The sequence below is a fragment of the Python bivittatus genome, unplaced genomic scaffold (assembly GCF_059951505.1).
Source record: "Python bivittatus isolate LINGU-HERP-01145 unplaced genomic scaffold, Pbiv_v1 ctg000350_np1212, whole genome shotgun sequence".
Lineage (NCBI taxonomy): Eukaryota > Metazoa > Chordata > Lepidosauria > Squamata > Pythonidae > Python > Python bivittatus.
The window spans coordinates 1162322-1303388 of NW_028277074.1; the positions used below are offsets into that span (position 1 = coordinate 1162322).

Here is a 141067-nt window from a genome sequence, read left to right on the forward strand (position 1 = left end):
TTATTTGCAAACTCAATTTTTTTTCTTTTGCATAATACATTTTTATTTCCATTTCTCTTACTATTAACATAGATAGTTGTCACTGCAGAAGCTTAATTTGTTGAAAAATATTTATCTTCTCTGAAAACTTCTTTAATTCCTCTTCTTTTCTTTTTATTTCATCCAATATAGCTTGAGTTTTCTCTTGCCTCTTCTGTTTGAGTTCATTATTATGTTGTATAAAGTAATCTCTGATAAAAGCTTTACTTGCATCCCAAACCATTCTTACATTTGTATCTTTATTAAGATTATTTTCAAAACTCTGTTTTAATTTCTTTTTACAAACCTCCACTATTGTTTCTTTCTGTAACAGCATTTCATTTAACCTCCTTCTGAAAGAACTGGGTTTCTATTTAAAAACCAAATTCACTGGATTATGATCTGAAAAGGTAATATCTCTACTTTCTGTACCTTAGTAGTCAAATTCTTCTAATCATGTCTATTCTTGAAAAAGATCTACATAAAAATAAGTATTCTCTCTTGAGTTGCCATTTTTATGTTTCCATGTATCAATAAACTCTAAATTGTCCATCAAATTAAAAAAAAAGTATTTTGCCTTGTGTAATTTTAATATTTTTCTCAGAAGTTCTGTCTACTTGTCACTCCATTCCAATAATGACTCCATTAAGCACCAATTTTCATAAGAAAATCCTATTAGTCTGTCCATAAGTCCTTTATAGAACATTGCTTTATCCTCATCTGAAGCATAAATCCCCCCCCCCAAATATGTTAAGACATGGAATGAAATTTAAAAAGATATGTTAAGATGGGAGAAATTACAATTGTCATTGCTGGGGAGAATTTCTGTGATAAAAATGAATGTTTTGCCTAGAATGATATTTTTGTTTCAGACAATACTGGTTTTGACAACTGATGCACCATTTAAACAATGCCAAAGGGATATATCTAAGTTTGTAAGGCAAGGGGAAAAAAACACCAATATCAGGTGCTACAAGATTCAAAGGAAAGAGGACAATTGGGTTTACCTGATTTGAAATTGTATTTTATAGCTTGCTGTTTGGTTTGGATGAAAGAATAGATGTTTCTGAGAAGACTTTTAGAGTTAAAAGAGCACAACCTGAGATTTGGGTGGCATGGATATTTGTGGTACGATAAAATTAAGGTTAATGTAGATTTTAAATATCACTATGTTGGACGTGCCGTATTGAGCATATGGAATAGATACAAATCCAGGTTGTGCCCAAAAACACCTTTGTGGCTCTCAGCACAAGAAACGTTTTATAGACAAGAAATAATAGGCAAACACAAATAGTTAACATACTGTGAGATACTAGAAATCTGTCAAGGGGAATGGAAAATAAATTGAAGAGAACATCTGATGGCAGAGGGACATAACTGTCAATAGTTTTCCTATTTACTGTTATCATAAAAATTAAAAGTAGACAAAAGAATGTATGGTATTGAATATTCTAAGATAGACTTTGAAATGGAATTGTGTACAAATGATGAACATGTGATTGCTAAAATGTATAAACTTTTATTGAAATTTGAAAACAGAAGAACAAGTGAAAGAATGCCTGATAAAGTTGGCTAAAAATTTTGGTTATAATATACAAATGGAACAATGGGAAAATATGTGGTTGAAAGGATTGAAATTTATACTATGTTATAATCTTAAAGAGAACTTTTGTACCATTGGTATATGATGCCATAAAAATTACCTAGAATGTATAAAGGTACTTCAAATCTATGTTGGAAATGTGAATGACAAGAAGGGCCATTTTCTCATGCTTGGTGGACGTGCAAAAAATCTAGAAGATTTTGGGTTCAAATGCATACACTGATTCAGAGGATTTTAAAGATTAATATACAACTGAAACCAGAACCTTTCCTCTTGGGACTGATGGATAAACAGTTGTAAAAAAGTCACAGAACTTTGTTTCTATATATGATAACCACAGCAAGATTATTGTATGCACAAAGATGGAAGAATTTGGCAATACCTACAACAAAGGAATGGTTGGTGAAGATGATAGAAGTTGCTGATATGGCCAAATTGACCTGTTTGATTAGAGAAAAGTCAATATCTACATTTATTGCTGATTGGAAATCCCTTATGGACTTCTTGTGTATAACAGAAAAAAGTGAACTTATGATCAATGGTTTTGATGATTAGATAGGATAGATTATAGAAGGGAGAGAGTCACAATGTAACTATAGAGAAAGAAGTAAATCTATAATTGTACTTATAACTACTGTAAAGAAGATTGGAAGCCACTTCTTTATATCTTTTTTCCTTCTTTTCTATTTTTCTTCTACCTTTTTTCTTTTTTCTTTTCCTTTTTTCTTTCTTACTTCAGTTTGTATTAATTTTTACTCTTGTTTTTAAGACTTTCAATAAAATTATATTATTCTGAGACATAAGTTCTAAAACTATAATAGACACGTCTCCCTTTTCAGGTCATCTTGGACCAATTTCAGTAGTAAGAATTGATATCCTTTGCCTGAACATGTACCTGTAGTCCAATCTAGGATTCATGAAATACATGAATTTGCTCACCTTTGTCCTGTCTCAGCTAAAACATTATCTGTTCACATACTCTTAAATCTATTTCCCCATAACTAAGTAAAAAGGACCCTAGTTCCCACTCCTAGAGTGAACTTTTAGAAGACAGAAAGATCACAAATATCAGATCCTACATCGCCTCCTTTAAAAATCAAATAGAAGAACAGTTTATGCCAGGGATGGAAATTCACGATTCTGCTGTTGTTGTTAATGGATTCCCTACTTTATGTCCTGCTGAACAGTTCAGAATAGCAAACCGTCAATATACACTCTGGCTTTGACTTGAATCTCAGGTCCTTCCATTATCCTCAGTACAACACTGTTGTCCGAATGGAAAAGGCAAACAAAGCAGGGTACATTGGCAGCTGAATTTATAGATCTCTAAAGAACTGATTTATTGTTACTGATGTAGCATGTGACACTGAAATATGCCAGGCTTCTCTTGTTATTATAACAAATAACTTCTACATTCTTTATCCAAGGAAAACTATGCTCCTGACTCAAAAAAAGAAAAGGAATAAGAAAACTCAGCAGGCTCTTACTGAATACAAAAGAATATCCAGTTTAACCACAGAAAAATAAAACTTTGTTCATTTTAGGTTGAACTTAAGGAATAATTCTGTAAATTCTATTGATAGAGTTTTCTGTATTCTTTATTCTACAGAACTATTTTCTGTATTTGTTTTTAACTGAGTATCTACAGACTCAGACTGGTAGTGATGTTGTCTCATGGTAATATTGTGTGGGGTAAGTCAGAATAGTGAATATATCCCAAACCAAAACTAATTCAAAATATCCAGCACTTGAATTTAACATCTTAGAAGTCTTGATACTTTTGACATTACTTTCAAATATAATTCTTTTTCATTAGGGAAATGCTGAAGACCAGCAGTCAGTTTGGATTTGAATATGACCTACTAAAATCAGTTACCCAAACCAAACATAAGGCATACACTAGTAAACATTTTATATTTTATTTCATTAAGACTCAACTAGATACACATTTCTGTTGAAATGTTGAAAATGATTCTCTGTTGAATTAGTGGTGAGGTTAGAATCTTTACAGAATCATAGAAAGAAAGGGTTGAAAGGGATCTTGGAGATTTAGCCCAACTCTTTGTCCAGTGCAGGAATCTAGAACAGTAGTACAGTAATTTACATGACAGTTGTTCAGATATTTGAAGACAGCTATCAATTCTTTCTGTAGTCTTATCTTTTCCTGGATAAACATTCCCAATGCCACCAACTGTTCCTTATATTTTTCCTTTCAGTCCTTTGTCATCTTGGTTGCTGTTTTCTGGACACACTTGGGTTTGTCAATGTCGTTCCTAAAGTGTTGAACAGATAACAACCATAATTGAGACCAGGAACTCTGCTGCTAAACAACACAGTCATAAAGCAAATAATCTCTTGACCACACCAACTTACAATGGCAGTTCCAGCAATTCTGGTTGCAGTCATTAAGTAAATAGCATATGGTCATTAAGCACAATGTCATGTGAACATGACTTGCAACTTCCTGCTGGCTTCCCCATTGACTTTGCTTGTTGGAAGCCGGCAGTGAAGGTCACAAATGGTAATCACATGACTGTGGGATGCTGTGACCGTCATAAATGTGTTCAAGTTGCCAAGCACCCAAATCACGATCATGTGACCGCAGGGATGCTGCAATGGCTGCAACTTCGATGACTAGCCATAAGTCCCCTCGTTCAGCACCATGGTAACTTCAAATGGTTACTGAACAAGTGGTTGTTAACTGAGGACTACCTGTATCCCAAACTAGATACAATATGCTAGGTACAGTTTGACTAAATCAGAATAGGAAGGAAAATAACTTCTCTTGACCTTGACATTATACTCCTATTTTTGCAGCCTAGGATTGCATGTATTCTTTGTTTTGCAGCTGCATCACATTGTTCAGCTAATTACGCACCAAGATATTCAGATCCTTTTTGCAATACTTCTGCTCAGTATGGTTCCCTTCATTCTATACTTATACAGTACCTTTCATTTTTCCTACCCAAATGTAGCTCTTTGCATTTGTCTCTTTACATTCATTTTGCTGATTTCTGCCCATTGTTCCAACTTGTCCAGATCTTCCTGAATTTTGATACTGCCATCTAAAATGTTTATTATTTCTCCACTTTTTTATATTTCAACTTCTCATCCAATCAGTTATACATACAATGAACTGCACAGGGCCTAGAAGAGAATGCTGAAGTATGCTGCCTGACACTTCTTTTCATCTTGATGTGGAATCATTATTGTACACTTATTGAGTACAGTTGTTCAACCAGTTAGTAGCTATCTAATGATAGCATAGTCCAGCCCACATTTTACTTTAATTGATCTGTTCTAGATTTTTGTCCAGCATTGATGTTAAGTGAGCTAGTTTGTAATTTCTCAGGCCTTTATGTTTTGTTTTCCTAAATATATAAATATTTGCCTTTCTCTAATCCCTTGGCATTAAACCGATTCACCATAATTTCTCAAAAATCACAGAAAGGTACTCTGAGATGACATTCACAAGCTCCTTCAAGAATCTCAGATGTAATTGGTCTGGCCTCATTCATGGTTGCCAGGTACTTCCTAACTACCTGCTAACTTACCTTGGATTGCCACATTCTCCTTTTATCAGTTGTTCCATGTGAACAAAATTCCCTTCTGGGGAGGGCTGAAGCAAAATAGGAATTAAAGAGTTCTGCCCTCTCCTTATCCCTGGTAACATCCTACCATCCTGTTCTAGCAGTGGACTCACCTCTTCCTTTTTCTTTCTTTTATTCAGGGATGTTATCTAAATAAGGCAACAATCTGATTTAATAATAATTTGCTTTGTTGGCCTTTTAAAATGAGAAATATTGAAGTAGGAAATAATCAGGATGTACTAATGTGTTTCAGAAAAAGGTATTTTATTTCATCAAAGATGAAAAGCATAGTGATAAAAATGCCAGCGATATAAGGTTTCTCAAACGTTGCAGTGCCATGAGTCACTAACATTTCAAATAGGAATGACCATTCTCACCACCTTGATATTAAATTCACAAACATTCAGTAGAACTTCCTCAGGATTCTGTTCAGTTCTCTAAAATGTGTCCTTAATGCAATTTTAAGGCCTGAAGCTAATGTTCCAAGCATTAACGTCCAGGCTTGGACTAGGATTTTGGCTCAGAATCATGTTTGATCCTACAGGTTGTTACTTCTGCTACTGACAGACAGCAACCAATCTTGTTGATATCAAACCTGTATGGAGGAATTATATAGTCTTGGCCTAGCTCCTGAACATGTAGGACAATTAACCCTTGTGGAGGCCAGATCAATGGTAAAGGACTGAATTAGGGTCATTGATCATCAGAATTATCTCACCAGTGTTCCTGAATCTTATCTCCAAATGTTGGACTGCCACAAGTCTTCTACTGTATATTTACACATTTTAACCCACATTCTACCTCCCTTGTGGTTCCAGGGAGGTAGAAACTCTTTCCTATAGTATCCCTTATATGATATCATAAGGCCCACTCTACTCTAATTACTTCCAAATTTGAGAATCTTACAGTTAAATATTATGCTCATTTTTTAAGGGATGTTATATCTTCATCTACATTCCTGGTTGCCAAATACCTTTGTTGAGCCATACAACTGCCCAAGATTTCAGGTTAGATAGTTCTACTGTTTTATGATAATTGTTTTGGGAATGGATTTGCTGTAGCCATTTCTTTTTCTTTATTTGTAATGCTGGTTAAAGACCATAATAAATATGTTACATTTTATCACAAATTCACTGATCTGCTCTAAATAACACAGTTTGACTAAAGTTAAGTTAAAACTTTTCAGAAATGCAGTAGTTTTACAATGTAAGACTAAAAGGGAAAAAAAACCTTTCATATAAAGATTTTCTTTTAACCAGGTGACATTTCTTGATAATAAAAGGCTAGAAAATTGCTTTACTCAATAACTGAAGACAGGAGAAATAGCTTGATATCTCTTTTGAGTGTGAATGGTGAAATTATAAGTGCTTAGAAATTTTTCTTCATTTAACTTCTCCTTCCCATTTCTAATATTGATGATACTGGTACACAGATTATTAAAACAATTGTAAAGACTTTATTGGTTAAGAGGAACTAGCTGCAAGCCTAAAGTTACTGGCCACAGCTCTGGGTAGAACTGGATTGATGTAAGACAGTTTTGTCTCCAAGGTTACACTGAATTTAATAGACATACAGAAGGTGCATATACAATTAGTTGTAGTTTATTCAACCATACATTACAATTACTCACATCAAATCTTATTAAGAAGAAATCAATATCAGTTAAATTATTCATTATATGCTTAAGTCTCTTTATTTTCAGTACAATTTAGAGCTTAACTATAAATGTGTGTTTTTCCTGCTCTGCCTGGACAAACTATCTGGAAAGCTGAGTGTGTGTTCCTGTAGGGCTGCGTCTTTCCCTGTGTGTGTAAGCCCGATTCCTATTAAGCACATTTCAGGCTTTCCTTCCCTGGCAGGCAGAGCAGGAAAAATGGGAGGTTTTGGCTTAGCAACAATTTAATATATGGTTCTCATGAACCAGGCTGAATCAGTTACTGATTCAACACTTCTTTTTACTATTTACACATATACTCCCCCCCCCCCCCCCCCGTTTTGGTTACTTTCAGCATCTCTTGACAGCCTAAATTCCTTTTGAACTTTAGTCATTCTAATTGATCAATCCCATTTTCCATTTCCTATATGTATCCCTTTTAAGTTTTAGCTTATACATAACAGTTTCCCAAACTCCTTCCATTCTTGTTTCTCATTGATGTGTATGCAGCTGTACTTCCAATAGCCTATTTTAAACAACTGCCCAATTGTCCTGCACTTCCTTTATCCTGAGAATTTCTCTCCATGGGACTCTGCCTAATATTATTCTATGTTTGTTGGAATGGCCTCTCCTGAAATCTAGTGTGCATGCCATATATCTATTCTCCAATTTCTCTTTCTGTAGTATTTTGAGTTCCAAAATGACATGGTTACTCCTTCCCACGTTTCCACTACTATTTCCTCTTGAATCAGCTCTTCTCTATTGTTTAAGATTAGATGCAGGAAAACCAACCCTTCCTCTCCTTCAACTTTTTGAAAAATGAAACAGTGAGACCACTACAGAACTTTAGGGGAGCTTGCACTCTTGACTGAACTGATCTGGGGAGTCAAAGTCTCCCATTATTACCATGTTTCTCCTCCTCGCATCTATAATTTGGTCAACAGGGATTTTATCTATCTGTTATGCCTAACTTGGCTGTCTTTAGCTCATTAGATTGGTCCACCCACAGTGACTAATGGATCCAAATGGGTTTCAGAGGGAGCTGATGGTTTTTCCTGAGTGTCTGCTGCATGGTCCAAGTGAGGCTTTGGTCATTGCTTGAAATGCAGTTGAGGCTTTGGATCAGATCGTGCCCATGCAACCTCTCTCTTCCCATGGATCCCGTCACTCCCTGTGGTTTATGGAAGCATTGAAGGAAATGAAATGGGAGATGTCTAGAGTGTCGCTGGAGGTCAACGAAGGATGAACTCAGCCAAACATGGGTACAAGCCGCTATTAAGGCCTACCTTGTAGTGGTAAGAGCGGTGAAGCAACAATACTTCTTCACCCTTGTTATGTCCATGGATAGCCAACCAATGGCCTTATTTTGAGTAACCCAAGCCCTTCTGGGCAAGGGGGCATTGGAGATTTATCTAAAAGGCTGTGCGAAGGAATTTTCAGAGCACCTGTTGGACAAAATTGCTCAAATGCATTCCCAGTTAGATGACAGTCTTGGTGCAGGTCCTGTGGAGTTGCCTCCGGCACAGTCTTACCCTGTTATCTAGGAATGGTTTGAACCTGTTGGGTCTGAGGAAGTGGACAGAGCCTTTATGGCTATGAGCTCAGCCACTGCTGATTAAATCCATGCCTCTCCTGGTTGGCTAAAGCTGCCCGGGGGTGGCATTTGGTTGGGTTCTAGTTGGTCCTCCTCCTCATTGGTTTATCCCCTCCTTAAGAAGCCAACGCTGGATCCCACTATGCTGGACAATTTTCACTGTCCAACCTCCTTTTTTTAGGGAAGGTTGTGGAGAAGATGGTCACAGAACAATTTCAGCAAACCCTGGATTAAGTGGATTATCTGGATCACTTTCAGTTGGAATTCAGGCCTGGACATGGGACAGAAACAGCACTGGCCATGTTTTTGGAAGATCTCTGGTGGGAGTGGAATGGGATAGTGCTTCCATCCTGGCTCTGCTTGACCTCTTGGAGACTTTTGATATCATCAACCATGGTACTTTTCTGGATCAGCTCCAGAGGTTGGGAGTGGCAGCACTGTATTATGCTGGTTCTCTTCCTTTCTACAGGGCAAATACCAGTTGGTGTTGATCAGGAGTGAGAGATCCTGCCCTCAGCCCCTACTATTTGTGGTACCGTAGGGTTTGGTGTTCTCTCCACTCCTGTTTAACATCTACATGAAACTGCTGGAGGAGATAATTACCATGGGGTGAGATATTATCAGTATACTAATGCTACTCAGTTGTATTTTTCTGCCCTGGCAAACTAAGCAATGCTGTTGAAGCCCTGTCCCGGTGCCTGGAGGCTGTGGGGGTTTGAATGGGGAATAACAGACCTCAACTGAACCCTGGCAAGGCTGAGTGGCTTTGGTTTTGGGGGCCATCCAAATCTGGTACTTTATCATCTTTGGTACTGGATGGGGTGGCACTGCCCAAACAGGCCCGATGCACAACCTGGGGCCCCTTCTGGATTCACAACTCCTGGTCAAGGAGTGGCAGTTGTGGCAGGAGGGCCTTTGCGCAACTTTGGGTTGTGTGCCAGTTGCGCCTGGATTGTGAGGCCCTGCTTGTAGTTACTCTTGCCCTTGTCACCTCCTGTATGGACTACTGTAATGCGCTATCAGGCTGCCCTCAAAAAGTATCTGGAAACTTCAGCTGGTGCAAAATGCAGCAGCATGGGCAGTTATATGTACCCCTAGGAGGACACGTTACACCTCTGCTCTGTGAGCTCCATTGGTTATCAGTTTGCTTCCAAATCCAATTTCAGGTGCTAGTTTTGACCTTTAAAGCCCTACATGGCATGGGGCCAGGTTATCAGAGGGACCACCTCTCCCTGATTACATCTACTCATCCCATCAGGTCCAGCAAGTTGTGGGTCCCATCTGTTAAGAATTTCATCTGATGGGACCGAGGAGATGAGCCTTTTCTGTTGCTAACCCCAATCCTTGAGGCCTTCTGGAAATCTGTTAAAATGTGGATCCCAAGGCAATAGGGAGCCTGTGCACTGATCGCATCATGTGTAACATCTTGATGTATTCCCCTCACAATCTTGTTTTATGTATGTTTCATTGTTTTAATTTGGTTTTGTAAAATGTTTCATTTTTGGTTTTATTGTACACTGCCGAGAGTTGCTTTGTATGAGATGGGAAGCTACTGTATATAAATTTGATAAATAAGAATCCATACGTCTTTGTTGTTTCCCCTTCCTTGTGTTCCTTGTGTTCTTCCCCAAATACTCTTGACTGGACCTTCCTGCTCAAATTCCTAGACTAAAATACTTGTACGCAGTTCCTTCAAACATAATGCTACTACTCCTTCCCTTTTGCCTTATTCATTTTGAATATGTTATACCTGTCAATATGTTATACCTGTCCTTACATTCTACCCATGAGTTTCATTGCAATAAGTTTCAGCAATGCACAAAAGTACTAAATTATTTTCATCTTCTTGCATTAAGACTCCTAGTTTTTCCTGTTTGTCCCCCATATTCTGTGCATTTGTAGATACATGGAATCTTGGGTCACATAACTTCACTTACTCCTACTCCTTCCTGTATTTGTATCCTTTTTATTGAGTGCCTCCATATTTTATATAGCCTCTCAGTTCCATTCACAAAATGAATTCCATACAAGTATAAATGGTTTAAAAAAGGAAAAAAAAATCACGTACAGGCATCTGATGAAATGGAACTCCCCCTTTCCATGATGTAGACTTCCCAATTTAATATTTTTAATAGAATTAAAAAAACAAGTCAGTCAAACAGAGAAGGGAGCTGGTAAGCATCAAGATCATGAACGCCACATGGCAAAATTGTATAGGCTGTTGTAGAGATAAACTATTGCATCCTTACAGACTAAGGTTTTTGACATCCATTTTGCTTATGTAATTCTGCATTAAAAGCTGATGTAAAAGATCTCCATTTACTTGTTACGGTGTTTCTTTTTTTAACAATTTATGCATGAGAAATATTGTGCTATAAAGTTGTGTTTAAATGCTCGATCTGACAAGCATCTGATCAGATAAATTTCTTTCTTTCACAAACTCCACTGAACTTTCTTAGGACATAATTAAAACCAATTTTTAAAAATAACTATGTTTTATAATGTGAGCTGAATGAATAATGTACATGGCATTTCAGTGACTTAAAACACATAATAGCATGTTCCTCATAGTGTGGCAAACAGGATACTGTATTTTACATCTGGAATAATTCATTTTCATTATCTCTACACTGATGTTCATAACTCCAAGGAATTTACTTTTTATGCATGGCTTGAAATGAATTCAAACATGTAACACTGTTATACAGTAATTTACAATAGTACTGAATTATTTTAGCTTTAAACAAGGAGTTAAACATCACATTACTGACCATATGCTTTAATGATTTTGAATAAAAAAATATGGACTGTTATGTACATTGTTAAAATAAGAATTTGTAACAATTTTTAGATTTACTGTGATGGAAAACCAACCTAGCAGAACTTGACATTGTTGCTAGAAGCTGGGCCCACTGAAAAAGAAACACCAAAAATAAAAATAAAAAAATGAAGCAGTTTTAATTACTGTATATAGTTCTATTTACAAAGCCGTGTTCAATAAATTAAACTCATGCTTCAAATAATATTTCTCTAAATGGAGAAACAAAGGTTTGGTTGGGTATTTATTAAAAAAATAAAAAATAGACCCCCACAATCATTAAAACACCCATAACTACTTTGGCTGTTTTTTTATACATTAGGAAAAATAATTAGGTAAGGTGCCTGAAACTATTTTATGATGGCCTGAATATAAGCACATGATCTCCTTATACTGCATGTATTCTCTTTTTCAAAAAGACATAGGAAGAATTTGAGACCTTCCAAAAGTCTTACAATTTTCTATTAAAAACAGAAGGGATTTGGTTGTCATTATTAATGTTATACATTTTTGTTACTGCAAGCCTCCTTTGCATGTTTTTAAACAAAACTACGCCAGGCAAGAATCCCAGGGTTGGAAGGGACCTTGGAGGACTTCTAGTCCAACCCCTTGCCAAGGGCAGGAATCCTCAGCCCGTCCTGGACAAATGGCCATCCAACCTTTCTTTCAAAACCTCCAGTGATAGAGTGCCCACAACTCCAGGAGGCAGGCTGTTCCATGGCTTAATAGCTCTCACTAGCATGGCTGGACTTCAAATGTATAGTGGAGTGGGATGAAATTGCTGAAATTTCCTTTTTGTTTGTTTGTCTTTTCTTCTTCTTTGCATGCTAATCTTTAGGCCAATATTCTTTATGCCAATATTCACAACACTGGCATAAAAATTCACAATATTAATCTTTATGCCAATATTCACAAATATTATTAAAAGTTTTGAATCCCATCTTATTTTTTTATGTGAGTGAAGCCTTTCCACTGGCTTCAAAAGTTACTGAAGGATCTCTCTACAATATATTCCAGACATACGTTTTGAAAGTATGACTAAAAGAGATATAAGGAATTAACTGTGCTGCCAGGAACAAAAAATAAAGTATTTAAAATTAAAGGAAATTTATGACATTTCTAGTCTTCAATAGCATAGTCTTTCAAGAGCCAACCTTCAACAAGTTTTTGTTTTAACTGCTAGGCTGAATAGTTCATCTATATATGGGAGGAGATACATGGAATAATTTTAGCTGTTTAAGAAGTTTTATGTACCCTGCCACCTTTTTCTTCTTCCATTCGTAGCACAAGGATGAAAGGAGGCTGAATATAATATAAAAAATATCCAACTAATTTAAAATAAAACAAACACTATACCTTTCTGGTATGAAACACAATTTATTGATAAGGGAAAAAAGTAGCAATAGTCTGTTCTGAAAACTTATAAGGAAATAGAGTAAATTCTCCACTAAACATTAAAGCAAATGGGAGTAGATTCAGCGTACTGACTTGAATTTACAGAAGGGAGGTAACTACAAATTAAGTACTCAGTAAAATAGAATAAAACAGTTGCTTTTGCAATAAATTTATAGTAGGTGAATTCTCAGTGAGAGGGAGACAGAGGGCCAGAAGAAGCCTTTTTATGCACCATGTGGTAGAATGAATGCAGTACAGAATACTTTAAAGTGTATGAAGACTAGAGATACACAGTTCCTTGAATCCTCTTGCATAAAGCCTTTACAAAATCACATAAATCGTAATATGAGTTTATGAATTTGCAGTCTAATCTGGAATACTTGGCAACCTGTAGTACAAATGAGAACACTACATATTTCAAAGCATACGTTTCTCGTGACTGCAGGCCATAGAATATGGGGGGAGGGGATGGTTTATCAAAACTGACATAGGTTGATTCCTAGCTTGATGAATATTAAAGAACTACATTCAACAGCATAAATGTTGGGACTTATGCCACTAAAACTCAACTTGGCCTTTGCATTTAAAAGTATTTTAAAGAAGAGGAAAAGAGAAAAAGATACTTGCACTACAATACTGATCACCAAAGAACACAAAGAATTACAATATATACATCAGATTTACTAACAGCAAGTGGGTGGATGGGACTTTTGTGACCATCTGAATTTGTTCAAAATCAAACTTTTATTTAGGAAAAAAAGACTAATTTCTATTTTTTTAAAAAAATGTTATTCTAAGAATATTTGTTCACTCAAGACCACATCCACTCATATTTAGACTATATAGGCATAAATAAAGCTTATACAAATTGTTTTCTTTAATCTATTTCTGTTTTGTGTATTTATCATAGAAAATGTCAAAATACAGTCATGTGAAAAAGTAAGTACACCCTATTGATTTTTTTTTAACTTTTTTACAACATACATACATTTGATCTTCATTTCAACAATACCGATAGATAAAGGGGATATCACATAACAAACATCAGGCCCTATTTACATTTTGTAGTCCATTGTGTAATTTAAATAAATATAAATTCAAATTTTACATGTGGAGAAGTTAAGAACACCTCTACTTTTATCACTACCTCAAATATCTAAAACTAAAAAAATGCAAATGATTAGAAAATCATTAGAGAAGACTGGGAGGAACACCTATTTAAATCCCAGATATTTAATTTGATCTACCCTTTGTTGTTGAAGTGTGTGGTATCATTACGCCAAGATCGCAAGCGCACTTTGAGGCATTCATAAAGAAGGCTATAGTTACCTATGTGTCTGGGAAGGGATTTAAAAAGGTCACCAAACAATTGGATATCAACAACCCCACTGTTCAGAAGATCATCTGCAAGTGGAGAAGCTTTTAAACAACTGCCAACTTGCCCTGGTCAAGCTGTCCCTGCATGTTCATCCTGAGAGCAGAACACAAGATGCTGAAAGAATTCTCTAAGAACCCCAGAATTTCACTATGTGACCTACTGGAAGCTCTCATCACTATTGATGTCGAAGTGCACGAGTCTACTATTAGAAAGAAACTGCACAAATTAGATCTACATGAGAGGTGTGCCACAGAGGAAACCTTTACTGTCCAGAAAGAACATTAGGGCAAGACTAAAGTTAGTTTACAAACACTTAGTAGGCAAAGACCAGAATTCATGGAACAATGCACTCTGGATACACACAAGCCAAAGATAGTTATTTGGCCACCATAACAGAAGACATGTTTGGCGCGAATCAAAGACAGCATTTCACCAGAAAAACCTGATACCAACTAGAAAGCATGGTGGTGGTTTGGGCTGCTTTACTGCATCAGTGCCTGGGCAGCTCACCATCACAGAATCCACGATGAATACTTCACTGTATCAGAGAGTGCTTAAGAATAATGTGACACCATCTGTCAGAAGACTGAAGCTCTACCAGAAGTGGACCCTGCACATGACAATGACCCTAAACATTCTGGTAAATCCACCAAGGATTGGCTGGAAAATAAAATAAAATAAAATAAAATAAAATAAAATAAAATAAAATAAAATAAAATAAAATAAAATAAAATAAGAGTTCGGGAATGTCCAAGTGAAAGCCCAGATCTAAATCCCACCGAGATGCTATGGGATGATTTGAAATGGGCTGTGCATGCAAGAAACCCCCCAAACATCACACAGCTGAAAAAATTCTCCATGGAGAAGTGGGAAAAAATTCCTTCCAGTCGATATCAGAGACTGGTATGCAATTATAAGAAATGCCCACTTGAGGTTGTTTCTGCCAAAGGAGACACTACTAGGTATTAGAGCCAAGGGTGTAGTTACTTTTTTCCCAGAAGGAAATGCCATATCTGTTTTTTGTTGAATAAATGATTGCAAAGTCATTTTTAAAAATTCATTTACATCACCTTTATATATTGTTTGAGTGAAGACAAAATATTGATATGTCCACATATTTTTTTTTAAAAAAAAACTTTACATGGGGTGTACTTACTTTTTCACATGACTGTATAGATTGGGAATGCAATTGTTTTCAGAGGACAGTGAGTAAAAATCCAAGAAAGAAAACCATACAATCCATCATGCAGTACAAATATTTGTATAAGTGGTCCCATAGAAATCTGTTCTGTGACCTTGAGATACTTTCAAACATCCCAGTGCTGGCTTAAAATGGGGCTGAGGTTCACCAATGTTCAAGCTGTGAGGGGGGGGGGGGGAAGGCAGTCCAATGCCAAACAGCAAATAAATAAATAATAAATAGTTCTGGAAGGAAAGGAGAACTGCTAACCTTTGAGCAACCCCCACTTCAGACTTTCAGCACTGCAACCTTTTCTAAAATAAGGATGTGTTGAGGATTGCTATTCCCTATAAGCAGTTGCTGTTTAGTGATACCAAAACTGAAAGCAGAACAAAAACAAAGAAGCAAACAAGTGAAGGAAAAAAAAAACCCTTGGCCCAGAGGTGACGGCAGCCAACGTATCAAGGTTGTGATGTCCAAAAGTAGTCTCTCATGAAGTTTGGTCTGTATGCAAAACAGCATTTTCCAGATCATTCTGAGAAGTGCAGCACTAAAGAGAGTGGATGGAGAGTGTCTTGTTTTTTGCTCTCATCCACCTGCAAGGAAGGGAAGGGGGAAACCTCACGTGCATACACTTACTTCTCTTTTATTACTACAGCTGCTGTGACTATAAAGTTACATCAGGTGAGTCATTACAGCACTTTTCCAAACATGCAAAACAACTAATTTCCTGATTTTCTTTCTCTTTGAGTAGTGCATCTTCAAGGCCACGGTGTATCAACAAAAGTCTCTCTTCACTTGTTTCCATGTCCATATTGGATTCAATTACCTCACATCAAGTGCTGGAAAATAAACACAAAATCCTTATTCAAAATCTGAGCTTTTTCCTTTTTAATTCTTTTTACAATTACACTGAGCATCTTACTCATGAATTACTTTTATATTTCCAAAATGAAAGGAAAGGTGAAAGGACAACTGTAACACCACCATTTCATAGGAAAATCTCTATGTAAAATTGCACATTTTCACAACTATTTTCAGTTCCCCAACAGTTATTTATTTATTACATTTGTATAGCCACCCATCTCACACAAAGTGACTCTGGGCAGTGTACAACAATTGAATAAAATAACAAAATATATAAACCCCACAGAGAGAGCAGAATATCAATCATAGTGGAGCCATCTAAGAATGTCTCCGGTTCCCAAAGACCCCCAGGCCTGATGACATAACCAGGTCTTGAGGGACTTCCTAAATGACAGTAGGGAAGGGGCGAGCCTAACTTCAGGGGAGAGAATGTTCCGCAAGGAGGGAGCCATGGCAGAGAAGGCCCACCTCTTGGGACCCACCAAATACAAGTCCCTGGCTGTTGGAACATGTAGCATATCTTCCCTGCCAGATCTAATGCGATGGGGTAATGTGATCGGGGAGAGGTGGTCCCTCAAATAACCTGGTCCCATGACATGAAGGGCTTTAAAGGTCAAAACCAGCACCTTGAATTGGACCCGGAAGCAGACTGGCAGCCAATGCAGCCCGTGAAGCAGAGACATAATATGTGCTCTTCTAGGAGCACACATAACTGCCCACGCCACCACATTCTGCACCAGTTGAAGCTTCCAGATAATCTTTAAGGACAGCCCAATGTAGAACGCATTGCATTGTAATTCAATCAGGAAGTGACTAGGACATGAGTGACTGTGAGCAGAACCTCCCAATCCAGGAAGGGGCACAATTGGTGTACAACATGAAGCTGTGCGAAGACCCTCCTAGCCATGACTGCCACCTGCTCTTCAGGCAAGAGTCACAAGTCTAGGAGGACCCCCAAATTGCACACTGGGTCTGTCTGGGGCAGTGCCATCCCATCCAGCACCAAAGATGGTATAGCCCCAGAACTGACAGGTCCCCAAATAAAAAGCCATTCAGTCTTTCCCCATCCAGACCCTCACAGCCTCCAGACACCAGGATAAGACATTCACAGCATCACTTAATTCACCAGGGGTAGAGATGCATAGTTGGGTATCATCAGCATACTGATGATACCTGACTCTGTGGCGACGGATGAGCTCACCCAGGGGGTCTCGTGTAGATATTGAATAGGAGAGGGGAGAGCACTGAACCCTGTGGCACCCCACATAGTAGGGCCAAGGGCGGGACCTCTCCTTTTCAATCATCACCAACTGGAATCGTCCCTGGAGAAAGCAGGCAAACTAGCACAGCACTGTGCCGCCCACCCCCAGCCCGAGCCGATCCAGAAGGATAACATGGTTGATGGTATCAAAAGCCGCCGAGAGGTCAAGTAGGGCAAGGATGGAAGCACAATCTCCATCCCACCCATGCCAGGGATCATTTAAAAGTGTGACCAATGCTGTTTCTGTCCCATACCCAGGTCTGAATCCTGACTGAAAAGGATCCAGATAATCTGCTTCATCCAAGGCCCTCTGAAGTTGTTGCATAACCACCTTCTCAACCACCTTACCCAAAAAAGGGAGGTTAGATACTGGATGAAAGTTGTCCAGTATGATGGTGGGATCTAGCAACAGATTCTTGAGGAGAGGGCGCACCATAGCCTCTTTAAGAGGAAAAGGAACAACCCCCTCCCTCAAAGAAGAACTGATCACCGCTAGAGCCCACTCTCACAACATCCCCTGGGGCCGCTTTCACAAGCTGGGAGGGACATGGATCTAGGGAGCATTTAAATGCATTTCTCATATGTGTGATTTATAAACACATACAGGATCATCCTGAATGATAAAAGGAAGAAAGGCTCTTTGTTTACATTTAGGGAAAGACTTTGCATCTGATGAAGAGTCACAAGGCTCCTTTTTCTACGACATTAAATGTTTGCCAACTGTCAGAGACAGCTTTCAGCAACCTCAATAGATTATTATAGGAATTTAAAACCCAGTGTGCATATATGTTAGTGCATGACCCTTTAGACCCCACCAAATGTATTTAAATTACTGTTCCATATTACTATAAAATTAGTTTAAGGACTGTGTTACCGAGTTTGAGTAAATAAATTTATTATTTGACTGCATCTAAAATAAGAATTTGCATGTGGAACAAACTGGTGAAACACTCATGATTATCCCACTGATTAACTGCTTGACTGCATAAGACCTAATTACTTACTAGTTAGGCTATAGTGAAAGATTAATTAATCTCGATCCCATGTAATGGCTTTGGTATAAAATAAAAATCAATGAAGTCTGAAGTAAATAGCAAGTCAGAGAGGAATGCTACACACACAATATGAACATTAGTTCAATTATTTTTCCTCTCAGTTGATTGATAGCAAATACGGCATTCTCCACTCTACTTTAATAAGTCAGTAAGAAAATATACATTTTACAGACTGCATGCTTGGGCCACTGCAGTCAGTTTCATAGCTGTAAATTAGCCAAATGGATCTATGTTATACAGATCTTACAATTCATAAAAACAGAAAGATACATAAATTAAAAAAAAAAACCCAGTCCTTTCCATGGGGAACAGGTTTGTCTCACAAACATGAATTACGTTATGAATTATGTTACTGAATTTAATAACCAAAGTATCAAGTTATAGCAAGTGGAATCCATAACATAATGTTAAAATGTAAAGAGCTCCTATTCCATATACAAATACCCAGCCAAGCCCTTTAGCCTATGATATTCTGTGTCCATCATCCTCATCCTCAATCCTTATTAATATGTGTTGGAATTCCCCCTTCTCCCAAACCCTATAGTTTTCGTACTTCTTCAAAAGTTGGAACATCTCGAGTCTACTGACATTTCCTCCTTTAAATATGGGCAGTACAGTTTTGGCCTTGAAAGGAATAATGTTCACAGAACTAGCTTTTGCTAACAATAAATTACCTTCTTTGCTATAAGGCAGTGTTTCTCAACCTTGGCAACTTTAAGAGGTCCAAACATCTTAAACTTGCTAAGATTGATAAACACTGGTATAAGACATCAGAGATTATCTTCAAGTTTCAAAGATGTATTGTAGAACAGGGATTCTAGTGTTTTTCTTTAAACATACAACTATATTATTATCAATAACTTTGAGAACTAGGACAAGAACCAGAAGTCAGCACTGCAACATCTGCCAGCACCAAGGGTGCACTTCACTCAAAGAATTATACAATTTAAGTCTTGGACAAATCTTCTGCCCAATGCAGAATTCCCCCACATAGCATCTTCAGAATTTTTCTATTGATTAGAATACATTAAATATTTGCAACATCTCTGATATTGTGGTGTCCTGACTAAAATCTTTCAAGATTTTGAGGGGAAAAACCAAAATTTTACAAGTTTTATGTATGTATGTATGTATGTATGTATGTGTGTGTGTGTGTGTGTGTGTATATATATATATATATATACATACATACATACACACATACATACACACACACACACATACACATACACACACACACACACATACAAGTTCTATCTATCTATCTATCTATCTATCTATCTATCTATCTATCTATCTATCTTAGCCATTTTTAAATTACTTTATTTTATTTTATTTTGGTGCCTGTCTCAGAGGCCACATGGACCAACAGTGGTTACTTGACCAGGGATAAAACTAGCATTGTGAACCAAACAATATATCTAATGTTATACAGACTGGGATACTTCAGCATATATCTGGGAATTTAAACCCGAGAACATAAATTTTCTCTGCTCCCAATGGCAGCAAAAAACCCCATCAGCTTGAACCCTAAAATTCCCTATATGTTCCAAAGGCCTGAGAAAATTCCTCTTTACACTAGCTTAGGAACAGGCAGAAGCCTTATAACATTATTTTCATGCGGAGTTTTGAAGCTCAACAGTTTATAGACATTTTGAGAGATAATTATGTTTTGCTTGATATGCCAGAAGGACAAGGACACTTAGTATAACAATCATATTTCTGGAGCATTTGCAACAAAATTATTACGTGCCAAGATTCTGAAAAATAAGAAAAGCAATGGTTTGCTTTACGTTGCTGCTATACATTAGAAGAGAAACAAAACCTATAGTTGTGAGACATAGGAGCAATTTTATGATGAAGCTTATGCTGTAACCAAGCTGGCAACTATTTATGTCTTATTGGGATGAGTCTATAACACTAAATCATGCATTCCAAGTTCTATATTAAAAATATGTAGAACAAAAGAAAGACAATTACATGTTGACCCAAAAAATGCACCCAAAATACAGACAATGGTTACTCACCATCATCATTCTAACATCACTCCTTTTGCATCTTTTGAAAAAATAAGCAAGAAGTTAGTAGTTAGTCAAGCAAGCAAGAACAGAATAGATCACAGCATGCCATAATTCTATGTAACATGGAAGAAATGAGAGCACCAACTTTAAAAAAATACCTCTTGTTAATCCACACACAATCAACATTCCTCTTGATTTTATATCAGCACAAGTGCTTCCAAACCAGCTGGATCAAGTAAGAATTTGGAGATCCAACAGCAAGACAAAAAAAGCATAGTTTTTTCTTAGCATCATCCCAGAAATTCATGCACCCCATGCAAAAGGCAGGGTAACATCTACCTTTTAGAAGAAATCTCCCTTCACATTAAGAGATTGATTCTTTTGGCCAAGCAACTTAAATGATCACTATCCCATTATCCTAAAAAAATACCATCAAGTAGTCAAACCAAGAACTACTATATTGCAAAGCATTGACTAACACTTGTAAAGACCAGAAGATCACCAGTGATTTGATGCCATGATTAATTTTATAGTATCTTGCATAAGTATCTGTTCTGATGTCAATCAAAACACCAATGCCAAATCTCCCAAACTGGACAAAATTACAATTACCACCTACCATTAAGTGATTCTTCAACAGCTTTCTGTAAAATATTTAAAATATATAAAGCTTTCATGTCTAGTTTGGAGGTCCAGAATTAAACAACTCTAATTGATATATACAATAAATAGTGATTCTACAAAACAAATAAAAGAGGCAGCAAAACATTAGAAAGATTAGTGACAGGTTTGTTATTTCCAGGCTATAAATGATGATGACATGCCTGTTTCAGAAGTACTTCAGTGGCAATAGCTTCTCTTTACAATTTAGCTGTAATACAGAAAACAAACACTAGAAACAACAAGTAGCTGTACTTAGCAAGATCGCGTCTGCAATGACAACTGTGGAATACATTTCATTAACTGGTAGCAAACTACAAATCACAGAAACAAGCTGAAGAACCAAACCAATGCTCCTTTCAAACACATTATCAAAACTTTAACAAAGATGGTATCAAGTATATTTATGCCAAAATTCTGAGGACAACAGAATTACTGTTTTAATGAATTGGAAATAGGAGGCAGCTCCTTTTCTTAAAACGTAGTTAAGGGACCAGGTAAGGGATGTGATGACTTCATCAGAAATATACAGATGCTGCCATTGTAAAATACCAATATTCATCCCTTTTCTTCTATTTCACTTCATGTCAATAAATTCAGTAATTTTTTTATATGATACCACTAAGATGGCCAAACAAACATCGGATACCAACAAAATTATTTTGTGGATGCTTTATTTAACCACATTCATTTTGACCAGGCACTAACTATTTAAACTGGTCTAAAGTTTGTCTATATAAATTGTGTGTGGCTTTGGCTTCAAGATTTTAGGCACAAAACAAAGATCTCAGTGCCTAATTTCTGTGTATTCTTTTCAGGCTGACTCAATCTACTGGCCTCTTCATTAATCTACCATGGTGGACCAGTGCAGGCTGATAGATACATGTTTTTCTACTTCCTAGCCTAAGGCTGAGAGACAGTGACTGGCCCAGAGTCACTCAGTTGGCTTTTGTGCCTAAGGGAGGACAAGAACCTGGGTCTCCCCTATCCTAGTCCAGCCCATTAACGACTACATCACACTGGCTCTCAGACAGAAAGGTAGGTAGGTTGGTAGACTGACAGATATACACAGATGCATGTGCTTTACATACACACAGAGAGAGCAAGTCTTTACCAGTTAAAGATTGCATTTAATTATTTCTTGTTTTTCTGATTACTGAATTGTACAGACAATTTATGAATTTTCTGGAAAAAGGGCACACAATAGAATAATATATAAATCACTTAAAGAATAAACCTGGTTATCTGGACCAGGATTGCCCACAAAACCATTTTGAAATCAGGGATTCCAAACTTAATGAGTCTGATCATAAAGAGTTGGCTAATGCCAGTGCAGACACAATACCATGCTATGATTAAAGCAAGCCATAAGGGAGGGATTCACAGATAGGACATGGACAGGACTAAGAAATGTGTGAACCAACTTCTGCTCTGTTATTTTAAAATTAACTTCTCCACTAAGGCACAGTGCAGAACTTGACACATCCACAATAGTGCACCACACATTGCACACCTGTTTAAAGAAAAGGTCTAGAAATTTCATCTGTTGCCAGAGTAAAAAAGAAAACACGCCAAAGAGTGGTGGATGTCTGACAAATGAATCATTGAAAGGACTTTTACTACAGCTTATTTTTTTATGTACTGTTAGAAACTAGTAACAATGGTCTCAAGTAGAATACACTCAGTTAAAGAAAAGTCCTAGGTATGAAACTCTAACAGAGGTGATAAAATGAACTAAAGCACTGCAGACTGATAAAACTCAAATAACTGACTCCCTTATCTTAAACCACTATACTTCTATGCATTTAAAAGTAGGTGTCAAGGAAAAGGGTAGGTATGAGTTCTCTTTTATTTTTATTTGTGCAGGGGACAATCACGGGCCCCACTTACCACCTTAAATGTTATGTGCAAAAACAAAAGTTATCACCCAATCTGCATTTTATTGGACACAGACTTGCAACAAAGTTCACAGGTTCAACCATATTTCTACTTTCTATGCATAACAAAGGAAAAGAGCACAACAAAGGCAGCATAGATGAAAGACAATAGAGCTGGAGTCAGCAATCATCCCAGACAGCAGGCACCCTTGGGAAATTTTGCATCTTTCTATCTCATGAGATCTCCCACAAAAACCAAACAATCTTGTGATATTTCAGATTTGTTTATTTGTTTCTTGGAAGTCAATTTAGTACACCCTCTAAGAGGGTCACCAATCCTGGCTGCCCATGGATTTGCATTACCCCTCACTATTGTACAATCATGCTGTCTCCTATCAATCATCTCCCTAGGCACAATTTTTCATATAACAGAATATGCACATCTAAAGCTGTAGTTCATAAAGCTCTTGTAGGACAGAGAGGTACCTACCACAAAACAAGAAGCAAGACTTAGGAACATTGTGCGCATGCCCCCAATTATCTGCTAATCCCTTCATAGTATGATACTGCCTTTCTTCAATCATCCAAGAATGTATAGGGGATCACGCAAGACAATAATTCACATACACATATTTGCATTGCCTGCACCAGTTATCCAAAACTTAGCAAAATGTCTATCTTAAAAATGCAAATGTTAATCCAAATCAATGTAGTAGTGAATCTTTGAAATCTGTTCAGTGATTAAATTATAAAGTGGAGATACACAGCAGAAGAAAGAAAATACAGAATATATAGGAGGCTAATATAGGAACTGATTTGTTAGATTTTATTTTAGCCAGGTGCATACATAACTAAGTTTTTTGTCTCACTTCTTTGTATGGTTGCTGACATGCCACTCAAAAGCTAAAATTGGCCTTCAGTCGGGGGGGGGGCAGTGGAGTGGGGGATTACATTGTGCAGCCTCTTACAGAATATACATTGGTTTATCGATCCATTAACAGCTAAGCATGAACAGGTGAACTGCCATTTCAGGGCTCAAACCCTAAATTAATTGATATACAGTAGATTAGCTTGATTGTATTTTTCCACATTTTTGGATTTTGTTTTTTTAAATGGGGCTTTTAATTTTTTTATAGCTTTAATATAGAAAAGAGAGGGAAAAATAGGTAGGGGAGAATGTGTAGTGACACACAGAGGAAAAAAGGGGAAAACCAACGAAAATGACTCCATTGGAGTTGGGCAGCTTATAAATTCAAATAAAATTAAAGAAAGAAATAAAAACATATACTACGTGCAGGCAACAATTCAACCTAATTTTTAAATACCTCATTAAATCTTGACTATACAGAATAATATAATAATACTAATCCCCCATAGACAGTGGATAACTGGTCAAGCTGCAAGTCAAGTTTGCATTTTGCAGTGTTTCTATATGGAACAGGGTAAGAAAAGATATTGCCAGAAAGACTTCTTACAGAGTACAATGGAAAAATGTGGAAACCCAGTTTTATAGTGTCCCAAGAGAGTTGATACTGACTTGTTAGCACATAATCAGTCAAGATCATTGAAGAAAGTATAGAGAGCCAGTTGGTGACAACACACATTCTTGCCATGTTTTCTGTGGCTTTTGCTTGCTACCAACCTGCAAATGTGAAAGGCTCAGCATCTTATTACAAATTCCTGAGCCATCTAGACACCCCAAATACATTAATTTTAAGCTTACCCTTGGAGGCTGATGATCTTTCAACTTGGAACCTAGATTATAAAAAAAATAACACACATTTTCTTATTAGATACCTCAAACACAAATATCTAATCACTTTGCATGGGTGATTTCATCAGAATTTCAACCTAACGTCCCTTCAATTTTTTTTTTAAGTAGGAGTCTATTTCTGTCTTTCAGTTATTGCATTATGACATCCTTCATAAACTAAATTAGGGATAAAAGCAACAAACCACTGCAACATTAGGGGAACTTTAGATAGTTTAGTTATACAAGACAGGAGTAAAGACTAACTGCAGACTAGCAAGTTGTCCTCTTACAATTATCCTTCTACAACAGGGTTAATCCAGCAGAAATCTGCTCTGATTCCAACAAGGTTATGAAAATACAGCATTTAAATGTTAACATCTCTCAGATGTGATTTGCTATGAGCTCATTTTCTTGTGTTTGGAGCATAAACACTGGGATCCCCAAATTACTGAACTTCCAGGAAGAAAACTGAGCAACTGAAACAATGCATTCTTATAATGGAAGCAGCCATAGTGGAATTGAGAATGATCTGGAATTACTATCTAATCTGACCTTGTGAAACAATTATTTCTGGTACAGATTATAGTGAATCTTCCATATCCTTTACCTCCTATCTCCTAGAGTTCTGAACTTGCAGGTGGAAAAATAATGTATTCTCAATAAATTCCCAACATTCTATGATCTACTTAGCATCATCACCCCACATTTATGTCCCCCTATGATGTCAGGTGGATGAAGGGGAAAAGAAGAATTTTTGGAAGAAAATATAAAGTTGTTCTTAATCTTTAGATATATGAAAATCTATTCACATATATTAGTTAGAGACATTGTATGATGGAACTGCATATGTGAACTAACTTTCAGAAATACACCAACAATACTTATTTTAGACTGTATTCCTTGAATTTTTTTTCTTTCTGTTGACTGAAGTTTGTTTTCTCATACTATGATTTTAATCATTTGATTTATAATTTTCATTAGGTGCAGCTATTTGTAACAGAACAACAGGGTATAAATATTTTTAAACCAACCATGACTACATTCCAGCTGGCAGTGCATATAAGGGCAATAACTCTGTACATCAAAGCTGGCTCAAATCATGTATTATTTAATGCAGTTTTAGAATGCTTTCTTTGTTATTTCAAAGCAGCCTTTTATCAGCATCCTCCACTTATACTAAAATCTTGCTGTTTAAATCATGATATAATAATAGCACATCAAAATTAATTCTACTTTAGAACAAAATAGAACCCTGGGAATTTGGAAAGAATTTGTCTGCAAGATAAATCAGATGTGAGCCATCATGTTTAGGTTTCTGAAGCTCCCTTAAACTGCACCACTGAAATTCAATAGCAAAAAGACAACTTTATTGGATTTTTAACTAACTGTATTTAGTTTAAACTATTCTAAACTAAAATAGAGTTAAGTCATGGGCGATCAACCTTGCCCCAAATCTCATTTTAAGGCTCCAGAGTACCTATAAATTACACTGTAGAAATTCCCTGATAACTCTGCTAACATTCTGTGACATAATTTTCTCATTCTGCCCCTCAAAAACTGCAAAATAGGTTTTATATTTTAAGCCATCCAAACTTGCACCCTGATGTGGTATCCTCCCATAAAGAAAATTTTTGTTTTGATTTTTTTTTTCTGGCCTAATACAACTATTTTGAGCAAGACACTGTCCGTCTGGTCTGGTCACCATCCAATTTCCTCTAGCCCTAGAAGGTCAAAATGAGGGAAACTGACCATCACTGCAACAGAGAATACTGAGCTAGATTGACCAAGTGGTGTGAACAAATGTAAAGCAACTTACAGTATTACTGTCTGCTGACTCCATGCATAAATTTTACTATTTGGGGTTATAATTAGGTTCCCAACAGGAAAAATATAATCCAATCAACTCTTACTGATTGTAGGGTTTCCATTAACCCAGTATAGTGCACCTCTTTCTCTTTGTGCCATTATAGCAATAAAATTAGGTACCTGATCCACCTTTGGAAGATTGTAGCAAACAAACCAATCATATATGATTGAAAAACATGTGTAACATCGCAACGTACAAATAAATTAATGGGAAACATATACTAAGAATTAACTCTAAATGTGATGCTGAGTAGGTAGGTCTGGCCTGAAGTACTTCTCTGTATTTGACAAGATTTAGGATTAAAGAGCTACTATTAAATTGTCCTTGTTTGACTTTTGCTTGTTTAAATAGTTATGGTCATGCATTTGCTTATATTTCTGCCTAGCAGCACTGAGGATTTGTGTACCAAGAAAATCATGATGTTTTGAAATAACTATGGAGAGTGAAATCTCCGGTTACCAGCAGATTCTTCATTATACAGATTTCCGAAAAATATTTTCTATTGGCACAAATTTTAATATGCTATGAGCAGAAACAGAATGGTTGCATTCACACAGAACCAACATAACATTAATCCAGTATTTTAAATATGGTCTGCTAAACAAGCCATAGTGGCCAGGTCCACACAAAATACCATGAAATGATTGCATATCATGTCAAGACATAAGCTAACATGCCACATTATGCTTAGCACTGTATCTGAACCAATGAAAAAGACTAATTTTGTGCAAAGTGAAGAAACTGTTTATGGCATTGCATGCGCCAATCATAGAATACTCACATTCAATTTTTTAAGATGTTGAATTTTAGACACTTAGATAAATGTCTATATATTTTGTTTGACTGATCATCTGTACTCCTCTTAATGACATTCCATAAACTTGTAAATGCTCATTTAATTATGGCAGGCTTTTATTAATTTATTTAATAAATGCCATAATTTTTAATCTGTCACTCTGTCTAACTCATCTGTTATAAAGTTTCCTATTTTTTCCCCTAATTGTCTGAGGCTTCAAATATTCATATGGTAAGGTATGGTATACATGTATTAATAAAAAATAAGTGAATGCAATAAAATGTTCCTAATCAAGGGTGTATCAAAGCATATTCCAGTTGTGGATCATTTGAAACATATAATACAACTGTTAATTCAGCTAAAGGTCTTGACTGTTGCTAAAATTGCAAGATGTTGTGGTGTTATTGCCTTTATTATCAACCATTCAGAGCTATACTACATTGCCAAATAACCTAGGCTACATTTACTAACTGCGTGTTCATTAAGCAATATTTTTTGTCAGAGGAAACTTGACTAAATAGTAGAACATCACATATTAAGTGTGATTCATTCAGATACTCCTATGCCTAAAAACAGATATACGATTATAATTAACCAAGTGGGTAAAATAACATGCCATGTATGACACAAATGGTTAACTGAATTTCACTGCTATATATGTGAATCACATACAGGTTTCTCAAGGGATCTCTAGCATAAAACAGAGCAGAACTAATGAACTTTGTTAAGATATAGAGATCCCTTTGCTAGAGACATGTAGCACTGATAATTCTTCTGTTTCCTTTTCTATTCACATAAAACAGATTCAATTACAAAAAGAGGAAAAATGTGGTCTCTGTGGTCAGTGATGAAAAACAAAAACCTTGTCATGATAACATAAGACTGACATGCCATGACAGAGAAGGACACCCACTGTCCTAACTTTCCTCATTCACAAACAATGCTAGATCATGATCCAAATATTTGTTTTATAAAAAAAAAATGTATTGATCAAGTATCTCTAAAAGCACCTCAAGAATTTTCCTAACTTAATATTTATGCATCATATAAACTTAATTTAAAGTATACTTAAATTATATTTAAACATACTTTAAGGAGCAGATGGCAGCTGCAAGAGGGCTTTCACACAGATTCACCTAGTGTGCTGGTTGTGCCTGTTCCTGGGCCAGGAGGCCATTCAGAGAGTCACTCACACCCCAGTCACCTCCCAAATGGGCTACTGCAATGCATTCTACACCAGCTGTCTGTAAAGGTCACTCAGTAGCTACAGCTGGTCCAGAATGAATGAGCATGCTGCATCAGGCCCGTGTGCTGCTACCGCTCAAGTGCCGTTTCAGGTGCTGGTTATCATCTATAAAGCCCTTTATGGCATACAGCCAGGATACTGATGGACTGTCTATATCTGACTGTGACTGGGCAGAGTGGGTTCACTTCAGGTCCCTCCAATGAAACAATGTCATCTATTGGAACCCAGGAAGTGTGTTCTTCTCTAACAGTACCTGCCTTCTGACGTAGCATCCTTCTCGAGATCCATACAGCTCCCACCCTGATGACATTCAGAAAATCACCAAAAACCTGACTATACACCCAGACCTTGGAGCACGGTAGTGGTTGAGCCCATTTGGGATGTTGTGCTGTTATACAGTTTGCCTTCCGAATGCTTATAATCTGTTTCTTTTTCTTTTTAATTATTCTTATATTTTGAAAATGTAACCCACCCAGAGTCATCTGGGGTCAAACAGCCTTTAAATTGCATTAAATAAATGAATACAAATTTTATACAGACATTACTTACCAATAATAATAATAATATAAATTAAGCCAATTGCTGCTACAGCATCAATAAATGCTAAGCCTGCAATCACAACAGATCCATGTTTTGGGTGACATGCTGTTGAGAGAAAAAAATGTGGGCATTTAGATTAGCACTGAAAGATAATGAAAGATGGGGCTTGTACTTTCTACACATTTGTTTCTCCAGCTCTGAACAACTACTGCACAGATGTTCAAGTGGTCATAGCTCTCCAGCCTTATATTATTCAGACCTCATACTAGAACATGCAAGGACATCTTGAAATTATATATATAAATGATGTTTGATATCTTCATGGCTTTATTATATAAAAGTTAGGACTAGCAGAACTTTCTTTCTTTCTTTCTTTCTTTCTTTCTTTCTTTCTTTCTTTCTTTCTTTCTTTCTTTCTTTCTTTCTTTCTTTCTTTTTCTTATGGAAGAATAGTTTGTACATGTGTTTGCTTAACTGGGATAGGAAAGGCTGTCTCAGTTAAAACAGTTATACTGTATAACATAACAGTGAAACTTTTCCAGATGTAACAAGGAACCCACAACCCACAAGCCTGATAGGTATACTTGAAATTTTAAGAGCACCTCAAAGGCACTTTTACAAAAAGTCTGCTGTGAAGGAAGCCTTCCTTGTTCACAAAATGTCTGCCATGGTAACATATCTGTTCTCACAACCACTGATTCATCAGAAAGCAGGATGGTCCCCAATAGTGAATAAAAATGTATGCTCAAAAATGCAATTGTTTAAATTGTATCACAGTGCTTTACAGTTCATATTAAATAGGGCTTCCATATCTGGGCTGCAGAAAGTGCAATAACTACTAGATGACAGCAAAGAGAGTTTTCTCTATTATCTGGATGTTTACAGCTCTGCTATGGTAGCCCTGATATTAAGGCAGTAGCTTTATTTATAACTTGTTATATTTGCATCCCACATGTTATACAGGAGCTCAAGCTGGGAAACATGAAAGCAATGTAAAATTTATAAAATACCTTGTTTGTTCAAAAGGAACAAATCACCAAATGTAAGATTCCCCCCCCCCCCCTTCTTTGGCAGCTCCTTAAAGCATCCGTGTCTTTTCCCAGAATTGAACAGCTGCTGACAGCAACTGCAGCAGCACCACCCAGGAAAATCCAAGTCTGGCTTAAGGATACACTGACAGATGCTTACATGCAGGCCATTGTGCAAAGTACCTTTTCCCCCTTGAAACTGAAGCCATGCACAACCATAGCACGTCCCAGCTAGAAGGGAGGGAGGAGTGAGCCAGGGAAGGACCACACAGAAATGACGTAAGAAGCAAGGAAGAAAAGCAAATGGAGGGAATAAATTGGATGAAGAGGAGGCAAGGGGAAGAAGACATTGGGCAAGGAAGGAAAAAAAACAGAGACAGCATCACAAAAGCAAACCCAGATTAAGCTATAGCTAAGCTGATCTTCGAAGGTATTCATTCTTTTCAGCAGTGACACTTGCAATCATTTGCACTTCTGAATTATTACCGTCTTTTCAAGAACATGTTAGATGATGCTGAGCTACAAAAGGCCAGCATTTTTCCCATGCTAACTTGGACACTGGAAGTCCAGCAGCATTTGATATGGGTTGATAATATCTGAAAAGTCTTGAATTTGATATAGATATATAGCTATGCTTTGTTGTAATTTTGTTTTTGTTTGTGACAGCCACAATATAAAAGTGAAATAACTTCTTTAGAACCAAGCTGTAACACATAAAGTACATAGTTTACCTGTCACACACAAAGCAAATCCAGCCACAGCAATTACATATCCAAGTGCTTTCAGAGCTAGCAAAATAACTGCAAAGAGTGGTTGCTTCTCAAAAACTAGGGAAAGAACAATAATGTTACTGAGAAAAGAACATATTCAGAAATGAACGAGAAACAAAACAAATCACAATCTTCCAAAAAATTATTTAAACTTGTACAAATATGTCTCTGGCATGGAGCATGAAGCAGATCAAAAACCAGAACTGATAAATGAAATAATCCCAGGTTAACTTGTTTTACATACAATTGTCAGTATAGTAAGCTAAAAGAGAATTTAGATGCCGAAGGCCAACAAGCAGTGCCAACTGGCTCAAGGGTATATGGAAACCCTAGGCCAGGCTGATACTGTAGATGACACCGCCTCCCACCAATGCAAAGATTTCCATATTTAGAATGATTTATGTTGGTGCTTCCTAAGCTTTGGTGCTCTAGGCCAGTGCCTATTTGGCCTTGACCTAAAGTTGGCTCTGCCAACAAGTTCAACCCACAAATTAGCCCATCAACTAGTGCTACCTACTTATACCACAAATAAATTAACGGTTCATACATATATCCTTAGCATTTTTAGCTCAAAATCTTATCTGACAAAGGACAGTCAAATATCATCTATTAACCTCAAGGAAAGCGATAATTCAATGAGCATCAAAGGAAACAAACAAATCTCTTGTGCAATGTCACAATTTGGTACTGAGGTGCCAATTCAAAATTCTGAATCTTTTCCTTCTTCTTCCCAAATGTTCTCTAAGGCTCAGTGAGATTACTGTTGTTCAGTGCTAATAACATCCCTACTAATTTTATGATTTCCTTCCCTTCTGCATTCCCTCTGCACCTCCAGACTCACATTTAACTTGGTCTCTGAAAAGAAATACAGCAATCAAGTAAACTAGAAGATTCTCACCTGATGTGAACAGGAAGTATAAAAGTGGCACTGCAATCACTGCAGGGACTACAATGATGCCAATACCAGCTTTAGCTGATGCTGTATATCCACCTGGATGAGGTCAATTTAAAAAAATCAATCTAGTCTTTATTAGTCAAGCAATTACATAAGAATACTATTAGTAAGAATAACTGCAATGGGAATAACAAGAAATAGACCATCAAGTTTAAGCCGAAGGATATTTAATTTCCACTTTTCCAGCTGTGTTTCTGATTTTATTCTTAGAATAGTAATGGGCTGGAGAATCTATAGACTTCCAGATACTGTAGAATCTCCACCATTCCCCATCATTAGCCACAATGGCTGGGTTGCTAGGAATAAAATTGCTACATGTGAAGAAGGAGGCTGCTCCTTCAGCTCCAAAGATTTTCAATTAATAAAGCTACTGTCCAAAAGCAAGAGAGAGAACATATCTGAGTTGTGATAGATATATACCTTCATCAACTCATATTTAATCCACTGATATGCCCCTAATTATTAGTTCCTAGCTAAGAAGAAATATTAATATTGGAAGAGAACATTTAAAATAGCTTATTATAAGAATTTCATCCTTGAAAATAATTGTGATGATTGTATTCTAAAATTAGCAGAAAATTATGAAGGTGACCTACTTAAGTGCCTCCTGAGGGGAAGAACAGCACAAGAGAAATACAATTTTCCTGCTAATGTTTACCAAACAGTAAGTGGCATTTAGCTTACTAACATAGGATGAAAATATTATTACAATGATTTTTAAATGAGAAGAATCAATAATCAATACTGGACAAGCTCTATCTATGTGAACAGTTTTATATTTTAATGAAGGATTTCTACTCTCTCTGGTCCCAATTTCACCTGTTTATGACTGCAAACAGCTTAGCAAACAACAATGCATTCCAAGTTCCTTTTATTTGATATTTGTGTTGATTTATTAAAGAAGCAAACTAAATAATGTATGTATTGTCGAAGGCAATTTTACATACAATTTTACACACAAAAGGGACACATCACCCTGGGCACAGAGAGAACTGCTCCTGTCTGTGCTCCTGCACTCTGAAGATGCCGGTCACAGGTGCTGGCAAAACGTTAGGAAACAAAACTTCAAGAACACGGCCACACAGCCCGGAAGACCCACACCAGCCATAAATAATGTATGTTTTGTACAATAAAAAGAAATGCATCAAGGACAGTGTGAGGGAACCCATGCCCAATTACTTCATGAATATCACTGCAAAGAGATATCTAGGTTTTGTATAATGTTTCTAATAAATAAATATTTAATATATAGCAGGAATAATATATACCAAGATTCTGAATCCAAAAGATAAGTTGGGCCTATTATAATAGGACAGTAATATTAGTAGAAATAGAGGTAGTAATTTGATCAGGTACAGGAATAATATCCTTAATTCACTTAATGACATATTATATCCTTCCTCATACATTAATTATATAACTTGCCTTTTTTAGGTAAAAGCTATTCATCAGTCATATACTGGCTATTATCAAATTCAGTCCTGCTGTACATAGCTTAAGGCCCACTTCAGCTTGATGGAAAATGTTTTATTTATTACAACTCTTACCTTGGGCAAAAAGAATGGTACCAGTCAAAGCAAAAATTGATATTAAGAATCCTGTAACACTTAAGCCAATCTTCTTTTCCAACGTCATGTCAAACTTTATAGCTTTAAGAAAAATAAAAGATGAAAACAACAATTAGAGACTAAATACTTAAATACATGGCTTTCCAATTATGCCTTCTGGAACAGCATCAACTGAATATTAATGCTGAATATATCACTCTATAAGTGATTTTGGACAGCATTAATTATAAAACACACTAATGTTTTAGAGATGAACAAATACACTGGCTTTGCTTAGATTACATTCCTAGATTATTTACTTATTTAGGCCCATTGCTGCTGCAGTTTACTAATTGTACAAAAAAAAAAAAAAAGGAAAGCTGGCACAAAAATTAAGACACGCTTCTTCTAAGACATATATTTTGTATCTATTTTCCTCTAAGGCACAAATGCTGCAAATGATTTTAATCAAGTACAATATATTTTTGCATAATATGCTTTGATTTAAAAATTATCCCAATTTGGAAATTTAGCTGAACTGTATCCAGAAGGGGGGGGGGGGCTCCCTCTCCCTGGAGGTGTTCTAAAAGCAGCAGCTAGACACCCATCTATTGGGGATGCTTTGATCTGAATCCCTCCACTGTGCAAGGGGTTTGTTTGGACTTAATGGTATAAATGTCCCCTTCCAACTTTTTTGATTCTCCATCTGCTTTACAAAATTCAGAAAAGCATGGATTTCAATATAGTCCAGGTCTCACACAGGCTTAGAAAGGTGCAAATTGTTGATCTCTTATTTTAAAAAAATTCAGAATGAATTTTGTAATGCAAAGAATGCTTACACTGCCCAGGCTCTAATCTTCAAGGATCATACATAAGGAAGATAACAACAAAACAATTAAGACAACCACCTCAAAGGAAGAGTAGACCAAAGGGGGAAAACAAAAAAAAGACGACAATCCTGTTCAAGGCTTAGGCATGCCTGTCCTTTGGAAGAGTATCTCCCCCACCCCAATCTATATGGTTCCAAATCCAAAAAAAATTCTATATGGCCCCAATCCTGTTGTCTTTGAGGAGGACACTTAAACCTTCATAAAGCTCTCACAGGTTCTGGGCTGGGACATTAATCGCTGAGAGATTGCTGCATAACTGTTTAATTGTTGCATATTTCATTGTTTTTATTTCCTGATGTGGTTATCTTTTGTTGCTATTGCCTCTACTGATCTTTTTTAATCCTCTGGCAGAAGTCTTGGCAAGTGGGCAGCCTTAGAAATTGATTAAACAATCAAAAATAAATACAGTTAACTTTCCCACTTATCATCCTAGGCTTAGCATTTCCAACTGAAATCACCATATAAACTAGGCAGCAGCTAGGCAGTCACGCAAAAACTTAAAACAATACAAATTACAATTAAGAGCCAATTAAAAATCATGGGAAAATAGAAGAGTCTTCACCTGATGCTGAATAATGCTAACATGCATGCCAGTCGAGCCTCTCTGGGGGAGAGAACTCCATGAACGGGGTATCACCCCAGAAAAAGCTCTAGGCTCTGTATGTTGTTAGAGCAGGGTTTCTCAACCTCAGCAACTTTAAGACGTGTGGACTTCAACTCCCAGAATTCTCCAGCCAGCATGGCTGCCTGGGAATTCTGGGAGTTGAAGTTCACACATGTTAAAGTTGATAAGGTTAAGAAACCCTGTGTTAGAGTACAGATAAGATTTCAGTGTCACTGTACCTGTCATTAAATTGAACCTCTCTTGTCTAAATGCAGACATTAGCACCTTCCTTTCCTTTTGTCACTCAGTGAAAAGCATCAGTGATGAACAGCAGTATCTAGGTAAGGACACGCTTGCTATGGTTTTTAATCACCCCAGCAAGCTCCATCTTTCAAACCCTTAAAGAAAGACATGAAGAGCCAATTTCAATGCAGGCATCTGGCTGCTAAGTATGTTAAGCAAAATAAATAAATAAATAAAATAAATAAATAAAATAAAATAAAACAAACAGTAGGAATTAAGAGACAACTTCATGAGAAATTAATGAAAATCCATAAGGAAAAAAGAAAGGTTTGGTTTATTATTTGTACGGAATGATAGCAATTGCAGTAATCATAATGAGTAGCAATGACATGATATAATGAAAATGTAAAAACACATAATGATCAATTTATAAGACTTATAAGAATCATAAGCACATGGATGATGATGATGATGATGATGATGATGATGATGATGATGATGATGATGATGGATGTATAGGCCCACCCATGATCTATACTGTGATTGATAATGCCTGGAAGGACTGCAACTCTTTAAGTAGCTTATAACTCCAAAAGCCAATGTACTGTAGGGGGTAAGATCCATGCTCCCCACATTTCTGTCCAGTCTAAGATGCAAGATCCTTGGAGCAGCAAAAGATCATAGAAACAAGTTTATTGGCTTGGCCTGGGATTTGGATCTCCCACCTTAAAGCTTTGGGAGAACTGGAATCAATACAATAAAGCTGCAAGAGACAGAAAGCCAGAGGCATCAGCTGTGCTTTAATTTTTTTTTAACAGTATTTCTTTGCTCAGTTGGGTAGCTTTATTTTTGCTCCCTTTATCTGTCTGTCTCTTTGTTTAATTGCCTGATTTGCTTACTGGTTAAAGATTGCTACTTCTGAATATATATCTAAGCTTCCACAACTTGGGGCAGTTATCTTACGATCCTTTATTACATTTGTTAAAATAAAAAATCCTTCATTATTTGTTGGTTGTACTAGCACCAAACACAACCAGAACTGTTTGAATTTGGTAATCTGGATTAAAAAACAAACTAAAACTAGATCAATTTAAAAGTTCATTGCTAGGGAAGAAGGATCTCCTGTTCTGCCCTACCCAGATTCACCCACCCAGGGAAGGGGACATCTCTCAATTCAAGAACAGGTGGTGTCAACTACTGATCCTGGGTGAAACTCTCTGATCTGGATTGAACAGCTACAACCAGAAGTAATACAGAGGGGATGCATGGGGGTGGGGGGAGATCCCAAGAAGATATTTGGCAGGCTTGTGGTATGTGCTTGGGTAGAAACCCATGCCACATCATCCTGATTCCAGAAATTTTCACATCTTTGCAAAGAAATGATGTTCCTAATGCCAAGATACCAAACTAAAAGTGAGACAGATAAGGGTGGCAGAAATGGTAAAATTTAAGGGTGTGAAGAAACCATGTATTTTTGGAGCCAAGCAAAAGTACTGCATCTTTCAAATATTTTATTCTAACAATGAAAAATTACTCTGAAAGGCATGCTATAGTATTCCAAATCATGTTTACCCAAATATGAATGCTCTTTCCCCTTCTCTGTTCTGAAAGTGAAAGGAGTGTTACTATTCAAATACATAGCTCATTTTACTGATGAAACATATTCTCAACTGCAGGAAAAACAAAACTCTTATGTATAAATGGGTTCACCAAAGGATAAGTGTTGCTTACTTGCCTTACAACATAACTCTACACACACACACACACACAAATTTGGTTTGATGTATATTCTGCCTCCACAAATTCAAGGGAGTGTGCACAGCATTTCCTTCACCAACTTTTTCCCCACAACAAAATTCTGAATTGAGGTTGGGTTGAGAAGTGATTAGCTGAAAGTCACCCCATACACTTCTATTGTTGAAAATCAATTTGAACATGTGTCTTCCAGTTCTAGACCAACACCTGAATCATGAGGTGACTAAGAAGCTTATGTATACCAGCTTACTACAATGGCCATATGAAAGGTCATAGATACCATATTGTTTCTTAATCAACCTCAATGTACTAAGTTACATTTTGGACATCCAACAGACATCTTTTCATCTTTATGTATTCTATGTATCTGTTGCTCACATTCAGTTAGGACTCAGTGATGGAGTTACTAATGCTGTTTTAATTTAATCCAGACTGGATTAATTACTCCACTGCAACTGTAACACAATGCTACTTAGGCATAAAGACTAATAAAATATTATTAAAAACTTGGTAGGGCAGCATGGTGCAATAATGGGAGTGGCAGCGACCACATTATTGAAAATACATGTGATTGAGATTTCAGGTACTCTAGATGGATTTTCAGTGTGGCTTCATTCATCACCAGTATTTACTTACTTTCCTGTAAATTGCTTCTGGTACTTGAGTCACTTGCTCTTCCCATGCAACTCTGCATTTCTTATGTTGCCATGGTTGTGATTACAGGAACAAAACTACAGTAGCTTGCACTTCCCTGAAATAAAGCCAGCTGGGACTACTAGCTGCTAAAATTGTGAAACTTACTTTCAGGTCAATTTAGTTGGAACTAATAAAGTTATGCTAAGAAACAACTCAGGCTAGTGAATACTGGTTCGAATGAAACATTGTATGACAAGGCATACGTAGCACAGATAAAGTTAAAATTAACTACTTTCTAAAATATAAGATTCATATCACTGATGTAAACAAAGACTTTAATTTGAAAGAAATACATAGGCAGACCAATATGCTACTATATGACAATTAATGCATTTTGGGCGATTTATTTCAAATTATTAAACATATAGCTTCTACATCTATTTTGCACTACAAAATTATAACTGGCTAGAGACAACCAATCCAAACTTTAATAATTCCCCTGACCTACCAGTATGCATTTTCCCATGCAAGTCTGCCTTTTATCAGCAAAAGTTAGGGTTTTTTAAACGGACTATTCCAGCTAGTGGTTGGTACGTTCATATAGCCTTCCAAACAGAGGCATTTGGAAGTACTGAACACTCCCTAATACCAGCCATTCTGTCTTTTGCCAGGGGCTCTTTTAACAAACTGGCAGATACATTTCTATTCTAGACACTACAGTTTTAGATACTGCATGAAGCAGAAAAGACTCAGCATGATTTTTGATAGGTAGGAAAAAAATACACCTTAAAAATCAATATTATAGTTGTTGGACAAGACAGAAAAAACACAGCATGGTTTTTGATCTATAGAAAGCAATCAGTTCTAACAAATAATTTTTAACAAATGAAGAGCTACTAATAATTTCTTTCCACTGCCTGGTTTTCCAGTGTATTAGTTCTGGAACAGGCTTTTATTTAGAGCAATAATTTGTAAATATTCAATCTTGTTATGATTCTGTTTACATAATCAGTGTGCCATGAAGTAAGGCCAGTAGGTATTGAGTTGGCATCCTCAAGAAACATTATAGAACGCAGATGTAAGTCAAATGTAAAGCAATTAAGATATGATATAGTTAACAACTTAATTAATAAACTTAACAAATATTACCACAAAATGATGCCTCAGATCTGAAAATCTGTGCTTCATAGTATAAATTCAATGTCTACAAAGACTGTTATGATTGTATTAGCATAATAAGTTATTTTAAATGATAAAAGTATTATAGTAAATATGATAGCATCTTCAAGGGCTCCACTTATGAACCAAAACCAAAGAGTATCTTCTTATTTTATACATTTTATGTTTTATAATATTCTTAACATAGTAAATTTTGTATACCACTTTGTGATATTTTGCATACCTAGTACAGTACATAAATATTACAAATAAGTAAAATAGCCAACATAGGCAAATAAAATATTTGTAAGTAAATTGAAGAACAATATTACTCAATAAATAAAAGAAAAACTTGCTGTTTCTCATAAACTTTACCAAATATATACAAATATGATTCAGTACAGAATGAGAAACATATTAATATTGGCTAGAAAGTTTTTACTCAGAGAAAGAACGATCCAACAACTGGAACTGAGGATTAGCTTTGGTTGTGTTCTTTCACACCAACCTACTTTAAGTGGTATCTTTTATTTTGATATTTGGAGTTAGTGCCAAAGGATTCTATTTAATCCCTGCTGATTCAATATGGATATGGATGATTATTATGATTTTTGCCATCCAGTCACACTTGACTCCTAGACAAGTCTATGCAGTTATTAGACAACATTTTCAGAAGTGGTTTGCCATGACTTTCTTTCGAGGGCTGAGAGTGACTAGCCAAAAGTCATCCAGCTGGTTTCTGTGCCTAAGGCAGAACTAGAACTCTGGTTCTTCCTCTCCCAGTTATCGCTTTAACCACTAGACCAAACTGGCTCTCATGAATATGGATATTCCATCTTTAATAAAAATTTTCACAGTACTGTAGTTCACAATATAAATCTGTTTAGAAAACAAGGAAAAACTATATTAAGGCAGATGTCCTTGTTTAATGATAAAAATGATAACTATCTAAGATTAAAACAAAAGGGGTGCAAAGTGAGTTTCTTAAAGAAAGCATTTCATCAGTGACTAAGAGGTCCTTTCTCTGATATGATGGAGTTGTGGGATTCTATTGGTTATATTTATTCTGTTTTAATGGAATGTTGTTGTGAGCCACCTAGATTATCATGTATAAGACAAGCATCCATGTTAAGCCTTTAAATAAATAAATAAATAAATAAATAAATAAATAAATACGTACATACGTACGTACCAGTCATTCAGCTTGCTTATGCCATCTAATACACACCTTATGATACAGAAAGACTGAAGCACATTAACCCAATCTAATAAGAAGTCCCTCATGTTCATCAAAACAAACTATAATCCCAGTGACAGAGCAGGAGACTCCTCAGACCATGAACCTATATTTAACTGCAAATGAGCAGCTCTCCTTCAGGCAAAAATCCTACCAACCTACAATAACTCTGATGGCTTCATGGCCATCACTTACTGCCTAGATTCTATTTCTTTCCCACAGACAGATGTTAATATAGTATTTACTCTGCGTAAACTAGAGGAAAATATAAATAAAATAAATTCCATGTTTGGATGATATCACTCTATAAGCATTCAGTATATCATGAAAATATTAACTACATATGGCATAGAAAAAAGCCATGTGGAATCCAATACCAGAAATTAAAAACAGACAATAGCCTCCTCACATTACGCTTTGGAATTTACCATACAGGAAAGGAACCAATATGAAACAATGCCTCCAGTTCCCAACCCAAGGAAACAAACCATATTATCAATAACATTAAAACCACTAATATATCAAGCAGAATCAAGAGAATTACATTTGCCCGCCCCTCCCTCCCTCCCAGCCTACCAAGGCAATAGCTGGACAAAGTCCTAGCATACAGCTTAGTCTCATCCAGAAATGCTTGGAAGTGTATATCACAAAACACTTTTTAGCACCTAAGGAAGTTATATTACCACCAGGTAATAGTACCTCTGCTCTCAGAGAAATATTAACTACTTATTGGATCTTCTTGATCACATCCTTTTGTGTGTTATTAGAAGCCAGAAAATTCAAGGAATATATAAGAATAGATCCATTTGGATGCATCAGAAAGGATGGGCTGTAAATTTGGAATAACAGTGTATAAAAATATTGTATAAATATAAAATCATTATAAAATAAGTAGATTTATGGGTAATATTGTCAAGTTAAAGATATGAATCCTATTTTGAATTATATTACAAAATCATGGAATTTGCCTATTTTTGAGGAATGTTGTTGTTTTGTTATATTAAATTTATTACAGCCACCCACTCCAGCAGACTCTGGACAGCCTACAAAATCTAATATTAAGTTGAAAGAAATAAAAACATTGAGAAAAAGAAAGAAAGATCAAAACAGCCTGGACTAAAAACACATTAACCTCAGGCCTGGGACCAAACCCAGGTTTTATGGGGCGTTGGGAACCCCAGGAGAGTGGGTGCCATCCATATCTGTGGGGGGGATGCTGTTCCAGAAGGTGGGGCTATGACAGAGAAGGTACACTTCCTAGGTCCCACAAGATGGCAACATTTAATAGAAGGGACCTAGAGAGCACCTACTCTGCCCAAACATACGGTGCAGGCAGAAACAATGGGAGACAGGCAGTACCTTAGGTGGTCCCTGGTTATCTCAGGCATGGGGCATAGCCAAAAGAATTATATTAAGAGACTGACAGTACTACTGGAGTACACCAGAGTGTCGGTGACAAATGATTTTTCAATCTTTGAAGAACTCTAGTAAGTTCTTCACTTCAGGTGGCAGCTGTTGATATAGTTAGGCAGTTCCTCCTGATATCTAGCCTAAATCATCTTCCATTGGTTCTGGTTCTGCCTTCTACAGCATAGAAAATGCCACTCTGTCTTCTGTATGACAGCCTTCCAGTTCTCCAAACAGAAGTGGAACCATTGATTAGCATTATTTGGGCATGATGGTTCAACCAACTCTAAGTCCTTCTAACAATAGTACCATCTCACCCGTATTTTAGCATTTCATTAAGGAAAATTCCATCCAATACTTTGTTGAAGGGTTTGCTTAGGTCCAGGTACATTGTCTACAGCATTTCCCTGATATACTAAACTAGTAACTCTATCAAAAAAGGGGATTTGCTCTGGCATGATTTGTTTGCAGCAGACACATACTGGTTACTGCTCATTGTAGCATGCCTATCAAGTGCTTATAAACATGTTGCCTTTATATCATTAGTAATATCAAAATTAATTTATGGGAATAATGACATTAAAAGGAAGGAACATTTTCTGTAGAATGGTAGTAGTCTGTATTCATTTTGTGTCACTCTATGGCCAAATGTTGAACACCCACAGGCAAGTACAAGCTTTCTTTTCAGTGCAGACTCTTATAGAACGTATTAATTAACACTCACAGACGTCACAGATGAAAGGGTAGCAGATTTCAAATTAATTACAGTGTCACCTTTTATTCTGTTATTTCCCCAGTCAAGAAAACATTAGTAAGCAATTATATAAACCACTCAAAATGAATAAGCTTATATAAATTTTAATCATGTAAAGCACAAAGTTCTCTTTGCATTATTCCACAGTTACATATATATTAAGTATTTTACTATAAAATAATATTCAGTATTAATAAAAAAAAAGGAATTCAGTACTTACCCACAGTAATGAACTGGCACCAGTACAAAGCAACACTCAATATTATGGTGGAAATGATAGAGAATCGCTCCGCAGGCTGAAACCAAGGTACTAAAAATAAAGCAAATACAGTACAACTTCAGTAATGACTACACATTTAGAACATATTTCACACATTTCTATGTTGAGCTTTTCGACATCTCTTTTTGATTACAGCAGAAAAACTCAAATTATTTACAATACAAATTGTTCTAGGTTTCCATATTAAAAGCATAGCAGGATTGCACATTTCTTGGTATCTCCAATAGCTTCTGTTAGCAGATTCTCCATCTAACCACAGTGCCTTATGTTGATGGGGTAAGGTTTCTTCAAATCATCTTTCCTGAAATCTGCTACTCCTCAATTAGTGTCTGTTCATCCATAACCCATAATCTAATAAGCACACTCAGATTATATTCAGGTAGAACCTTTACTGATTTCTGGCATAATGCAGGTGAGAGCAGTTACTAAAACCTGAAGCAATACTGAAAGACTGGCAGCACTTATAACAATACCTACGGCATCTGCATGTGGCATCTAAAAAATGCCATTCTCAAAATAGTTCACAACAAAGCAAAGATGAGCAACAAACAAAGCAAAGTGGACCTTTGTGCTACCTTGCCATGTATAGTGGACGAAAGCAAGGCTTAAGGAAATCACTGAAGTTGTGATTTCTATTGCCTTTGTTCATACCATGGAACTCAGCCTCCCAGTTTCAAATTACCATCCTAGCACTGTTATCCTGAAGTTTCTGGAAATCTGTCCCCACTATTCCTGCACATTTTAATTTCCTCCACTTTCCTGCACAGTCACAGACCTTTCTTCTGAGAATTAGCATTCTGCATCCCATCAACTGCAACTTTTGTATCACAGAGGCTTTGTAATTTTCCACTTTTGACCTTAAACTGTAATTGTTGTCCACTGCCATGGCAGTACAGAGCACTTTCAGTAAGTACTGTAGGACACAGATAGAAGTATTATGCAATTCTAACAAGAAAAAGAGAAAAAAAAGAACAGCATCTTTGGACATCCTTTCTCTTTTCTTGAAGGGACCCTAATAACAGACTTCACACATTTTGTCTTCAAATGGAAAAGAACATGTTGGGCTTCTGATGACAGTAATGCTTGGAGATGGGCAGGAAAGGTTAAGGTGAGTATAATATATAACCACAGAAAAGTATCTCACCAGGATCAGTACTTAATCAATGAGAAGTTGGTGAACTTGTCCCAAAACAACACTGGACAAATATGCTACCCAGAGTAGAAGCATTTTTCTGCAACTCTAGCAATGGAACATCTTATGGGCTGGATTCACACATTATACTTAGCTGGGTCAATGACAGGATGTTATTGTGTGAATGACATAGCCCAGTCACCAGGGAGCAGGAGAACACTTATAACCTAAAGCAGCCCCAGGTGGTACAAACACTGTATCTCACCTAAATGAGTCTTCCAAGAAAAAGCTAAATCCACTGTGCCTGCCCAGCCAGTGGGGAAGGGGCTAGTGAAGTAAGGGACCAATATTCTGCTGACAGAGGGATCAGGCAATACCAGGCCCTTCCTGCAGGAGCTGGGCAGGGCTTCTGCATTCCCCCAAATTGTATCTTTTGACCTCATTGGTGTGGTAGCATGCTGTTAGAACCACAAACTATGATTGGGTCAAATATGTTTTTTGAATTGGGCCACAAAGAAAAAAGTAATATTCTGATCACCAAATTCTGCTATGAGAATATTGAGTATATTATGATCCCATTCTTAATTCCTTTTTAGCAGCAGCTGTGAAATTAGGACTCTTCCTTAAGAAGAAAGGCTGATGCAGTTGCCAGGCTGACTGAAGTGGGAGGACTAATTCAGGAAAACTGAGAGAAAGAGTGAGCAAGCCTTTTGTGCAGCTTCATTTTCCAGATATTCTTCTTACCGCTCTCTGATGAATGATTTAGGCAGGCTGCAAGGGGAAAAAAAAAACAAAACAGGGACAACTCTAATTTCTATGTTTGGATATATTATGCCATGGTTAACACAAGCTATAATTCATTAGCCCACTGAGCTTCCCACTGCAGTTTGTTGCTGGGAAAAACATGGTTTGTTTTAGGCTCAAATAAATTAGTAATCTACAGTTTGACAAACTACAGTTTGTCTTGCCTTCAAATCTACTACTTAAAAAAAAAGGAAAATGATTTCTTCAAGTTCAGGACTGTAGGCAACTATTGTATTAACTGAAATTTCCTCCATTTAAATCCTTTAAAAATTCACTTTTCACTTCACTTTTCTTGTTTGTTGATCTAAACCTACCACCAAGTTAATTTGTGCATAATTCTGGATCAATATATAGACTCAGACGTGTTTTACTGCAGCATTTTAAATTCATCTCAAATACTTACAGAATCCATGTTGCCACAGTTTTCTACCAATGTCATAATCTATTATTTTTTTCCTATCATATCACCTATACTATGAAAAAGAAAGCAAGCTGCCGGTCCCAATTGTGGGTTGCTAAAGAAGGACTCAATGAAGCAATGAGCATGAAACTCATGGAGGCAGTGAAGGACAGGAAGGCCTGGCGCAATATGGTTCATGGGGTCACGAAGAGTCGGACACGACTTAACGACTGAACAACAACAACAAAAGAAGGACTACCTGTATATAGTGATGTTGTTTACAGCAGGTATTTACAAAAGGTATATACAACAGAATACTGGTGTTCACCCAGTGTCAGTTTCTTTCTAAGTCTCCCTCCTAGAGTATGACCAAGACACAAAGTTATAGTGGTAGAACATTGGTTGAGTTGAGTGAACATTTTTCTCCCTAGTTTTTCATGGAACCTCATTAGGTTTTCACAGAACCCTAGGATTTTTCAAAACAGAGTTTGAAAAACCCTGACATAGGGATTAATTGAAACATACAATTTGACAGCGATTAATTTTTGCATATAAGTGTAAGAAACAAATTCAGCTCAAGCCTGAAATCCTCTCCCTTGCTAGATCTGTTAGGCAAGTTACTGTTAGCTGAAATGTATCTTGAACTTTTCAAGTTTTCTTCCCTTCCATTTTTCATTTTTTTCCTTCCTTCCTTCCTTCCTTCCTTCCTTCCTTCCTTCCTTCCTTCCTTCCTTACTTACTTCCTTCCTTCCTTCCTTCCTTCCTTCCTTCCTTCCTTCCTTCCTTCCTTCCTTCCTTCCTTCCTTCCTTCCTTCCTTCCTTCCTATGGTGTTTTTGAGCTTATTGTATCACCATTTGAACCAAATTTGAACCAAATGTCTGCGGAGCAGAAAATGTCTAGGTCCTTCCAATATTCAAGTGTTGGGATGAGGCTGATAAGAAATCTGCTAATTGGAATCTTGCCTAGGTGACCAATATACAGTCCAGTGTCTCCCAGTTGGTGTACATATGCCTAATAGATAGCTTTACCCTTTTAACCATTGCACAGCATAAGATCAGTTAACTGTAGGAAGTAGTGGAGAGGACAATTGCTGGAGTTGTTTTCTCTGATACATCTTTCCATCACTCTGAAGCATACCTATCTCCCCACACTTCTCAATATGAAAGAAGCTCAATGGGAGATTCTCCTTCATGATGCCTACCACTGGTATTTAAATGAAGTGTGGAAAAAGAGGCTGTACAGTGGAGCAGGACATTTTCATCTCTCCCATGCTACCTCCGTCTTATTAAATGAAAGAACCACACGTTAAACTCATAACTTTTAAGATTTCACTGAAATTTCATTATTTATTTATTTAATCCTAAAATATTGATGCTGCTCCATTCCAGACCAGCTGCTTCTGCTTCATCAATTTAAATCAGAACAGGTAAAAAAAAAAAGATTTTTGTTTCTTGCACAGTACTAAATATTGATATTACTAAATCAAAAACTAATGAAAAGGCTTAGAACAGGGTTCCTCAACTTTGGCAACTTTAAGACGGGTGGACTTGCTGGCTGGGGAATTCTGGAAGTTGAAGTCCACCTGTCTTAAAGTTGCCAAGGTTGAGGAACCCTGGCTTAGAAGACTCAAACAAGGACTTTTTCCCTTCCCTCTCTCAAGATTAGCAACTATCAGGTCTAGACAGTAGTATCTGATCTGACTGAATCAGGAAAACCATAGTGGAATAAAGAAAAAGAAAACTAACCAGGTAAAAATATTAGTGTTGTAGTAGTACTATAATACTACTACCTGACTGCAGAAGAAGGGGTTTAAGGGGTTTAAGAACAGATATCTGAGATTGCTTGCTCTTTTCCTTTTAAGCCTTTTTCCTCTTTTCTATCTCATCTTTACATTGCAAGCCTTCAGGCAGAGAATGTCTTGTTTTTTACTGATTTTATGTAAGCTCTCTTGGAGCCTTTTCAGCTGAAGAACAAGATATAAATACTTTAAATCAGGGGTATGTGCAATCTGTCTCTTAATCTCATTTCAACATTTCTGGCCTATTGCACAGAGAGGGGGAGAACGCATTAGGAAAAGAGAAAGAAAGAGACGAAGAGCAAGACAGGGACAGCGGGTAGAGTAGAGCTTCTCAAATTCTGCCAGGTTCATGAGGCCATGAGGGAGGGGCTTAAGAACAATATTCCAGGCCACTACCCAACCACCTCTCCTTTGAGATGTTCTGGAAATTCTTTTCCTCCATAGCTCCAGCCACATCTGGCTCATTTTTAGACTCAGTCTTTCTTTTGTTGGCTTCTCCCACACACACCAAATGGAGTCCCATTCTGTTCTGGTGTTGCAGACTTGCCAGCTAACAGAGTTACAAGCTCCTTTACACAATTTCTTTCCAACATTCCACTAGAAATAGTAGGGAAAGGGTGTTGGGGAAAAACTGGTTCTCCTGGCAAAAAGACCAACAGGCTGGCGAGGGAATAACAAAACATTATTACTCAATGATCAGAGCATCTCCCCAATGGAAGAGTATCCTAGACAAAGAAAGATAAGTTTATATTTGGTTCCCACATGAATATTCATTAGTTAATTAACATATAATATCCATGATTTAGCAGTTTACATTTAAGACATATGCACTTTTGAGTAACTTAAATGTTTCTTATCAGCGAGTGTTATTTGTATACTTTCCCCACTCATTTGTTTCCAACTACTGTTATGGTTTAGGGAGTAGGTCTACACCCTTGAGATTAACTAGAGTTTCTCTCTCTCTACAGACTGGAATGAATAGCTTGCTCTCTTGAATAAATGTTTATTTTATTAAGGGCTTTACTCAATTATAATTAATACAAGCTGAAAGAAACCTAAATTCCCCCACAATCTCACCCTTTGAGTTACTTTGTAACCACTCATATTTTCATGAGGCCCTAGATAGCGTGCTCTAGGGCAGGGTTCCTCAACCTTGGCGACTTGAAGGTGTGTGGACTACAACTCCCAGAATTTCCCAGCCATGGGGGGGGGGGGGGCTGGCTGGGGAATTCTGGAAGTTGAAGTCCACACATCTTCAAGTCGCCAAGGTTGAGAAACCCTGCTCTAAGGCTACATTGGTATCATCAAACATGTGATTTACAGAGATATAGAGGGTGCAAAGTAATATCTTGTTGCAACTGTGTGATGCACAGGCCAAAGATATATTGAATAGTTCCTGCTATCATTGCTATGAAAATCTATTACAATTACTATTCCCATTACAAAATACAGCAATCCTTGGAAAACAGAGTGACCAATGGGACCAAACAGGGAGGTAAAAGACCATATAATTCCCATGTTGGTTTCATGCTTTTGTCACTTTTTCCAAAGCCTCGAAGATCCCATATTGATTATCAGGTGTGTACATGTGTGTGTATGTAGATATATACATATACATACACATATATGCACACATACAACACTTGTTCCATATTATTGCAAAGAAACCAGCTTTATTAACGAATACAAGGTCTAGAGCTATGCAATTTTGTGAAGTCATTTGTCTAATTTGAGACATTTCCTCTGTGACATTTGCAAGATCACAGGTGATGTCCTTGGCAACTTCTTTGAGTATTGAGGTGACTACTTATTTCTTCCATCTCACATGTGGGAGATAAGATAGCAAAGTGATACTAGCTTCTGCAATAGCCCTTCAGTTGCAGTGTAAAGAGGGGAAGTAAATTCCCATGGATCCTTTAGCATAACACCCCCCACCTCCAGGACTAAATGAAAAGGATCCATTATAATACATAAAATACATCTCAAAGGAACCACTGTAATACATAATCCCATTTATTACCTTCTCACAAACAGAGGTACCAATTTCATATCTAGGTCTTCTGTACATCAGGCATACAGGAAGATTCTGAACTTGGGATATAATTCTGGTATATTTTGTAATATGGGCAAAATCTGCCCAAATTTATTTGCAGCTATCCTTCCTCACCATGAGCTGCAATAATTTCAGGGGTATTCAGAGATACTGCCAGCATGGGAATACCTCCTTTAACATGTATGGGAATGGGTACATATACTCAACAATTTGAAACTTTGACACTGCCATATGAAATACAAGCATAACAAAAGTCATATATTTAGGAGCTTGTTTGGCCTGGGAACGACTCAGTTTTTTGCTGCTTCCATCTTCTCCTAATAAAACAGGAGTTGGGGCAGGCTTGAGGTGAACCTGGTATAGCCACTCAGGCCACCCAGCAACTTTTACAGCTTTATCAATTGACAGGATCACCTGATAAGGACGTTTTCACCTCGGCCAGACACATGGCTTTCTTCAATGAACCTCAGTGAACACCCAATTGCTTGAGCTGCTCAAGTGGTGCAGCTTCAGGATGCATGACAAGTGGGAGATTTAGAAATGAGATCAACTATCACTAAAACATATCTATACCCATTTACTAAGGGCAGTTCAATAAAGTCCACTTGCAACCCAGAATAAGGAGCCTGTGGATAGTGTTCTTTAACCTACAAACTTTTTTTCTGTATTATGTCTCAGACAAGTAGGACACCCTTGAACGACTTTGCGCCAATAGTGTGAATTCCAGGTGCCCACCGTGTTCTTAACATTTCGTCTTTTGCTTGCCTGAACAGAACATACCAAGCAAGGAAGTGGGGTACACAAGGACTTTGAGAAGAGCTGGCTTGGAAGTGCCTGGATGTTTCCAATTATCTGGAGCATCCTGTGGGCAACCTACTTACCATTTTGGATATTTGGAAGAAGAGACCAAAGACTCAGCCAGAGACACAGTAACATGGACAAAGTTTTGTAAACGTAAATGTATTTGCATTTCTTGGCCCAGAGAGAGAGTTGTTGATTAGCATCTGCTGCATCAGCTCACTTATTAGCAGGAAGGCCAGTAGGTGCAAATATTCTCACAACTGCCAAATGAGAGGGCAAGACGAGAGATTCCATTAGTCGGGCAATAAGAGCCCCATGTTTAATAGGTGTGCCAGCCAAAGCTAGGAATCTGTGCTGTTCCCATAATTGTCCAAAATCACATACAATCCCAAAGGCACATCTACTGTCTGTGTATATATTGGCTCTATGACCTTTAGCAATTTCACAAGCCCTTATTAAAGCAAAGACTTCTGCAAGTTATGCAGAACAGACAGGCTGGCTATGTGAAAGTTCTCACCGTACTTTAAAGGAAAGTGATTAGCTGCAGCCTTTTACCCAGGCAATAAAAAGACAACGTGTCCTCAGCAAAATCCCTCACCTTACTGAGAAAAAACCTTTCAGAAACTTGCTTTTCCTTGCTTCATCCCCCCATCCATTTTTTCCCCCTTCCTGAGAAACCAGATTGCTGGGTAAAAATTCAAAGAGGGTGGGGTTTTTTTGTACTCTGCCTGCCTTGAATGGGAAGAGGGAATGGCTAAAAAGGGGTAAGAAGAAGAAGCAAAGAAGAGTGTGTGGGTGGTTGCCTAAAAGAAAGTGAATTGATTTGGGGAGGCTTGACTTAACATCTCTTGTTTCTCAGTCAATGTATCATAGTTTTAAATTAGTAAGTTTTCTTATTGCTTTTTCAATAGGCAATGGTCTTTTTGCATGCCAGGCTGGCAAAAGGGAGTGGGGATATTTTTTTAGAAAAATACGTTTTTGATTGTTTTGAACCATTTTTCCCCTTGGTGCACCTTTAGCTTAATAAATTAAGAATGAGGTACAGCAATATAAGTGCCTTCCAGATGCACATTGTAGAGATTCATGTTTCAATGCCTCTATTATTTGGACGACTGTTCAAAGTTTGTGTGTCAGTTGTTTATGTTGTATTATAAAACATAGCTTAATGATTTATAAAGTTGGTGTGATAATAAGGTTTAAATTTTAGCTTGAATAACTGGAAATTTGCACATGTTCAGAAATTATTATAATAGGGATTTTCTAATTCTTTTTTTCTAAACCCATGGATTATTAAACTTTTTAAACCTGAAACCTCTGGAGAGGGATTTATTGTATAAATTTGGATTTAATTTTATTTCATTCTTGTGGGAAATTTCTTTCTTTTTTTTTTCTTTCATGTTCTCACTAAGAAAAAGCAAGGTGGTCACAGGGAGATTTCTTCCCCATGTTTGTGGGAGATCATCTCTTTTTCATATGGTAGTCATGAGATGCCAACAAGGAGGAGGGGAAAACAAGAGGGAAAAGTAAAGATTTCATATCAGGAAACTTTGTTGCTTTTCAACGTGCTCTTTCTCCCTGCAAAAGGTGGTTTATACTTCTGGCACAGAGAAATCTTAGCATTTACTGTTTTTCCTTGAAACACATTCATTTCTTTCCCAGCCTAGATGCGTGGAAAAGGGGAACACAATTTCAAGATTTTCTTGATTTTCCCTCTTCTTTGAATTAGTATAACAACAAAACTTTATTTATCTTTTTTTTTTTTACAGTATTACTCTGGGTTATAATCCTGATGTTTTCCTTGCCACAGCCTCTTCCTGTCTCCCTGACTTGTTCTTTTTTGCTCTTGATTTCAGGAGTTGTGGCAAAGTATGTAAAGTTTATTGTCTGGAGCCTCCTGTACATGTATAGAGTTTTTTTTTCACAGCTCTTTCCTTTGGATTTCAAACGCTCTTCTATTCAGATGTGGCCAACAAAAGCAAGCTGGAAAATTATTGTATGGTTTGCTTTGCAATCTTGTTTCCTTTTTTGTTATTTTATAGTAGAATTTTAATATGTTGCTTCTATTTCCCTTTCCTTATTTTAAATAATGTCTAATTTATTGGATATTATTTAACTGTAAAGTATGCTGTGTTATTTTATTACAGATGTTTGAGTTTTAGCACTGCCATGATAAATTTGCTATGACCCCAGCTACTTGTGTTTCAACAGATAACCGTGATGTATGTTTTAGAATGAAACAATTCCAGACTTATCTCTGTTCAATATCAGTTGTCTGTTTGGTATAGCATACCATCTGGATCCCCTCTTAGGGTGGGACAGTATTGTTTTTAACCAAACAGTTTAAGCCCATTTCACTCCAGCTAAAGCAGCAATCCCATCTCCAGCATTAGTTGGGTGATATTTCTTGAAACCTCATGACTGTTTGAGGAACTGTTAAGAGTCACAGCTGGGTGATACTAACCAACTGCCCTTTGAGAAACCTCATTGTGGTAAAGTGCAAAGGACTCATGCATCAACTGACAGGAAGTCACCCCTCCTAAAGAAGCCTTGTCTAGCCCCACTTGACCCAGCAAGTGGTTGACCAATACTCTTTCCACATATCAGGTGAAAGCCCTGGCTGAAACATGAATGGGATTGTCATTGTCATCATCATCATCATCATCATCATCTTTGAACTGTTTAAATTGTAGGCACTTAGAAGCCTTTGCCCACCATCATACTGTTTTTGTATTACAACCTTGCATGCCTGCTTTGCAATTGGTTCTGTATTTATTTAATTCATCTGTAATGGATCTGAATTATGCTTCCAGTAATGGGACTGCAACGGAAAACTATTATTAAAATATTGATGAGCTAAAATTTGCAAGTTGGCAACAGCCAATGCAGCTCTATTCTGTAGTCTCTTTCCTTTTTCCCAGATGTATTTATTTCAATGGGATCAAATGGGTTGGACGATTACGGCATAAGAATATTCTTGGTTTGGATGAAGGGGATGATGGAGCATGGAATACATCTACTGTAAGAAAGCAAGGGTTTCCTAAAGTAGTATACAAAATTTATTTAACTCCATCTAACTGAATAATACCCTTTACATGGATTAGATTGGGCTTTCATTATCCTTCAATGATGTCACACTTTTTCGGCTTTTCCAAGTTATTGCCTTAACTTGCTCCTATGGGAAATACTGTCTGGGTTGCTGGTTTAATAAATTAGACCAATGCTTAATAAGGTTTACTCTGGGTATAGTAGTTTATAAAGATATCGCTCCAACACTCCAGGCATGCAGAAATCCCCCTAGCCTTTCTTATTTGTGGGAATAGAGCGTATAAAAACCTAGCCCCTGGGATACAAGGGAATTTATGGGTTCATATGGCTGTACCCTAATATGTCCCTAGCTCAAAAGCATGTTCCTAATTTAAAAGCTTTTATCCACAGAGTATGAAAGGCAACGTTCCCTGGTTTAGGAGTCTTAGAAAAAATTGAACAGCCTTTGCATAAAATCTTGCTAGTTTAGAATTTGATTCCATAGTTTTCCTTTTCTTTGCAGTGGTGTTATAAAAACTGCATAGCTCTAGATTTACTATGACAATGTGAAGCTTATGTTCTTTTATAAAGGTTGGACAAAATGTGAACAAAATGCTCAGATTTTTTTAGCTTTTAATGTATCACTCCACTTTTTCACAGCTTAGGACCATGGGATAAAATAATTTTAAAGTAGATTTTAATGATTTTTTTTAAAATAATTATTGAGATTTTCTGTGGAAAACAGGTAATCACCTTGCTTTCCATCAAGTATATATATTCCTCATTTGACTGGTTCCAGCTGGTATGGTTTAGGGTTATGTAGAATTTCTCTCCCCCTACCAGCTAGGAGAGGAAACTTGCTCTATTCAAGAATATACTTTGTTTCATTAAGGGGCTTCACTCAAGTATAATTAGTAAAAGCTTAAAAACCTATTCTTTTCCTCCAGAACAGTATATCTGTTATATCTAAGTGTGTTTCTGCTATCCCCTTGTTTTGCTTTCTCTGTGTGTGTCTGTGCAATGGGATGTGTGAGGTGGACTGCATATGTCCCCCTCTGAGTCACAGGACCAGGAGGAGAAGGAGAAGGATTAGAATAGAAGGTCAACTGGGGCCAACCATCTTTCCCATAGAAAAACTGGGCTCCTGCTCATTTTCATACTTGGTCTTTAGTTGGCTTCTCCCACATTTGTTTTGTTTTCAGAAAGTTATCCTGCTGACAGACATTGACCCAAACCCTCAAATAACTTCTTTCCAACATTTGGCTCTGGCCCCAGCCACTGTTTTGCTTAAATACCTCCTGGTAAGTTGCACTGAAAACGGATAAAAATGAACTGCTGACTTTGGGATTTATTGATTAAAAAGGTTTGTTTATGAGAAGAAGGGAACTATGATCTACAACATGGGAGAGTGGAGATGGTAATTGCTATGTTTGTAACTGTTGAAAAGAAGATTGGAAGTCGCCTCTTTAGATATCTTTCTTTTTCTTTCCTTTTTGTTATCCTTCACCTTTTCTTTTACCCTTTTATAATCATTTTCTTTTTTTTATTTCTTCTATGTTTCTGTAGTTTTTAAAAATCTTTGTAAAATCTTCTTTTAATAAAAACAAAATTAAAAAATAAATCCTATCTCGTAAGTTGTTCCTAAGAACTCCCCCCAAAGGAATAAGACCTTCAACACAAAAAATATTACCACTTCTGCTTTAGATAAATAGATGTATCTGTCAGTCATATAATCGATATGTAGGTATGTGTTAACATATAAATGGAATACTTTTTATAGGTGGCATTTACGATGCATATATAAAGAGAACAAGACTCTATTTTGTCTAAAGATGATGATACCAATACTAAATGGTAGGCCCAGTTTTCATATAGAAAATTAAATATATCAGTACATTTGCTACATTTATACATGACTTCTTCCCAGGAATTCAAGGTTCTCTGAAACAATTTATCATTATTCTATAACTCTTGAAATGGAACAAGTTGCTATAATATAGCATCAAGGATACCATGAATATCACTTCTGTTTCACCAGCCAGAAAGTGAGTTGTGTTTCCTTTGTGAACACATTTTAAAAAGCTGGTCTGAGACTCAGCAAAATCATTTCTGAAAAGAAAGGTGGTAACTGGAAGTGGATATTAAATATTAAATTTGCTTTGTATATTATAGGAATATGATTGTTTCCATCACCACTACACTCACATTAAATGTACAGATGTCACTCCTTTCTAATTATCTGGATTCCCAATCCTTAACTCTAATTGAATCATTTGTGATCAATATATACTGCACTCACTAATGAAAGTGCCTGCTGAAATCACTTTAAGTCAAAACCTTTTCATTTGTTACTACTATTGGGACATATTGTGTCTCTTTTCCACTATAACATGGCAAGACCTCAGAAACTTCAAATTATAAGGAAAGTTAAAGTAAGTGTTGGAAGGTATTTCTTGACATTCATTGGTATAGTGTCAAATATCATCAGTACATTGATGATACTCAGTTACACATCTTTACACATCTCTACACTGAGCTGCCTGAGTTATACTGTTGGGAATTCTCTCTCAGTGCCTGGACGCTGTGGAAGTCTGGAAGGAGAAGAACAGGCTTCATCTAAACCCTAGAAAGAGCAAGTGGCTTTGGGCTTTAGGCCCCCCTGGATCTGGGAATTTTCCACTTTCTGTCTTTGGTGAGATAGCACTGCTGCAGACAGAACTGGTGTACAATTTGGGTCCTCCTGGACTTATGGCTCTTGTTGAAGAACAGATGGCAGTCACAGCCAGGAGGATTTTTGCAAAAATCCATCTTGTATGACAATTTCACTTTTTCTTGGATCAGGAATCACTGCTCATGTTCACTCACGCTCTGGTTACTTCTAATAGAGAGTAAGGTAGACAACCTTGATGGAAATATGCAGGAACTGTTACCCTAGGCAAAATCTGATGAAACATATTTTTAAGTCCAGAACAATGAGACAACAGTCAGAAGCAGCTCAGGCAGATGGTTCCCTAATTCACTGAAATATAGGAAGGAGGAAGTGGTTCAGGACAATCAGACTTGCAATATTATATTATAATAACCAATCTCAATAATTTTTAGCCTTCCTGTTGAGTTGATTTCCTGATCTAGTCTATCAACTGGGACTGACATCTCCCAAATGGATTGCTACAATGTGTTCTACATGGGGTGGCCTGTGAAGATCACTTGGAAGCTGCAATTGGTTCGGAATACAGGGTGGGCATTTAAGGGTGCACCTCAGTATGTTCATATTATACTACTACTCTGCAAGCTACACTGCCTCGGGGGAATCTGGGTGCAATTCAAGGTGCTGGTTGTGCATGGGTCAGGTCATTTGCAACACTTCCTCTCTCCAATAGTTTCTATCTGCCCTATGAAATTTGACTGGGTACCATGCTCCAGGTTAAAGAGTGTCACCTGGCAGAACCCCAGAAAGAGTTCTACTGTGTTGTATCATCTTCTTCTAGCATTTCCTAAGTCCTTGAAGAACTGCATGTTCCCTCAGGCTTGGAGTCTGGAAGTTGGGTGAGCACTTTGATGTGATTTTAGGTTTTTTTATAGTCTGAGTTGGATTCTTCCTTGGGTGCCATTACTGTATTATTAATTATTGTTTTTTATTTCTTCTGTTTTGGTTTTACTTTAATGTTTGTTGCCTAGACTCACAATTGCAAGGTGGGTAGCTATATAATTTGAAATAATAAATAAATAAGCTGTTGACAGTGGAACAACTGGTGTAGAAAATCATAGAATCTTCTTTTACACAGTTTTACTTATCTTATAGATTACTGGATGGTTATTTAAAAGAGATGCTGTAGCAATGGATTAATCTCAGGGTCTCTCCTAATTGCATGACTCTATCAGTCTTGCATGTTAAGGGATTCTATTTACTTTGTAGCTACTTACCCTGGCTGATAATTATTTCTTCCTACAGTCTGATCCTGAAATCCAAGTTAAAGTATTATCATATTATCCTGCATTTCAGTATCTACCCTAAGCATGTTTCTAGCAAGCAGATTCCAAATGCCCTGTGACTGAAAAAGTTAACATATTGTTTAAGTATCTTTCTTAACACTGGTTTTCAGTGCTAAATTCATATAATCCCTAAATGAACTGCTTTTGCAAATTTCTATTGCTATGTTTGATAAAGGTCAGGTTTCCTCCCATCTGCAAGTCCATCCCCCATAAAACTACAATTACACACCACATTGGATACATTATCTAATAACCAGAATTATTAAAATGTTACCAAATATCATTGTTTTTACCATTTATAATTATATATTCATAGTTCTAAAGACCTACAACATTCAGTAGCAGATCAAATTAAACAAAAATAAATAATACATATTACCATAGAGCTGTTCATAGTCATGTAATTTTATAAGCCTACATATTTTAATCTAATAATTCAGATATAGCTATAGTTTGAACAAGTGAAAGAATGTCAAGAACCTAAGTTTCACTATTATCGGTTTATTTATACATAAAATTAATTTTTGTGTGTACTGATTTTTACATAGGCAAAAGGAGGCGACACAGCATGCATGGAAGTCTCAAAAGACTCAGGGAACCTCTAGCTTTGCAGAAGTATAAAAGGATTTTTAAAATAAAGTGGGATAAACAGCAACTCCACAAAATCAGATTTATTTCTCCAAGTTTTAGGAAGCGGGGGGGAGAGAGAATTATTTCAAATTCACTTAAATACCCCTGAAAAGTAAGGAGGAAACATGTTTTAAGTTTCACCTCACTGCAAGATAATTACCCGCCTCATTCCAATGAATGAAAAGGTAGAGGCTGTCTTGATTTAAATTTGACTCCTAGCAACCACATGGAACCATTCATATAATTTTTTGGCAAATATTCTAAAGTAGTTTTTGGCTACTTTCAATAAGACATTTTATAATCTTCCCAGTCTAGTCTACAGCCTAAGGATTCCTGGTAATCTTTCACTTAAATACTAACCAGGTCTGACCCTGTTAAAATTTTGGAAGCTGGTCAAGGTCATCTAGGTGCTGACACCTGGTGTAAGCCTCAAATTCCAACTTTTTTTTTTCTTTCTAGCATTTTTCCTGCAGCTTCAGGGTCCGCTTATTTTGGATCAACCAAATGTTGATCCATTGGTCCTGACAGAAATTGACCAACCAGCTTGTCACCCGAGCCTGGCATTGTAGGCTGAGAGAGAGTGACTGGCCCAAAGTCACCCAGCCAGCTTTCAAGCCTAAGGTGGGACTAGAATGCAGAGTCTCCTGGTTTCTAGCCTTAACCACTACACCAAACTGGCTCTCCTTTAAATTCCAACTAGAGTTGGTTAGTTAAAAAAAGATACACATACTAATATACTCAAAGTAGATTGGAAAAGCATATTGGCTGTTAATTGGAAAAAAAAACCAAAACAGAAACTGAGGGAAGAGGAAGAGTTTTGCTTTCTTGAGCCCTATACCTCAACCTGCAGTTACCATCCTTAACAGACACATTTTTCTTAGGGCTAGGGGAATACACCATCACTTCAACACAGTACCATTTGTTCCCTTTATTGCTAACCTTCAGCCTGTGAATGCTATTCTCTAACAGGGAAACCTGATGCCTGAACCTTCTAAAGAATATATACAATTTATTATCCCCAATAAGACTTACTTATCATTTGCCTAATATGTGGTTTCATTTTAAGGAACTTTTCAGTTGTGCTTACTAGCTACAGTTCCTTGCAGTGTCCAAATTAATTGCAATAAGTTATTTGCTGAATTGCATTCTAGTTCTTTGAAAAGATATTCAGATGCCATGATGTGTCTATACTTACAAATATCAGAATAGTGCAAACAATGGTATTCCTTGTGATGTTCTATGGAAGAAAAAGTTGGACTTTAAAGAACCGGGATAGGAAGAGTATTGATGCTTTTGAATTTTGGTGTTGGAGAAAACTCCTGAGTATAATGTGGACAGTCAAGGAAACACACAAATGGATCATCGAACAAATCAACCCAGAGTTCTCACTTGAGGCACAAATGACCAGGCTTAAATTATCCTACTTTGGACACATTGTGCAAAGACCTAGTTCTCTAGAGAGGGCTGGGAAAGGTGGAAGGAAAGAGAAGAAGAGGATGACCATTAGCAAGCAGATAGACTCTGTTTCAGTGGCAATAGGCGCACCACTGGAAGATCTGAAAGACCAGGTCAGGGACAGATTGTCATGGAGAAAACCTAGCTGGGTAGTTGCTAATAGTTGACTTAATGGCACTTAATCAAATCAAAATCATTCCAATTCAGTTCTAGCACTGAATCCAAGAGATAAACAACAACAACAACCCAATTGTTGTATTAACAAAAACCCGTTTAGTATAATAGTTAAGGCATCACGTTAGAAACCAGGAGACTGTGAGTTCTAGTCCTCCCTTAGACAAAAAGTCTTCTGGGTGACTTTGGGCCAGTCCTTCTCTCTCAGCCCTAGGAAAAAGGCAAAGGCAAATCACTTCTGAAATCTTGCCAACAAAACTGCAAGGACTTGTCCAGGCAATCTCCAGGAGTTAAGACTGACTTGAAGGCATCAATGCTATTTGTATTAAGACAATAGAGATGAAGAGATTTCATTTCCTTCTAAAGCAGCCAGTCTTCTTTACTCCCAACACACCGTAACAGTCCATCTTCTAAATCCTTGGCTCTTTCATTCACTGTTATACAACTTTAATCTGAGAAACTGGCTAGCATTTCATGTGTTACATTTCAGCATATGAAACTGACTTGTACTAAGCCAGCCTGTTGGTCTATCTAGCCTAACTATTGTCAGAGGAACGGTAGCTCTCCAAGGTTTCAAACATATAGAAAACATTTGCACCAGCAGCTTTTGATCCAAATCTGTTTGGAGAGACATCTTTCTGGCATAATATTCCAAGAAACACTCGACTTTTAGCAGGTTTTCCTTTCTTGGACATGCACACAGATATTAGAAATGTTTTTAAGAAACATTCAGCTATAGATCATTTATTTTTGGTCTTTTATTTATTCATTATTTATACATCACATTTATATAGCCACCGAACTCACGCAAAGTGACTCTCAGTGGCTATATATAGAGTTAGGATTAGATAATATAGAGTTAGGATTAGATTCTAACATTGAGAATAATTTAAGGACCTTCTTAACTTTAACAGAGATTGTACCACATGGAAGTTAGATAAGTTTCCAACATTTTGAAAAAATCATATAATGCAAAGAGTCAAAAGTTAGTTAAGAGATAGAAAGACTAAATGGAACAAATGGATAATTATATAAAAAAGCAAATTTGTGAACAAAGAGCTTTTATTTCTTGTGATCATTAATCATAATTGATGGACTGGTTCTCTCAAAAGTTAGCTAATCCATTTTAGAAACTATTCCAGTGGTAATTACAGCATTGTGCAGAAGTGCATTTGATCACATAATTAAGTATTATTAGTCGTCGTTAGCTTCATTCTGATCCTTCTCTGTTAAGTGCACTGACCACATATTCCAATCTTTTAAGAAAAATACATGTTTCTATATATTTTCTTCATACTAATTCTTATTTTTAAAATGTCTGACCTCATTACTCTCAAAAATATTGATTTGCTTAGGAAATTCATTGAAAACAGGGTGCAGTTCCAAACTTGCTAAATTTTCCCATTCAATTCAGTATTCTTCCTTTTGGTCTTAAGATACACATGCATCCTGTATCTCCAATTCACAATAGCTCCAAACAGTATCTCCTAGTACCATTTCATCTTACCTTTACCAGGAAAGAACTGAACCTTATTCATTCCTTCAGCTACATGTGAACCTCCCAGGATCATTTCACCTCTTCATTTTTCAAATCTTTTCTATACACATTCATCTAGTACACTTATATAGGATACATGCTTCATTATTATGCTACATGATTTTTATTATCACAATTATCCAATACTTTAGATTAGGCTGACAGTAACTGGAAACAATCTCTCTGGAGAACACTGTGCCTGAGATGGATTTGATCTTCAGCTCCCTAGTCCTGTACAGATACTGCAATCAGAATTTTCTACAGAGAAGACTTTGTATCTGCTGGGCATTTCAACTGCCTTTTCTTTGCATTTCTGAAGTATGGCTACATAGTTGTATGGCTGAGAACAGCAGCATGCCATTTGCCAATACCACTGCCCCCACCCAAAAGACTTACTTCAACATTAACCAGACAATTTTCTAGTGTCAGTGTTAATTCTATTGACTTGTGAGGGGACTTAGTTTTTTAATCTTATTGAAAGATGGGATGGGATAGTCTTAGCTAGCAGTCAGGTTTTAGTTCTATTTTCAAAATGAGATCACACTCCTTTTGTGATCACAATCCCCATGGCATGAAATGAAATGCCTTCAGAGTAGCCATTGTGCAGTGAAAGCTTTCACAATTCTTTCAGGTTCCAAATGCACTCAGGACCCCTAAAGTCTGACAATCCAAGTACTTTAAGATGCAGCAGTGGCAAATCCTTATACGAAACCACTTTGATATCAATTATTTTCCAGATTATTTGCTAATAATACATTTCCGGTGAACCTTCCATTCTGACTAAATCTCCAAGGAGAGAAAATCATTTCAGAACCCACCAATCTATATTTCTGGGTTACAGCTTTTGTCCAAGTTTCATCACTTTTAGTTGCCTCCTTATATCAGATACAAATCTTCATTCTAGTCATCCATCATTAGATATCATGACTCAGGTCTGAGGAAGTAGCAGATCAAGTCCCTTTTAAGCATACTGTTAGTGATGACAGTTGAAAGGACAGGATAAAGACAGTGCACATGCACAAAACAGTCTCTATGTCCTTCCTGGCTGCTTTTCAGCAAGAAGCTAAAAGCCCTTCCTGTGGCAACATTATTCAGCTGGGCCACATAGGGGCTAAAAGGAAGAAGAGAAGTTTGTCTCTTACATTTCAACAGCTTCTCTAGCTGCTTGCCCCCTTGCCTTCTCTCACAGCCTTAGGAAACCGTACAGGAGAGCCATGAAACCTCTATTTCTCAATGATCACCTGAAAAGTAAATTTCATGCCACTGTGAAACTGCCAAACTTGCCAGAAGTGGAAAATTTTAGATTCTGATTCAGAATCATGACATGGAGTGGTGAGAAATTATGAGAGTTGGAGGGGAAAAAAATTACCTTACTCTGCCTACTGTATATACTTCTTATATAGTAACAGGTTTCAGGGGAAGCAATATTATGATTGATAAACCAAATTGTAAGTAGCTATATTAAGCCAAGCCTAACATCTGTATACTTCTAATGATTGTATTATCCTCCCCAAGATTTGAATAATTTATGGATAGATTTTAAAAGCAAAAGTCCCAGTGGATTTCCCAGAAAATGTAAACAAGTAACTTACCTGAACTATTTCTAAGTTCAAATCTTGTTTCTCCTTCTCTGTTTGATTCTGTTACTTCACAAGTGTAATTTCCTAGAAGGGCTTCCTTTGTAGATACAACAAGTGAAGCAATGCCGAAGGGTAGCATTGAGCGGTTCTGAAAAGTTGCAGTCTGAAAACTACTGTTTCTAGTAATGTTATCGGTAACTCCATCAAAAATGAAAAATCGTTTTCCTTGAAATAGCCACGTCACAAACATTGATGAGCTCTGATTATATTTCAGATTAGTTACAACACAAGGGAGGATGACCACAGCTCCATTACAGGAGTCTATTTCAACAAAAGGAACACTCTTAAAGAACAGTTGGGCTGAACCTAGAAAGAAGAGGAAAAAAGATGTTAATATCTGTGTTTCAAGAAGGAAATATGACTAACGCAGGAGTACATGAATTTTACCTCAGCTGAAGGTGATAGGCCAAGAAGCCTGTTTTGCCAGAAGATGCCATGCTTAAAGCTTGAATCTTTGCTTTACCTCAGAGTAGTTTTTGAGAGCTCAGACCCCCCTCTTTTTTGGAATAAAAAATTAGAAGAAACTGTCAAATAGAAAATGGGTTGCATTTTAAGGGTTTAAGGGTTTTAAAAGGAAGAAAAGATGTTGCAATAACTTTATCTCCTTGTGCCTTTGTTTTTTTTCCGTTTCACCTAACCCTATCTCCGAACAGATCAGCTATAAACCACGAGAGACATCTGCTTCCAGTTTGACTAAAGAAGCTTCCTTTTCCCCTCCTTCTCCCTCTCTTCTCTCTTTCCTATGCCGTCTTCTCTTTCCTGTCCCTTCCCATTGATAGGTTAGGGTATAACAATTAGTGACCATTTCCTGACCTTCAAGGAGAGATAGTAAAGGTTCACTATACGTAAACCACTTTGAGCTTCAGTAAAGAGACAAAAAGATTAATCCTGATTTGGTTCTTGAAGAGAAACAAAGGGGGATGTAATCTAGACATATACAAGGGGGATGGCCAGGCTGATAAAATGTAGTATGTGTGTGTGTAGTTGTGTGTATGTCTGAATAAGAAGTAATCCCGAAGGGCAGGAAACTGTTAATCCCATGCAACAGGCAGAAGGTGACCAGTGCCTCACTGTAGCAATAATACCCAAAGGTAAGAAACTGGCAATCTCCAGTCAATGGGTAGAAGACTCCTAGTCCCTTGGTGGCAATGACACATCCAGAGGGCTTGAAAGATCACTGGTTTCCTTGAGAGCAGAAAGCTGATAGTCCCTACCAGGACAGAAGACTGTTGGCACCTCAGGAAGTGGCATGATTGAGGAAGGACAAAGATGCCCAGATATAACCTGAGTTTAGATTGGGCCTAACAGGGGTTCCATATCATTAAGGCTTTTTAGGGTTGTATAGGGCACAGCAATCTTGCAAAAGTTGAAAGGTTTTTTTTTTAATTATTATTTTTAAAAATCCTAAAATAAAAAAATCTATATTCAGCCTATCAGACACCCAACACACCTATACTGAATCTGATTTTTTAAGAAAAAGCAAACATTCAGGCCACCAAATTTAGCAGTGCAGTTCTGAACCTTTAGTCACATACAAACCACATCTTACCCATCCCTGACGAAATATCTGGAACAAAGAAAGAAGAGTGTTCTGTACGAGTATAGTAGGCATGATTTAAGAATAAATCAGGGCATGCTATGCTATTTATTTAAAAAATGTTTAACCTGCCTTTCAGTCAAAAATATGCTTAAGTAATTGACTTCTGGGTGAGGCAATGGCAGACTAAAACTTCTCCAAAGGAGCAGAGACAATGATGCAGTGGAGATCGACAGCCAGGTGAGAAGCCCAGGCCAACCGAGCCTCTCCGCACAAAGAGAGACCAAGAGATCATCCACTTGTGCTCTGGACAGCTGCTCCTTGGATGTTGACAGGATTGCAGTCAACTTGTGATCCAAGAGCTGGGAGCCCTGGAAAAGTCAACAAGCTCACAGACATAGTGGAATCTGTAAGGATATTGGGTTTGCTAAACCTCACTTTCTTAAGCACATTTGGACTACAGCTAAAAGAGATCTTTGGAGTAGCAAAAAACAAACAAACAAACAAACCGGGTAAGTGAGCCTTCATTCCAGATTAAAGATTAAAGAAAAGAGTAAAATAATAAGTTAAAGAATTTAAGATCAATGACACAAAGCTTGGCAAGAATTTAACTTAAGAAAGTTTAAAACGGGCTAAGGAACCAGTTAAATTTGAAATATTATGATTTTTGTTAAAGTGTTTTGAAATAATTAAATACATAAAACAATACCTTGTGGGAATGCAGATTGTTTAGAGTTTTACTGAAGAGACAGTTGGTGGACTTTTCAAAATAAAGAGATAAAGGAAACTTGAGGGACACCATGTGACCATAGACTTACGGAGTGCCAGAAGAGACCAAAGACTTAAGGGCTATAGAAAGGCAAAAAAGAAAAAGAGAGAGAGAAAGCCCCTCTTTTACTTTTACTTCAGTACTTGATGAAATGGCTGTTACTAGAAAAGTAGTGAAACATACAACAAAGGACAGAAAAGGGTATTACACTTAAGACATTCCAAATGTTTTTTAAGGACTTGAGAAAGAATGTTACAATTACAATAACAGCACTCATAAATGTTTATGTGAATACGTCATTCAAAAAAGATTTGAATGAAGAGATAAAAGAAGAGATGAAACATAATTTTGAAAAATCTGCAGGACAATTGAGTGAAGATCCAAATCAAATTAAAGTCAAGGTGGAAATTCTGGAAAATTAAACAGAAAGTTTGGAAAACAAAACAGAGATAATAAATAGAGAGGAAATACAAATATTAAGTCAAGAAATGAAAATGATATAGATACAGGTAGTCCCCAGGTTAAGAATGCCTGGGTTACAGACAACTCATAGCAGCAAAATTCAAGTTAAATACACAATGATTCGAGTTAAATACACAATGAGTTTACTATGCAATACTATGCAATACACAAGAGTTTACTATGCAATACTACTTATACAATATTATACAATAATACTGTTCCGACTTACATACAAATTTGATTTAAGAACAGATCTTGGGAACAGAACTCATTCTTAAGCTGGGGACTACTTGTAATGGATTACTATTGTCTTGTAAGGGAAAGAATTTTGTTCGAGACCAAAAGTATTTATAGAACAATTTGATGAAAACAGTAAGGAGAGCGCTATTGAAGCTTTAAAAACACTTCCAGAATGGGAGGAGGAAGATATGGATGGAGATCAGGTCCTATGACAACATTTTAAAGTCAAGCTAAGGATCAAGAATGTCAGAATACTGCATAAGACAAAAGAATACAAAATTGATTTGTTTGATCAGGGATAAGGTAATAATTATAAAATACTGGAAACCCTTTATGGACTTTTTGCAGAAACTGGAAAGAAATATTGGATCTGCAGATTGAAAACGACTGGGACGTAGAAGAAGAGATTTAAGTAATGTAATTTCAAATGGGGAAGAAAGAGATTAAGTTTGTTTGGAACTGTTGCAAAGAAGATCAGAAGTCACTTCTTTAAATACCTTTTTCTTTTTTCTTTTTTTCTCTCTCTTTTTCTTTCCCTCTTTATTTTCTGCACTCTCTATTGTTTCTTTATATTTCTCTCTTCTCTCTTTTCTCCTTTCTTTTAATTTCATTTTGCATTATCTTTTATTATTGTTAAAATTCTTAATAAAATTAAGTCTATACAGGCCCCAAATTGTCACATGTGTAGGTTAATATATAAAGTGGGATAGGTGTCAAATAGTTATGTACAGGTGCTAATGAGAAAATGTCATATTCTTCTACATGAAATAAGAGAAAAATATTGAGAGTTCAAAAAAGGAAGTGTCCCTTGGATAGAAGAGCCAAGGAAAAACAGAGCAGGAGTAATTCTGGCTAAAAATCGCTTGAGTAAAATGCCCTCAAGGACAGTTAGATTTACCAACTAAGGACTGTTCAACAGCACAATTGTCAGGCTTACAACTGGATGCAAAAGTTTAGGCACCCCTGGTCAAACTGTACACTTCAATGAATCCTTAAGTGAACAGAGGCTGACACAACCTCTACATGGTACAAAATGAAGATAATTCACTCTTACAAAGCAGGGTGAGGCTATAAACAAATTTCTAAACACTTCCAGCTATGGAATTGGAAATGGAAGTTACACTGAAATCAAGGCAAGATCTGGAAGATGAAGAAAAATCTCTGCTAAAGCTGCCTGAAAACTAATTAGATCTACAAAACAGGACCCACAGATCACTGCAAACCACCTGCTAAAAAATGTAGTGACACTGTAGTACATCTGGAGATCCACAGTACAATACTGCTTAGACACAATGATTTGTATGGGAGAATTGCCAGATTTTTGTTTTCCTTTCTGACCTCAATATAGAAATTATTGTTTAAAATATGCAAAAGAAAACTTCAATAAGTCTGAAATGATTTGAACTAATGAAATACAAATTGAAATGTTTGGCCAGAATCATGTAAGTTACATTTGAAGAAAAGACCATCTCACCAATTGTTAGATAAAAGTTCTATTATGCTTTGGAGTTGTGTGACAAAGTGTCAAAGAAATATTGTGCTGGTAAAAGGAAGATTAGATTCATCTAGGTATCAGCATATCCTAGAAACCCTGCAGTCAGTGAAGATATTGAAGCTGGAGAAAGGTTGACTATTTCAACAAGACAACAATGTGAAACACACCTCCGAATCAATTGTGAAATAGGAAGGAGAGATAAAGGTTTCTGAATGCACTTCATAGTTCTCAGAGGTGAATACTATTGAGAATCTGGAGAAATATCAAGCATATAGCGTAATCAAGTAGAAGAATATTTTTGAGCTAGAAGGTTCTCCAAGAAAGAGTGGGGAAAAAACCCAAAAGCAAGAATAGAAAGATTCTTGTCTGGCTACAGAAAATGATTGAAAGCTGTTAATTGTTCCAAAGAAGTGTTAGAATGTAGTATCTGAAAAGATGTCCAATCTTCTGTACCTGCCATTTTATTCTTTCTTATCTGTAAACAACTGCACATAAATAGGAAGTACATATTCATATTTGCAGAAAGGCATCATGTTTAACCTTGTGCCATATAGAAGTTGCATCACCTTCTCTTCATTTAGGGATTGACTGAAACGAGCATTTCAACAAAAGATGTCTAAACCTTTGCATACAACTATATATTTTGTTTGTTTGAGCTGGGTTGGAATGATACTTCTTTACATATTTTGTTGCCTGGTTTTTCTTAGTATTCATAGACAGGTGGTCTAGTCAGGAAGCACATTCTTTAAAATATCCAGATCGCCTTCCTCCTCCATCCTTTCCTACTACTTTCTTTTACTGGATTCTCATATTGTGCTAAAGCTGTTTTAGATGTTCATTTGTTGGCTAAGAACCATAATGGTTGGGTTTACCCATAATATTAAACCCTAAACCATTATTTCCAAACCGAATAGCTGGATCTACACATCTTAAGTCATGAACTAAAAAAAAAAAAATCAATTTGGCAGAACATCTAAATTCAAACAAAATTAAACTGTCAGTTCTAACAACTGTCCTCCTTTTTTGTGAACCTTTGCCATATCATTCTGTATATTTACAGTGGTGAGAGACTCTGAATGTTTGTGGCCTGCAAATCCTTTACCAATACTGTACTGAATGCCTAGGACAAGTTTGTTGAAGAACCAACAAACTAGCAACAGTAACAGTGATGTTGCATTTCTCTATGTGTACGCTCTCTGACTGTTGGCTGATGGAACTTTTTCTTTGGCAATAATTTTGTAGGCCTTTTCAGCTATTTGAGCATCAAGAACTTTTTTTCCAGAAGCCCATAGAAATATCTTTGATTGGTGCATGAATCACTTTTGATAGCAGTGTGAGTCCAGAAGCCTGTGTGGGAACAGTAGACTCCAAAGGTGGAAACCAATGTGTTTTCTTTTGTTTAATACGGGAAGATTCCCCAAACTGATATCTGAGTAGCATCCGAATGACTATCTATCTCAACTGATCCCCTGCTGATTATCCTAAAGTTTCACATATCTTTTCTAATAATAACATCGTGAAGGTTGGCTCAGTTTCAATAAATAGATGGCACAGTACATTGTTTGGGATACTGTTTGTTTAACCAGAATATTTTTATGCATTAATAGAATTTAGATGATGCTTACATCACATTGTAGGTCACACTACTATACAATTGAAGATAGTTTTAAAGGGTTTACAATTTTTTTTCTCAGTATTGTACTGACTTGCTCTTTAGGGCTAATTACTTAATAAGCATCTCCCACATACTGCTTGGGGTTTATCAAAAGTACCAGAGAAAAGCTACCTTTTTAATTCAATGCAGTAAGAAAAAACAGGTTAACTCCCTGTAAACATACTGACCAGTAAGTGAAAGAGTTGAGAGCCATGAGGAATAGGGATCACCCTCCTGCACCTTATAAGTTATGAACAAAGAGAGAGATTATTCAAATTAACATTGTCAAATTTTGAATGCTTTGTTCAGAAATTTGGGGTAAGTGTGTGCCTGGGATGGAAACATTCCTGACAGGAGATTATGATGATTTTGGAGTACAGTTCAGGTAGTGCTTTGAATAGGTTCAGAAACTGTAAGATTGCACTTAAAGATGCATTAAACCATTTGGGTCAATGGTTCCTTGTCTGAATGAATGCTGGTGAGACAGTCTGGTGATGGCTATAACAGGCTGGGCTAAGAATGAAGTATCTAAGAGTGGTGGTCACTGTCAGGCAGAAGCTGATTTTTAAAGTCCAAGTGATAAACTATCAGGATATTCGCATGTGATCAAGGGTGCTGGTGTCACATTCATACCAGAAACTGAATTCACTCTCTAGGGATTTTATTCCAGTTCTCCACTTTATGGGAACACCAAACCAGCAATCTCTCAATTCAGGCACAAAAACTCACCAATATAATAATTAAATTTGTAAGCTACTAAGGTTATAACTGTGTCCTGGCAATTACACATTTAGAACACAAGTCCCAAGTTGCTTTCATAGTGCTCAGTTATGCATTTACAAGAACACATCATCATGGAGCAGAATTCAGACTCTGACTCTGAAGAAGCTACTCCAGCTGAACCAGTGGAATGTCAACCTCAGGAAACACCAAGCCAAGAATCACCTAAGGCTGATCAAACACCATCAGAACAGCTGTATCAGACAGATGAGGTATGTCCTCCAAGTCCCTGGATTCGGCAAATAGAGCAGAGAGCAGAGCAAAGATGCTCAGTGAGGCTCCTTGCCATGCAAAGGGGTAATTGTCTGAATTAAAGATAGCTGGTTGCAGCCTGATTTAAGAACAGTCCTGATTCATGTTTCTCTGTTGGAAACAACCATCTGATCTCCTGTTCTGGCATGTCATTCTTGTAAAAAACCCTGAAACTCTGACCTTTGGACCAGCTGATAAACTTGGTTTGGCTCTGTAGACTTTGGATTACATTTTGACTTATCTTCTGTGTGTTCCTGTTAAAAATGAAACTACTCAGGCAAGCTTTCTTTCCAAGAGACTCTGCTTTGATTTAAATTCCTTTGCTTAGCTGCCATTTATCTACTCAATAACCTTGAATATATTGCTATTATCACCTAGCAACTGTGTGCGAGTGAGAGAGTTTGAAACCTGAAACAGGATACACATCAACATTGGAATCCATTTAATTGGAATTCCAGAGAACCATGCCCCATGCTTCCCCCACAGTGATTAATATATTTCTCCAGCTAGAGTTAAGCTGTGCCTCAGTAAAGACCAGAATGAGAACCTACTAGCTGAAATCTGGAAACATGGAAGTCTGGAAGCATGGTTCCTTAGCTCAGTTTATCCTAGTTGACAAATTCACCTCCTCTTGGAAGAGGCAAATAGATGCTGATTTGATTTACTGTGCACTCTCACCTCATGCTCTGTTTATGATAACAGTAGAGAAAGCCATGGCTGAAGTCAAGCAAAGTGTATTTGACTCAGATCTGTAAGCTGACAGAACCAATTCCTCACATTGCTGCTACCTCACTTTCATCGACACTCCAATACCTCTACAATGCCTTCTCTGCGTTACATAGAAGGGCATTCACCCTAGCAAGATTTGATGCCCTACCTTCAAAAATAATAGAGAGGAGATTTAACAACATCCCTTTTCAAGAATGCATTTGCATCTATTCAGAAGCAAAGGTTGAGACATACTGTCCTCCTGAGTTGCCCCATATCATTGCTAGCACTTAGAGTTAATCACCCTACTCATCAGCATATGCTTGGAATGGCCTCCCTCTGTGCTCTTTCTACTGAGAGATCAGTCCAGGGTAATCACCACAAAGATCATGAAATTCATCACTATCACATGCAATTGCAGTTAGAAGGCAATGGGCTTAACATAAATAGTTTTGAGCCCAACCCTAGCTATTTAGCTCCCACTGACCCTTCCATACCCACCCTCCTGCATATGCACATACACACCCCTTCTTTCTACGCTCTTCTTCCTCTTTAATCTTTTAATCCATTTCCCCTTTTATTGTTTTATTTGGTCTGACTGTAAAAGAAACAAACAAATTAATAAATATCAAGTCAAGCTGGAGGAAAGTGTGGCATATCATAGGGCTTGACTCAATATATGTATAAATGACATGAATGAGGGACTAGAAAATATTATTTTCAAATTTGCAGATGACATAGGAGGGTAGCAATTACCTTTGAGGATGCTAACAAGGTTCAAGAGAATTTTTACAAGCTGGAAAATTAGGCAAAAAAAAATAATAATAGCAAGATGAATCTCAATTCAACAGAGATAGCATACAAAGTCCCACATTTGGGTAGGAAAAATCAAAGGCATGAGTATAGGATGGGGGAGGTGTAATAGTTGGACAACAGTATGTGCAAAAAGGTTCTGAGTATCTCAGTCCATAACATGAGCCAACAGTGTAATGCAGCTGCATAAAAAACAAATGCAATGCTAGGCTGCATTAATAAAAGTATAGTGGCCAAATCAAGAGAAGTAACTGTTCATCTCTAAGCTGCATCAAGCAGACCACAGCTAGAATATTGGGTCAGGTCCCAGACCCTGCAATTCAGGTACAACATTAAACAGGAATAGCATGTCCAGAGGAAAACAACCAAAATGATAAAAGGCTGGAGGAAAAACTTAGAAAAGTTGGAGGTGCCTGGAGAAGAAAAAACTATGGAAGATCTTACTTGTCTTTATGTATCTGAAAAACTGTTATGCTGAAGACAGGGCAGAGTTGTTCAGATATGTTTCAAAAGACAGGAAAGAACCAAACAATGAGTTTAAATTATGAGGAAGTAGATTCAGGAAAATTTCCTAACAGGAACTATGTCAGACTGTCATAACTGTCCCTCACTGGAAATGTACTGTATAAACAGAGGCTGGATGATCATCTGTCAGAAATGCTGTAAAAGTGAATTTCTGCACTGGGCAAGGGGGTTGGATGAGATGATCTCCAAGATAATTTTGTTTCTGTGATCATCCATGAATCTCACTGGATGACCTTGAGTCAGTCAATCTCTTTCTAACTTACCTACTTACGGCTGTTGTGAAAATTAAAGTGGAGAAGAAAGTATGTATAGTTTCATTTTTATCAGAAGTGAGGGAATTTTGAAAATGAATCATATATCAGATTAAAGTGTACTATTTCAAAAAAATATATTTTAAAGTAGAACAAGATTTCCATTTGGGGGAAAAAACACACATTCTTGTCCATTGCAAAAGAAATGTTATTAATCTTCACTGAAATCCCAGGAATAGCCATGTATATCAGATGTTGTTTAATTATCTTAATATCTACAAGAACTTGAGGAAGTATCATGCAGCACTTGGTGTTCTCCAGTTGTATTGGACTGTAGTCCCACTATCTCAGTTAGTTTTGCTTGGGGACTGTGGAAACTGTAGAGTAATGGAATCACTATACCCATTTAAGCATTAAGTCCAATCCCCTGCTTATACTATGAACTCAAATTAAAGCAGCCAGAGAAATAGCTCTCTAGACTCTGCCTGAATACATCCAGTGGAGATCACCACCTCACTGGTTTACTGGTTCCATGGTCAAACTGATCTTAGTTGTGGTCCAACACATCTGAGGGGAGTACCAAGCTCAGGAGAACAATTCATAAGGTGACAATCTGGAGGTATCCTTCCATTAGAAGAAAAAAAGCCTACTGGTATTTCCAAATCACAGGAATAAGACTTTAAGAGTTTGGTTTGGGAATCTGAACCCTGTTGTCCAATCAACAAAGCCAAGTTGTCAATAAATCTTTAACAGTAAATGTTAAAAGCATCACAGAATGCTTGCCAACTTCAGTTATTCTCAAAAAGCTAGAAGCTGGCAAAGATTATTTATTACATCCATTTCTACAGAAGAACTGTGTGAAATGCATAACTTGGGCTTTCATAATACCTGTATAACTCAACAATTTGCTTGCAACAAAATGGCTTAACTAAGAGTCAAACTAAAAGTATGATAGCACAATGTTGTCACTCTGTATGATTCATTTAATCTTAAAATCCGTAGACAAGGGTTTGAGATTACACTATTCCCACCCCCCACCCCCACCCCACCCCATGGCTGGGAAATGTGTTTTGTACATGCAATAGTGAAAGCCTGAACTAGATTTTTCAGGCTTTCTCTTTCCCATGATGATATGGCAGTGGCCCAGGGAAGAGAAAATGCTGGTCTACTTTCACCTACAAAGATACTCTCCCTACTTTGCTAATGTGCAATTCGGAGAGTGTGGGAAGTTGCTGTGCACACGTGCTCCGAAGTTTTAATCGTAAAAAGAAGAACTGGCTTATACGCTGTCACAACCGTTTAGGTGGGTTCTTCCAAGGGCAGCAGCCATCAGCCATAATGATTAGCCGGAAAAACAGAAATGTGTCGCAAACCAACCAGAACCAAACCAACCAGAGGGTGAGAAAGCGGCACACCTAAATGTCTTCTGCCTATTCCGAAGCACAGTCAACGTCGGAGTCACATTCACAACCCCCACCCGCAAGCCTGCTGTCACTTCTGCCACCGCACATTCGGAGCAGCAGGACTCCTGAAGCGAAGCGTATGGGAAGCATCAGGCGTTAAAAGAGGTAGCCAATCCCAGAGCTCAGCACCCTACGCCCGTCGAAATAATTGGGTTCGCTCGAGGGAATGGGGAAGGGAGGGGACGTGGTGCAAGGCAGCGGTACGCTCCAGCCAAACAAACCAAGCCTTATTTGTCATGGCGCAGCCGACAGATAGGACGAAAAGCTAAAGTCCCACCAGCCAGGGCGGGCGCGAGCTTCTCTCCTTCTCGCTCCCATTTTTAAGAGCCGTAAACCTCTACCGTCCTTCGAGCCCCAAAGACAGTCCCCCCCCGCTCAGTCCCCCGGGGCTTCAGAAAACGGGGGAGCAGAAACAGGGACAGTAACTGCGCAGCTACTCCAAAGTCGCCGTGGAGCAAAGAGCGCAGGGCACCTGGTAGCTTTGTGACCCGGAGGGAAGCGAAAGGACGAGAGATAAAAGGGAGAGTTACAGCAGTTGGGGCGGGGGGGAGCGCCGCCGAGGGCGAGCGCCGAAAAAGAAGCAAGAAGCCAACACTCACCGGCACCCAGAGTGCCCAGCAGCACCCAGCACACGCGTAGCACCCACATGTCCAGCAGGCGCAGGGGAGGGCAATCTGCTTTCTGCCGCGACGACTCTCCCACAGGCCAAGGGAAGGACGGGGTGGGGAGAAGACGATCAGGAGCGCGGATCTGGAGCCGCCCAGCCCGCAGCTGACAAGCATTCCCTGCTCCCTCCAGCCGCAGCAAGCGGGGCGGAGCCACTCCCGGCTTTCGCTTTCGCTCTCCACCGCAGGAGGGGAGATGAAGGCGTAGGTGGGAGAAGAGCCCCCTCCGTTATCCTGCTGCCGAACTGCCGCGGCGCGCTACAACTTGGAAGCAGGTGGGCTTTCTTTCATGACGCGCGGAAAAGACATTCAGGTTCTCCTCCTTCCAACTTCGTACGGGGCAAACCCCGGCCAAGCTGCGGTGGTGCTCGGGAATCGCTGCACCCTAATCCTAACCTTGAAATCTTCCACCGAAAGTTTCAAACCTAACGAGGCGACGTTTTCGGATGTTCCCGTATTTAGCGACGCAGGAATTGCGCAGACTTGAAAACGAACGCCGGCCGCTGGCGTGACAAAGGAGGAACTCTGCGTCATGCTGAAGCTTGCAATCGTCAGGGAAAGCCGACGCCACGAAGGAGAATTCCTCGCCCATTTCATGGTTGTGCAATCTGAGATGGCGCAGCGGACGGCCCCTTAGGCTCCTGCGAAGCCCGAAGTAAAAGCGCTCCCAGTGCAATCTTTAGAGTGGTCTTCCAGGAGTGGTGCTGCTCAGCCTTAGAAGAGGGTGTTATGAAGTAAGGTTTCTTGATCCTTTAGACACGGACAAGTTGTAGGAGAAGCATTAGCTATAAATAAGAGATGTGTTAGTTCCCTAGTCTCACCCTAGGTGTATACACCAGGGAATTTAGATTGGAGATTTTTGCTTGTATCTTTTTAGTTCCACCGCGCTTAACTGTGCTGGTGCCTTATGGACCTATCATTTTTCATAAAGTATAAATGCATCATGCTTTTGGAACAATTGAAGTTAAACCCATATAATCATTATAGGAGCTGACATTTTAAATTCAACTATAAATCATGCTGGATAGCATCAGAAGTAAATTAATTTAGAATAACTGAGATAAATATGGTCTTTCTACAGCCTTTTCAGTATCCTGCTACATAATAAATACCATGCTGTCAACATATTAGGACTTACACTCAGACATGTGGAGACAATTGGTCATCTTTCACACAGTAGACGCTTCCTTCATTAAGAACAATTATTATTAGTGACAATGTTAATAATAATCCAAAGGGATTTTTCAGCAACTGCATGTTGCAGTCATAGCATATGAATAAAGGCAAATTAAATTACCCAGTTCAATAGAATCTTGAATCTAGGGGTAACCATATCATCTTTTTAACCCAGAATATTCTGGATTTTGGGATCTTTTTGTTTGAAGAACACCAGATAAATGAATGGAAGAGCATTTGCTCTCTGACTGCTCCAGATTGGAATACTCTTCTACTGGTGGCTTTGGAGAAGCTTGGAATTAATAGGCAAGATCACAGAGGTCTACCAAATTCTACCATTGTTTAAAACAGTGAATGTGACAAGTGCACATGTTTGGATACCTTTTCAGTCATGACTTTGTAATATCTCCTTTGGCAGAAAAAAACATCTTCCAAACATTCCTATAGCCAACAATCTATTCTTGCTTTTGGGGTTTTCTTCCCCCCACTCTTCCTTGCAGAACTCTTCTAGCTTAGAAATATTCTTACGTCTCCTTGCATACACTGCATGCTTCAGATCTCCCCACAGATTTTCGGTACTATCCAAGTCTTGGGATTATGAAAGTCATTCCAAAATCTCATCTTTCCTTCATTAAATTACTTCATGATTAAATTGGAGATATGTTTCAGATCATTGTCTTGCTGAAATATCCAGCCTCCTTTCAGCTTCATTTTTTTTTACTGACTGTGGGACATTATTAATTTAAATACAGTAATAAATTCTAAAATTAGGGAAGAGATATCCATTACTGTATTTAAATTAATAATGTCCAATAGTCAGTGTCTCATCATGGGATATAGGCAAATAGTAGAAAACTGAACTATTTAATCGAAAATTGATGCCTAACATGATAAAAACTTATTCATTGCATTCATAACTTTCTTTCTAGGAACTCATATTTACACATGTGGTTTCCTCCCCTCTCCCACAACCACTACAAACAATAAAATGAAAGTAATTTGTAAATGAACCAAACCACAGCTATTTTTATGTTCAAATAATGCCAGGTTGTCCTGTAAACAGCGTCTTCAGACTAGATGGTATTATTTTTACCCCTCGGAACAATTTATTCATGCAATTTATCTACTTCCTTAATCCTTATGGACTCTTGGCAGTTTTCAGATATTAAAATAATAAGAATAAGATACATTTAATTTTTTCAATAATAAAATATAACAAGTAATAATAAAACACACATTCATGCATACATGCACTGACTCACAGAGAAGCAATTGTGGCTTTATAGTCAGTCCCTAAAGGTGTTCTGGAAAAGCCAGGTTTTTACTAGCTGCCAAAATGCCATAAGGATGGGGATCACAGTCACCTGAGGGGGCAAGCTATTGCATAGGAAGACAGCTGCCCCTGAGAATACCTGATGTTGTCTTCTCCTGCCACACCTCCTAGTACAGTGTTGTCCAAACTTGGCCACTTTAAGATGAGTGGACTTCAACTCCCAGAATTCCCCAGCCAGCCATGCTGGCTGGGGAATTCTGGGAGTTAAAGTCCACTCATCATAAAGTGGCCAAGTTTGGACAACACTGTACTAGGAGGTGGAGACTTAGTAGATGCTATCTGGCCATCTGGGTTGGATAGGCAGAAACTATTTCAGAAAGGCAGTCTCTTAGATGCCCCAGTCCCAAGCCATATAGGGCTTTAAAAGTAGCAATCAGCGTCTTGAATTGCACTTGTAAACATGCTGGCAGCTAGTGCAGATCCTGAAGCAGTGGTGTAACATGACAGTACCGATGCTGTTCTTGTTAGTGAGCATGCGGGCCAGTACGTTCTGGCCATCTGAAGTCTGGCTGGTCTTCAAGGGCAGGCCCATGTAGAGCAAATTGCAATAATCTAATCAGGAGATAACAAAGGCATGAGTGACTGCACTCAGAGGTTTGGCCTCTTTTGTTCTCTCACAAAATGCTTCTGAAAGAAAGAATGTGCTGTGTTACATGAGGCAGAGCAAGGTCAGTTGAACATGAGGAAAGCAAGATTTGGGCATTAATAAAACAGAACACAATATAATAAAGAATTGGAATTTTGCTAAATAAATCTTAAATATAGCAGCAAATATTTTAACTTTGAGGGACTTTGTCAAATTAGGGAGCCTCTGTGTTCCTATCCTTCATTAGCAAATTGCTCTCTAATTAAAAAAAAATTGACACTTTGCTAAAACATCTAACTAAAAATGTTGACTTGATTTTCTTCCGCAGAAGGTTAGGCTGGGTAAATTTTGTATAAATAACTTTGTAGCCTCAGACAAAAATCTGTGACTTCTTATGTGATTTCTTATAGCCCAAGCTTTTGTGACCAGTAGTCCACTTAATTAAATACATGATAAACATATTTCTCCATCTAAGGATAATCATGCATTTGTTGAAGTGAATAGTATTTACAAAAGCTTATGCCACAAAATATTTTCTGTCTATAAGCTGCCATTTTTTAATTATTGCAAAAACAGTTACCTTTGGAAATGAGATAAAATAAATATCACATCATTGTTTTGCTGCTTGAAGAAGGTTAAGTGGGAATGTTCACATAAGTGTTTGTGTTCTGCTGTCAGCCTGGCACATTTGCAAAAGTGGTCTATGTGTTGTAACTGAAAATTAAATCCAGTGAGATTTCTGATGTATAGAAGTATACCAAAGTGGGATAAATGTAAATATATCCCAGAAAAGATGTGTATGAAGGGAATGTATTGAAGTATAGCTGTTAGTTTGTAAAAAGTACAAGAGTACAAGACCAAAAAACCAAACCTTTCTAAAAACCACAATTAATTCCTTAAGGAAGCAGGCTTGACTAGTGTTCAATGAGAGAATAGCATATTTCATCTACTCTAAAGAACTCTTTTGTTCTTGAAATAAAGACTAGTTTCAGGGCCCAGCCCAGCCTGACCTGTTAGAACTCATTTTCAATATAGCAGGGCTAACTCTCAGCATACAATTTGATGATATAAAATGTGTGTGTGTGTATCTGTGTGTGAAGGAAGATTCTATTCTCTGCTCCCATCTTCAGTTAAATGCTTTGAATCCTTCTGCGCCCTGACCCTAGATGAAATGCACTTTCTACCTGAAAAGCCATGACACAGTCAGAAATCTGCCAGTAATCAGGATTTCCTACAGCATTTCAGTCCAGCTGGCTGTGGTAAAGAAATCAAATGGAAAGGGTAAAGCTTTCAGAGGGGTGGAGGCTCATACTATTCCCAGCTAGTCTCCTCTCTGCGGAGGGAGTCAAAAGGCACTCATTTATAGCCAACAGAAACTGACTGAAGCTCAGAGAATATACAAAGGGAGAAATTCTTGATTCAGTTCTCCAGATAATAAGTGAATAGACTGAAACACAGGCTGGCTTTTTCTGGCAATGCTGGCCTTGCATTCAGGTGCACAGCGTCTGAATGTGCAGTGACTGTGCAATGCTACCTCCGCGCTGCTGAGTCCAGATAGCTGCAGCTGCAGCACACCCACTCCTCTTTTGGCTGCCAAGGCAGCTCTCGGAGCACACCCACTCCCGGCTGCCTAGTACACCCACACTCTGCTAGAAGCAGCCATGGCACGTACACACAACCAGTTACTGATGCTGCCTCTCAAGAGGGCGTGCTGCATAGGAAAGCAGATATGTAACAAACATGCTGGGTTCTCTGCAAAAGGAGGGGAGGGGAGGAGAGAACCTGTGTTGTGACAGCTATAAGGAAAGATGGTATTAGCAGCAGCATTTGTTCATAGAATACTGAAGTTGGTTACTAATTTCCAGTTTGCTGTTTATGTGAAACTCTGAAACACAGAAACACAGCTCAATCAGTACAATGATTATAGAGCTAAACTTAATATAATGCTGCTCTAAAACTAAGCACAGCGCTAGCCCATATCATATATCACTATATTCTTCAAGATAAACAATAATTCTCCGAATGAAATAATTACTTTTGCAGAGAGAGAGAGAGAGAACAGAATGCACAATCACAGCATCAGACAATTACAATAAACATTCTGAAGTATAGCACCCAATATTAGCTTTGGACAATACAAATGTCCAAGGCAACATCAACTAATGTGTGACAGACCATGTTGGCAAAGATAGATGGAAAAGAATAAGGAGCTGAACCTCTGTGCCCCACAGCAAGTGGTAGGTCATAGCAGATATACCCACATGTCCAGGAATCAGTTTTTGGCATGATGGAACTAAAACATGTCCAAAGCTTTGCATACATAAGACACTATCAAATATGGTATGACAAACCTATCTTGGACCATATGTTGAAGAGGAGGAGGAACTGGACCTCCGTGTGCACTACTGCAGATTATACATTTATGTATCCATAAGAATATTGGTAGTGAAAGAGCTTCACAATTCAACAATAGGTAGAATTGTAGATCTGCATGCTTGTTCCCACCTGGTATGAGAAAATGGATAAAATGGGTTCCATCTCTCCCCTCCTCCCCTCCCCGCACACAGATGATTAAAATCCAGAATCATCCAGTGATACTAATTTTCAGAAGAATACCTCTTCACCTAACACATAATTAACATTTGAATTTTGCAACTGCAAAGTGTATACTAGCCATCAGGTTGGATAGCTTCAAAAGGAAATTAGTCAAATTCAAGGAGGAAAATACTAACAACTACTAATTATGATGACTAAATACTGCTTCTGATATAGAAGACTGGCTCCTAATACTATTTATTAGGGAATATGAGTGGGAGTATGCTCTCTTAACATACTTTTGAATTTCCCATTGGCTTGGCCCCTGTGAGAAGACAACGCTGGGCTAGAAAGGTTCAGGATGTGACCCAGCAAGGCTTCTTCAGTGTCCTTATTTAAAGAAGAAAGCAAATGATATTTATAGTTTATTCAGCTATAGGTGAAGAACTATAGGTGACTACATTTTAAATAATAGCAAAGCTTTGCCTAAAGGCTCACAAACTAAGATAAGACTATAAAAAGGAAGAGAGAAGTCAAAGGGGATGGAACAGGCCTACATGATGCAAATTTTTCTGTTGAGAAGGACATAAATAGATAAGGTACTGTATACAATCATGAAATTAAAACATAGTGTTATTTTATACCTTCATAACATAAAAGCGCCTGAGGATAGGCCCTAACAATTGACAGATGACAACAGACAGCAGCTGAACAGCTGTTTGGCTTAAAAAGATACTGAAAATGGCCTCAGTCACTCAGGTAGACTTGAACATTAGATTAGCAGTTTTAATAGCTGAAGTTAAGAAAAACTTGCATTTTTAAAATATTGCTTCAGATAGAAGAAAAGGACCTTAGTTGTTAAGACTGTAGCAAAAGTCCTGCTGGATCAGGTAACTGCAGCATAGGTCCAGAGGCCAATTGGGAAAACCATAAAGGATGAAAAAAATGGTAGAGAGCTTCTGAAAATAGACATTCCATTCAGCTACCATGATTAAGAGCCATTGATATACTTCTTTTTTTAAGGTCATTTTAGCTAGATGAGGGGGAGAAATCACCACATTTTTTGGCAGTAAATATCATCAATCAGAAAGCATTGTGTGCAGGGTTTCTTTATATTCTCGTTTCTTAATTTATTGCCAGCTTCACTAGATGATTGTAACATGTTGACTAGTTTTTTTTTTTCCAAGTGAGCATTGTTTCCTAAAATTCACATTCCTATCATAATATATTGGGTCCTCTTGTATATAGTTTTGTTCCTTAGCAATATCCCTCTGCTGATCTTCCATTCTCTGTGCAATAATTTAAAGGCACATCCCTAATTTTGGCCTGAAATTTCAAATGAACTAAAGTAGTTTGTTATATGAAAGTGTGGTTGTAAGAATCTAAGAGATTAGCAGCCAGGCTCCAGCAGATCATAACAGACGGAGATTGTTTTAATTGGGCAGTATTCTGCTGAAAGCAAAGGAGGGAGATAAATGTTCTACTACTCTTGTCTTCTGCCAGCTTTCCTGCTTTGCAAATGCTTCACTGAAGAAGTCAGTCAAAAGACAGCTGCATTTTAGTGTTTTCCAGTTATTACTTCCCTGTGTAGCTTCTGTCAAAAAGAAAATAAAAATCTTCAGAATTATGAACATTGAACTTCTTCCAGTATTTTTCATGCTACTTCTGAACCAGTTGTTTTTGAGAAAGTTACTTGAGTGTGTCCTGGAATACAGGTGAATAATGTAAAAACAGTTCTGTACTCACACAATATATAGACATTCTACAACAATTTAAATATTAAAGAACACCTGTACCCGTATGAAAGCAGTCAATCTTACCAGCAGGATGCCTCTCCTATATTTATGTTGCTTATGATTGTCCATCTTCAGATCCCAGTTTTACAGAGAGATACTGCATGGAGAGCACCATTTAAGACTATGAGACATTCTGATGCTCTGGATATAGAGTCTGCATGAAACAGATGGAAGGATCAGGCCTGTGAAGGGTGTATGTGAATTCATGTATGCCTAGGTACAGCAAAGCTTTGCTGATTAAAATCTCTTTATTTTTCTCTTGGTGAATATTGGCATCTGTAACCACAAAATGTCCTTCAGCTGCTTTCTTCTCTGTGCAACATTTTTGTAGTCATGCATGTACTTGTAAATGACTGCATGGATGAGTCTCTTAGTATACACAACCCAAAGTATCCCATATACAACAAGAGGCATGCAGCTGCTTGTTGGACTGTGTGTGTGTGTGTGTGTGTGTGTGTGTGTGTGAGAGAGAGAGAGAGAGAATGAGTTTTAGCATAAATTCTGCATAGATCCACATAATTAAAACACTACACCCCTTTTTGTCATGCCAACACACACATAATATAAAAAAGACAACAATTTTGGATTATTTTCCCCCTTCCCTCTCCCTCTCACAGTGAGCAAAGGCATGCTCAGCTGGAAAAACCAAGAGGAAGCATATACCCCTCTGTGCTAGTAGCATTTCTCAGCCATAGAACTCATTGTTTGCAAATCAAAACAACTTCCCCTTATTTATGGATGCCAAGTTGCATTCAGAAATATCAGCACTCAAATAATAATATCTCTGCCCTGGGAAGCTTGTCCACAAGATCCATAAAGGGGAGGGAAACCTTATGAACCTGACAGTCTAAATGACCTGAAACAATGACCAAAGCTTCTCCTTGTGAGGCATGAGATATTCACCACAATTCTGAGGGGAAATGTGTTAGGCAAAGGAAGACCAGAAATACTGGCACAGTGGTCAAAAGTGAAGGAAAATAGAACATTGAGGTGCTGCTATAAAGCTCAACATTATTAAGAGACTTGGTTATCCTGGTCCATGCAATACAGTGGTACCTCGGGATACGAACGCCTCTACTAACGAACTTTTTGGGTTACGACCAGCTCCGGCCGCAAAAATTTACCTCGATGTGCGAACTCTGCCTCAGGGTATGGTCATTTTTCTGCCCTGACATGTGGTCCGCGGCCATTTTTCCGCCCCTGACATGTGGTCCGCGGCCATTTTCCCACCGCGCTGCACGGCGCCCGGCTGTTTTCCTGCCCCTGACATGTGGTCCGTGGACACCAGAATGGATTAACGGTAATTACATTGAACCTTATGGGAAAATTTGCTTCGGGGTGCGACCAAATTCAGAGGGCGGAACGGATTAACTAGATTTACATTGAACCCTATGGGGAAATTTGCGTCGGGTTATGACCAACTTGGGATACGCCCAGAGTCACAGAACGGATTAAGTTCGTATCCCAAGGTACCACTGTACTTTGTTACTTGGAATGATAGAAGACAGACTGTGTGAGGACTCTGCCTGATGGGAACAATGCTAGGATTAGCAGCAATAGCAACAGCTGTGTGTGGTCCCTTGTTACAAGCACATTGTTCTATGTTGCCAGACATACACACACACACATCATACAGAAGTTTAATCCAGAAGGTATTCTACATATAAGCTGTGTCAGGAACTGAAAGTAGTACTTCTACAACTGTGGTTGCACTGATACACTAATGTGTGGCTTATTGAACCATATTTTTTAAAAAATTAACCCAATTGCCTAGGTTTGTATCACATACTGAACCATAAACTAACTATACTGGTTAGGTTTTTACCACACACTGAGCCACAAACTAGATTTTAACCTTCTGTGTTGAATAAACTCAGTCATAATAATGGCATCAAGAGCCATGTCTATGGTCTAGTAACTGAAACACTTGCTGAACGGAGTGAAACCTAAAATGTACAATTTCCTGTCAGCCAAAAAACACATTTTATTATTTAATTTCTATAATTCCAAACTCCAACTGCTTCAGTTTTTCAAAAATTACTAAATAGAATGGCATATTGAATTAAGATGTAATTAAATGATTACATTTCTTCAAAGTCTTAGATAGCAATTTCCCAGGTCCCCTGAATGTCTTGTTTGACCATCACAACCACTGGATGTAATCTTGCAATCATATAGTTCTCACTGAACAAAAGAAAAAGAACTAAGATAATTGGTACATGCAGAACTAGGCTTTAGAATCAGTTAAATATTCTTAATATGTGGGTTGGTACAACATATTAGATTAAAATAAATTTGGTTAATTGTGATTCAGTATACTGTGTGATCCAGGCCATTATCTTAAGCTATGATATGGATTTGTTTGTTTATTGGTTAGGGATAATATGATGTGTTTTGGTAAACCTTCTGATTAAATTATTAATTTAATTAACATATTTATTTTTTGGATAGTATTTATAAGCCACTCCAATACCAAAAGACTCTGGGAGGCAAACAAAGAACAGTGACAATAACATTAAGAAAACAGAAATGAAAAAATAATAAAAGAATCCTATAATCATACCTCCTATAGTATGCACCTACAATGAACTATCAAATATGGTATCACTTCTTCAACCAATCAGGGGTGTTATCTCAATTAGTCAAAATCAGTTCCAGCTTCTTTTCTTCCCTTTCTACCTCCTTGTTTGCAATTGAAGTACAATATTTTGCCTTAGTGCACATGTATACACTCATTAAACAAAGTCCATTCCTGTTCTTTTCCTTCCCCCAACCACAGAAGACTGACTCCAGGACTTTTTCTTTTCCCCACCTAGCCCCCAACCTACTCAACTATAAAGAGACTGAAAGCTCTTCTGCAGCCTAGTAAAACAGTGATTACTCTAAGGTGCACTTCATGTGACCTCCCATCATAAAGAGCTGTCCTCCACAAGAAGCAGAAGAAGATTAGAAGATCCAGGCCATTATCTTAAGCTATGGTATGGATTTGTTTGTTTATGGACCAAGCACAGAGGCTCAGCATCAGCACCAGCTTCTCTGAAAGAAGCTCAGCAGAAAACAACAGAAAAGAGCAGAAAAGATTTAACAACCAGTTCTTGCAAACCAGTCTGAATTATCTAGATAGCACTCCTGACCTAATCAGAAGAGAAGCAACATTAATAATTTCAGTCACAATACTGCGTGGCCCTATTTACCTACCTATTTACCTACCTATTTATTTACCTCAAGTTAGCTTGCCTAACTTTTGACATATCAAAGTGGAAATTTTGAGCAAAGGCATTTGGAAAATGTACAGGGAACATAAATGGCATAAAAATGCACGAAAAGAGAGCTAGCATGCCTGAGCTGTTCTATATCACAGCATCGTAGAACTTGCCATTTAGACCACTGAGCCTTCTCAGTAAAGGAATCCAAATTAAAGCGTCCCTGGCAGGCAGCTGTCCAGTTTCTGCCTGAAGACATCTAGTAAAGAGAAGCTCACTATTCCCCTTAGTAACTGGCTGCAGTATTGAACTGTTCTTACTGTTAGAAAGCTTTTCCTAACATAATCTGCCTTCCTGTAATTTAAGGACATTATTCCATAATCCTGCTGTTTGGGAAAATAGGAACAAGCCTTGGTCTTCAGTGCAACATTTATTTATTTATTTATTTTATTTATTTAGCAGACTTGTCCCCGCCCATCTCCTCCCAATGGGGGACTCTGGGTGGTTTACAACAATTAAAACAAATAAATACATAATTAAAATTTATAAAAAGAGTATTTCAAGTATTCGGAAAGTGCTATCATATGCCCTTTCAGTGATCTTTTCTTAAAGTCAAAGACAGCCAGTTTGCTAAGTGTCTACTCATAAGACTTAGTTTTTAGTTCTCATTTTCCTATTTTTGCATGAGCCCCAGTTTCTCATACTGGTGTTCTGTTGGAAACCTGGAGTAGGTGCAAAGAAGGGAAATGGCATATCCATAGTTCAGAGCATACAATGGTATTCTGAACAGTGTAGATTCTAGTGGTAATGTTATTTCATGTTATTTAGAATATGTAGTAATATATGTCTACTTGATAGAACCCAAAATCACACTCTCCCCTTATGGGGCATATCAGACTTTCTTGTTATATTTAACTATACTCAAGTTTACTTTCTGGGAGAAAAAGGTCTCAGCGTTGGGTGTGCAAACACATGCAGAGAAAGTCAGGAACAGTCTTCAAAGCAGCTAGCTGTACAGGTCTTAGAAACAGCATGGGTCCTTTAACTTTGCAAAAAGAAGTGCTTCATTAAGTTCTTGCACACTGATCAGCATTATTTTGAATGATTTTCATAGACATACTGTGAAAAATGGCTGATCTGGTTAAACATAATACCTGCAAGTTGAAGACTAACCTAAATACTTTGCAAAACCATCAATTGTAGCCTGTCTGTTTAGCTAGATAGCTTCTCATTTACACTGTGCAGTGAGTAAAACAAGTCAACTTCCATTCATGTATTTTTCCTTCTACAAACTTCTGCTTCTCTGGTGTGATTTGCTGGATGCCTTTAGAACATGCTATGGGTTACTGGACAATTTCACAACCCTTAATGGTCAATGGGTATATCTGAAAGTTGTAGAGCATGTTGTAGGCACCTTCATAAAATGGCTGCCATGCTGGATGTGACCAATCACAGTTTTACCAAAAAAGAAATGGAGAAGTATGCTCCAAACTATCTAGTTAATCTCTGCCTTTTTTCCTAAGAAAATGGGCATACTTCCATACAAAACACTTGGATGCAATTACCTCTACTTGTCAATGTCAGGCCCAGGGGCATCCTTGAGAATAAAGAATGTTTTTAATTAAAAACAATATCTAAGAATATTTAAAAGTCAAGTGGGGCAGTACTACTAAGTGAAGTATTTCCTGCTGTCACTGATCTTTTTGCTTCCTCACTATGAGCACACTATGGGCTATAATAACCTTTTTTTTCCCTCTCTCTCTTTCCTCTTCCTGACCCTGACAACGGCAATAAATTATATGTAGTCTTACTATAAATTAAAATTAACTGCTCTGTGGTCATTTTATGTTTAAGTAAGCTGTAATTTTTAAAATAAAGACAAATTATTGTCTTGGCATCATTTGCATTCTTAGTCATATTTATTTAGGCAAACACTGATTCATCATAAAAATTCCCTGTGCTTAGTCAACTCTCTGAAACTTCTTTTTGTATGTAGAAGTGCTTGCTTCTGAATTATTTTATGTTGCCTTAGTTACTTGGTGTCTTCCTTCTCTCCTCTCCCTCCTCCAGCTCTCTTTGGCATGGTGTTTAGTTGATGATAATGTTTGAGAATGCTTGGCACAATTCACCCAAATAGAGGAATAAAACTTGAGTGTTCCTGTTTTCCCCTCTTCCAAGTTAGTTTGCAAAAATAAGTGTTCCTTATGCCAAGCAGGAAAGATCTAGATTTTGAAATTCTAAGCTAGGATCAGTGAGTTAACAATAACATGAGACTTTGCTCCATCAATAATGTTATCCATTATTGCCGTGATTCAACTAAAGAGATCCAGTTTTTCAGGCAGGTTTCTACATGTCTGACATTTTCTGGATCAGAAACCACCACCATAAATTAATGTTTGTACAAACACAGATGTCAGCTAAATACAGTGGATTTATTTCAAAAGCATGCACATTCTAGTCCATGTTTAAATAATTGATCCTAACAACATTCTGGCGCAACTTTTGAAAGTGTTGCTACAACTAGATTGAAATGTAAGGGAAATACACATTATAAAGGGTCTCTTTGTATAACTACTCAGCACAATTCATGCTCTGGTAGATGCAAGTAAGAGCTATATCAGTCCATTTCAGGAACCTGCATATGGAAAAAGTGGTATGTACTGTCAATGCACAGAAGGACACTGTTCATATAAAAGTTCATATAAAAGATTGGCTTTTGCACACTGTTGCAAATAGTTGAACACCTGTATATAGTGATGTCAAGAAGGCAGGTCAGCTGACATAACTAAATGTATAAGTTTAATTAGCTCAGCCAATCATTATTCAAGCACATATAGGATATGTTGATCATCAACCGAATCAACTATGGTGGTTATAGTGTCAGATTATGGTATAGTAAGACGGGAGAAACTCCAACTCCATTGAAGTTTACTGGGTGACTGTCAGCCAGTCTCATTCTTGAAATCAAATATACATAAAACAGAATCAGTTTTATTGTGGAGATAAAATGGAAAGCCATGCATGTTGCCTTGAGCTTCTTAAGGTAGACTATACATACAAGTCATAGATAATAAACATCGCATGAAATCACAGATTTGTCTACTTTGCTGTTCATAAACAAAGTGATATTCCATTAACTATGTTACTTGATTCATTAAATAAATGAAGATTCCATGGACTGAATCTGACTTCCTTCAGTATGCAGACTACATATTGCACCAGCCCAGTATTCCCCAGTATAAACTATATGCTATAAACAATATTAATTTAAATGTAATTGTTCTCTAACTCCTTGTTAAATTTGGCTCAATTAACAACAGTTTCTGAAATCCTGAATTGATTCCTAAAAAAGAAAAATTAATAAAGCTGTTTTCTATTTGCTTATACTAAAAAATTAAGTTCATTTTCTGAATCAAACATCTCTGAATAGCTAACTATCTTCAATTAAAACAACAAAGCATGCTAACTCCACAAGAATGGATTTTAATAGCAGGTGATTTCAATGTGTAGCTTTTGCCATTTGTCATGTTTTTAAGCAATATTTTTAAAGGAAAAGAAGCACAGAATTAACATTTGGCTTTTTCTTGATGTAAAGTCTTTATATCTGACCAACCAACAAATTCAGTTCATTAGATAAGTTTTTATAACATTTTGCACAAATACTCTCAGATTGCTTGATGGATTTTATGTTTTGGGTCATTTGTGCTTTGTTTTGCTTTGCTTTGGTTATATGCCTTAAGGTGACAGAATCATTTTGATGTTTTTGTTTAATTTAATTTCTTTTTTATTTCCTCTTTTCTAAACTCAACAGCAACCTGCTGGCTAGTATATCTCTGCATGATTTATGTAATTAATGGTCAATGCACAACCTGAGGCTTTATGACCAACTTTAGCCCCCCAAAGCCTTGAGTGTGCCCCTCACAGCCCCTTCAGAATCTATTAGAGAACTGTCAATTTTAGCGCAATTCCATACCACAGGCTAAGCTGTTTCTCTCCCATGCTGCTTCCAGCTGTTCTGGAAGGTGACTTTAAAAATTCCAGACCAGACTGTGGAGAGTTGGGAATGGGGCCAGGTTCATGCTTGGTTCAAATTACAGGCACTTCAGATCCTTACTGGTCATTCCCCTGCTTCTTGAGCTTCCCATCTGTGCAGAGAAGGCAGCCCTTGCTGGCTGATCCCTGTGTGGGGAGGTCTTCCAGTGCCTGACTTTTCCTTTAGATATTGTTCCCTCCTCACTAATTCCTGAGTCTTGCTTTCCTAGATGTTTGCACACATAAGTGCCTTCCCACCCCTTCCCATATTGTCTCCTTGTGGACATAGATGTTTCTTTTTTTCTATTTTCCCTTTATTGTAGCATGGTTACTCTGATGCTGCAGTAATCAGTGCAAGGGCAATGGGTTGTTCTTTTATTGCCACATTCCACAGTATGTCCATAGAAACTTTGCAGCAAGGAAGAACTGATGATTCATCTTCACAGAAGCAAAGAACCTTTACTGAAACTTTGTATCTTTATTCCAACAAGGCTACATTACAACTTAAAGACTGGGGAGAGGGGAGGAGGGATGGGATGGGATGGGATGGGATGGGATGGGATGGGAAGGGAAGGGAAGGGAAGGGAAGGGAAGGGAAGGGAAGGATGCTTCACCTAGTCTAGGCAGAACCAAAAGGCTGCCACGTAAGGTTGAATAGATAAATAAGCCTTGAGGAGATAGGGTGGAGTGGGTGAGGAAAATTAATTGACTTAACAGACCATTGTTGGAAAAATAGCAAGATAAATAATAAAGATAATAATAATTTACAATTTTTAAACTCACCAGCCGAGAATGTAGGAATGTAGCCCAGGATGAAGTGGCTACACAGGGAAGTGACCAACTGCTGGAGGGGAAGGGATGTGCCAGTCTGGAGCCAATCAGAGTAACAGTGGGTTGGAAGGAAGTGCTGTGGATGACTGGCTTGAAGATGGCTTAGAATGGAAAACAGCAGTTTTGGAGCAGAGTTTTAACACACAGGTGGGGTTGCATTTGTAATGGGTTGGTAGTGAGTGGAGGACAATGTCATCCATTTCTTCCCTCAAGAAGCAGTATGGAATGGCCCATACTGGCAATGGGACAAACAGAAACCGTGGGTCTACCATGGGTGTGAGAGAGGGGGGAATTCTTTAGTACATTGGCAGCAGTCATTTTGGTTATACATAATTTAAGAAAATAAATTAAAGGATAATTCAATAAGTTGTTTTTCTCCTGGTCCCACCTACTTTTTGTAATGTGGCCCCAGCTTTACAATTAAATGCTGTAAAAAGCCAGGGAAAGGAAACCCTTTAAACAGCATTGCACTCAGAAAGTTCTTAATTGAATGAGATGTGCCCTAAGTGGCTTTCTTTGTCTCAAACTGCATGTTTATTAACAAAGAGAAGAAAGGTTTTAGGATGATGATGATGATGACGATGATGATGATGATGACGATGATGATGATGATGATGATGATGATGATGATGATGATGATAATAATAATTTAGTAAATTTATATGCCTCCCAACTTCCAGTGACTAGAATGTGTTGTGCTACAAAAGAAATTCTCACCCAGTCTGGAAGATACCAAGACTACAGATGTTCTTAAATAAGGGGAAAGGGAAAATTATTTTATTCTCAACTCTAGGCTCCATGGATGAATCTCAGTACTCCATACTGAATACTGAGTACTTTACAAGACATGATCACTGATATTATACATGTAGATTTTGTTGTTACCAATCATCATTCACACCATCAGTGTTTGAATTGCCCAGTTCCATTCACTCTGGAACTGGTCATTCCTTTCTCCCAGTGATGGGATTTAAACTGACTGCAGGATAAATTTTTAATCCTCAATGACACTATCAAAATCACTACCTGATTTTCATGTGACAATGTCTTCTATGCTACAAATGCCAAGTGCAGCCCTTGGTTCTAAGTGGTTGCAGACCTCTTCTATGCAGCCCCTTTCAGAAGTAAGTTGTTTTCAGTGGACTCCACTACAGATTAGTGTGCACAGAATTACAATTGTGCCCACCTATTCAAGACTAAGCCACATAAAATTAATGGAGGCTTATTATGAAGTAGTTTTATATAGGATAGTACTGTAAATCATTCTGTGATGAATCAATGTGACTGAGAGTGTCTGTCAGCATCTACAAACAAATTAGCTCATATAGATGCATTACTAATAATTTGCTATTTGAATTGTCTATTAAAAAGAAGTATGAGAATTGACTCACAAATTACTTGCATCTCCAGGAGGTCCTTTTAAATCCAGCAGTGACTAATGTGTCAGCTTATTAGGCCCAGTGATCTGATGCCATAAAAATAAGGGTTTTCCCTGTTCTTACTTTTAAGAGGCTACGTGGGTGGCATACGGTGATGGCTTCCATCTTTAAGCAACATGCTGTGTCTGGGGAAGGATTGATCAACAAACAGCCAATCCTTTTTAGTGTCTGCTTTGCTAGGGCATATTGCTACTCAGGCAAATTTATATCTGGATTTTTATTGAGTATTTGGACATAAATTTGCTAGCCCTAGGGTAATGGGGGGTTGTATTTATTTTTGAAAATGTATGAGGTAGCTTGGGCACATGGAGTCTACCTCCCACTGATAATCCAGGAAAATCAGCAAATCAACCACTGAGGAGGGGCACATACTACTTTTAGTATGAGGAGGTGCTCTTGCCTGGGAAAAAATCAAGTTCACCAACCGCTTCATACATTTTTAAAAGTGAGCTTAATATTTTCTGAAGGACATTTTTATTTTCTGGGAAAAAGAATGAATGCTATCTATACTTCATTGTTAATAGCATTCATCCTATCATACTGGGGGATCAAAACCCCCAACAGGACTGCTTCCAGCAAGTACTATTGTAGAATTTGTTTATCTCCCTCATTATGTTGGCTAAGCATTTTATTTCTTTCTACATGGTGGCTGCAAAAACTCAATGCAGCGAAAGATGAAATGAAACTACTACAAATTGACAACTTAGGCATCAGTATATTCAGATGGACTGGGACAAGACACTTTCAGCCAGATCACACAGTTTTTTACTCAAAACATGAAAAACAAAGAAGGAATGGCGTGATTTTAAAATTAGGAACAGTACTTGGCTACAGCACAATGACTGAATATTATCAGTTAGATTTCATGGACAATCCTTTAATATGACAATCATTCAAGTTTATGCTCCAGTGCAGAAGAAGAGGAAGTTGGCTGGTTTTATGATCAAATTCAATTTGAAATCAACAGAACATGCAAGCAAGATGTGCTGCTGGTGATTGGAGACTGGAATGCCAAAGTTGGAAACATGAAAGAGAAAATTGTAGTTGGATGGTATGGCTTAGGAAACTGAAATGAAGCAAGAGATTGACTTATCAATTTCTCCCACTCCAATGATTTCTTCATAGCTAACACAGTTTTCAAACTACCAAAACAATGCCTGTATACATGGACATCACCAGATGTAGTGCATAAAAATCAAATTGACTATATTATTGCTAAAAAGAGTTGGAGGAGCTTAATTATAGCATCAAAGACATGGCCGGATGCTGACTGTGGAATAGAACATGAACTGCTCATGTGAAATTCCAAGTTAAGCTAAAGAAGAAGAAGAAAGCCAGTCAGTTTCCATTTAAGAACTTGAGCGTATACCCATCATTTTTAAGAAGAAATAAGGAATTGCTTTGAAGTCCTAAACCTCATAGAAAAAGAACCAGAGAAACTTTGGAATGAACTTAAAGTAATTTAGGATGAATGTGAAAACAGACTGTCAAAGATGAAAAAACAGAAGAAATCAGATGTCAGAACAAACTCTGGAAATTGCCAAAAAGAGAAGAGAAACCAAAGCCAAGAGAGACAAAAATCTCAGAAAGGAATTTAAGAAAGACTTTCAGAGAGCTGTTAGAAAAGACAAGAAACAATATTACAACAACATCTGTAAAGACATTGAAGATGGAAACAGACATGAAAAAACAAGAAAAGCCTTCCAAAAGATCTCTGAAGGAAGTTTCAGCCTCAGATTGGTATGCTAAGTACACGAATGGACAGATAGTAACAGATTCAAAGAAGATCAAAGAAGGATGGAAGGAGTATACTGAAATGCTATACAGTAAAGATGTCAACATCCAAGACACTTTAGAAGATATTCCCTACTTACAAGAACCTCTGGTACTAGAAGATGAAATTAGATCAGCACTCCACTTAGAAGGCTACAAGAACTGATGGAATAGGCACAAAAATGTGGCAAACAACAGAAGAATCAGCAAAGATTCTAACTAAGCTATCCCAGCAAATCTAGAGAATGACACAGTGGCCAATAGATTGGAAAAAGTCAATCTACATTCCAATGCAGAAAAAAGGAGACTTAACAGAGTGTACAAACTATTGTACAATATATTTAATTTCACATGCTAGCAAAATAATGCTCAGGATTATTCCACATAGATTAGAGCCGTGCATGGAAAAGGAGATGCCAGATGTTCAAGCTGGCTTTATAAAAGGCCAAGGAACATGAGTCCTTATTGCTGATGCATGCTGGATAAGTGAAAAATCCAAAGAATACTAAAAAGAAGTCACTATATGCTTCATTGTTTATAGAAAGGGATTTAATTGTATGGATCATGTCAAGCTATGGAATGTGCTTAGAAAAATGGAAATTCCAGAACATCTTATTGTCCTCATGCAAAACCTATATACAGGTCAGGAAGCCACATTATAGACAGAACATGGCAAAACAAACTGGCTCCAGGTTGGCAAAAGAGTGTGACAAGGCTATATGCTTTCCCCTTATTTATTCAATTTATATGCTGAATATATATTAAGGAGATGAGTATATCAGTAGTCCTCGTTTAGCAACCATAATTTGGATCAGCAATTTGGTCATTAAGCGAAGTGGTCTCTAAGTGAAACTGCAACTGTGCTTATGATCTTACTTCAGCTTTCCTTTGCTTTACAGATCTGTGAAGGTCATAAATGCAAGGATTGGTCATAGAATTAGTTTTTTATCATCGTCGTAACTGTGAATGGTCACTAAATGAGACAGTCACTAAACAAGGACTACCTGTAGTTTTAAACTGAAGGAAGTAACATCAACAACCTGTGTTGATGAAACTACCCTGATACCCTGGACTTTCAGGGAAGAAATGGCAAACTAAGAACGGCTCTGCTGAGAGCGAAGCTAACAACCGTGGCAGAATGAAGAGCCAGTGAATGGACTGACACTTTGCGATTCCTCTCTGGAGAAGGAGAGGACTGGGATTGCCCACAAGTGTTCCAAACAGTTGCTCCTCATAAGAAGACCACAAAACAGTGGTCTCTGGCAGATTTAAAGCTCTGGGAGATGAGGCAATGCCATCATAGCCCAAACTGCTCTTTAGCACCTTTCCAAAGGACACTGGGTTTGCATACTTCCTTTCTTTATCACTTTTGGAAATTGCTCGTTAACTGCTTTTCAGATATTAGGAACCTTCATAATGGCAAGTTTTATTATACCAGGTGAGTTTCCTTCAATTCTTAGCAAAAGAAGTTTTATACAAGTTTAAGAACTTAAATTCTCTCTCTTCTTGGAATAAACAGCAAGGGGGTGATTAGAACATTGATTTTGGAAAGTTACAAATGCACTAATCCAGGCTCCAGATGGATTTAAAATAAGATTTTGAAACTAATTATAAGAATCTTTCCTATGGGAAAATGCTTTTGATTTGAATACATTAAAAAATATGATAAGATGGATTTGGAAGGTTGGATACTAGAGGGAACCAGAAGGAACTAAAGATTACAATTAAAGGAGAAGTGCACTTCACTTTCACTTACTAATACAGAATGGAGGAAAATAATTTAACACTGGATGTATTGAAGAATATTTGTGAACAACAGACTCAGAAGTTAATTTTAAAATGACTGCCATTATAGATAGGCTGTGTCTGTAACTTGATATGGAAGAGGAGCAAGCTTTACTGGATAGGACTGAGATTGATTTGAAAGTGGATTTTAAAATGATGGGCTATGGGAATGATGTGGAAGGAGATGCTGCATTGGATATACAAATGAAACTGGTTGATGTCTTACCAAATCAAAAGAATGATCTGGACAACTTTCTTATGTTGAATTTACAAAAGAGACTTGTTAAAGTTTTGAAGAATTTTGTAATAAGGCACAAAGAGAAAATGAGAAGAAATCAAGTTTTAGGACATTATTTGAGGGGATTAAGGATCAAGATTGTTAAAAATAAAAGGAAGGAATATAACGTTGGTTTATTTGATCAAGGTTAAAATAGATATGTTGATATCTCTGGTAACCCTTAATGGACTTTTGCTGAGCAGGACTGAATGACAAGACTTTAAAGATTTGCTTATAGATAAGAGATGAGATATGGGAAGAAAAGATCATTTGTTGTATTTGAAGAGAGGGTGATAAGTTACTAAAATTGTTTATACTTGTTATGAAGAGGGAAATCATTTTTTATATATTTCTCTTTTTCCTTTCTTTTTTCTCTTTTCTGCACTTTCTATTTTTCTTTTTATTCTCTTCTTTTTTTAGTTTGTATTAGTTACCATCTTTTTAATTGTAATGTTCAATAATATTACTACACATAAAGAAAGAAACTACCCAGAAAGCCAAAAATGCAAAGGATCTGCAAGCTCTAGTAATAAAAGTCAAGGAGCACAATGAAAAATTGGACTAAAATTAAATATAAAGGCAACAAGTACAGCATCCTGTTGTCCCTGTTATCAGATATAATGACAACAGGTAGAAGAACCAGCCTTAGAATTGATAATGAAAATATCAAAGTGGTATATCGTTTCTGTCTTTCAGCATCAACCATCAACAATAAAAGAGAAATTGTTAGTAGTGTTGGAGAAAACTCCTGAGAATACCATGGACAACCAAGACAACAAAACAATCATCAAATTAATCAATCCAGAGTTCTAATTCTAGTACAAACAACCAGGCTCAAATTATTATGTGAAGACCTAGCTCCCTGGAAAAGACTCTTATGCTGGGAAATGTGGAAGAAAAGAGAAGAAGAGGATGACCAACAGCAAGGTGGATGGACTCAGTTACAGTGGCAATGGCTGCATCATTGGAAGACCTGAAGGACCAAGTTAGGGACAGATCATCATGAAGAAAATCTATGTGGTCATTAGGAGTCGAAAATGACTTGATGGCACATAATCAATCAATCAATTAATCAGTCATGCAATATGTTCACATCATACCCATCCATTTATCCAAAGGGCTGACATTTTTCTCATGTCAGTACACAACACTGGGAGAAACAGATAGATTTGTGGAGGTGTGAACAAAATTGTGCAATCTGTATGGTTAGCTAAAGTAGCTCATGATTTGTCAACAGACAACCCACATTATTCTTTCCAGTTTGGAAATTAGTAATGCTTGGAGTTCATCTGAAGTGTAAGAATTAATATTCATCAGATACTCTGTAACAGTTAAATTGTTTAATCAGAGGAATCAGATTTTATTAAAATGAATTTTATTCAAAGTTGCAAAATTTGAATTAGTGGGGCTGAAACTGAAGGATATACAGTGCTTTAATCTTTCATGCTACAATCTTACATTCATTTACCTATGAATAAGCTCTATTAAATGCAGTGGGGCTTGAGTAAACTTACTGGGCTTATCTAGAAATAATACAGATGACATGCAGTAAAATCTCTTTTCCATTTAGAAGTTCCAGACAGACTATGGAATTAGCTTCAGAGACCTAAAGGTATCTAGAGACTTTGTTGAAACAAGTGAGGTTAAGGACAAGCAAAATGAAAGATGGGGGTAGGGATAGGGCAATAAAACCATCTGTCTAGATGTGTGTAACTTTTTTAGATGCAATTTCCTTTTTTAAAAATATAATTTTTATTAGAGATGTTTACAGGAGTAAAAATAAATACCAAAAATGCAGAAAATAAGATCAAGAATGAAAGAAAAGATAGAGTAAAACTGCAGAAAATTAAAAAAGAAAAAAGAAAAAGATATTAAAGGAGCAACTTTTGAACGTTATAGCAATTACAGACTTATTATCACTCCACCTCCTTTAAGATTACATTACATAGTTTCTTCTTCCCATATTCAACCCATTTCAGTTGGCAAATCCAGAAATCATCAACTTATTTCTGTCCTTTCAGCAAAAAGTCCATAAAGGGTTTCCAATGTTTTATAAAAATATTATCTTATCCCTGATAAAACAAATCAATTTTATATTTTTTTCTCTTACACAGTATTCTGGTATTATTAATCTTTAGTTTAGTGTTAAGATGTTGTCATAGAACCTGGTTTCTTGTCTTCTTCCTGACAAAGTGCACATGTATATTTCTTAATACTTTTAACTTTTCATTTCTTGTGTTAATTCTGTACAGCTTATACACTTCTACATCCATGTCTTCTTCCTCCCATTCTAAACATTTTTTGAGGGCGTCAGCAACACTCTCCTTAACTGTCTTCACCAGATTGTTCTGTAGCTGCTCTCAGTCTCAGGCAAAATTCTTTCTCTTTTAAATTGGTAGTGTCACATTGTTTAAATCTTTTTTTAATCTCTTTGCTTATTGTTTCTGTTTCACTCATGTGTATTGCAGATTCTTCAAATTTCTTCCATATTTCTTCCATATTTACAAATCTTTCTTCCATTGTTCCTTCAAATGAAGTCAAATCTCTTTTAACAGATTCAGTCAATGATACTGCCACTGCCGCTGTAATATTCTTTTCAAATTTTTCCAACATCCTTTGTAGATTCTCTGGAATAATCTCTATTTGCTCTGTTGATGGTCCTTTCCTTCCTTCTTTTGTTGCTTTCCTAATATTAGCCATTTCTCTCCTCAAATTTGTAACAAAAAGGTAAAGCAACAAAAATAAGAACCTTCCTTTTTTTCTTAACTCTTTAGACCCATCCAGCATTCTATGATTCTATAGTCACATGAACTTTCACAACTTTCCCTTAACTTTTTGCTTAAGAAAATCCACCAATCAGTCCTCTTAAGAAAGCTAAACAGTTAACTAAGGATACATACCGTTAGTTTAAAATAAATTAACTCCTCTTAAAATATTTAAATTTATTTATTTATTTATTTATTGGAATTTATGCTCTGGGTTTATTTATGTTTGCATTACCTCACCTATGTTTTAAAAACATTGGATTGTTGTTGTTGGATTTTGTTGGTTAGGTAGTCTTGTTTCCCATGCTTCGTAAGATTTTAAATAATAATTCTTGTGTCTAAAATATAACAAATGAATATGTATTATGGTTATATAAGCTACCTTGAAAGGATTCCCTAAAAGCTGGCCTATAAATAGTATAACAATATTATCATTATTATTAGGAGTAGCAGTATTATTATTAGGAGTAACAGTAGCAATAACAATAATAATGATAGCACTGTCATTTGTTTCAGATTGCTCTGATGATCTAATACTTGTTCACTATCAAATCAAAAAGGAGCATCTGTACTTAAAAATTTGAGTATGAACTTTCCTACTGTTCATAATTTCCCTTTAAGAAATTCTCTTCAACAATTGAATTCTGCATCCATGGAGTGGGGGATTGGCAGTGGGGTGTCAAAAAAAAAATCAAGATGGCAGTTGTAACAGTGTGATGGAAGACCTTCCCCTTTTGTATGCATATGGCATACATATACAAAGAAATGGGGCTTTGACTGCGATGCAGCAGCCTACATCTTGTCTTTTCTTACTCTTCCTGAAAATGCCCCTGAAGAGGATGCCCTGAAGAGGATGCCCCTGAAGAGGATTGGCTTCGTAAGTTGCTCAAACTCATCCTAATGTAGTTTTATATGGGTATTTTTGTGCCTTGGTACATTGACCTGATACAGGTGAATAGTCCTTAATCTGTCACAATTTACAGCAAAATCTCTGTACTGTTCTGTATTTCACTGGATTAATATCATTCTTTAAGTTAGACTTATCATACATGTATGGAGTACTATGTATACTTTCTTTTCTCCTTTCTTCATGTTATCTTTATAAGATGTCTAACCTGTCTGACAGGATTGTGGTCATGGAGGTAAAATGAAAGATAATCCCATATAAACCACTTCAAGTTCTTGGAGGGAAGGATATAAATCTAAGAAATATATAAATAAACATGTCTGGAAGGTGTCAGATTGAAGAACACTGCTATATTGCCTCTCAGCTTGACAGACTGCAACTCATTTGTTTGCCTATTGTGTATTTTGTAATCACACAATATCTCAGTTTGGCCATGATTTTTATAGCTGACCTGTTCTCTGTATTCATCATCTTTGCTGATGATGACCTGGGTAATTCTCTATGCATTTTTTTAAAAAAAATTGATCTGCTACCATAAACGAGTTGTCAACACATGTAACCTCTGTTGCTCCCCTCTTTTTTGCATTGCTTTTATCAAAGTCCTTGAAACACAACTGACAGGGAAAAATATAAAAAGCATCTAATGTATAAATAAACCATTTTAGACAGATCTGAAAGAAAAACCCATAAGTGAAATAATGCTATACAGTTCTAATGAATAAAGATAAAACATATTTTAGTCATCTGTACATTGTGGAGTACTGAACTGTGTAAAAGTGTGTGGGTGGATCCAAGATTGAATTGCTTGGAAAATGGAATGTTAAGGTCAGAGGAATTGAAGTCTATAGGGTATAGAATATTGGGGTGAAGCCACTGGCATTTGTCAGTGATAAGTTTGACTGCTAAAATCATAGTATGTAGAAATGGGAATTATAATTACAAAGTAATTATACAAAGTAGATACAAAGTAAGCAACTCACAATTACTTTGTAGGTAGACAACAAGCCTCTTCTCACATTCAAACTTCACATGTTGAGGGGGACATCTATTCCTACAGCTTTTCTGTTACTGACTTGTTTGCTTTACTCATGTTGAGAACTTTTCGAAAAAGAAGACTTCCCTATACATGTGATCTCTCAGACTAATCTGGCATCTTCAAAAATCAGGCTTCTAATAGCAAAATGTTAGAATGCATGGTCTTCAAACATTAGGCCTGGCATCAAGGAAACTCCATTCATACAGATGAATGCTTGATCTATGGATGGTGGTTCTAATTGCTTGCCTTAAGCCGACTGCATATGGATCAAGCAATGATTTCTGAAATAGAAGCAGATTTAGGGTTCTGAAAGAGAGGAAGTTCAGAACGAGAAAAGCAGGGTTAATGCAAAAAGCTGATGGATTGTGAGAAAGAGATGGCTGAAAGGAGATAAAAATGTACAATATTGCTCATCTATCTCTCTGTCATCTACCTTTCCTCATATGTTCAAATCAGCTTACAAAATAATGTTACATAAAAAGCCAAGATAGAAAACAGACAATAAAGCCATCTTTAAAAAAAAAAAAAAGAACTGTAGCAAGTGCTCTCATAAATGCTACCCAGAGTCACTTTGGAATTTGGCAGCAATTGAATTAAACAAACAAATAAACAAATAAAACATAAGGGGAAAATAAAACTGATTATGAGGATTTCATTTCCTTAGTACAGTTGCCAGTCAGTTCCAAATCTGTCTTGTTTCCCAGACATATCAGAGTGGGATTGCCAGAGACAGCATTTGTGACATACACTAGACTGAGCATGGAGTTGCATTACTTTATGCACCATCTTCCACCTAGCTGGCAAGAAAAAAAACAGTTTTCACAGCAAGATTTGGGATTAACAACTTTGGGGGTTTGTTGGTTGATTGGTTTTGGCAGATACACAGCAAGAGAAGTGGTAAATTTTAAAAGCATTAGTAACTTCCTTTGCATTAAATACAATATGAAGATAGAGTTGACCAATGTGTGAATGATATTCATTTGAGAACACTGACTACACTACATGAAATTCAGGTCAACTGATATTAATTAAATTAGCACAACCCTCCCATCTCCCTCTTTTGTAAAAAATGAAGAAAGGTCCTTGGGTCAAGATCAATTCTTGATGACTTCATAGATACATCCATTAGGTTTTCTGGGCAATAGCATGGAAATGGTTTGCCATTGCTTATTTCCAGGATGTTTTGCAATTTTCATGTCAAGCATGTAACTCTGGTATTCCCTGGTAGTCTTCCAGGTAGGCCTGGCCCAGACAAGATAAATCAAGTACTTCAACTAAATCCTCGCACTGGCCAGGAAGTTACATATCCCAGATGGAATAAAACAGGTTTAGACTGAATCCTGTTAGACTGAGAAAGATGGAGTAGCTATTTGTCTACATTCTAGTTCCAGGTAATTCCGTTCTTAGCTCTGGATGGAATTAAGAGTGGGATTAAGAGCATATGAGGGGAGCAATGCAGTCTGTATTATTTATTTATTACATTTTTATGCCACCCATCTCCACTAGAGAGTGACTCTGGGTGTCTCACTCTACTAGATCAGCACTAGGATCCAGTGGCCAGGAGAAGATTTGCCCTCTTTTGACTGGTGCACCAAATGTGTTCTTTCCTGGCTCAGAGGGTATTGGCAATAATGACTCATGCTCTTATAACGTCACACTTGGATTACTGCTATAATTCACAAATACAGAAGAATAACATCCATACTGCAGGAGTTGCAATGGTTCCCAGTGGGCTTCTAGATCCAATTCTAGCTGCTGGTTATTACATATAATAACCACCTTGAAAGCTCAGGTACTCATTACAGCCCGGACCATTTGCTCCAAGTAGAATATTGCCCCTTCAATATTGTCTGACTTGTGGGGAATGCAGCAGTTTCCTCCCTGAAAGGTTAACCAGGATGGGGATGTGGGCTGAGGCAGGCATCCTCAATCTCTGGCACCTCAGTCTGCAACAGTTTGCTCCCCACTAACACATTCACACACACTCGGTCATCAAGATAATTCTTTTCTACAGATGTTTCAGCACAGAGAGTGCCAAATCATGGACGTGTCTGGATTTAATACCAGGGATTGGAATCTCCTAATAAACAAAATACTCAAAATGATTGAGAAAAGACGAGGCAGATCTAAGATATTTTCTTTTAGAAAGGAGAACTGCCTGGAAATATTTGAAGTAAAAGATGCCAGTGAAGCTTCTAAAAAGAATGAAAAACAAGTTGTGGCAATCTTGATCAGAAAAACATTATTTTGTTTATAAAAACATGGTATCAGAAGTTACTAGTACATACACCACAACTTGTTATGATCCCAGAAGATAACTACAATTGTCAATAATAATAATAATAATAATAATAATAATAATAATAATAATAATAATAATAATTATTATTATTATTATTATTATTATTATTATTATTATTATTATTTCCAATTACTGTAAGAAAAGTAGTTACTGGAAAATATTTGCGAACTTCTTTCCTTTCACGTACTGCTGCCTTTACTCATAAATATGTCATCTCTGAGACACACGATAATTCCCTTCATCTTTCAATGTAGGGTTTAGTCTTGAATAATGAATAAATAAATAGATCTTTAGATCTCTGATACAGAAGTAGTTAAGAACCTCGCTTGGAGCACACCTAAAAATAAATAGATGATGTAAAACTGTCAGCTTTAAATAAGAATAAAATAGTGTCTTGTTTTGTATTTCAGCAGTTTGTTGTTGTAAGAAACTGCAAGACTCAGATCCCAACGAAAGCAATTCCCATTGAAACCATTTAAGGCTCAAAGAAGAATTCATTTATTTAGAGACTAATGTACAGTTGTAAGCATTGCTGAGACTAAAGAGCCCGCATGCACCAAACTTAGTTTTACCCCCTTTTCTTTCCACCTCCCCCCTTGATGTCCCATAACTGTTCTTGTGCATGCCTTTGGGTTTCTTCTGGTCTCACACTGGCATGACCTTGGGCATTCCTGGGAAACTGATAACAATCCATCTGCGCCTGACAGTTTACCTTTCATCTCTCCATCTCTCCCCCCCCACACACACACACACCCCTTTCTCTTGTAATGGCAGAAACGAAGCAAGCAAGGTAGCAGGATAGGTTAATTGATTGTGAGGCTTCTGACAGTTATTTATAAATTCCTGAAATGTCATGGTTGTGAGATAATTCAGATCACTCCAATGCTTATTGGTTTAAAAATGATGTAATGGTTTTATAAAGGTTGTAGTTTTCATCTATTTCTTGTCAGCGTTTTTGGGGATAGTATATTTTGCTTCTTATATAGCTAACCTCTATAAGATCAACTTATTAGAGCTGTACAGTGAATTGGATTTGAAGGTAAAAAGGTGTTTCAGTGTGTGTGTGGATACACACATATCACTTGTCAGTAGCTCCTCAAATCAAATGCATCTATTCCCAGGATTGTATGAGAACTGCAGAGGAAAGATGATGCTGCTGCATAGGGGTGATGACAGGGGCTGTGTGAGCATCTGGCACATCTGAAGCAGCTTTTCCCTTCAACTCCAGGGTGTTTTGCAGCCCCAATTCACATAGGATTTTCTTGAGTTTTCCCCAATCTAAAATCCATTCTTCAACTGTAAAGAGTAGTATCACCATTTTAATTTCTGAACTTTCCCAATTCCTTATCATTTAAATTGGTTAATAATCTAACTTTTTTTACACTATTCAGAAGGGCATCTCCTCACTACCACCACTTCTGCTCCCCAGTCCCTTGAAAGCAACGTGAAGTCAATCCTCAATTGTCTTCGCGTCTGCCAACCTCAAAACAGCTGAAAAGAAGAGCTATAACTCTGCAGGGGAGAGAGGTTGAATTCTAACCAAAGGGAGAACAGACTGCTTTTAAGCTCTACAAAGCTGCAGTGCATCAAGTGAAAAGACCAACTTTGGTGTGATTTAAGAAACACTGCAGTTCAGCCAGCAACAAATCAACTTATCTTCCAGGCAAAGTCAATATTGTGAGATTGAACAGACCCAGCTCTGATTCTAAACTGGTGCAAACACCTCATGGACACCCTCTTACAAATCCTCCTTGTTCATTTTCTTCTTAGAAACAGATTTTCTAAGTCCTGCCAACTTCAATTATCAGAGTCACTTGTACTATACCCCACCCCATACCCCTACCACAAGAGAAATAAATAATATTTTTTTTTTTTTTTAAAAAGGCTGGGTTCATATAACATGCTAAACTCTAAAGTAAGCTTAACAAATACACACTTGCTGTGTTGACACAACATGCTGTGCTCAAACAAATAAACCATATAATGGTTGAATGTATTGGCCTAATTTACACAACACACTAAGGAGCAGAATTCCTGCAACCCTATTATTCCACTCCATTGTAATCTCAATTAGTATGCTGTATGAGACCAACCATAATGCAATAGTTCACTCCAAACTATACAATAATACAGTAAGAATATGATTTACAATTAAACAGAATCATTACAACAACTTGTGAACATATGATAGTTTAAGAGTTCAGTTTTTGGTCAGAGCTATATGTTGCTCTGGATTTATGGATCTTGCTGTCTCAAAGTGAATTTGTAAACATGTGATTACAGGGGATGAGTCTAATGGGGCAACCAAATCTGAATTAATAAGTGACTTGTAAGTGACTATAAATATGTTCATTCAATTGAACTGATTGATTATGTGCCATCAAGTCTTTTTTGACTCATAGTGACCACATACATTTTCTCCATGATGATCTATCCCTAACCTGTTCTTTCAAGTGTCCCAATGGTCCACTCATCACTACTGTAACTGAGTCCACCCATCTTCCTGCTGGTCGTCCTCTTCTTTTCTTTCCTTCCACCTTTCCCAGCATTAGAGCCTTTTCCAGAGAGCTGGGTCTTTGCATAATGTGTTCCAAGTAAGATAATTTGAGTCTGATCATTTGTGTCTTAAGTAGGAACTCTGGGTTGATTTGTTTGATGATCCATCAGTTTATTTTCTTGGCTGTCTATGGTATTCTCTGGGGTCTTCTCCAACACAGACACTTGGAATTGTTTTTATACAAAATACATATGTTGCATTTTAATTTTAATTATTTATTATGTTACAACAGAAAGGAAGGATATGTTCATTAATGTAATAAATTATATGATTCTAGATCCTTTCTAGATCTTTGCCATTTGCATTCATAGCCATAACATTTTATAAAATGGACACTGGAGATACTATAGGTTATATTTTGTTGTTGTTCAAAATGATGAAACTTTATACAAAATTAGCATGATAATTTTGTCCTCCAATAAATATCACCCAAGAGATGAGTTTGTCTTTAGTCTGGGATATAGGAATGCTTTTGTTAGAAGGATTTTACAGGAGAATAAAATAGGAAAAAAAGGGAAAGCTTAATTCACAAGGCTTTTTATTGCTACATTAAATGAACCAATGTGAGGTGGGGGGGGGGGGAAGAGAGAGTACCTAAAATCTGTAAGATTTGCAGAATTGAAGCTTCCATGCATCACAGATATAATTGCAGGCTAGTGAAGAAATCTAACTCATCTTTTCAGAGGGCTAAGGCCAGAGGCTCTGAGAAGTTGGCAGACTGCCAATGAAAGACTGACATGGCAGCAAAAACAAAACAGAAAACAAAAAAGTGTTTGCCTTCCTCTCTCTTCTCAGCAATTTTGTTTCTTGGAAATCAATTTCCTCCTATGATTTGTTGAGGACTTAAATGTTGGGAATGCTAGGAAAGCTTTTGATTCAAAATCCTTCTCCATTTCCCCTTTCTTAACACTAGTTCCAGATGTTTCTGCAGACTATTCCAGGCCTGTAGTATAACATCACATTTAAATCGGAAATCCGATATTCTATTATTAGATATTATATTATATCTGTAAGATTCTATTCAGATTTGGAATGTTCAGATTGAAAGTGACACAGATCAAATCAAACTTAGTGGAGACTCAATTCAGTAAAAGATTTAAGCACAATACATTTTGGAAAAATTCTCTTTGTATCTTTTAGTGCATATATTACAGGAATGGGAAAAGGATAATATAGTACAAGTTTATGAATTGTCCAGCAAGAAATCTATAGAAAAGTTGTGCTGAGCTAATGCAGAAATTGCCCTACAATTAAAAAGAACTGCTTTTAAAAAGTAAGCTCGCTAAAAATCGAAATATCTACTATCTTTTGGCTACTTGCTTTTTAGGCTGGTAGCCTTACTAGCACAACTCATATCCTCCTCTGAGACCTATGTGTTAGTTTCTGAATGTACAACAATTAAGACTGAGAAAAGTATGTTTTATCACTGCTACATATAATAGTCAATATTGTAAACAATAGTCCAACAGCAAGCATACTATCTCAGACTCATTCATGCAGTTGAAGAAGACTCATTCTGTCAGCATAAAACAAGAAAGAGACAGTTAAGTAACTGAGTGAAAACAGGAACTTTGAAGGGGTAGTATAGAGAAATGAATGAATGGTACTGAAAGTGCTAAAGAATAACAGACTGGATATGGAGATGAATAGTTGTACAATAATCGTTGTATGCTGCCCAGAGTCACCTTGTGTGAGATGGGTGGCTATATAAATATGATAAATAAGTAAAATAAATAAATAGGAAATATATTACAAAATAAACAGACTAAAAATTAAGGAAGCACAAAGATAAAAATGATTGGATCTCAGAAAAGGTAGAAAAACAAGCATGAAAGACCAACCAAGATTTAAAACAGTAGCAAAATAAATCTCATTCTTCTTTTGCCTCTTTTTTGATCCCTCCTTCAGGTGAACCTGCCTAATTAAATTCTACCAGAAAAGTGAGATACAAGTACTAACTTAACACTCCTGTAAGCACCCTGATAGGCAGAGTTTATGGAGGTGGCCACCCATTCATATCAATATTAGAGAGCCCACCATGCTATTCCATTCCCCCATTTGTCCATTTATTGAAGAAAAGATGCAGTGATGATAGATGCTTTTGAAAGTTACAAAAATCCATCAAATCCCTGAATCATCTTCAGCTCCTGCCAAAGAGTTTTAAAATACTTGATTCAATTCAGTGCTTTGATGTGATTCAAAGATTTTGTTCAAAGATTTGGTCAGAAAGAGTAATTCAACACAATCTCCTTTAAATCAAATTACTTTTTCAAAGATTTGCATAGCCCTAGTAAGTGTCTGCAAGTCTCTGTCCCTGTCTATCTGATGCTGTTGCATTTTGGAATAGTATTGAAATATAGCATATTGTGTTCATTTAAGATTACATTATTTGAGATCCAAAGAGGAAGAAATAGTGTGGGATTGTTGAGAAAGTCATTTTGTGTGTAGCTTATTTGACGATAATAGTCAACTCTTTGTAATTGTTTTTTTATGAGTAATTATAACATTTGCATAATTCATGGTGAAAAATCTCTTGAAGTTTATATTTTATATATTTCTAAAAATGAATGTCCTAAAGAAGGAAGAATTAAACTGACAGAAATAATAGCAGTAGCAACAACAAAATGATTGCAGATAATGATGGTAGACAATCAGCTAAATCCAGCATCTAAAGGCCAACGGCCTGTCCTAACCAGTAACATGCAAAGAAAGATGGAAGGCTAAAATCAATTCTCATAGACCACAGTTCAAAAATATGAAAAGCAAGTCCCAACCTTTGCCCTTTCTTGCCTAAAATAAACATAAATATGGAGCTGAGGACAGTTTCCTAAAGAGATTGTTGCAGAGAACCAAGAATGCAAATCCCATTTGAAGCAAATCAGCATTCATGGAAATGTATCTCTGTTACTATGTGTAATTTTTCTGTTATAAGCTTCTGACAATGCTTTTTGCCACTTCCAACTCATACAGCCCCTGGCATCAGAATTACTGATTTTACTGACTTTAACAACTCTGACCATCTCTCTGTGTGTCCTTTCCATTGATTGCCTGGAGGGGAAATGAATTAAATTCAGCATCACAGGATTTCTTACTAAAGCCTTGCATAAATCCTGGATACCCTGTGCCTTGGGATCTCAAATTATACACAGCTACCATATTTTCTTTGGGGATCCTGCCATCATGCCTTAAGTAATTTCCTTACCATAATTTTAGGTTGCAGACTTAGAAAATGCTGATTTCAGAATAATATGCATTGAACTCAGAGGCCTTTCTGCTATATAGAAATGCTCGAGATCATGCTGTTAAATGTGAATACATGGAGTCACATGACCATTCAGAGCATTCTAGCAAAATACTCTGATTGGCAGCAGCTCTCCAATTATTAGGAGAAGTGTGATAGAATCAGAGTTTACATGCAGTTCTGGATTCTTTGAATATTACTTTCTTCATCACACAATGAAGCCACCATGATTGTAGCAGTACAGGTACAGCAGTAGTTTTTTTCTTCTCTATTTTTATACTTTATTCCTCCTCTGTATTTTCAGCACTGAATTTGTTTATTCAAATATCAGCATCTCATTGTTTTGAGGATGTTGGTAATGAAGACAATTGTGAAATAATCTTGAGCATTTGAAGAGTAAAAATGGTGGTTGTATGGCAATATACCAGGTCTGTAGGCAAGTTTGGTAAGTAAATTTATCTATTTGTCTTTCTATCCATCTCCTGGAAGAAGGCAATAGCAAAGCATTTTTGAATTGTTGCCAAGAAAGTGATACAGATGTGTACAGAAAATCACTTGGAGTTGAGCCTGCCTTTAAGGAAAAATCACTTTTAAAGCCTTTTTTTATTCTCTAGTTACTGTTTAGGCTAGGATCATGACAGTTTTCCTTGAGTTTGTTTCTCTCCATTATTCTTTTCTTTCACCCATTTATTTGTTTGCTTCTTGTTTTTTAAACATTGCATTGGTTTCAAGGAAGATTGATTGGTTATATGTCATCAAGTCAGCGTCAACTCATAGTGACCAGAGAGATGGATTTTCTCCCTAACCCGATCCTTCAGATCTTCCAATGGTGCACCCATCACCCCCGTTATTGAATCCATCCACCTTGCTGCTGGTCATCCTCTTCTTCCCTTTCCTTCCACCTTTCCCAGCATTATAGACTTCTCCAGAGAGCTAGGTCTTCACATAATGTGCTCTAAGTAGGATAATTTTAGCTTGGTCAGTTGTGCCTTGAGTTTATTTGTTTGATGATTAATCTGTTTCTTTTCTTGGCTGTCCAGGTACCTGAAGATCACGGCCTACTTACTCAAAGAACAAGAATGGTCAAGTTATGGGTTCTGTGAGGGATATATGGAAAATGATGACATATGCATTATAGATGTAGGATGCAAATGCTGTGACTTACGTACATGCATTGGACACTTTGACAATTATGACAGTTACATGATGATGTCATAATGATGTCATAATGCAATATGTCATTTTGAGTCAAGGGGGATAATTACCAATATAGAAACAGCTGTTCCATTCCGGATTACTCCCCTTTTTTTGCTACAGAGATCCACACATTTTGGTATAGTCTGGAGATCACTTTTTACAGCCAGAGCCTTCCCCCATCTAGATTTCTCCAGGTGAAAAAGAATGTAGTTGAACTAGAAAAGGTACCAAAAAGAGGAAACCAAAATGATTAGTGGGCTAAAGCAGCTTTCTGTGAAAAGAGAGCAAAATGTCAGGTTTTTGTTTGAAGTGAAGAAAGGTAAAAGGAGATTTGATAGTGATATATAAAATCATCCACAGAATGGGTAATGTCTATTCAGAGAAGATTTTCTATCTTTACTGCAGTGTTAGAACTCAGTCTTTCATTAAACTATATGCAGGTAAATTCAGGACACATAGAAGAGTTTTAAAAGGAGTTGGGTTTTTTATTACAAGAATGTATAAATGGATCTATCAGAGGTGATGTGATGATGGCCACCAACTTAGACATTTTTAAAACTTGACTGAATAAATTCATGGAGGAAAGGCTATCAATTATTAGCAGTCTTAATAGTTGTTCCTACTCTGGGAATTTCAGCAATGTGCTTGAATTTTAACTGCTAGGATGCTAGAGTGGAAGGGGGCAATCATCCCCTAATCCATATTTGTGATCTTCCTGAATGCCTATCGTTGACTATTACAAGACAGAGAATGTTGCCTAGATAGGCATAGGTCATTCACATTTTTATATTTTTTATATTTATTAATGAAGTATAGCAAAAAGCAAATCATAGTAATGCTTCAATGAAAGGTTAAAAAAACATTCTTACAATATAGAGAAACAAAATGAATGAAACATAAAGGAGGAAAAGAAAAAAAGAAACTAGGTAAAGAGAAAAATAAGATCCATATAAGATTAAGTTAGTTCTTACACTTATCATCAAATCTAGACCATATAGAAATGTATTGCTCCATCTTCTCACTTGTAGAATATAAAGACATTTAAAAAACTGATAACAAATATGAATCCATTCCTTAACATCAGGATACTTGATCCAGCAGGGTTGTTCATGCATTTTTTGTTTTTATGGCTACAAGTCTCAGACTTTTGAGCTACAGTGAGAGTTTTAAGAAGGCTGTATCAGAGCTTAACCTGCATTTAAAACAAATTATCTAATACAATAAACTAAAACCAAAATCCACAAAAAACAGTGTTGGAAACTCTTGGGACTAATATTATAATCTTAGCTTTGCTACAGCAATTTAACACTGTAGTGTACTGCAGTGAGATCAACGGTCTCTAGTCCATAATGTTTAAGCCACAAGACTCTTCATTATTTTAATTGCTACCCAGAAAGTAGTAGTGACAGACAACTTGAACAGTATAGGAATGGGCACGTACTGATTATGAGCTATGCAATGCAGTTTCACTTTCTGCATGAACCATTCTAATGTGATTTCATTAACATTTACATTATTGTACAATTTCCTTTTTGTGTATTTGGGTTGCTTCAAACATATTTATATTACACAAGACTCCAAATTAAGCTGTTTGGTAAGTTGTTACAAACAGGCAGGAATAAACACTGGGGAATAGAAAAGTGTTTTTAAAACATCTCAGATAAGTGATAGGGGTAATATCAATAATTTAAAGTAGGCTAGAGGGTTTTGTATTGATTTACAAAAATCAACAGAGAGTTAGAAATAGAAAGAAATGGAGCTCTAGGGAATTACAGTCCTAGGAAGGTACCACAGCTCATCAATAGAATATATGCTCTATGCACAGAACAGCTTCTACTCAATCTTGGCCTTTCTAAAAGAAAATGGAAGAGAGTGGTGAAGGTAAAATCTTGTTGATGGAGACCATGGAGAATAGACAACAGTAGATGCGCAAAAATAATTTGGCTGGTCTAGGGCAATTTGGGGTGATTAAAATACTTTTAAAGCAGAATGTTTGATAGACAACTTTTGTGAATTTAGGATGTGATGTTTCTTGGCTGGTGGAATTCATGTACTCATTTACATATACACCATGATGCTTTATGATAGGCAGCACAAGCATGTGAAGAGCATACATGTAACCTGATCCAGCAGGAAGGAACCATCCTGGGGGGGGGGAGATTTCTCCAAGTAAGCTTTAATAGTATGTTTCTGTATCTGTGTATATTGAATTTAATTCAAAGAATCTACCCACAACTAACACAAATACATTGTAGGAAGGACTTATTTGTTCAGATGAAGAAACTGGGCAATTTCATAACATAATTAGCCTCATCCATTATGGAGACAGATTCTGCAGATGTTCATGCTGGTGTTTGCTTAGACATTCACCATTTTGTGTAACATTGCACACCTTGTCCAAATTGCCCAATGAGCTAACAAATGTCTCCATTCTTAAGCAAGGATAGAGGTAAACACTAACTCCTTTTTAGTAGGAAAGAAACTTTTCTCCCCTAATTTAACACCTAAAAGCTGTGGCCTGAAGCAGCCTATTCTCTGCTTAATTGTTGAGTTGATTGATAGTTGCAGACCAAAGCACATATGGACTTAAATGCATTTCTGCATTTCACATACAGATTTCATAGGATGTGCCACACTAAGGACAATGGAAGTTGCACTATGCTTCAAATGAAGATTTCTCCCCCCTCCCACCAGACCAATGTAAGAGGTAAAATCCCTAGAGTATCCTTACTCTAATTCTGTTTATTATCATCACCTGAATCTATATGCATTTGTTTTTATAAAGTGAATCTGAAATGCAAAGATACTTTTAATGTCATATTTAACTCAGCCGAATAACTCTCACACATTGCAGAAGAATCAGGAAGCTGCGATGATATTATCTTCCTCATTCTTGTAGAATGGATTATTCTAGTTTATGCATTTATATATAATGTTATAAATAATGGTGTTGCTCTTTGCTAGTGCTAAATGGAATTATATGTTTCTCTAGTTATAATTGTACAAGGACAACATTTTTATTGGAAATGAAAGTTGAACTGTTGTCTTTTAACTGATATTCTGTTGCTGAATAAAGCTGCAGTCTGTGCATCTCTGAAGCATGAAAGAATCACAGGGCAAACTTTTTAGGCTTCTTAGCAGTGCTGGAATGAGGAGGGAAAAAAATGGCTAAGGTGAAAGAGCAACTGTTGGATTTCCCCCCTTTTCTTCCTTTTATGTAAAGAGGGCAAAGGGTCAAGCAAACAATAGGAATGTTATCCCAAGCCTGTAGACACTGCAAAAAGGCTATATCTTGTATCAGCCAACACTTATCTTAAAGGCTGTTTGTGATTGTGTCAGATATGTAATATCCCTCTTGACAACAACTGGAATGTTTTCAGGAATTCAGAGAAAACAGCTGAAAGAGCTGTGTGAAAAACATCCTTATTGCCCAGTTTTTAGCTTTCTAGTCTCTTCTTTTCCGCCCATCATTTAATTATGCCTTTCACTCCTGTGTCTCTCTCTCTGATGGCTGATAGCAACTGTCCTAACCTAACCCCTATAAGTTTCCACCCTCTTTCATACCCATCCTCTTTCACACTTGCTTAAAATCTTCTATGCATTTCCTGTTGCAGCTGCTATCAGAGGACAAGAATCACACTTATTTCTGCTTGGTATCCTCTGAATAAGTCATGTTTTTTTTTTCTCTCATTCAGACTCTTCTGTGTTCTCTCCCCACCCCTAGACTTCAGAGTGATCTTCTGTGACTCACATCAAAATGCTATTTTCTGACATTATTCATCTTATTATTATTATGCATTTACCAAGCACCATCAAAGTGTGAAGATGTTGCTATCAAAAAAAACAAACAAACCTCAATGGATAGAAAAGTATGTGAATTGATGAAGAGATAAGACTTCCGGTGAGATGGCGACACAGAAGCCTGCATGTATGCATCACCTGATAAATTTTAATTCTATTTTATAAACATTGGGAAGGAGCTTGAATGAGGTATACTGCGTTAATATCAGTTGTGGCTTCATTGAGACAAGCCAAGTTTTTGTAGAAGTGTGGTATGCTGATAACAAAGAATGAAGAGATAAAACTATCTGGAATACTAAATAATTTGTATGAATAGAATCACACTGTGGAGGGCATCAGTAATAGCGACATCTTGAATAAGGATCTTAAACAGAAGAAGAAATAGTTGAATGTGAACAAGGCAACAGATGATGCTTCATTGTGGAAGTCAGATCTGTAGGGCTTAGATCAACAGTGAAGAAAAATAAAGATTAATAACTATTGCAAGAATTGCTAACAGTGTTTAGGATGCTATTAGAATGGTGAAAAGTAATAATTACTGAAATACACAGGAAAGATGACAAGATGGTCTTGATGAATAAGGACACTTACATAGTAGTGTTTTGATTGATTTATTTTATTTATATAGCCACCCATCTCTCATAAGTGGCTCTGGATGGCTTACAATAAAATAGTTAAAAACAATAAAATCTCACACCGCATGGACAGACTTAACCATAGTTTCAACTGGGACACTGTCAGCATCTTATACCAAGACAAATCCAAAAAACATGAGGGAATTCCTTGAAGCTTGGTACTCAGACAAGGCAGCCATCAACAGGCACATAAACAACATTTATACACTATTCAAAAGAGACAATAAAAAGGAAACAAAAAGAACAGAACACTTCCTCACCAGCAATCAACATCCAGATAAGCAGGGATTAACACCAGGATTAACACCAATCAAGTAGTAAACAATACCCTAATCAAGGAACTACCAAGGAAAAAACAAAACCCCCACCAATACTAACAGGGCAAGCAACTGTATATAAACAGAGAGGAAATCCCATTCCCTTCTAGCACTGAAGATATTACCTGGTTGGGTAACAAAACATCTGCAAGAAAACAACCAATCTCAGAGAACCCCAAGGACTCCACAAACAATAAAATACTTAATATAAAATAAAAACACATAAGCAGCCGAGTTTCATAAATACAGTGGAACCTCGAGTTACGAATTTAATCCGTTCCGTGACTCTAGTTGCAACTCGAATTGGTTGCAACACGAGGCAAATTTTCCCATAAGGTTCAATGTAATTACCATTAATCCGTTCCGGCGTCCGCAGACCACGCGTCAGGGGTGGAAAAATGGCCACGGACCATGCAGCAGGGCGGAAAAATGGCCGCGGACCACATGTCAGGGGCAGAAAAATGGCCGCGGACCACGTGTCGGGCGGAAAATGGCCGCAGACCACGCGGCAGGGCAGAAAAACGGCCGCGGACCACGTGGAATGGGTAGAAAAATGGCCACGGATCACGTGGAATGGGCGGAAAATGGCCACGGACCACATGGCACGGGTGGAAAATGGCCGCGAACCACGTGGCAGGGTGGAAAAATGGCCACAGACCACGTGGAACGGGTGGAAAATGGCCACGGACCACGCGGCAGGGCAGAAAAACAGCTGCAGACCACGTGGAACGGGCGGGAAATGGCCACGGACCATGTGGCACGGGTGGACAAATGGCCACGGACCATGTGGCACGGGTGGACAAATGGCCACAGACCACGTGGTATGGGCGGAAAATGGCCATGGATCCAGTTCTTAAGTCGAGGCGAGTTCGTAAGTCAAGGTAAATTTTTGGGGCCGGAGCTGGTCGTATCTCGAAAAATTCGTAAGTAGGGGCGTTCGTAACTAGAGGTACCACTGTAATAACAAAGCTAAGAGACAGCTTCTATCACATTCCTGGGGCTCCAGGTCCTGGCACAAAACCAAGTTTTTAGGGCCTTGCAAAAGGCCAGCAGGGTTGGAACTAACTCAATCTCAGGTGGAATGATGTTCTACAAGGTGGGTGCCACAGCAGAAAAGGCCCTCCTCTTTTTGTATTTGTGCTACTTTACTTTTTACTTGTTTTGTGCTACTTTAAGATCTGTTTCAGACTTGTCAATGTGATGATATAATTTGTTTTGGATAGTCAAGTCAATATATTTCTGACTTTGCTCCAGTTTATTTAAAACTAACAAAACTGGCATTTTTCTTTAAATCACCATGATTCTCCAGAGTTCATGGGTAGTCTATATTTCCATGCCTCAACTACCTCTGGGCCCTGGGTTCATGCCACCCATTAATCCCTCTACCCTCAATGGCTGGGTTCAATTCCTGGAGCTTGTCTCTTCCTGTTTACATAGTTTAGAATTTATATACCCCTCCTCAATTCAAAAGCCATAAAACATGCAACTATGGCCAGAACTATTGGGGAAAGCTTCTACTTGCCAAATTGCAAGCATCTTACATTTTCTTTCATAATTCAAAAGGACTTTTAAATCCACCAGAGCAACAGTAGTAAGGTTGTTGGGAAGAATTTGCATTTCAGAGCATTGCTTATATTTTTTACAGCTTCTCATCGTAGCAGACCACCAAATAAATGCAGACCAAATAAATGCAGAAAAATACTAATACTGAAAAGCATGGAAATGTATTAAAAATATGGATGGAGAGATAGGCTACTAGCAATTTATTTTGTTGTTTTTCTGAGTGAAGTGGACAGATGAGAAAATTTTTGCTACTTGAGAACTGGTGATAGCTAAGGCTATAGGACACTGATTGGATGACATTATTTTGTAGACATGCTATATCTGGGCTGCAAAAATCCAGTCAACCACTAGATGACTGCAAAGAGATACATAAAACTCTATCCCTTTTCTACCATTAGAGATAGTCTAGTGCAGTGTTTCTCAACCTTGGCAACTTTAAGATGTGTGGATTTCAACACCCAGAACTCCCCAGCCAGCAGGACTGGGGAATTCTGGGAGTTGAAGTCCACACATCTTAAAGCTGCTAAGGTTGAGAAACACTGGTCTAGTGTTTTGCAGCCCAGATCTGGTAGCTCTAACCAGACACAGTGGTACTGATGTCAGAGGGGAGATATTTAATTGTTCTGCGGTTGTTTGGAAGACATACTCATTTACCCACTAACTCTTTGCTGCGGTCTGATAGTCAACCAGAATATTGCAGCCCAGATATGGTTTGCCTGTTCTTTGGTCAGCAACAGGGAAAAAGGATGAGCACTGATTGACTTGTGCAGATCTTTGCATATTCTCTGCATTTTAAGGTTGGCAGAAGGAATTGAAGGGAAGATTCCAAGGGAGACGGATGTGTCTCAAAGCAATTCCACACTGTCCAAGTCCTGAAATAAAAACAATTGATTGGAAGCAACTGTCTCAGCAGACACTGTTATTTGTGAATGGGAAACATAAATAACAATGCCACGAGGAAGAGCAACAAATTTAAGAACAAGAAAAAGAAGAACAAATTAAGGAAACATCACAGGAAGAGCTTCTAAGCTCAAACATCTACCAAATGCTCTAAACAACTCAAAATAGGTGAATTACTGCTACATAAAGAAGTAACAAGTGACCATAATGTTTTTTTCTTCATCTAACAGACATGTAGGGCAGTTGAGATGGGCCATTCTGCCATGGCACAGAGAATAGCAATTTCAGTCTATGAGCAACTGGTAAATGGAGCAGTGGATGATAAAATTACAAGAAAGAACCCCGGACCTGAAAACAAGTAAGGTCTGGAAAGATAACTATTTTCTGAGTGGGGATACTTGGGTTGTAGAGGGAAGCGGGAGAAGAAAAGAGATAGCAAATCAGAATGCCCTCCCTTCACTTCCTTCAAACAGGCAAGATGTTACTTCAACCCTTGCAGAGAATGCAACGCTCCTGTGCTGCAGTTAAACAGTGTGATGCTTCAGATTGCCCTGAAGGAGATGAGAAAGGGCAGATGGCACAACAGGTGAGTAATAAACAATTCCCTTAGACAACCACAGCAATGTCAGGCCCATCCTAGTGATTTGAACAAAATCATATGGCTACCTAGCCGCTATGAACCGAAGAGAATCATATTAATATTTAAACATTTTACTTTGTCATTAATGATCATCAGGATGAAAGAGTTTCTGATGGGTTTTCAAATCACCCCAGCCTGTTTTGAATGTTTAAGGATGATTATGTTCACCCTCTGCTTTAGGGTGGAGAATACCACCTGACCAAATGATGATGGCAGAGGAGATTGTTACTGTAATGCTTCTAAACAGGCATAGATAATGTGTCACTTAGTGACCCCGTCAAGGCCAGAGGAGGCTAGACCTAACTTAACTGAGCAGAAAAAGAGAAAGGAGGAGGAGGAGGAGGAGGAGGAGGAGGAGGAGGAGGAGGAGGAGGAGGAAGTTTAATTCAATCATTTAAAACTTTTCCACAAGTAGAACAAAATGAAATCCTACACAGAGTAGAGGCATTAAAGTTCATTAATAGCCAGTGCCATGACAGAATCACTTAAATAGATCTCATAAACAAACCAAAGTGATACCAAAGTTAGTAATTAACACTATATTGAAATATTGTGAGGATGAATCTAGAGTACCAGCAAATAAAAGGAGATACAATGACTTCATATCACACTCCTGTAGGGAAGTTGAGATGGGTCATTCTGCAATAGCGCAGGGAATAGAAGATAACAACATCCAGAACTACACAGAGGAGGAACATTTTGTAGTGCTTACTGACTTATCATCACAGTGAAGTGATACTTATGAAAGTTCTCAAATTAATGGAGTTTTAATGGGGTTTTCACAGAAAACTATCCCATCAAATATACATGTTGGGTAGGCAGGAATATGAATACTTTAGATAATGTAGACATTGGCATTTGTTGAGGTTCCTCAATATATTTAAGGTAGATGATTGTTTAGATGGTTGTTTTTGGAGTTAGTCCCAATGGAGCAAGATTTCTGTATAAGGGGTGTTGCCCAACCTGAAAGAAAGATGGATGTTGGGGCCCCACAATTGAGGTGGTCACAGAAAATGTCTTCACAAGGAGGAGCTTGAGTTCAGAAGGACTCATCCAGATTAAGTAATTTATTATAGACAAACAACCTAGTGTAAACATACTGGCATATTGTGAGGCTTTGATTCAGTCCCTTCAAAGCTTACCAGGAAAAAGGAAGAAATAAGTAGTATGTCTCAAATAAAAGTTTCTATGTTGATCAGGATTATGCCAAGGTTAAGAGAACTGGTAGCTGCTTATTCTTACAAGGCAAACCCATTGTAGGTGCCCATCCAGCTGGTCTTACAATACAAATGCTCTTATAAACTGATGGATGCTATAATGGCTAGGCAGAACCAGATTAATAACAACAATGAAGCCAAATTATGCCTTCATGTTCTGCGGACTCGTATCTACTTACAAGTAATCAGAGCCTACACACTTGAAATTTCATATTCCCATAACAAGGTAGGATGAATTTTTCCTGTATGCAGAGGAGGTTAATAAAGCTTCTCCACTCCTTGCCAAAAAAAGGATTTTGGACTTTTCTGTGCTGGCCACAGATCTCAGTCTCAGTGGCTATTTTTTTCAACCAGTTAAAACATAGAAAGGCACCAGGAACAGATTTGATTCCTCCAGAGATGATAAAAAAAAAAACAACCAAAAATAGTAGGCACCAACCTTGGCTTCACCATTTACCTACGTACACCAAACAACCAGAGTTCCTGAAGACTGGGGTTTGGCCATAATAGTATCAATTTTTAAGAAAGGAAGAAGGGATCTACCTGAAGAAAAATTGACTGATTAGTTTATTAGGTACAGATAGTCCTTGCTTAACAACTGCCCTGTTTAACAACTATACAAAGGTACAATGGTGCTGAAAAAGTAACTTTATGACTGGTCCTCACACTTACAACTGTTGTGGCATCCCTGTGGTCATTTGATCAAAATTCTGACATTTTGCAATCAGCAGGTATTTATGACTACTGCAACATCCCACAGTCATGGGATCACCATTCGTGCGCTTCACAGCCAGCTTCCAACAAGCAGACTCAATGGAGAAGCTGGCAGTAAAATTGCAAGTCTTGTGATGTCTCACTTAACGACTGTGGGTGATTGTTAAACATCTGCGGCAGAAGTGAGGTCGTAAGTCTGTCACGGTCACTGCGTCACTTAGACAGGGACTAGTATTTTTTTTTTCCTTTTTATATGTTATAATGGTATTTGTACAGTATTAATTGAAAATTATTGACATTCTATTATTTAGATAACTTAGAGTGTTGAAAATAGAGAAAGGAGAAAAGAATATTCTATCAATATTAATTACAATTTAGGATGTTGATATTACAAATGTAAAATTATTTGACTTTTTCATCCAGAGATAAGTATAACATTAAAAAAAAATGCTACAGATTACATTGAAGTATTTGTTGTACAATAAAAATTTCAGTCATGAGCTGATTACTTAGTGTTGAGATCTCCATTGTACTGTTACTATATACACACACACACACACACACACGGGAAAAATTGGTAAGCAGAGCAAATTTAGCAAGAATTACCATACCAAATAAATAAATAAATGGAAATGGAATAAAAGGAACAAGAACTATTGGGTTTCTAACTTTCCCCTTTTTATACATCTGCTAATTTGCAATATTTATAGACCTGTAGGCCCCCTTAGAAACCAGACTGTAAGTGATTATATTTGCCATGCTGTATTTATTATATATATGGGAACCATTCTTGCTTAAATTTGGTTAAACTTCTATTGTGCATGTATACTGTTACTTTTTCCATTGCTGCATATTCTCCAAGTTTAAGTTCCCAATCAGACATTGTTGGAATTGTGTCTTTCTTCTAGCTTTAAGCAAAATTTATTCTCCTCCTGTAAGCATATATTTCATTAAATTATGATGCTTCTTGTTGATTGTTTCTGAGATTATATCTAGTAAGAAAAGTTGTGGTTTCCTTTCAAATTTAAATTGCAAAAAGTTCTGCATTGTACTATGTATGTCTTTCCAGTATTTTTTTTTTACATGTCCACCACATATGATAAAGCATTCCTTCTGTTTCATGGCATTTCTTACATTTATTACTGTATGGTTTCTCTATCTTTGATGGAGTTGTATACCTGAGCATTTTGTACCAATTTTCTTTTATATTGTAACTTGGTGTAAATTTTATAGATTTAGTCCATAATTCTTCCCATTGTTGTGTTGTAACTGTTTCTTTAAAATTGTGTATGTATGTTGTCATACAGTTTTTTGTTTGTACTATCTGTGTTTACTTCAAATGTTTATTGAAGTAAACATTTATATATGCACCCTAACAGATGGTGTTAGTTTTGTATGAGCATTTCAAATTCTGTTTTTTTCCCTTTAATATCCCTCCTTCTTTCTTGAGATCTGATTTTATCCTTCCAGCAATTTTTAAGTACATGAATTATGATATATTCTGGCCTTCACTGAGTAATTCTTGCTGTTTGCAATCTATTCGTAGAGTCTGAGTGAACTATATATGCATATGTAATTACATTTTTCTTACTGTAATTGTCTCCAACATGAAAAGCATTTGAGGAAGAAGCTAAAGGTAAAAACTGTGGGGTTATTATTCCCTTTGAAGAATTCCATACTTTCATCAAACTTTGTCTAATAATGTCCTTTTAAATTTTTATCCTTCTTTATGTCTCTATACCATAAATATCTATGAAGTCCACTGGCTAAGCCAGCTCTTTCCAAAATTGCCATTCTACTATTTGGGGAGATAGGGTGACTAGTATTGAGTCACTTAGCAAATACATAGCAAAACCCAGATTTGCTCTACATTCCAAATCTATTGACATTAAGCAGGCCTTTGATAGTATCTCCAGAAATAAATTATGGGAAAAGCTTAGAAATACATCAGTTGACCAATGACTGCTTACACTCATTTATAAAATGCATGAAAATACTAAACTGAAGGTAAGGTATAATGCAGCAGAACACCTTTCTAAGCCTGTCCCTATCAGGAGAGGAGTCAATCAAGGCTGCATTATTATCCCCTTATTATTCAATTTTTAGATAAATTCCATCACTGTTTAACAAAAGCCAAACATCACAGACAGGCAGATAGCTGTCCTATTCTATGTATATGATGCAATGATTTTATCACTGTCCCCAGTACGACTAAAGAGGACCTTTCATTCTCTGCTTCTCTTCTGTCTGGACCATCCTATATAACTGAATTATAACAAAACAAAGATTATGTGTTCTCAAAAAGACCTGTAAGTCTGAACTGGACTTTCAATGAGCAGAAATTTGACATGGCTTGTTTTAGTTGCCTGGGGATTTTTCAGTCAAATAGGAATTGGAAATCTCACTTCTTACATGCTTCCCAAATGACTCCAAGCAGTAATGCAACCATTTGGACATTTTTCATCTTTCTTCCATTTTTGTCATTGTAAGAAGAGCACAATATATTCCACATGCCATTAAGCTTTTCAGGAATAAACCATAACATTTCTCTATGGGATGGATTTAGGAGTAGGAAGTCAGGCATTTCTGCTTGAGTCTTTCCAGTCAAAGCTTTTAAGAAAAGTCTTCTAAGTGGAATGCTGTGTTCCTAATGCAGCACTCTGCTTGGAGGCAGTCATGCCCAAGGTTGATACAAGGAGCTGGATAAGGATGTGAAATGTTTGGTTAAAGTTGAATTTTCTAGCTCAAGGCTTGGGCCCACTGATATTGGCAGACTCCTTCCATGCACCTGGAAAGTTAGGGTAGAGCGGAAGATGGCACAATGTACCTCCTTTCCAATGCTCTTGGGAATAGGATATGACCATACAAGAGATACATTGAGACAGAGATCAATTAATATGGTAGGAAGGTAGGAAGACCAAAGCAGAATTTCTGCAAGTGTGGTTGCTAGTTAGCATTTCTCCCACAAGCAGCCCAATATCTAAAACAACTTACTCCCCCAAAATATCTCAAAGTTTGATAGTTAGGTGACATACAAGTTTAATAGATGATGATGATGATGATGATGATGATGATGATGATGCTCATGCAGGAATGGGATATTAGAAATTCTATCTTTCCATGCCCATGCTTCTTCTTCACTGTTGTCTGTATACAGATACTTGAAGAACTTTTTAGCCTCTTTGATGCAAAAACTTCTGGATGCTCCAGATGATATCAATGTAATATATTTACTTGAAGAGAAGGACCCAAAAATTACCTTGCAAGTAGCAAAATTCTGTGTAATTGCATATCAAATACAGAGATCACTTAAGAAGCATCAAGCTTAAATAAATATTTTAGGATAGTTATATTACAAAACTCATGAAAACTAATTGGTGGCACTGACTTGTAATGTTAAAAAAGAATTTGATAGTGTCTTATCAATTAACAGGTCTTTAACCTTAAATATTTCAAATTTTACATTCAAATTTTAATGTGCTTGCGTGTGTGTGCATGTATGTATGTATGTGTGTGTGTGTGTATACACACACACACATACACACATACAAACAGCAGTATATTAAAATAGCATTTTAGTGCTTATTGTATTATTAAAGCATTTTATAGGTATAGTACTTTATCAATCAACCAGGCTTTTTGGGTTCTAAACACCATGTAAGTATTTTAGCATCTGTTTTCTTTCAAGAATCCTCTTCCAATTGTCTCACTAATAGCATATACTTTTATTTATGCTCATTTTATAGACATTCTTTCTGTATTCTTATTCAAGAGTTATAATTATAAAGTATTTTATAAAGTATGGAAGTTCCCTAAGAATGTGAAAATATGCAAGAAGATGATTAACAAAAACAAAAACTAGGATGAAATTTGTTTCATTAGGAAGGGAGGCAAGCCTATATAGAACAGGAATGATAGGAACTAATACAAATACTGTACACCAGATCTGAACCCACTGGAAGAGAAAGTGTAGGGACACCAATTCCTGAGAAGAGGTGGATTCCTCAGGCCAGATCAGATACATCTTACAGTACATTGCTCAGCTAAGTGCAAACACTACGCAAGCTTAGCTGTTCTTGAAAAGTTAGCAGAATTGGATTCAGTTAACACCATCAGGAAATACTGGAAAGGGTTAAAAAAAGAAGGATCCCCTGAAATCCTGGGATTTCCCAGTCTCAGAGGAAAGAAATGTAAACCACCTCTTTCATATCACCAAGAAGTTTCAAGGGTGTGTCTATGAAGATAGCAGGAATCAAGCTCTGTTTGAAAGCAGACTTTTCCTTTACATCTGACATTGGTTGCATAGTTAGCAGCTACATATGGGTTTTTCTTTTTAATGAATTATAAACTGGGGAAAATTCACTGGAAACTACAGTGCATGAGAAATAACACTTTTACCTTTCCTTTTTTCCCCTATACTCTTAATGAAAACTCCTTCCCTTCACACAGCAATTAGCAGTGGGGGAGCTGACATTGATGCCAATAGAACTTTTCTCCTTCAGGCTAATTGCTGCATGGATGAAGATGGGGACTTTAGTCTAGATCACAACTCAAGGAAGGGGACTGTAAACTGTCATCTTATGTCCTGCAGTCTCAGTGAAAATTGTGCTCTCCTGCCAAGCTTACTATTAATTAATTAATGTCAACAAAAATAGATGTAGCTGCTAGCTGTGAGCTTAATGTATAAGTGAGTAGTTTGGAGTTTATTTCTTAGCAAGATTTAACATTGTTGCCTTTGCATAGGAAACTTTATGAAGGCTTATTAAAATTGCAGGCTGTTTCCTTGTTGGCCATCTATCCATTCCTAGTATATTGTTTTGTTTAGTGCATTGGGACATATTTGTCCAGTGAAATCCTCAGTGCCTTGTTTTCACTCTATCAGTAAAGTATGGGAGGCAAACTGTGAATTCCTTGAGCTATTTTTGCTTCACAAATTATGTCTCAATATGATTTTTTCTCCATTATCGCCCTGCCATAATGAGTAGAATTTAACTTTATCCTTACAGCAAACCTGTGAGATAGACCAGGCTGCGAAATGGTTATGGTCAAATGCTATCCAGTGTTCTTCATGGTTGAACAGAAATATGAGTCCAGGTCTTAAGTCAAAGTCAGAGCTTATATCATGCTGGTTTTACAACACTACATCTATGTGATTGCACATCACAACGCTAGACTAGACTGATCAACCCAGAGTCATTTAAGGAGGGAGAGGTGTCAAAAAAGTCAAGATGGCATTCATGACCATGTCATTGAACCCCCCCCCCTTTTTTTTTCATGTGCCATGCATGTGATGGATGTATAAAAGGGGTAGGGCTTCACACAGACAGAGCCACTGTCTTGATTTTTTTTCCCCACATCCTGCCCCCAGAACACCCCTGGCTCAACCTCAGATTGCTTTCAGTGATAGGACTTGAACAAAAAGATACAAAGTAATAACACTGGCAAGTATCTTTGAACTTGTGCAGAGTGCCTTTTATTCCTCTTTCAGCTCTTAGACACCTGGTATACGCCTGCAAGACTCAAAGACTTCAAGTACAAGAAGAAAAGCCTCTCTTTTTGAAAAAGCATTGTTTTTTGCAACAAAGCTTTCCATCTGGAAAATGTTATTTTTAATACCATCAAAGCCCCAAACAATGAAAGCTAACAAATCAAATCTAGACCCAGAATTGAAGCCATGTCAGTCGGCAGATAGTTTAACTACTGCATATCTGACAAGCCAGACTGAAATGAAAGAAGACCCTGATTTGCTAAGAAGCAGCTGCATTTCAACACTGGGTGAAAGGCACCAGTGAGTGGTGTTCAGGATTAACCTGGCCAGCACTGGAAAACAGAAGTCTGTTTGTTTTCCTTTTGTATTTGCATGCCAAGTGGAACAAGTAAGTAATGGCACCATTGTCTCCTATATGTGTGTGTCTATCCAGAAGAAAACATATGATATGAATAGAAAACAATTAACAATGAACCAGAGTCAAAGTGTGAAGCAGACTAGGCAATGAAAAGCAGAGGGGTCAGAATATGCACAGCAAAACTGAACAAATATGCCTCTGAAAATTGAGGGTGATGACTCCTTTTGCATTAGATACATAATGAACAATAATTTATAAATGATGACAGTGGCAAGGGCTCTTCACCAGCCTCAAAATAAAAATGATCAATTCAACATCTTTTCCTCCTTAAGAACCTCTTGGACATCTTCATGTCGTTTAAAAATGGGTGGGGTGGATGGAATGGAGGTGAAGAGGCAATTTTGTAGTTCTTTAAATTTCTCACTATTTTAGTCATTATCTATTCTTTTTGTAAGTGTCATCAGTCCTTATGTGGTTGTCTTAGTTTTACAATGGATTACCACAACACAAATTAGTGGAGTTTGTTGGTGCTTGAAGACTTCCAGATGAGGAAGAAGAAGAGGTCAGAGAAAAAAAAATGACATAGATGGCCAGGAAGTAAAAGAAAAAGGAAGAGATAGGAGCCAATGAAGACACTAACAAGATGTATCTCTCCTTTGAAAACTGTCTTTGCTGTTCTTCTAGTTTTTCGAACTCCACATTGAATATAGCATGTACTATCTTGGCCCTAACTATAGATTCTGAATCTACAGTTCTTTTCATGTATTGAAGTTATGAAAATTATTGGTCAAAATGTCAAAATTCATCTGGTGAGAGGATTTTAAGTAGGCTTTCTCCGTTATATGTCTTCTGGCCAAGTGTTTATTTCAAGTAGATTGAAGCAAGTAATTCATCCTAGTAGCAAAGAAAATTGTGTTTAAAAACACTGTTGACACTAGTTGCACTTTTATTTGCACTTAGGTGGAGCTGTAATCTTGGGAAACACTTTGCTTTCCTGTCTATACAAAAAGATGAACTTGTAGACCACTTTTCATAACTTCCAGGGCTCTAATAGCCATTTTTATGTAATTGTCCACTGTTGCTAAGGACACTATGCTCTTGTAGAGCTTAACTTAAATGGCTGAGCTCTTGCAGAATGTCAATCATTAGTGCCAAATTGTTTATAAAATTGATTGGTAGTCTTTCTTCAATTCTTTATGCTCATTTCAGCTTTCAAATAACCTGCAAAGAACAGGATAATTTTTCCATACCGCTAGGGCAGCATACAAATTGTAAGAGGCCCAACAAAAACCCAACTTTGCTAATTTTACTTATCTGAATACTTGGATCACTTGTGATTGCATTAAGTTCATTTTGATTTCTATTTGATTGATGATACATTGAATATAGGTAGTCTAAACTATCTTGAACTGGTTAACCTGGTTTATATTATATGCGACTGAAGTAATGCTATTCAGTGATGATTGGGTACTTCTGGGTAATGCACATTGTAATGGGGGATGGCTCACCTAGCATTGTATTGGCAATCTAGTTAGTAGATAAGAATCATCAATGAGTACATAAACAGTTGCAAAGTCCATCTTTACTACTGCTTCCACTGGGTTGCTGTAATTCAATGAGATTTACAGGGCTTTCTGCTTCTTTTATTTCACATCTAACACTGCTGATCCAAGTGGCATGCATAAACACAGCACAGTTGAGGTTTTGTCAATAATAATAATAATAATTGCAACCATTTTGCTGAATATTTTCTTCCTTAGTTCCTGTGAGAAACTACTTTAGTAGCCATCAAACAAAAATGAAAAAATGTAGACTACTATCTGACATTAGTCTATTCCTTTTTGCTAAATTCAGTACTGAAAATAAGAATTATTTTCCACATTTCATGAGAAGTGCACCTGTCAAAAACTTTAGGGAGCTCATTCATATAAGCACTTGCTAATGCTGACCCAGCCCTATTGTAACGATGACTATCAATATGTCCTTTCCCCCCCCCCACAACAATGCCTGTTTTACTGCCTCTGTTTCACCCACACTGTCAACAAACATTTTTCTCATTGTAATGACATATGCACATTTTTCACAACTGTACCAAGAATAGAACATTTTTTGTGCAGTTTTGCAACTTAAAAAAATCACCTTGCCCTTGTTGTCAAGGTTCTGGCTACTGAAATACTTACCCTCGTTTGGTGTCCAGCAATCAGGCAATAAATAGAGCACCACACAATGCTTCATGAAATCAAAGGTCTCCTCATTATTTTTAGTGTTTCTGTTTCTTTAGGTTTTACACCACTGCTTATTGTATCTTCCTCTTCTCAGCATCTCTTAACACGTATCTACAAGATAGGCTGTGCTGAATGTTTTACGCTTCATTGAAATGCCATATATCATTTCAAAAACTTTTTTTAAAAAAAATGCTAAATATACTTCATGTGATTTGGCTGAACAAACATGAACTTTATGGTAAATTACTAACACCAGTAACAGGAGCTTTTTGGAAAAAAACTAACTTCACCTCAGCTTTTGCTGCAGGGATGAAAAGAGATCTCTGAGATATGCTGTGATGTTCTGTTGTCATTTATGTTCTTCTCAGGAATCTGAGTCTCTCTTGATCAATTAAGCCCTTTCTGGGGGTGGATTTTGAAATTCCATGCTAATATTCCTCAATACTTTGGGGACAAGGATGACTCAGACTCACATCAGATGTTATCAGAGGAGAGAATAAACAGCACTCAACAAAGGCCAAGCATAATATGTTTTATTCAGTTTAATACAGAATGACAAAAGATAAGATGTAACTTAGAAAAAAAAAAAAGAACAACCAGTTTTATCTAGAATGAACTGGCTATGATTATGTAGCAATGGAAAAAGTGACTGTATATATTAACAGCAGAAATCTAACCAAACAGCAGGAATCTAACCAAAATCAAGCAGGAATGGTTCCCTTATATATAACTTATTACACAGCAAAGCAAGGTAGCCCACCTAGAATATGGTTTTTGAAGAAAAAGAAAAAATCTATTTTAAAAATAATTAAAAGGATCAAATAGAAATGAGCAATAATCACAGATGCCCAGAGCATAGTATAAAAATATTTAAGTAGCAATTAGCAATTGGGAGGAAAAAAGAAGGGGGAGGGGCTACTAGAAAGCTTTTTCCTATATTTTTTCCCTTTTTTTCTTGTTTGTTTTGCCTTTTTTAAAAAAAAAATTATAATCATCATATTTTCACTTCAACCTTCATTCTAGTATGATGTTTATTTTATGTATGTGTATGTATTCCTTTTCCTTTCTTCTTCTTCTTCTTCTTTTTTTTTTTGCTTTTTTTCTTCTTTTTTTTTAAACCTACTTAATAAAAAGATAAACCAGGAAAAAAAATAGACTGAAGTGGTTAGATAACACTCCTGATTTCTCCAATCAGTCCCCTTAAATATTACAATATGATGACAACTTTTGGAAGGCCTCTGGGGCTACCACCATATTTTGGGGAGGTTGGAGGTTACACCCCCTGGCTATAATCTGAAGAAAATCAAGAGCTTTTCAGAAGGTTGCCAGGTGGCTGACAGACCAGCTCCTTCACCAGAGAGTAAATGAAATATGCCTCCCTGGTGTTTGGGAACCATAAAACCAATCCATCTATTTTTATCTACACTCATCATGACCAGGATTCTCTACTTTGTGAAGTTCTCTCCCTCTTCCTTACCATTTATGTTAAAAAAAACAAAACAGGGAAGCAAGAAGAACTATCCAGGAATAACTAGTTAATTAAAGAACCAAGAAAAGGACGTCTGAAAAGACAAGCATCTCTGGAAATGCAGCAGGATCAATATGGCAATGGTGGTAGCACAGATGTGGGCTTCCCTTTTTTCTGAGAAGAGGAACCATATGGTTCTCTGGTTAGGATACAAACAGTGTAAGCAGGCTGGGTTCACCAATTGCATCACACCATTATATAGCTTATGGGATTTTATTTGTGTTGTGTGAACTGTTTATGCAGTTTATATCCTAACCAGAGGATAGGATTTCCTCAGCAAGTCGTGATTAAACAAGCAATTGCTTTTCACAGTGTGTGAACCCCATCAGATTGAGATTAAACTCACCAATCGTTAATTGCACATGGCAGGTTAATTGTACTACACTACAGAGGTGTTTACAGATGTTAAAAAAAGTCAAGATGGTGGCTGCACAATTAAAGCCCTGCTCCTTTTTAAAGTGTGTTATGCATGCGATGCATGTAAAAAAAGTGTCAGGGATTGGACTGCACAGTCACACCTCTATCGTGATTTTTTTTTACCCCTGACCCCCTGCAGACCCCTGTCCTGCATTACATCTTTGCCTTGGTATGACTCTAGAACTTGAGCTGGACTGTTGTTAACAAGACTTGCAGTCCAGCTTTTCCTCCCTTATTAAATAACTTCCTTACAATACCTGAACCCTTTTAAAAAAACATTTATCTTTAAAGCACTTGGCAATCTCAAGATGCTATAAAAACGCAATGTACCCAAGCATAATAATTTTAAGAGTGTTTTTATGCTGGTAATAGTGCCAGAAATGGATACTGTAAAGTTTATGGAAGTATCCAAATAGAAGGATCTGTCTTTTTCCCATCTGTATTAATTTCACATTTATTCATTCACAAGTCAATCATTTCTGCATTAATGTATGATAATAAAAAAAAAAAACAGCATGGTATGTAAATGTGAATTTAAATGTTATTTTTGAATTTGTCTGTTTTCTCACAAAATAGACATATTTGTGTTTCCCCTGAATGTATCCATTTCCAAAACAGGAATTCTGTAGTCCCACACATCTGAAGTACATTTCATAGGGGAAGGCTAAATTACATCTAAGATGCTCCCCCAGTAGCCATTGCAACTAATACTGAGACAACTATCTAATGCACTTTAGAGACTCCAAACAGTATTCATCCAGAAGTGTTGATTTCCCATGCTTACGCCTTTTTATTCATCCTATCCACTTGCAAGTGCAAATGTATCTTCTTTTAAAAATTGTTTAACTGTAATTGTAGCCTAGACTATATAAGCATAAACTGATTTTATCTTTCCTGTAGCCCAAGAAGTCATTGGTAATGGTTGACTGGACATAATTCTGTTTCTTTAGTCTCTTCTAGCTCCACCAGCAGCCATATGTTGCTTTTCACAATATCTTCATTTTTTAAAAAATGTGATTTTATTTTTTTCCTTCTGGCTGAATGTTGTCTATGAAATTGATAGTCTTTCCTCTCCATTCCTTAACTAGGCAAAATCATATGAAGGGGACTGCATGAGATCCTGCATGAAACTTATTTTATCTTTTCGACTAATAGATATTCATTCATTCATTCATTTTGGCCTCATTCAAGTGACAATATCTAACTGACTGTGGCTGATCTGAAAAAAAGCTGAGCAGGATTTAAATCTAATAAGTGCTTAGATGGGAGACCATCATGAAATCTATCACAGTAATCTCTACAATAGGAAATTGAAAAACCTTCCAGAAGAAGTCAGTGGCAAATCACTTCCATATTGCTGTCAAAAAAGTTACTGAGATGTCCTCATGCAGTCACAGATATTGAGCTTGACTAGGACAGAGTAAGTCATTAAAAGTCTTCCACATTCTCATATTCTTCCCTAAGAAAGCATATAAATAATTTACATTTAACATGTGTGGGTTATTGCTCAAGTATCTTTTATATCAGGAGCTAAAACTCAGTAAGAGTGCATGCCAAGTAATCTTATATAACATAATTCCTCTGAACTGGGAAGGTATCTCATAGAAGCTGGAATTTTGCCCAGAACCAAGATAAAGTGAGTAAAATTCAAAATTATAAATTGATCTTATGTAACACAATTCCTTTGAAGCCTCTGTAGCATTAAAAGGAAATGAGATGCCAAACTGTCCAAGTGGAGTTTTAATACAGATCTACTAAACCACATCTTCCATTTAGTTCAATGCGGCTTACTCCTAGATAAATGGATATGGGGAAAACAGTTCTTGGTCTCTTTAATTATCAGAAGTGGAGGATTTTTCCCCCTCTGAATTCAGAAGTAGGATGAGAGTCTATTCTTAAAGGAAACAGCTGCAGTCTCTCACTATTTTTCCATAGCAACTGCCCAGCATTGAGTGAACAGAAATTCCCTGCCTGTTAGAATGAATGTTCAGATTTCAAGAATCAACTCACATTTGGTAAGACTGGGTGATGTTAGACTGATGTATTTTTGTAGTGCCTTGAAGGTTGTACTGAATTAATTAAAATGAGGGACATGCCTAAAATATGAGACTGAAATACATACAATCCAACCATTCAAAACTGTATTAGAGAAGATGAACTTTATTTATTTAATTTCAGCACTGCCTAACTCCAAAATGAATCTGGGTGTATGTTCCCTCTAAGGTGTGTGTGCATGCCCTACGCTACTCATCAAACCCACAGACATAGTAAAAAGTTGAGCACACACCAAATTAAGTTACCCCAAAATAATAATAATAAATTGAGATGCCATAAAATCCAGGACTCACAAGGAGCCCTGCACAAGCTTACCACCTTGGCTTAACTGCAGCAGTGAAGGTCACTTGGCATCACCCTGGCACAGACTGAGTGGAAGCTCTGTGGGAGGGGCCTTTTGTCTGGGACAGCAGACAGGTGGTCCTTTCCCAGCCTTGCAGCTGGAGCTGACCTGCTCTGGATTAGGTCCAGCTAGAGACAGCCTGGGCATGACCCAAGACCCTCCTGCACACAAAGGAGCACTTCCCTCCTCCCTTCCAAAAAGGTTTAATTAATATCAGTTGAGTTTCAAGCCATACAACCATTGTTAACTTTATAAAAATATATTTTAATTAATAATAATTAAAATTTAAATAAGTTCAGGATACATCCAGAGAAGAATGGGGAAAAATGAAAGAGAGGGGGCTATCTAAATGCTTTTTGTATAATCCTTTTCTTTCTAAATGTTTCTTTCATTACTATTTCAAATTCCAAAAAAAAGAAAAAGGAAAATAAACGATTTTAAATGTGTATAAAATATTGATTGCAATTATCAGTTATCAGTGACTAGTGAGTTTTGGGGTAATTTATAATCTGTAAGAATGCATATATGCCAGTTTGGTGTAGTGCTTAAGGCACCAGGCTAGAAACTGGGGGCCTGTGAGTTCTAGCCTCCACCTTAGGCATGAAGCCAATTGGGTGACTTTGAGCCAGTCATTCTCTCTCAGTCTTAGGAAGAAGGCAATGGCAAACCACTTCTGAAAACTGCAGGGGCAATTGCCAGGAGTCAAAAATGACTTGAAGGCAAAACTTTTAAACATGTATGTGACATACTACTACACTTTATAGTTTCTATAACTATGAAATATATAAACATTTTAGCATGTCACTATTACATGTATTTGCAATTTACTCATCTGCTCATATTGTAGTGCACCAATTTGTACTGGGTTTGGAAAAAGAAGGTTTTTTTTCCACACATGGCATGTCTGAAATTAGAGCAAACATTGCTCTGGGTGGCTTACATTGTTAGCTCCAGGTTTTAGAGTTTTCTCCCATTAGGTTTCAGTAGCTAAAATTAAAACCTAATGCAATACTTGAAGTCTAATGTAACAGCAGACAGGGCAACAATGCTGTAAATTCTTTGGAAATGGAAACTAGAGAGAAGAAGGTGTTTGAATGGGAATTTTCTGCTCCTTTGATTTGTTTCTATTAATTTGTTATATTTGATCTAATCTTCCAATTAAGGACAGAAATAGAAAGAACAGGACAAGTACTATACTGAAATACTGCTCACTCAGCTAGTTGATACAGACATGGTCAAGCTTTCAAAAATGTTTTTGAAAGAGTGGATTGAAGCAGAAACAAGGAGAAGAGAAGAGAAGAGAAGAGAAGAGAAGAGAAGAGAAGAGAAGAGAAGAGAAGAGAAGAGAAGAGAAGAGAAGAGAAGAGAAGAGAAGAGAAGAGAAGAGAAGGCAGAGGTTCTGTAAACAAAGTTGTGTTCTTTAATCAGAAATCAGGATTGTGATTGTCGTCAAAAATCATTCCCCTTCCCTGCTTGATGCTTGAATTGAATCATAAATATCACAAGATATATGAGTAATAATTATTGCAACAAACTTCCAATTCCAATGACCAAATACTATGTGTAAGACTATATATTTCTGCTCAGTGGTAACTCTGGCTAGAATTGTAGTTCATATTCTATTAAGGGATTTCTTACACATGGCTACCAAAAACTGTCTATTAGTTCATGTGTCAGTTACTGTAGTAGATGCAGGTATTCTTCCAAATGTCTATGCCTTTTTTTTTTTAAAGCTACTATATTATGTTTCTTTTCAAGTGTAGATTTATTATGCATCATGAGAATTTAATCCCCTTTCCAGAGATTGAATGTGTTTTATGGGAGGAAACTTTCATATATAACCTAATGCAGTTCTTGATTCAGTTTCTCATGCCAATGTTCAGGCCATATTAGACAGAATGTGTCTTTGAATTACGTATGCCTCAATTTCTCAATTTCTTTTCTGCATCAACAACAATCAAATGTTTACATAAATGGGCAAACTTTCAAACTCAAGGCCATTTAAGTCTCCCATATAAAAATGCCTTTCATCTCAAGACAGCAGCCCATTGTTCTCAGGTGCTATTTCACATTTTCTGTCCTACATAACTATCAAGATTAAGCCACTGACAGATTGAATACATAAAGGATTTTTTTGAAGCCCACTCATTTTAATCTGGTCCATACATTCTTGCTAGGTGGTCCTATGACCCATGGAAACTTTGCATGAGGATTCTAAAGGACTCTATAGTCCTTCAAACAATGCCACCAAATTGTAATATTTAATGTGATTGAAAAGGACATTATTAGAAACCCAAGGAGTAATCTTAACTATATTTTATTCAGTTTTGGTCATAGCCTTTCCTGTTTTTTGTTTTTTGGAATGCAGCCTCTGGCATAACAATGTTTTTCCCTTGTTCTAAAAGGGGGGAAATAACAGAGAAAAAAATGTTAGGGAAAATTTCCCCAGAATAGAGGTCGTCTCCAAATCATGTCAGTGAAATGCATTTAGATTCAGTGTAGATAAAATTAAGCTTCTAAGGTTCACTTAAGACCGGAATCTACTCTATATGCAACACAAAGAAATTTAATGACCCAATGTTATCTGACTCTTCTTTCAGAAGTCTACTAGTTCTGTTTCAAGATAGGCTTGAAAAGAGTGTATGTTTCATAACTTTACCTGGAATTCAGGAGGATAAAAGAACACTTAGAAACAATTTACAAAAAAGTATCAGCTCACCCATTGTAAAACTGATGCCAAATGTTTCCACTATTATGGGGCATTGGTGGTATGCTAATCCTGCAGGTATTCCTGATCTTCCAAGTTGTAGCCCTCCCACGTGCCAGTTCTGTTGAGGATGGACAGGCTTATGCATTCAGAAAGTAATCATTAATAATAAATCAATGCAAATTATTAAAGCATGAGGCTAACGGCATACAGGCTAACAGCCAGCTCTTAATCTAACACATCCTAATTGTCAGGCCTAGCCCAAGGAACTCCAAGAGACAATGCTAATTCAGTCCAGCTATGTTTATTAGCTACAACCTCTAGCAAGAATCTTCCCAGACTAAAACCTCAGTTCCCAAAGTCCTCCAGCCACAACAGTGTGAATTCCTCAGGGAGGTGCCAGTCTCATCCTCTTGATCCTCCCACGCGGTTATAGTGAGCTAAGAAAATGTTTGTCTCTCTGAGCTTGGCCTTCATAATTCCATTCCATCACATCATTAGTATTAAACAACAAGTATACAGAACAATGCAGCACTAATGTATTAGGTAGATTGGCAGAAGACTGGAAAGGCCAAACTAAGGAGGATGGAGAGCAAGTTCAAAGAAAGGTGGGGGAAGTAGGGATTTCAGAAGGTGATTCACTTTAGCATAACATGCAGCTGGACATGAAGAAACCAGAACATGAAAAATAGAAACTAAAAACACTGCAAGGCTTCTTCCCAAGGCAAGAGAATGAGAAGTTCAGAGCAAGGCTGAAACTAGAATGCTGCTTGCTAAGCAAAAGAAGGAGAGGTCTAAATATGTACCATTAAAGCTTCCCATCATAAGAAAGAAAACAAGAGATTCAAAGAGACAGCATTCACAAACACACACTTTGCATAGTCACAGCTTGGAAGGGAGGGAGGGAGGGGATTTCTGAATCAAGGTGGGAGGGGAAGCAGAGAAAGAATTGTCTTTCATAGAGGTGCTGAACTGCATTAGTTAATATAACTGATGTATGAAGTTATCCAAGAAAATAGAGGATCCCAAGCCAAAAAAGAGATGCCTGTGTGTGTGTGTGTGTGTGTGTGTGTGTGTGTTCAGATATAGTGCTACACTGAAGAACAGGAGTTCTTCAACAAGCATGACTTTTTTTGTTCTTTTCCTCATTTTTTATAAGGGATATCTGCCCTGAGACAGAAGTATTGCTAATCCAGCTGTGTCTACCCAAGAAAAATGGGGGACAAAGGAAGGAGGCAAGGACTAACAGAAGGTGATCCTGAAGAGACAAAAGGGGGAAGGAAGATTGGACTTGATCAATGGCTCTCCTTAGCAGGTCAGGCGGCTTAGTACTTGGAACGGAGACAACGGAGACAAGAAGAAATACCAGAGACGTAAGCAAGATTTGAAATTTGAAAGATCCTGGAAGATGGCAATGACAAATCATTTATATACTTTGGGCAAAAATGTATACAAGAAGTCACCAAGAGTTAAACTTAATTCAAAAGAGACTGTATTTTACATAGATTGCAACCTGCTTTTGCTTTATAGGACAGCTTCATTTTTATGTAAATGATACTTTTGACAGTGCTTTGAACATCTGGAACATTTTTCACTTCGTAAGCATTGTTTATTTCAGTATAATTTAACTCTAGTAAAACTGTGAGGGCAAATATATCTGAAGAAATCAGAGAAACTACTCAACAATCTGTAGTAAATATTCCTCATAGCCCTACTGTCCATAGTTTACTCTCCAAGTTCTATATAGCAGAAAACATAATTAATTCCATTTCTTTTGTTAGCTGCCTGAAAAATTCATTAAATTGGGGTTTTATTGCAAATGACACCATGTACATCAATTATGTGTTTATGCAAATGAGGTAAATTGATGCAAATTGCATACATTTGTATTTGACATTTGGATTTATTAAAAAAATTAAAAAATAAAATCTTGATCTATTCACGTTTTTCTCCTCTTTCTTCACTTATGCTACCATTCCAGTGTGAATATTAACACCAATAAAAAAGTATGTTTTAAATACAGTAAAACCTCAGTTTAATGGATCATTTGGGTAGAAGGGGTGGTTCATTAAATCCAAATGTCTATTAAATCCAAATTTATTCAAGTTGCATAAATTTGCACCTTATGTGTAACCACACAATTAGTATAAATGGCAACAATAGTAGCAAATCCTCTATTTAAATGTCTGGGGTCACCCAATGGATAGGAATGGCTTTGGAAAAAGCAACAACATGTATTATTCTCCAGTGTTTAGGATTAGCTGTACTAGCACACACAGCTGAACTAAAATCTTGCTGTTCCATAATTTTAAATATCTGGATAATTAGATTGGCTCAAAATATCTACTTATTTAAAGGCTGGCTTGTTGGCTTTGAACTGGTTGTTGAATATTTAAATTATGCTGCAATCATCTTTTTATTTCTCTTGAAGTTCCCTTGAAAACTTCTGCTTTAATAGCATCATAAGGTAAGACATAATAAACCTATAGCATAAACCTATAGATACATACAAGAAGTAATGTGCAGAGATTGTAGCCTAACTCTCAGTCCTGGAAACAACACCAAAAATTTGCAGTTCAGTTGTCTATTACATACACTACATGGAGGAGATCATAGAAGTATTTTTAAACCTTCTATTTGTACTGAGCGAGTGGCAGCCTTACATTGCTCTGTGGATTACAGTGTTTATCTGTATGAGTATATAAACAGACATTGTTAGAGGAAAATCAATACATTTCTGTCATGTCTAGCCACTGTGCACAGCAGAACTCTAGCTTGTATTAACTGAATATATGCCACTGTAAAAAAGAGAATAATTTTAAAAAGTGATGACACTGTCATTTAAAGTTTCCTAATACAGAGTTACTTTCAATTTCAGATATCCTCCTTTACCTGATGGCAGCTTTCCCCGCATCCCCATCTGCTGTATCTTTTAAGAGAGAAATTCCATGGAGTGACCCTGTAAGCTGCCTGATAGTTCATTAAACATAAAATAATCTTGAATGATAAATGATGTCCGATAGAATAAAAAAATACATCCTGTCAATACATCCTGTCACTTGAGAAGGTATTCTTCATGCAGACAATCATGTATAGGAACTTGAATCCTTAAAGGAACATAATTTGCCATAAATTTTCCAGATAAAATTGTTTGGATTCTACAGTCATGTGAAAAAGAAAGTACACCCTCTTTGAGTTCTATGGTTTTACGTATCAGAACGTAATAAAAATCATCTGGTCCTTAGCAGTTCTCAAAAGTAGGTAAATACAACCTCAGATAAACAACAACACGTGACATAGTACACCATGTCATCATTTATTTTACAAAAAGAAAGAATGGAGAAGCCATGTGTGAAAAACTAAGTACACCCTTACTGCTTCCATAGGTATGAAGAGGCTAAGTAGCAGCCAGGTGCTGCTAATCAAATGCCCTTGATCAACTGATCATCAGCAAGTGTGACTACCTCTATAAAAGCTGAAGTTTTAGGAGTTTGCTGGTGTTGAGCATTGAGGTGTGTGTTAGTACAATGCCAAAGAGTAAAGACATCAACAATGGTCTCAGAGAAGCAATTGTTGCTGCCCATCAATCTGGGAAGGGTTATAAGGCCATTTCCAAACAATTGAAAGTCCATCATGCTACAGTGAGGAAGATTATTCACAATTGGAAAACATTCAAGACAGTCGCCAATCTTCCCAGGAGTGGATGTCCCAGCAAATTCACCCCAAGGTCAGACCATGCAATGCTCAGAGAAATTGCAAAAAATCCAAGCGTGACATCTCAGGCCTCAGTTAGCATGTTAAATGTTAAAGTTCATGACAGTACAATTAGAAAAAGACTGAACAAGTATGGTTTGTTTGGAAGGGTTGCCAGGAGAAAGCCTCTTCTCTTGAAAAAGAACATGGCAGCATGGGTTAGGTTTGCAAAGTTGCATCTGAACAAATCATAAGACTTCTGGAACACTGTCCTTTGGACAGATGAGACCAAAGTGGAGATGTTTGGCCAGAATGCACAGTGCCACGTCTGGCAAAAACCAAACACAGCATATCAGCACAAACATCTCATACCAACTGTCAAGCACAGTGGTGGAGGGGTGATGATTTGGGCTTGTTTTGCAGCCACAGGACCTGGGCACCTTGCCGTCATTGAGTCGACCATGAATTCCTCTTTATACCAAAGTATTCTAGAGTCAAATGCAAGGCCATCTGTCCGACAGCTAAAGCTTGTCCGACACTGGGTCATGCAACAGAACAATGATCCCAAGCACACCAGCACATCTACAACAGAATGGCTGAAAAAGAAAAGAATTAAAGTGTTGCAGTGGCCCAGTTAAAGTCCAGACCTCCACTAGATTGAAATGCTGTGGCAGGACCTCAAGAGAACTGTGCATAAACGAATGCCCACAAACCTCCATGAACTGAAGCAATGTTGTAAAGAAGAGTGGGCCAAAATTCCTCCACAACAATGTGAGAGACTGAGAAAGTCATACAGAAAATGATTACTTGAAGTTATTGCTGCTAAAAGTGGTTCTACAAGCTACTGAATCATAAGGTATACTTAGTTTTTCACACATGGCTTCTCCATTTTGGCTTTCTTTTTGTAAAATAAATGATGACATGCTGTAATACAGTGGAACCTCGGGTTACGAACACCTCTGTTAACGAATTTTTCGGGTTACGACCAGCTCCGGCCGCACAACTTTACCTCGGTTTGCGAACTCTGCCTCAGGTTACGAACCGGATCTGCGGCCATTTTCCCTGCTGCCACGCGGTCACGGCTTCCTGTGGGCGAGATCGTGGTAGCAAGGAGACGTTCGGTGAGGCTTGTGGTGTGTTTTGTGGCGTTTTGGAAGGTTTTTGGTGTGCTTGTCAGCATGGCTCCAAAGAAAATGCAGAGCAGGCTTGGCAAAAATAATTTGTTGTGACCAGAGTCACAGAACGGATTAAGTTCATAACCTGAGGTACCACTGTATGTCATATGTTGTTGTTCGTCTGAAGTTGTATTTACCTACTTTTGAGAACTGCTAAGGACCAGATGATTTTTATTATGTCCTGATACGTAAAACCATAGAACCATAGAACGGTTTTTGGTGTGCTTGTCAGCATGGCTCCAAAGAAAATGCAGAGCAGGCTTGGCAAGAATAATTTGCTTCGGGTTGCGACCAATTCGGGTTGTGACCAGAGTCACGGAACGGATTAAGTTCGTAACCCGAGGTACCACTGTATGTCATATGTTGTTGTTCATCTGAAGTTGTATTTACCTACTTTTGAGAACTGCTAAGGACCAGATGATTTTTATTATGTCCTGATACGTAAAACCATAGAACTCAAAGAGGGTGTACTTCCTTTTTCACATGACTGTATCTGTGTAGGTCCTATAAAAGTCCATGAGAAAATCTGGGAAGATTTTTTTTTTCCTTGTGGGAGGGAATGATGCCAACTGCTTTGAAAGAGGTGGTTATCTGTCTTTTTCTCAAGATGCCATTAGTGGACCCAACAGAATTGGAGAGTTTTCATAGAAGGTGTTTGGCCCACAGCTCCAGAAGGCCCTGGAGGAGGCAGATATCCTGACCATTTTCAGCTGGGATTCAGACCGGGTTATAGCATTGAGATGACATCGATCATATATGTGGATGACCTCTGGTGGGTTCAGGATGGAAGTAATGCATCCATCCTAGCTCTCCTTGATTTCTCTCAGAGGCTTTTCATACTATTTACCATGGCATCCTTTTGGATTGGCTCAGGAGGTTGGGAGTGGGAGGCACAGTGTAACAGTGGTTCTCCTCTCTTCTCTAGGGCTGTTTCCAGTTGGTGAGGGTAGTGGGACAGAGATTGAGCCAAAGGCCCATGCTTTGTGGAATTCATCCAGGCTCTACACTCCACCTGCTCCTATTTAACATTAACCTGAAGCTACTTGGGGGGTGGGGTAACCTGTTGACAGAGGGTGAGGTATTATCAGTATGCTACTGATACCCAACTATACATCTCTGTCCCAAGCCAACCAAATGATGCTATTGGGGTTCTTTCCTTGTGGCTGGAGGCCATGATGGTCTGGATGGGGAAGAATGGTCTTCAGCTCAACCCTAGCAAAACTGAGAGTTTGTGGGATTTAAGGCCCCCTGGATCCAAAGAATATCTATCTTTGTTCTGGGGAGTTTATTTTTGCAAACTGTATTGCTGTTTTGATTTTAATCTTCTGTTCACCATCTAGAGTCACTGCTATGAGATGGGGCAAATATATAAATTGTTTAAATAAGTTGTGCAGGATAGAATGTATGATGGAATGATTCATTCTCTGACTGATAAGGCAATGCAGATGGTGGTGTAGTAGATGATCAGCTATTCTTCCCATTTGTTCAATCTCTGCTTTAAATAATAATAATAAGGCCCACATAGAGCAACAATGTGTGTGTGTGCATCTTGTGACTTTAATGGAAGGATTTTAAGTCTAATGTATAATTCCATCTCAAGTATGAACAGAAAATAAGATCCTCTTCATTTGCTTGACTAAGCCCAAGTACAAAATCACTTAGTGTACTGTATATCAGAACTTCCTTTGTTTCAACTGCATGATTTAACCTTAGTAGCTCTTTGAATATTCTTCCTTGGTGGAGGGGATTAAAAGTGGGGGTGGTGTATGCTAGCAGGAGTATTAGTATTCTTTATTATTAAATTTATATGCCACCTGACTCCCAGCAACTCTGGGTGGTTATTGTTGTATCTTGTAGTGACAGATAGATAAATAGATGTATGTGTATATGGGGAAAGAGGGAACTGAAACAGAGAAAGCAGAGCAATGATGATAATAATGTTAAAATAATAATTCATAAAATATTTTTGGTAATAATACATATGACTGTAGCATTTATCACACTAGCAGTATAATAAAAATCCCTTGCTCCAGTAGAACCTCTTATAAATTATTCTTCAGCAGTTTCAAAGTGCACTATCCTTTTTAAGTTCTGTTGCTTAAGATTAGCCATCTTGTGGTCAATGACAATGTGGGAGGTTGAAATAGTTTCCCAAACTTTGTTGAACAGTGCCATTTCAAAGGTCCAATCTCTATCCATTGGCTGCTGACCCATTTGTCCTATGTAGAATACAAATTGCTCCTGGGAAAGGGGTTCCTGGTTTCTTGTAGGAAAGATCTTTGGATCCATCTTGTCAGAATGTTGATGGTTTCTCCCATGATCCTGAGGAGGAAGTTCAGAAGGTGTGAGCTGAATCACTAGGCATAAATGACTCACTGCTGAGCATTGAAGAGGCTCAAAGCACTCACTGTATTCCTTAAAACCCTGCTTAAAACTCCTAAAATTGGCAATTTTTCTCCTTTAAAAAGGTATTTTATATGTCAAAATGGGTTGTCTGATATGAATATATATTTTATATTCATGGCATTTCAATTAGGGTTACTTTTTGCCAATAGGCAGTAACTAAAATGTGAATACTCACTCTTTGAAAACCTTATAGATTAACCTGCTGTCTACCCAGATGTTTACAGTTGTTTCCTCTCGTTGCAGTAAATGATCAGCAGAAAGCTACATATGGTGTCACTTAGCATAAGAGAGCGATATACGATGAGAATATCAGAGTTCAAGTATGCTTTGTAGACACCACATTATATGCCTTGTTATTATTGTAGGAATGAGTAAGCATAACATATTTAAAACAAAAAACAAAAAAAACCCACAACCCTGCAATGCCAGTTCTACATATTCTATATAAAATGAAAATATTCTACCACCCCAATATTTAAAAGCAGATTGAGGAATAAGGCAATAAACTTGTATCTAAACTTTGCTATCAGAGGCTTCTGCTGTATTTTGCTTTATATTTAGGCCTTCCTTTTCCTGAGCCACTTGGTACCTGTAGGGAGAAACTACAGAGGAGAAGTGAAA

At 37.2% G+C, this 141067-nt stretch overlaps 1 protein-coding gene across 8 annotated transcripts; it reads right to left on the reverse strand.

Moving 5' to 3' along the window:
- Positions 1-3543: 3543 nt before the first annotated feature.
- CD47 (CD47 molecule) lies at positions 3544-73985 on the reverse strand. 8 transcript variants are annotated; one of them, XR_003085297.2, is made up of 14 exons: positions 73428-73984; positions 61832-62185; positions 44314-44340; positions 42378-42467; positions 33474-33575; positions 31870-31962; positions 30933-31028; positions 29183-29278; positions 24695-24726; positions 21054-21078; positions 20441-20471; positions 15870-16072; positions 11334-11371; positions 3544-3894 (listed from the first exon to the last, which is right to left on the reverse strand). XR_003085297.2 is itself a non-coding variant. In XM_025170011.2 (12 exons), the coding sequence occupies exons 1-11, from the start codon at positions 73474-73476 to the stop codon at positions 20446-20448; spliced, it is 990 nt and encodes a 329-aa protein (XP_025025779.1). In that variant the 5' UTR covers positions 73477-73985; the 3' UTR covers positions 3545-3894; positions 20441-20445. The 8 variants fall into 8 exon arrangements, 6 of the variants coding, with proteins under 6 accessions (XP_025025779.1, XP_025025784.1, XP_007433525.1 ...); XR_003085298.2 differs by lacking the exon at positions 11334-11371; XM_025170011.2 differs by lacking the exons at positions 11334-11371; positions 15870-16072 and having other exon boundaries at positions 3545-3894; positions 73428-73985.
- Positions 73986-141067: the final 67082 nt, after the last annotated feature.

Coding starts and splice junctions, on each gene's coding strand:
- CD47 (XM_025170011.2), bottom strand. CDS start 73,476: ATGTGGGTGCTACGCGTGTGCTGGGTGCTGCTGGGCACTCTGGGTGCC. Junction 44,341..61,831: donor TGAACTTAGAAATAGTTCAG/GTAAGTTACTTG, acceptor TTCCCCTTGCAG/CCTGCCTAAATCATTCATCA. Junction 21,079..24,694: donor AAGATCATCAGCCTCCAAGG/GTAAGCTTAAAA, acceptor AATATTTTACAG/AAAGCTGTTGAAGAATCACT.